The sequence below is a fragment of the Oncorhynchus tshawytscha genome, linkage group LG28, assembly GCF_018296145.1.
Source record: "Oncorhynchus tshawytscha isolate Ot180627B linkage group LG28, Otsh_v2.0, whole genome shotgun sequence".
NCBI lineage: Eukaryota > Metazoa > Chordata > Actinopteri > Salmoniformes > Salmonidae > Oncorhynchus > Oncorhynchus tshawytscha.
The window spans coordinates 27,800,342-27,933,093 of NC_056456.1; the positions used below are offsets into that span (position 1 = coordinate 27,800,342).

At 43.4% G+C, this 132,752-nt stretch overlaps 6 protein-coding genes across 15 annotated transcripts in view; 4 read left to right on the plus strand and 2 right to left on the minus strand.

Annotated features, from left to right (window-relative positions):
• LOC112227005 (GRB10-interacting GYF protein 2) overlaps positions 1 to 1,580 on the plus strand; it is a 27,249-nt gene extending 25,669 nt beyond the window's left edge. For all 10 annotated transcript variants that reach the window (XM_042307796.1, XM_042307797.1, XM_042307800.1 and 7 more), the window contains exon 28: positions 683 to 1,580. In XM_042307796.1, the coding sequence (XP_042163730.1) occupies positions 683 to 750 (68 nt within the window). In that variant the 3' untranslated portion in view covers positions 751 to 1,580. The remainder of the gene's footprint in view (positions 1 to 682) is intronic.
• Positions 1,581 to 2,028: 448 nt separating this feature from the next.
• Positions 2,029 to 17,670, plus strand: LOC112227006 (protein SNORC-like). The gene is made up of 3 exons (XM_024391781.2): positions 2,029 to 2,895; positions 15,608 to 15,778; positions 16,118 to 17,670. Exons 1-3 carry the CDS (start codon positions 2,820 to 2,822, stop codon positions 16,225 to 16,227), a joined length of 357 nt encoding a protein of 118 aa, XP_024247549.1. The 5' UTR covers positions 2,029 to 2,819; the 3' UTR covers positions 16,228 to 17,670.
• A 4,439-nt stretch (positions 17,671 to 22,109) lies between these two features.
• Positions 22,110 to 28,750, plus strand: LOC112227007 (G-protein coupled receptor 55). The gene is made up of 3 exons (XM_024391782.2): positions 22,110 to 22,454; positions 23,939 to 24,671; positions 27,836 to 28,750. The coding sequence occupies exons 2-3, from the start codon at positions 23,946 to 23,948 to the stop codon at positions 28,049 to 28,051; spliced, it is 942 nt and encodes a 313-aa protein (XP_024247550.1). The 5' UTR covers positions 22,110 to 22,454; positions 23,939 to 23,945; the 3' UTR covers positions 28,052 to 28,750.
• A 22,374-nt stretch (positions 28,751 to 51,124) lies between these two features.
• LOC112227008 (integral membrane protein 2C) lies at positions 51,125 to 58,693 on the minus strand. The gene is made up of 6 exons (XM_024391783.2): positions 58,467 to 58,693; positions 55,339 to 55,476; positions 54,842 to 55,030; positions 54,334 to 54,444; positions 53,665 to 53,818; positions 51,125 to 52,775 (listed from the first exon to the last, which is right to left on the minus strand). The coding sequence occupies exons 1-6, from the start codon at positions 58,557 to 58,559 to the stop codon at positions 52,684 to 52,686; spliced, it is 777 nt and encodes a 258-aa protein (XP_024247551.1). The 5' UTR covers positions 58,560 to 58,693; the 3' UTR covers positions 51,125 to 52,683.
• A 4,172-nt stretch (positions 58,694 to 62,865) lies between these two features.
• LOC112226484 (transcription cofactor HES-6) lies at positions 62,866 to 65,128 on the plus strand. The gene is made up of 4 exons (XM_024390844.2): positions 62,866 to 63,243; positions 63,338 to 63,424; positions 63,540 to 63,621; positions 63,992 to 65,128. Exons 1-4 carry the CDS (start codon positions 63,166 to 63,168, stop codon positions 64,453 to 64,455), a joined length of 711 nt encoding a protein of 236 aa, XP_024246612.1. The 5' UTR covers positions 62,866 to 63,165; the 3' UTR covers positions 64,456 to 65,128.
• Positions 65,129 to 70,299: 5,171 nt separating this feature from the next.
• On the minus strand, positions 70,300 to 98,351 carry LOC112227009 (period circadian protein homolog 2-like). Its single transcript, XM_042307901.1, is given in 22 exon segments — positions 70,300 to 71,074; positions 71,329 to 71,479; positions 72,529 to 72,697; positions 73,016 to 73,235; positions 78,230 to 79,206; positions 79,889 to 79,948; positions 79,951 to 80,145; positions 80,697 to 80,927; positions 82,181 to 82,299; positions 82,736 to 82,931; positions 83,194 to 83,302; positions 83,530 to 83,818; positions 84,012 to 84,165; positions 84,310 to 84,416; positions 85,740 to 85,818; positions 85,968 to 86,110; positions 86,500 to 86,551; positions 87,188 to 87,389; positions 87,682 to 87,803; positions 87,960 to 88,210; positions 90,370 to 90,962; positions 98,178 to 98,351. Coding segments are annotated over 21 exon segments (4,497 nt in total). The 5' UTR covers positions 90,831 to 90,962; positions 98,178 to 98,351; the 3' UTR covers positions 70,300 to 70,864.
• Positions 98,352 to 132,752: the final 34,401 nt, after the last annotated feature.

A 132,752-nucleotide genomic window follows, 5' to 3' on the forward strand; every position in this document is an offset into this window, starting at 1 on the left:
AGAGAGAGATATGTCTGCTCCAAGCTGTTGCGCATGCAAAACGCTGGCACTCAGCCATACAATGACGCGATGTGATCTTTCTCGCTAATTTTTCAAAATAAAAGCCTGAAACTATGTCTAAAGACTGTTCACACCATGGGGAAGCCATAGGACAAATAATCTGGTTGATATCCCTTTAAATGGAGCGAAGGCAGGCAATGGAACAGAGAGCTTTCAGGAAAAACAGCACTTCCGGGTTGGATTTTCCTCAGGTTTTCGCCTGGAATATCAGTTCTGTTATAATCACAGACAATATTTTGACAGTTTTGGAAACTTGAGTGTTTTCTATGCTAATCTGACAATTATATGCATATTCTAGGCCTGAGAAATAGGCAGTTTCATTTGAGTACGTTTTTCATCCAAACATCAAAATACTGCCCCCTACACTCAAGAGGTTTTAAGGGGAAAAAGTTGATAATCTCAGAAAAGATCTGTAATGTTGTGCGTCTTGTTCACGTAATTCATGCTGGTGTTGGGTTGTTGAGCTAGCGCCCAAATGATTCCCATTCACTCCTGTGCACTCAGAATGTACTGTTCTCATTGGCGTTACGACTAATGCTAATTGGATTAGCATCTCTTCTGACTACCACATGCATACCTCTCAAACTAAATTCACTTTCCCTGTTCTCTCTCATCTTCCCAGGTTTTTCTGTGAACGCGGCGTCTGAGAGGTTGAATATGGGTGAGATCGAGACGGTGGAGGACTTTTGAAGGGACTGCTCTGCTGCCAACCCCACAGACCATATCGTTCTGAACAGCTGCCATTGTACCCCCTACAACCACCACCTTCACACCCCAATGTCCCTTTCCTTTTGTGAACAGCATCCTCTTTCTGTTCTGTTTTGTACTTTAATTTAACATTTGTCATTGGAAGCTGGGGACGCTTTCCAGTGCTAGAGGACCCCTCAAAAAACATCCCTAATGAATATTTTGCCCTATGTGAGACAGGGAGAAGGCTAACGAAGCAGCCAAACAATCAAACAGAACCATAAAAACCAACCAAGCATTGAATCAAACAACAAATCAATCAATGTAAAGGCCTAATCTGACTTCTCCCAAAGAAAAGAGCTGAGGGCAGGACATGGATGTCTCCCTGTCTGTGGTCGGCCGTTCAGTCCCCTCCTAGTATCTTGTCTGAAAGTATGCAGAAGAGAGACGTTACCTGATGCAATCTTCTCCCCATGAAGTTGAACGCATTGGGGGGGGTAGAGAACTTTTTTCTGTTTTGTTATTTTTATTTATTGAATGTTTTTCTCCCCCCTCTTTTCTCCTCCTTCCTTCACTCCTGTTTTCTGCCTGTTTGTGGATGGTGGTGGTATTGTAGGAGCCAAGGATGTGTGTGCCCACTGATGTCCTGTTTTAAGGATATGTTTGACCGTTCCAAGTAGTTATCCATTTCTTGTAAAATACTAGGCTGTTTAAAGAATAACCTTTCAATTCTGCATCTGTATTATAATATATGAAAATGATGAACTACTGGAGTCATACTTTTCTATTGCGGTATGAAATAAAACAGTCTCTTGTGTGGGCTGTTCACACCTCTTTGAATCAATGAATGATCTCCTTCCACGCACAACACTTTACTCACATTTGTACTCCACACTTTTTAATGCTGATTTGCTGTAGAGACTAAAATCTAAAATAGCATAAATCGTGTGTAAGTCCAAAGTTGAATGCAATAGTTGTGAATATATCTCCTCCCAGTTACTGATTTAGATTCGTAGTTATCATCCTATAATTGGTCTAGTACCAAACCAAATGATTTTTCCCTGCTGAGTTTATCAGAGTTTACCTACCCCGATTTCCAATAATACTTTAGCAATTAGGCCCGAGGAGGTACGGCTAAGGGCTGTTCTTATACACGACGCAACACAGAGTGCCTGGACACAGCCCTATGCGTGGTATATTGTCCGTATATCACAAACCCCCAAGGTGCCTTATTGCTATTATAAACTGGTTACCAACGTAATTAGAGCAGTAAAAATAAATGTTTTGTCATACCTGTGGTATACGGTCTGATATACCACGGCTTTCAGCCAATCAGCATTCAGGGTTATAAACTGGGTGGTTCAAAGCCTGAATGCTGACAGCTGTGGAATATCAGATCTCCGGATTGCGTCGTGCATATAAGAGCAGCCCTTAGCCGTGGTATATTGGCCATATACGACGCCACCTCGGGCCTTATTGCTTAAATAACCCACATCCATCTGTGTCGACTCGTAACATAGGGATAGATCGAAACACACAGCTTCTTTCAAAACCCCAAAATATCTCCCAAGTGGCAAGCTTGACGCCCATAACCCCTTACCACAGATCTAGGGTCTGATAAGCCTACCCCAAATCCTGAACTTTGAGAAAATATCTGAGCATGTATCAGTGACGTCTACTAACTGGAAGGTACAGGACGATGGACTGACTGTTGGGGAGGCGTTGCAATGGCCAGTCCTAAAGTCTTCCACTCTCTGGTTAGAAGTTTCCCATGAGCGGATCTAGGATCAGCGTACCCTGCCCCAGTCCTAATTATAACTGTGGGTGGAAAATAGTTGGAACAGAGCTTGGATCAGCGTCTACAGGCAACTCCTTATTTGAGTAATATGAAGTGGGTGGGCCTTCATGAGAGGTGTTCGCAAAGTCTGCCCCATCCAGAAGCTTCTCTCTCAATACCCAGTCCCTCTTCCACCTCTCTCTTCCCCTCTTTTTTTGATCCAGCACTCACTAGCACATGCTTCAGGAGCTCTGGAGACTCAGTTCAGTCGTCCTAGCTCAACACAGGAACCATCATGGCCAACTGCAGCAGTGTATCCAGACTCGTCCTTCTGGTCCTGCTAGGCCTCTGGGTAGCCACCATCCACTCAGGTAAGCTCCCTGCTGGACGTTGTATCCTGGTTGTCCTTGTATTAGTCATGGAAAGAGTGTAATATATGATACATACATTTATTGGTCTTTGCATGTTTTTGAATATCCTAAGTGTGAATGAAATGAAAACCGTCCACACTACGATACATGTATTTACTATTACATTATGTGTGTTTATAATGTTTCGTAACATTGCCTTACTCAGACCTCACCTCAAAAGGTCAAGGGATTGGAAAGATTATTGGGGCAAGGGGAAAACGCAACAGTTTGGTTGAGGCTTCTATAGAGAGAACTAGATGAGAAATGACACAATGTTTGTTGAAAAACACTAGATTTGCCACCAGAAATGCAGGGTTGTTGAAGTCAGTTGTTGCAAAGTTGAAGGCAAAATATGCTGCCTGCTTTTCATCCACTCCAACAAGCACATCAACAACTAGTCTTCTATTATCTGCAATTTCAGTGACATTCAAATCCATGTTTGACTTGTTATTTCTGTGGACAAATTATCAGAAAAATCTATTATTCTGAATGTTGCTCATTGAGTGGGCTTTGGGTAAATATGGTCATATTTAGCTGAGCTCAAGGTGTGTATACGTGTCATTTCCCCCCACTATTGATCTAGAGGCCCGGTTGCGAGTGCCCTCACCCTAAATGATGCAGTTGTTTGAGCGAATGGAAGTTTGGAGACTGAAAGCTAGTCTTTGACTCACTTGCTTTCATAATGCCTCACGTTTAGAAGCTGTCTGAAACTGAAATATTGGCTCATTTTGCCAGTGGTTTCCCTCTGCCAAGAGTCAAGAGTTGTCAACCTTTCTATGTGCTTATTCATACGGGTTTATGAACATTTTATTTTGAAAAGTGTTAGGTATGAGAGGAGAATATCAAATACGCTGCTATTTGCGAGTTGTGACTACTTCAGAAGAATGCACTGATAAAATGGTTGAAAAGGATGCCAGGTACAAGCAATTTGTAGTGGTTTATTTGATCATTTTTTATTATCAGTGTTAGTGGCTTTGTTAGAAGAACCTTTTTTTACCATCTTTGTGTGTGGTTTTACTGCTGATCTAGATACGGTGTCAACAGATTCGCTGGAGTTATCTCACCCTCTCGTTTTTGTTTTTCTTGTTCTAATTCTCCTTGTTACTCTCTCCCCCTATTTGTCTCACTATCTTCTAGTTCTATATCCCTCTATTTCTTTCTTTCCTCATTCTAGTTCTCTGTTTACCTCTCTCTTCCTCTATCCATGTCCCTCTCTTTCTCTCCCTTCATTTCTATATCTGTCTCTCCTACTCTCACACTTGAGTGATAAGCCTAAAGAGCGGCATGGGAGAAGAGGGGATTCCACAAAGCCCGGTATTGTGAGGGCCTTGGGAACACAGCACAGCAGCATTAAGGCCCTAGGGGTCAGGGCAAGGGTTAGAGCCACAGCAAGCCACCAGGAACATGGCACTTTTTCCTCAAAACAATGACCTGTACACAACTGTCACTATGCAGTGAGGAAAATATAACACCAGATTGATAGTAACATCTAAGCATTTTAAGGATGAGGTGGTTGGTTTGATAATGAACCGTGTTGTTGACAATTTAGTTATTGAATTCGCAGTTTCATTTTTGTATCTACATTTGCATGATCATGATGTCCAGTTTAACATTGAACTTGGAACTTTGTGCATTGTCTCTTAAAACTGCACTTCCTTTTATGATGATTTGTTATTTTAGGGATTTGCAGTTCCTTTTATGATGAATGTCTATGGTCTCACAAGCATCAGATTCTGTATCGGCACCCCCGCATTCCGTATTCCACAAGATAAGTAAATCTCCAAGATGACTCATATGAATGACTTCCACTTTACATGTTGTTTTAGACCAGTGATGCCAGGCATGGTGCCACTCATTTCCTCTAGGACTGCTGTCTTGACCGTAATACAAACTGCTTACTAAATCGTTCACCACCAAATCTTTCTTTCCTCATTTAATTTCCTCAATCTACAACTTCTGACCTATCCAGCTCATTCATCTCTTAGTGGGCACGAAGTAAAGTAGACAAGGAAAGAAAACAGTTTTAACAGTATTGGGACCCAACCAAAGTACTCTTGTTCTCCACTTGCAAAGATTACAGAGACCCAAGCCCTCATCTCTTGAGAAGGGAAGTAAATTTAAAAAATACGTTTAGAAATATTTGGACCCAACCATAATACTCCTCTGTTGTACTAACCTCCCAGAGATCCATATCTCTGTGATCACTAAAGCAAAGTAGACAAGGAAATTAAACTATTTTACAGAATTGGGACCCAGCCATAGTACTGGCTGTTCTCCTGGGGGCTGATTCAGACGTAGGAAATCTTTGCCTTATGCACGCCTTTCCTACGTACTTCTCAGTATTTGGTATTCAGACATACATTATATATACAAATGTATGTGGACACTCCTTAAAATTAGTGGATTTGGCCATTTCAGCCACACCCGTTGCTAACAGGTGTATAAAATCGAGCACACCGCCATGCAATCTCCATAGACAAACATTGGCAGTAGAGTGGCCTTACTGAAGAGCTCAGTGACTTTCAACGTGAAAGTCATAGGATGCCACCTTTGCAACAAGTCATGCTTAACAATCTGGCAGTCCGATGGATGAATTTAACTTTGGCGCATGCCAGGAGAACGCTACCTGCCCCAATGCATAGTGCCAACTGTAAAGTTGGGTGGAGGCGGAATAATGGTCTGGGGCTGTTTTTCATGGTTCGGACTAGGCCCCTTAGTTCCAGTGAAGAGAAATCTTAACACTACAGCGTACAAAGACATTCTAGACAACTCTCTGCTTCCAACTTTGTGGTAACAGTTTGGGGAAGGCCCTTTCCTGTTTCAGCATGAAACCCCAGTGTACAAAGCGAGGTCCATACAGAAATGATTTGTCAAGATCGCTGTGGAAGAACTTGACTGGCCTGCACAGAGCCCTTACTTCAACCCCATCGAATGCCTTTGGGATGAATTTGAAAGCCGACTGTGAGCCAGGCCTAATTGCCCAACATCAGTGTCCAACCTCATGCTCTTGTGGCTGAATGGAAGCAAGTACCTACAGCAATGTTCTAACATTTAGTGGAAAGCCTTCCCAGAAGATTGGAGGCTGTTATAGCAGCAAAGGGGGGACCAACTCCATATTAATGCCCATGATTTTGGAATGAGCTGTTCGATGAGCAGGTGTTCACATACTTTTGGTCATGTAGTGTACCTTATTCTGTTGCATAAGGCACTCTGCAGGTGTGGCTACCTTGTTCGCTCTGAATACATTACATTCAACTGCTGAGAACCCTCCCACTTCCTGGTCAACAGATTTTCTCCTGGAGTTTTCATTCAATAGGTTTATAGTACATTTATCTTAAACCATCCCTTTAAAATACGTTGTACCTTTTAGTTCGAATTTTGTCGACAGACTCACTAGAATATATAGAGAGAACAGGTTCAGAATATTAGGGATCAATGAAAGAAAGCCTTCTAAATATATGCATATTCATCTCCATTTCAGCTCCAATTGGTAGATTTAAAAATACTCCGATCTGGAGAGTCTTTACGCACTGAAGAAAGAAATTCTGAAAATTGCCACATTCAGTTATTTAATCCATGTTAATGTTGGAAGACTAGTGTGTATATATATAATTCTAATAGGGAGAAAAGTCTCTCACCGTTGCCCCTTGTTATAGACCCCCTTCAGCCCCCAGCTGTGCCTTGGACACCATATGTGAATTGTTTGCCCCCCATCTATCCCAAAACATCCCCAAAACATCCTGTGGCGTTCTGCATTAGCATCGAATAGCCCCCACGATATGCAACTTTTCAGGGATGTTAGGAACCAATATACTCAGTCAGTTAAGAAAGCAAAGGCTAGCTTTTTCCAACAGAAATGTGCTTCCTATAGCACTAATTACAAAATGTTTTGGGACACTGTAAAGTCCATGGAGAATAAGAGCACCTCCTCCCAGCTGCCCACTGCACTGAGGATAGGAAACACTGTCACCACTGATAAATCTAAGATAATCAATCATTTCAATTAGCATTTTTCCACGGCTGGCAATGTTTTCCACCTGTCTACCCCTACCCCGGCCAACACGTCAGCACCCCCTGCAGCAACTTGCACCCCTGCTTCTCCTTCATCCAAATCCAAACAGCTGATGTTCTGAAAGAGCTGCAAAATCTGGATCCCTATAAATCAGCTGGGCTAGACAGTCTGGACCCTCTCTTTATCTGCCAAAATTGTTTCAACCACCATTTACTAGCCTATTCAACCTCTCTTTCGTATCGTCTGAGATCCCCAAAGATTGGAAAGCTGCCGCGGTCATCCCCCTCTTCAAATGGGGAGACATCTTAGACCCAAACTGTTATAGACCTATATCCATCCTGCCCTGCCTTTTCTAAAATCTTCGAAAGCGAAGTTAATAAACAGATCACCGACCATTTCGAATCCCACCGTACCTTCACTATGCAATCTGGTTTCCGAGCTGGTCATGGGTGCACCTCAGCCACGCTCAAGGTCCTAAACGATATCATAACCGCCGTTGATAAAAGACAGTACTGTGGGCCTCCCGGGTGGCGCAGTTGTTAAGGGTGCTGTACTGCAGCGCCAGCTGTGCCATCAGAGTCCCTGCGTTCGCACCTAGGCTCTGTCGTAACCGGCCGCGACCGAGAGGTCCGTGGGGCGACGCACAATTCAAATCAAATCAAATTTATTTATATAGCCCTTCGTACATCAGCTGATATCTCAAAGTGCTGTACAGAAACCCAGCCTAAAACCCCAAACAGCAAGCAATGCAGGTGTAGAAGCACGGTGGCTAGGAAAAACTCCCTAGAAAGGCCAAAACCTAGGAAGAAACCTAGAGAGGAACCAGGCTATGTGGGGTGGCCAGTCCTCTTCTGGCTGTGCCGGGTGGAGATTATAACAGAACATGGCCAAGATGTTCAAATGTTCATAAATGACCAGCATGGTCGAATAATAATAAGGCAGAACAGTTGAAACTGGAGCAGCAGCATGGCCAGGTGGACTGGGGACAGCAAGGAGTCATCATGTCAGGTAGTCCTGGAGCATGGTCCTAGGGCTCAGGTCCTTCGAGAGAGAGAAAGAAAGATTGGCCTAGCGTCGTCCGGGTTAGGGAGGGCTTGGTCGGTAGGGATGTCCTTGTCTCATCGCGCACCAGCGACTCCTGTGGCGGGCCAGGCGCAGTGCGCGCTAACCAAGGTTGCCAGGTGCACAGTGTTTCCTCCGACACATTGGTAAGGCTGGCTTCCGGGTTGGATGCGCGCTGTGTTAAGAAGCAGTGCGGCTTGGTTGGGTTGTGTATCGGAGGACGCATGACTTTCAACCTTCATCTCTCCCGAGCCCGTACGGGAGTTGTAGCGATGAGACAAGATAGTAGCTACTACAACAATTGGATACCACGAAATTGTGGAGAAAAAGGGGTAAAATTCAACAAAAAAAACAAAAAAAAGACTACTGTGCAGCCGTCTTCATCGACCTGGCCAAGGCTTTCAACTCTGTCAATCACGCATTCTTATCGGCAGACTCAATAGCCTTGGCTTCTCAAATGACTGCCTCACCTGGTTCACCAACTACTTCTCAGATAGAGTTCAGTGTCAAATCGGAGGGCCTTTTTTCTGGACCTCTGGCAGTCGCTATGGGGGTGCCACAGGGCTCAATTCTCGGGCCGACTCTTTTCTCTGTATATATCAATGATGTCGCTCTTGCTGCTGGTGATTCTCTGATCCACCTCTATGCAGACGACACCATTCTGTATACATCTGGCCCTTCTTTGGACACTGTGCTAACAAGCTTCAACGCCATACAACACTCCTTCCGTGGCCTCCAACTGCTTTTAAATGCTAGTAAAACTAAATGCATGCTCTTCAACCCAATGCTGCCCCCACCCTCCCGCCCGACTAGCATCAATACTCTGGATGGTTCTGATCTAGAATATGTGGACAACTACAAATAGCTAGGTGTCTGGTTAGACTGTAAACTCTCCTTCCAGACTCACATTAAGCATCTCCAATCCAAAACAAAATCTAGATTCTGCTTCTTGTTTTGCAACAAAGCTTCCTTCACTCATACCGCCAAACATACCCTCGTAAAACTGACTATCCTACCGATCCTTGACTACGGTGAATGTCATTTACAAAATAGCCCCCAACACTCTACTCAGCAAACTGGATGTAGTCTATCACAGTGCCATACGTTTTATCACCAAAACCCCATATACTACCCACCACTGCGACCTGTATGCTCTCGTTGGCTGGTCCTCACTACATATCCGTCGCCAAACCCACTGGCTCCAGGTCATCTATAAGTCTTTACTAGGTGAAGCCCCGCCTTATCTCAGCTCACTCAGCTCACTGGTCACCACCCACCTGAAACACATGCTCCAGCAGGCACACCTGACTACCTCATCCCCATATTATTACTTACCCTCTTGCTATTTTGCACCCCAGTATGTCTACTTGCACATCATCCTCTGCACATCTATCACTCCAGTATTAATTCTAAATTGTAATTATTTAGTCTCTGTGGCCTTTTTATTGCCTTTACCTCCCTACTCTTCTACATTTGTACACACTGTACATAGATTTTTATATTGTGTTATTGACTGTACGTTTGTTTGTTTAACTCTGTTGTTTTTGTCGCACTGCTTTGCTTTATCTTGGCCAGGTCGCAGTTGTAAATGAGAACTTGTTCTCAACTGGCCTACCTCAAATCAAATGTGTATATATATATAGCCCTTCTTACATCAGCAATACAGAAACCCAGCCTAAAACCGCAAGCAATGCAGGTGTAGAAGCACGGTGGCTAGGAAAAACTCCCTAGAAAGTCCAGAACCTAGGAAGAAACCTAGAGAAGAACCAGGCTATGTGGGGTGGCCAGTCCTCTTCTGGTCAAATAATAATAATCACAGTAGTTGTTGAGGGTGCAACAAGTCAGCACCTCAGGAGTAAATGTCAGTTGGCTTTTCATAGCCGATAATTTAGAGTATCTCTACCGCTTCTGCTGTCTCTAGAGAGTTGAATACCTGGTTAAATAAAGGTGAAATGAAACTGGGAGGGGCAGAAAAATGCATTGAGTGGATATACAGTAAGTCATGCATATTGATAACATTGTCACTCCTGATGATCTGTCTTCCATAACCCTGTCTGTTTGGCTCTAATGATCCTTTTAGTTGACTCTTGTTTTATCACTTGGTAATAATTTATATTTGTGAGTTGTTTTAAACTTCAGTCGAATCACCTTTTACTATAAAATAGTAAAATAAAGAAAACCCCTTGAATGAGTAGGTGTTCTAAAACTTTTGACTGCCACACCTTAATTTATCCAATCTCCATCCAAACTAGTAGCGTGTGAATAGCATGCTATTCTCATGCTTAATTTCAAGGTCGGAATACACGTAGAGGTTAAAGTGCACCCCCCCCCCCGAGACCAGAGCCCTCCTGGCTGACTTGTGACCTGTGCCAGCTTACAGTTGGTGACGAGAGGTCTGCTATAAATTCTGAAGCTCACAAACACACAGGATATTTGTAACTAACACCCTGTTTTGTGAGGAGGAGGTAGTCAAAGCGGGTGAGGGCATGGGCGGTGCACTTTTTTGGTGGGGGGTAGTGCCGTGCATGGGTGGCATTCGCATACACCCGTTATGAAAGCTTTGTCATCTCTCCAGGCCGTGTGAAATCCTGACTGGTGAGGTCAAAGCTACAAACGTCTGTAGTACAGTATCGGATGTGGACAAGAGGCACGAGACTACTGAGATAGTATGTTCCGTCATCAGTGAGTTAGACTTTGGATGTGAAGCAGATTAGCTGTGTATGTTAGTGGAATTTGGATCTGTTCCTCTGGGTGAATGAGACATGATGGTATGCCATAGAGGCTGGTTTAGACAGGCAGCCCAATTCTGATATTTTTTTCACTAATTGGTCTTTTGACAAATCACATCAGCTCTAAAAAAACATTTTTTTAAATATCTGATGTGAAAATATCTAATGTGATTGGTCAAAAGACCACTTAGTGGAAAAACCGAATTGGGCTGCCCTTTGTGAACACAGACAGTTTAACTGCCACACTTGAAATGCCCACCTAATGTCAATGAGTGGCAGCGAGCCTATGTGTTTCCTCACCTCATAAGACCCATGTTAATGTCTTATGACCGACTGGTCATGGGTACCAATATTAGACCCATGTACAGAGATATATGATATTTATTTAAACCAGTTTACTACAGCAGGAAAATAATCCTGCAGCAACTGGAAATGTGAATTAAATAGATTCTAATTCATGGAAAAAATGTTATGGGTTGATGATACATTTTTCGTAAGGGAAAATCAAGTCTGAAATGAACAAAAGTTATTCTGCAACAGGGTGATCAAATGAACATCCTACATCTGTAGAAGGATTTTGTTGACTGGAATTACCTGAAACTGATAGCAAGAACACCTTTTGGAAACTGCGTCATGAGATATAGTTTAGTGTCAATCTGTAGTAGATGGAGATTATTTAGCTGGCCAAAGGTAACGCTGCGGTTACAAAGGGGAACCATTACTGGAAATGTACTGAGAAGCAAACTCCTCCTGCCCTCCTTGATAAGGTGAACAAACACCAATGGAAAAACATCGCAGCGCTTTTCTCTCTGTAAACCAAGCTATCCAAGGAGGTACAACCTTTTCACACACACTCATACAATTTGATAAACAAGCTTGTTTGACGTGTAGGGGCTGGGGCTACTCTAGGTTTGAGCCTGGCCAGCCGTTACCAGTTGGAGCCTGCCTCTACTGCAGACCTGCAGCCGCCCTCCATGACCGCACAAGCGGCCTTTTGTGCCACAGGCTGAAGGCCTCATTGATGGCAAGGCTGGCCAGGGGCCCAGGGCTCTGTACCTGCAGCCAGCCCCTGCACAGGAAGTCACACGCTAACACATGAGTCAACCAACACACACAGCAACATCAGAAATACCCACCCCGACCGGCCTCGGCTCGGCTCATCTACAGTACACAGGCCCTCACCAACAGAGTTTGCTATCTGAGTTTGTGTGTAATGTTGGAATCATAGTGATGGGCCCACAAGTCTTTGGACATTATTCTGTTTTTATCTTTGATAGTTGGAAAGGAATGTGGCTATGTGTGAGAGAGTCTTTTGAAGTGATACGTTTTGTTATGTGTATTTTCGAGATTTATCAAATAAAACCGTATTGGCAAGGTTGAGTGGGAATCATAGCCGCGGGAAGTTGTTTTTAGCCTACTTCCCGAGGCTATGGTGGGAATGCTTGGTTGTGAGAGTGTCAGAGTTCAGTAAGGTTTAGAGTGGGCGGTTTTAGAACTGATAAATGATGTCTGATGAGTTTAAATATGTTTGGTGTATGGTTTTGTTGGTATGTGTAGCGTGAGCACGGGTAGGATTTTTAAGTCTGAGTGAATATGTGTGTGTGTGTGTGTGTGTGTGTGTGTGTGTGTGTGTGTGTGCGCGCACATGCACCACAGGAGGCTGCTGAGGGGAGGACGGCTCATAATAATGGCCGGAACGGAGTGAATGGAATCAAACACCTGGAAACCATGGAAACCATATGTTTGATGTATTTGATACTATTACAGTCCAGTCATTACCACAAGCCTGTTCTCCCCAATTAAGGTACTCAACTTCCTAAAGTGTGCACTTGTGCGTGCATACGTGTGTGTGTGGATGTTTTTTTTCTTTGTAGATTGGGATAAAATTTTCCCCTGTTTCTTTCAATTAAAAAGTCAAGCTCACTCAGCTGTGCACTTAACACAATACCCCTTCTCAGATCATTGACGCAAATCAAGTTGCAGTTTAGTAACTTCAATTGGCCTTATCCAGAATCCACTTTTACTATTCTTGGCCCTTCACTCTCCTCTACTGGGGTAGTAAGAGAGAGAGAGGGGTGTTTAAGAGATCTGGATCATGTTTCCATGGCTGCAATGAAGGTGTAAGAAGTTGTGTAGCACTTCCATGTTAGGACCTGTGGAATGTGGGTGAGAGACGCGGGAGAGGGGGAGAGGAGAGGGGCAGAATGTGGAGAGCTAGAGAGAAGAGCGAGGTGTCCGAAGGAGTTGAGAGAGCACACAGCGGAGGCTACCTGTACTGTGTACAGAGAGTGTTGATCCCCATACGAAGACATCCTTTCAGGCCCTGGTCTGAGGCTGCTCGCAGAAAAGCTAGTAGCTTAGCAACTTTCCACTGTAGCATCAAAGACTGGGGCTAATACTTAGCTCTGTACTCAGTATCTTACATTCACAGCTCTGTCACTCACTGGCTCTCTGTTAGAGGAGCATACAGTGGCTTACATTCCTAAATTCACATACATTAGTATATATTATCAGCCATCAGCAAAGCTACTGTAATAAGTGTAATATAACATGAGTCATATTTTCAGTTCACACTCTTTCTCCAGGGTTGGTTTTATCCAGCTGATAGTATGTGAATAGCAACTTCAAGTCTAGAGTAGCTGGTCTGACTGAGCTTGTTCAGTTACCCGCAAGAGAAATGTTTTATTTAACCCTTGTTTCGCCAGGTAGTCCCTTTTGATGGTAGAATATCTATTTCCTGAAGAGATCTGTACAAGTTATGTTTTTCACTACGAGAATGTACACAATGCTACATTTGAACAGTTTATAGAGTGCCTACAGAAATTATTCACACGCCTTGACTTTTTCCCCCATTTTGTTGTGTTACAGCCTGAATTTAAAATGGATAATATTGATGTCACTGGCCTATACACAATAGCCATAATGTCTCCCAGGTCTGTAGGGGAGTTGCAGCGATGGGACAAGATTGTAACTACCAATTTGGATATCACGAACAAAGGGTAAAAAACATGAAATTACACCATGATGTCAGTGGAATTACATAAATGTTAGGCTGAAATGTCTTGAATATTCAATCCAGTGCTGAATATGAGCCAGATCCTGACAGAACAGGATCCGACACCTCTCCGTTTTGGACTGTTTCTTTCCAGAACCTGTTTGGCCAGATACAGTACATCTTGTGGCTGAAAAAATCTTTTTCACTTTTTGCAATGTAAAAATGTGAATAAAAGTGATTAAAGTTCATTTGAGTTGACTGTTAATTTGTGAAAAAGTTGATTTTCAGCCCCGGGCCTGATGTTCTTAGTTTATTCGGGTTTATGGTTGGTGCAACTTTGTAACCTATGTTTGAAACCACCATTGTGTGGCTGTGTGAGAAGTGTGCCTTTTATCTCTCACATAACTAGAATGAGATTCACTTTATGATCTCTTTACGCAACGCATCTCTCCAGCGTTGCACTTGATCATTTATTTCCTTATATAACCACGAGAAGGGTTCTGGAGGGACTGCAGCACCCCTGATAAATTGAAATACATTTGCCAAAGTTATAGAATTAGGCTACTCCTGTCCAGAAATAAATGAAATTATTCAGAATAGTCTACTTAATAATTACACTTTGGATGGTGTATTAATACACCCAGTCACTACAAAGATACAGGCGTCCTTCCTAACTAAATTGCCGGAGAGGAAGGAAACCACTCAGGGATTTCACCATGAGGCCAATGGTGACTTTAAAACAGTTAGGTTAATGGCTGTGATAGGAGAAAACTGAGCAAGGTTTATCAACATCCACAATACTAACGTAAATAACAGGGAAAAGAAGGAAGCCTGTGCAAAATAACTATTCCAAAGCATGCATCCTGTTTGCTAAAAGGCTAAAGTAATACTGCAACAACAACAACAAGGACAAAGGGTTGTGTTTGTGGCAAATCCAACACATCACGGAGTACCACTCTTCATATGTGCAAGCATGGTGAGGGCTGCACTATGTTATGTCATCGGCAAAGGACTAGGGAGTTTTGGGGGGTAAAAAGAAATGGAATAGAACTAAGCACAGACAAAATCCTAGAGGAAAACCAGGTTGTTTGCTTTCCAACAGGGACTAGGAGAAGAATTCACCTTTCAGCAGGACATTAACCTTATACATTAACCTTATACAAAGCCAAATATGTACGTATTCTCTTATTCTGTCCCTTAGGTGTGTGTATTAGGTAGTTGTGGAATTGTTAGATTACTTGTTAGATATTGCTGCACTGATGGAACTAGAAGCACAAGCATTTCGCTACCCTCGCAATAACATCTGCAAACCATGTGTATGTGACCAATAAGATTTGATTTGATTTGAAATATACACTGGAGTTGCTTACCAAGACGACATTGAATGTTCCTTAGTGGCCTAGTTAGTTCTGACATAAATTGTCTTGAAAATCTACGACAAGACTTGAAAACGGCTGTCTAGCAATGATCAATAACCAACTTGACAGAGCCTGGAGAATTTTTTTAATAATAATGTGCAAATATTGTACAATCCAGGTGTGCAAAGCTCTTAGAGGCTTACCCAGAAAGACTCACAGCTGTAATCACTGCCAAACGTGATTCTAACATGTATTGACTAGGGTGTACAATTAGATATTTCTTTATTTAATTTTCAATAAATTTGCTAACATTTCTAAAAACATGTTTTCACTTTGTCATTATGGGGTATTGTGTGTGTAGATGGGTGATTTACATTTTATTTAATACATTTTGAATTCAGGCTCGAACACAGCAAAATGTGGAATAAGGCAAGGTTGTGTGAATGCTTTCTGAAGGCACTTTAGACTTGTCTACAAACATGCCCAAATTGTGAACACACACGGTTGTTGTTCACAGAGACCGTGGAAGACCCCACGCCAACTTTACAAGGGGACAACCAGGACACACTGTCTGGTGGCGGGACATATGACGTCACCACCAAAGATCCCTTCAAGGACATGACGGAGAGAGTGTTAACCTTTGAGTATGAGGACACCACCCACTCACAGGTCATGGATGAGGAGGAAGGTGAGACAGGCACTTCATGTCATTCATTTTTCCAGAACATTTCCCATCACCAGTTTATTAATATCAATCATTTCGGTTGTACCCAGAGGATTAAGAAAATTGTATACTATTCTGCCATTATTTGCATGGCAAGAGACATTGGTGAAAGCACAGTGGTGGGGTTATTTGTTAGTTGTTCCACACCACAACCCCTTTAAATGTAATGAATTGGTAATAAACCATACAATTGTATTTAGACTTTGAACTTTGAATACAATTTTACTTTGAATTTGACTTGACAATCATGGTTTATACACTAGTGTCTAACCTTTGCGTGTTGCATGTACTATGTGTGTCCAGGTGTCCTGGGCCCGGGCGCCATCACAGCAATTGTCATCGCTGTCTTCCTGGGGGCTTCAGTCCTCCTCGCCCTCATTGTCATCACACTCAGGAAGTTCACCGCTTCCTAGAGCCACAACTTCCTCTTCCTCCCTTTCAATCTCTCTCACTTTTCTTACCTCCACTTCTCTCTCTCATTCATCTATCTTCATGGTCTTTCTTGCCCATTCTCTCACTTATGCTCAGTTTCTCTTATACCCACACATATTGTGAAAGTGACAACCCTTCTATAACCCCTGGACGCTCTAATATAATGGCAGGTCCCTTTAGCCTTGAAGCGCAACCGACAATGAATTTCCTTCAGACTCTAGCTACTATAATCATATTGTTTATGTTGGCACACGTCAGCTTGTTACTAAATGGTCAATCCTAGCTTCCACTCAAGTCAAAATTGACTTACAACAGAGACTGGCAGGTTCTTCCAGTGTATACAGGTAACTGCCAAAATAATGGAAACACTTGAGTAAATGAGAAAGTATATTGAAAGCAGGTGCTTCCACACAAGCATGGTTCCTGAGTTATTTCAACAATTAACATCCCATCATGCTTAGGGTCATGTATAAAAATGCTTATCAGGCCATTATTTTGGCTAACATGACTATGCCCCCATAGGATGACAATGCCCCCATCCACAGGGCACGAGTGGTCACTGAGTGGTTTGATGAGTAAACGATGTAAACCAAATGCCATGGCCGTCTCAGTTACCAGATGGGATATTCTGGAGTGGTGTTTGTGACAGCATTTTCCACCACCATCAACAAAACACCAAATTATGGAATTTCTCATGGAAGAATGGCATTGCATCCCTCCAATAGAGTTCCAGACACTTGTAGAATCTGGTGCATTGAAGCTGTTCTGGCGCATGGTGGCCCGACGCCCCCTATTAAGACACTTTACGTTGGTGTTTCCTTTATTTTGGTAGTTACTTGTAGCTTTAATATTTAAGGGCTAGATTCAATCAGATCCGCTTTAGCCAACATCCGCTTAGCGGATAATGCCAGAGGTGAACTGCAATTATAGTTGTCAAATCTAGTGGCTCCAGGCATTACACCAAAAGCAGACATCTCCCTTGGTCACATTAAGAGAAATCCAATGCCTGTCAAGATTTCTTAAAGATTTTTGAACAATGTATCTGTTATACTAATCTGTAATGAGCCTTTGGCTGATCAGTGGGCAATGGCTGGCCCCTTACCAAGATGGGCCATCTCGGTTTTCTGATAGGCTGAGCTGAGATCACGCAATCTCACATTGAAAGTCAAACGAGTCATCAGCAAAGAGACCTGCACCGAATCTGTCATCAGTTAAACAGCCAAGATCATGGATGTAAAAAAAAAATGGAAAGGATGCCTTGAAACGTATAAAGAGCACGTTCACATTCTACATTGTCACATCACTCAAAACATCCTATTTATTGATTTGGTCAAACAAAAAGTGCGTTATCCTCATGATTCTTGTAATAAAGTGTCAGGCCTCTGCCTGGGCCTGATGCTGTGATGAGCCAGCCACTACACCCCCCCCCAGGCTCATAGTGATGGCTGGAACGGTCAAAATGCAATGGTATTAAAAAAACTGTCTCCAAGTGCTTGATACCATTCCAGTGATTCAATTCCAGGTATTATTATGAGCCCCCCCCACTGTAATTCATCTCTTTTGAAAACAAAATGTATGTCTAATGATCTGTAGTTTACAGTTGTGTGTCCAAGTGTTTTGTCGAGCATTGTGATTTGTTGTTGTAGAAGTCTTTTTTTTTCTGACGGTTATGTTGTGGGTTAGAGTATCCTGTCTCAGATTTAGTTTGTCTTGTGGATGAAAGGGTGTGATGAGTGTGTCTTTGTGAAGATTGTTCCACCATGTTCATTATGTTGCAGTAATACTGAGTGCCTTAAAAGGCAAGTGTTATTGACAAGAGAATGAAATCATTTACCAAATGCAGGCTACCATACAAAATGCCAGATTTATTTCCCCAATGCCCACAATGTGTTACTGTTTATTGGCAAATAGGTGTTAAAAAGGAACGTTTGCCTATTTACAGGTGACCTATATTGACCCAAAAATCTAATATTTTAAGATGAACATGCTTCAATAAATAATCGTAGATGGGCTAATTAGTTTGTTTAACCTGCAAATCACATTTTAACCTCTGGTCTAAAAAGACAATGACAACTGTTGTGAGTGTGTTTGTGTGTGAGTGCATGTGTGTGATACTTTTTGATGCGTTATGTCACGGTATGACCATTTTCTGTATTCCTCTGTGGCCTTTTACCAAACGACTAACTAAGGCTGGGATTCATTAACTGCCATAGAAATGTTTATGAGGTGTCTTTATTTACACTATTCATCCTGTGCCCACACTTCATCCCGTGCCCACACTTCATCCCGTGCCCACACTTCATCCCGTGCCCACACTTCATCCCGTGCCCACACCCACAATTCTGAAAAGTGAAAGCAGTCCTAAGGAGGATTGCCCTGGTGTAGTTGCAGGTTTTATACAGTACCCAAGACCAGTCTGGGTTAATTTGACGATGGAAAAAGAGCTACTGCATAAATACTGCAATGTTTGGTTTAACTGAGCCCTAATGCTTTTGTGAAACAAATATCCTTTCATGTAATAATATCACTGGTTTGAACGGTCTGGTTAAAAAAATAAAAGATTAAACAAATCCCTTTGTACAGCCAAATAGTAGTTATTAGTTTGTCTTGACATTGACTTAAAATGTATATGGGTACAGTATTTTTTATATGTAAGGTCGGGAATAGAAAATGAAAGTACAAACCGGTAGTTTCATTACACTGAATTAAACTGATATATCTGATATTGGACTGATGCAATACACACTGAAGAGTGGGAGTGAGTCATTCACATGTGCTCAATGCTGGATATGCTAGCTAGACAACATACAGTAGGTGTTCAGTTTGTCTCTCAGCAAAACGGAACAACGAGTCATTGCAACACACAATTCAAGTACTGTACATCCCATCGTGGTTCTAGATTAGAACTAGAGCTGGTTCTGTGGGTTCTGGTTTGAACCAGACCCCTGTCATCCGGGTTGTGTTCAACAGGCACCAACAAAAGTTGAAGTGTCAAAACAACATTGCATTAGGGGCTGTAAGCTCATATCTATTTAGCAGATTCTGACTGGCAATCAGATTGAGGACTATGGCCATTCATACTGTACTCAATACCAGTGTGACTGTTAATGTGCATATATTCTACACTTTTTCTGCTACTGTATGGTTCATTTCCTAGTCGTTTTCTCACTTCCCCCATGTCAGGTTGTTACCACTGCTGCTCTACATACTGTATGGTTGGAAACTTAACGTAATATTTTCAACTTATAATACTGTTGTTATACTGTAATAATAACCAGCAATACACACAGTTAAAAGTCATCAGTGGGCCTCCCGGGTGGCGCAGTGGTTAAGGGCTGCAGTGCCAGTTGTGCCACCAGAGACCCTGGGTTCGCGCCCCGGCTCTGTCGTAACCGGCCGCGACCGGGAGGTCCGTGGGGCGACGCACAATTGGCCTAGCGTTGTCCGGGTTAGGGAGGGTTTGGCCGGTAGGGAAATCCTTGTCTCATCGCGCACCAGCGACTCCTATGGCGGGCCGGGCATGTTGCGCGCTAACCAAGGTTGCCAGGTGCACGGTGTTTCCTCCGACACATTGGTGTGGCTGGCTTCCGGGTTGGATGGCGCTGTGTTAAGAAGCAGTGCGGCTTGGTTGGGTTGTGTATCGGAGGACGCATGACTTTCAAACTTCGTCTTTCGCGAGCCCGTACGGGAGTTGTAGCGATGAGACAAGATAGTAGCTACTAAAACAATTGGATACCACGAAATTGGGGAGAAAAATTTAAAAAATAAATAAATAAATAAAAGTAATCAGTGATTGGACCATCTCTAAGTAATCAGAGTATCAAAGTCAATGACACATTTTCTAAACACTGCTTTACCCATGTATGTTCTGGCTCTACCCATTGGTTTCTGAGACCAATCAGAACGGTTAAATGTGTTTGCTTTCTAGAAATCTATGGTTGGTTTGTGGCCTTTCTCGCTTTCCCTTTCTGTCTGTTCGTGGCTGTCACTCTCCTGCCAGATCATGATAGCACTAAACAAAGTCTTAACATATGGATCAACCTTCAGATGTGTTGGGATTAATGCAGAAGACACACTTCGGTTGAATGCATTTGTGCAACTGACTAGGTATCCCTTTTCCCTTTCATGACCCATAATCACTGTGAGAGACATCAAAACTGAAAGAAATCAAATTTGCCAGCTAGTTTGCCAAGGGTGGTGTGCGCAAAGTTGCCAAGAGCCTTACTTACAGTCCATTGCACTCATTTGGAAAAAATTGGTACTTCCTATGTTTTTCTCTTTTTGACTGGTGACACATCCATTTCTAACTTGAAGGCTGACAGTGATTGTGCAGCTAGTAACTATTCTTGGCTTCAAAACATTCACTTCAGTTTTTCACATAGCCAGAACTACCCAGCATTAGCTAAAAGCTGACACAAGTAAACATTGAGTAAATTGTAAATGTAAAGCTAACTAGCTGCTAGACACGGGAAAGTGTATAGTTGCTCATCTTCGTTCTACATATCAAAGTTTATTTACATTCATACATTTTTTACTCAAAATTTCTTTGTTGTTGCAAACAACAATTACTTTTCCCAGTGTTGTGTGTGTGATGTTGGTGGTCCTGCTGCACAGTGCTTTTTCTCTCACTAACACACTACTTGTAACAACCAAGAGTGAGAAGGAACCCGTCTTGGGGCAGGGGAAGTGACTCACGTTCCAGCAGAAGAGGCCTTTTCAAAATAAAAGTCCTTCAACACATCTGGTGACACATTTTTCTAAAAAGTCTTGCAATGTTTTATGTTATTTTTATTGGGGGACCATTTTACCTGCTTCTAACATAGGAGGGGGGCATGTCCCCACTGTCCCTCCTGGCTCCTATGCCCTTGGTTACAGTAACCAGGATTAAAGCTGTAGATTCACTTTTCTAGTTCATAGTTTGTGGGGGGGGTTGCAAGAGATGCATTGGCAAAATAGAAAAACACAATTAGTTACTTACACACATCCCATAAAATAAATCAAATGACATTGTAAAATTATTAAAAGGAAAGCTAGTGACAGCTGTATAGTGTATGTACATCAATGACATTGCAAGACGTTTGGACCTCTTGGTGAAAAGCGTACCTCACTGTTGAACTCATCTCAATTGTTCAAAGGGATGTGGCTGTCTAACCCCAATTATTTCTGGCTATGTTGCTGCTGTGCTGACAGACATTGGGCTCTATTCAATCAGAACCGCTTTAGTCGGCATAGGTATGGCGGTTGTTTTGGTGGTGTCTGAACTGTGTTTGAGCTGTCAAATCCACAAGTGGCTCCTGGCATTATACCCAAAGTGGACATTCCCACTGGTTGCATGGAGTCGCATTAAGAGAAATCCCATGCAACCTTGTTTACAAGTTAGAACACTGGAATTTGAGATCTACACCTCGATTAGGTTGATAGAAATCCTCATTATTTAGTTGAATGATTTAGAATTTGAGCGGCATTATTTCTATATAGGGTTAGTATCATTTTCTCGTGTTGACCTAAATGTAAGTGGGACGGGTGTGGCTTCGTGACAATGTTCAAGAGAGTAGCTGCTTGTGGCCTCCCGAGTGGCGCAGCGGTCTAAGGCTCTGCATCACAGTACTAGATGCGTCACTACAGACCCGGGTTTGATCCCAGGCTGTGTCACAGCCGTCGTGACTGGGAGACTCATGAGGTGTGACACAATTGGGCCAGCGTTGTCCGGGTTAGGGGAGGGTTTGGCTGGCCAGGATGTCCTCTCCTTGTAGCGGGCCGGGTGCATGCCCGCTGACTTCGGTTGCCAGTTGTACGGTGTTTCCTCTGACACATTGGTGCGGCTGAACATTGTGTCAAGAAGCAGTGCAGCTGCTCACTAATTTGACAGCTCTAATGCGGTTGACGATTGATCTGATTGAATCTAGGCCTTTGACGTTTTAAATCTGTATATAATATGTTATATGTGGTAGAAGAATGACACTATGTTCTCAAACAATTGTGATTGTTCTGATTTGTGTTTGTATCTCTAAGTTATGTCCCAGACATAACCTTTTGTCTGCAGCTGTAACCTGGTGTAGAGAGCACCAATTCAGACTACTGGAGTTCTCTCACATAGGAAGTGGTCGTGAAAAAAAACAAAGGTACTGAAAGCAGAAGTGTTAAACTAATTTGTCTGGCACAGATAGACAGACTGACAGACACACACCAGCAGACTGGCATCTATAAGGTAAGGTTTCACTTACTGTATATACTGTATGGTGGTGGGAAAAGTACCCAATTTTCATACTTGAGTAAAAGTAAACATACCTTAATAGAAAATGACAAGTAAAAGTCACCCAGTAAAATACTACTTGAGTAAAAATCACCCAGTAAAATACTACTTGAGTAAAAGTCTAAAAGTATTTGGTTTTAAATATACATAAGTATCCAAAGTAAATGTAATTGCTAAAATATACTTAAGTATCAAAAGTAAAAGTATAAATAATTTAAAAATTCCTTATATTAAGCAAACCAGATGGCACAATTTTAAATTTGTTATTTTTGTACAGATAGACATTATTTACATACAAAGCATTTGTGTTTAGTGAGTCTGCTCGATCAGAGGCAGTAGGGATGACTTGGGATGTTCTCTTGATGCATGAATTAGAAGATTTTCCTGTCCTGCTATGTAGTAGCATGAAAATGTATGTAGTAAAAAAGTACATTGTTTTCTTTAGAAATGAAGGAAAGTAAAAGTAGTCAAAAATATAAATAGTAAAGTACAGATAATCGCAAAACTATTATTTTTATCTAATTACTTCACACCAATGATGGTGTTACATCATTACAACATAAAACACACTCAGAGAAGAGTGATTATTCAAATCAAACCAATATAATAGGTTATCTACAACAACATAATAAACATAATCCGAAGTCATCTTAAACTTAGAAAAAGACTAACTAATAAAATTGTATAGGTTGTTATTTTACCAGGTTACTTAATTTAGTTCTACAGTATTTGATGAGACCCAGACACAAAAATATTTTGGTTCGGAATAGTATTTGGCCATACGGCATGCAGACTGGTAGTGAAGTGGTTAAAGTGATGCTCCGGAACTTTAGTAACATTTCAGCCAGTAGTTTTGAAAGTGGTGCTCACGAGCTAAAACGGGTCACCCAATTGTGTACTACATCATTCATTGCGCATGATATGTGTTGCGTCCCACAAAAAAATACAACAAATATATTAATTTATTTGTGCAATTCGTACGATATGTTAGAAATCCAATTTGTACATATTGTTACACATTTGTTGTGCTTAAGACCCCGGACTGCATCTTTAAGGGTTCTCACATTAAATCTGGCAGGCACTGCTTTCATCTGTGAGGAGGGTACAGCTACTGTAGACTACCCACACAACTGAGAAAAGGAGGTTTTGCATATTGGCACGTGTGAGTGTGTGCGTGCGTATGCATGCGTGCATGTGGGTGTTTCAATCTCAGTGCCAGTAAAATGATATATGGGGTATATGGGGACAAGTAATTATCAAAGTAGTGGAAAAATTATTGTGAGAAAAAAAGACAAATCAAAAAGGTAGATAGTATGGCCATCATTTTTATCCTACATTTTGTGAGACTCATTCATAATCAAAACACCATTCCTTTTAGAAAATGAAATGACAAAGTCTATTTCAATTGGCTTACCCAACGTCTCCCATTTACTCCTCAGCGGCACCATGAAAACCAACTGCTCCTTCACCGAGGTAGACCGCCTCATGAAATCACTGGAACTTGCCATCTATGTGCCCATCTTCGTGTGCGGCCTTGTCCTCAACATCCTGGCCCTGGTTGTCTTCTGCTTCCTCCTCCGCAAGTGGACAGAGTCCACCATCTACATGACCAACCTGGCCCTCCTGGACCTCCTTCTCCTCCTCCTGCTCCCTTTTAAGATGCACGCCACCATCCATCGCTGGGAGGCCCACCACCGCTTCCTCTGCTCCTTCCTGGAGAGCCTGTACTTTGTGGGCATGTACGGCAGCATCTACACCATTGCTTGCATAGCCATGGACCGCTGGGTGGCCATACGCCACCCCTTCCGCGCCAAGCAGCTCCGCTCCCGCCGGGCCGCTCTGGGGATCTGCATCCTGGTCTGGGTGGTGGTGCTGGGGGGCACCTCACCCATCTACTCGTTCCGCACGGCGGGAAATGGGTCCTTCCACTGCTTCCACGGCTTCTCAGAGAAGGGCTGGCGCCCAGATGTGATCAGCTGCCTCTTGGGCTTTGGGTTTGTGGGGCCTGCCCTGGTGCTGGTGGTGTGTTCGGCACAGAGCATCCGGACGCTGAGGCAGTCCGGCAAAGAGAGCCATAAGAACAGAGCCTGTGTGAGGATCATCTACAGCAGTCTCTGTGCCTTCCTGGTCCCCTTCACGCCTAGCCACCTGGGCATCCTGCTGCAGTTCCTGGTGAGTTAATTACTAACAGGCCCGGCTCCAGGATGACATGCCTGAGTGGGCATTTTAAATTCATAGGGGGGAACAACTAGTATTGCTTTATAGCCCTAATACCACAAGGTAGATTGGTCCTACGACTGTTCACATGTATCTGAAATGTAGCCATACACATCAACAACCATCTCTTTGTATAATAGCACAAGAAAGATATATGCCCCACTACAACATGTGTATCTGAAATGCAGCCAAGCTCCAGTAGGCCTAGACTACACATAACTTGCGCCTAAAAACACACACAGATCAGCTCAACAGGTTGAGCACCACTAACTTATCAAAGATTCTTACAGGCTTCATAACTTAAACTTCAATTATTACAACTATAGGCTACATTTCTGTCGAATTTGTGACAGTACGCTACGCAATGAGCGTAACCAAGCTGCTACTTCTCTAGAGAGTTTCAGAAAAGCTAACTAAATAAAACAAAGTGCATATTCTATAGTCATAGCTGATGTGAAATGTCTTACATGACAGTAGCTCATTTGAATCTGCCGTGAATAAGAGTAAATGCCATTCCGAAAGCAACACACAAACACATACGCTATAGCAAATCAAATCAAATGTTATTGGTTGCATACACATATTTAGCAGATGTTATTGCAGTGGTAGCGAAATGCTTGTGTTCCTAGCTCCAACAGTGCAGTATTATCTAACAATACACATTCATCTAAAAAGTAAAATAATGGAATTGAGAAATATTATCACTTAACAATTGAACATCCCTGGTCATCTCTACTGCCTCTGATCGAGCAGACTCACTAAACACAAATGCTTTGTATGTAAATAATGTCTATCTGTACAAAAATAACCAATTTAAAATTGTGCCATCTGGTTTGCTTAATATAAGGAATTTTTAATTATTTATACTTTTACTTTTGATACTTAAGTATATTTTAGCAATTACATTTACTTTTGATACATGTGTATATTTAAAACCAAATACTTTTAGACTTTTACTGAAGTAGTATTTTACTGGGTTACTTTTACTTGAGTAATTTTCTATTAAGGTATCTTTACTTTTACTCAAGTATAACAATTGGGTACTTATTCAACCACTGATAAAGTGAACAGTGTTTCATGTCTATGTACATAGGGCAGCAGGTGCAGGGTTGAAAAAACGTGTGGTAGCCGGATAGCAACAGTGAGTAAGTTCAGGGCAGGGTACTGGCTGGAGGCCAGCTAGTGATGCCTATTTAACAGTCTGATAGAAGCTCCATGCAAGACAAATTTTCTGATATATTGCAATTTTTCACTGGTTCAGTCTGAAACTTTGCACATACACTGCAACATCTAAATTGCGCCTAAACTGCAAAATTATATTATGGCCTTTCTCTTGCATTTCAAAGATGAAAAAAAATATATATATATATATATACGCATGTTTTTGGTTTGTAATATCTTTAACCAGATCTAATGTGTTATATTCTCCTACATTAATTTCACATTTCAAAGTGTTTCCTTTCAAATAGTATCAAGAATATGCATATCCTTGCTTCAGGTTCTGAGCTACAGGCAGTTAGATTTGGGTATGTCATTTTAGGTGAAAAATGAAAAAAAGGGTTTGATCCTTAAGATTAAGAGAAGCCCCAAAAAGACTGGTAGCCCAAAGTGCGCTAATTGAAACAGCACACACTGTGATTAAGAGAAGCCCCAGAAAGACTGGTAGCCCAAGATGCGCTCATAAAAACAGCACTCACTGTGAGCATCGATTCAGGACCATGGACAAAAGGCTACCGCCAGTCAGCGTGATGAAACGATAAGGGGCTGAGATTCTATCCATGAATTCGGATAGTCAAGCTAGCACGCAGGCTAGGTAATTTAGGTATCAGCAGCAGTTTTTCCCAAATTTGGTCCCACCCTGTTCACGTCCCTCAACCATGCTCACATCGCCCAATGGTCCCCTCGCCCACTTTGCTTCCTTCATTGAAAATGCTTCCGTTGTTTCCTCACCCCCAACGTGATATGTCGATCTCTTGTGTAACGTTAGATTCACTGCCAATTTCAACGTCACCTCAGAGCACAATCAATAGGCTACATTGGTCATTGCCTGTATTCTTGTCATAAGAAGGAATTCCCCTCGACCATGCCCACAAATTGTGGAAAACAAACATTCTTTCCCATTGGACCCATTGTAAAAGAGCTAACTTCGTTGTAACATGTATGTTATACAAAAATATCTAAAACGTCAGAAAAGCTGCTGTGTTGTTCAATGTACATGTGGCCAGGTCCAAATCCCAACCTACGGTTCACAAGGATCACATGTAGGCAAATAGAACCAGGGAGAAAAGCCCTGTGGCTTCAGGCTATTTGCAGCTATGTGTGTGAAATAGTATAGTCCGTTTGTAACTCCACTCACTGCTTGTAGCTGTATAGTCCATTTGATTGTGTTGTTGGTCTTGGCTATCTTCATATTCCGGTCAGCAGCCAGCTAGCACTCACTCACGTGGCTGTTAGCACCGTCATGAAAAGGGGCATGAGGGAAGCCCTACAATTTTACATTTTTCTAAGTAATGAGAACACGCGGGATGAGGCAATGTTGAAAAGTAATCTTTAGACATGGTTATACCTGCCTAAAACAAGCAGAAAACACGAAGTTTGCATTTGAAAAAGCTGAAGTTTGAGTGGCCATGCCAGAACCTAGAGGTGAACCTGATCAAACATCTCTGAGGAGACCTGAAAATAGCTGTGCAGCGACACTCCCCATCCAACCTGACAGAGCTTGAGAGGATCTGCACAGAAGAATGGAAGAAACCCCCCCAAATACAGGTGTGCCAAGCCTGTAGTGTCAAACCCAAGAATACTCGAGGCTGTAATCACTGCCAAAGATGCTCCAACAAAGTACTGAGTAAAGGGTCTGAATACTATGTAAATGGGATGTTTTTATATTTAGAAAATTAGCAACATTTTCTTAACCTGTTTTTGCTTTGTCATTATGGGGTATTATGTGTAGATTGATGAGGGGAAAAAACAATTGAATCCCTTTTAGTATAAGGCACTGTAAAAACGTCCTTGCGGTTATCTTATGTGCATTAATATGTCTGGGACAACTTTTTTTCCCCTGGCCATGTGACTTGACCAGGAAAAACTCTAAGCCTTACAGGAATACTATCTCCTCCCAGGTACGCCAAGACGTGATCCAGGACTGCATGGCCAAGACGAATATCAGCCTGTTCCTGCAGGTGGCCATGAGTCTGGCCAACATCACGTGTTGTCTGGATGCTCTGTGTTACTACTTCATCACCAGGGAAGTGAGGACCTCCAAGCAGACCTTTACCTTCAGGAGGTCCAGGTCTAGCAGCCAGAGAAGAGCCACCACCAGCATCTCAGAGCTCTGACAAGACCCGTGGAGGGACAAACACTGAGCCAAACTGGTTTAAATTATGTTTCAACCAGTTTTGCCCACTGGGAAATTACTGTGTGTGTGAAATCTTACTAGCTGTGTGAAAAATTCTGCCACTGTTTGAGGACAAGGGACGTTGAGTAGGAAATAGGAGTATTTATTATTGAAAACCTATGCATTTTGGCCCAATTTTTCCTTTTGACCTTCTGCAGCCTTACCTCAGACAAGAGTTAACCCTAGGAGACCAGGTGTTTTAATATATTTAACTTTCACTATATTTCATTGCTTCGCTTAAGTAAAAAGTTTTAAACTTCTCTGACTACCACAAAATACTTTTAAAGAGCTGAAGCAATTCAAACAACATTTTCTTGGAAATGTTCCATTTGATTACAATTGTTTGTGCCTTGTGCAATGCCATGTATATGTGTACTGTATGTTCTGAGAAGGGACTCATGAGACTTTGTCATCAGACGAGTGATGTGGGCTAAGACAGCACACCCCTAGTTTCAACTGACGGCATACGGAGAAAACCTCATTTGTCTGTGCGCATGCTGAATGTCTCTGTGGTTATGATAAAACACATGTACACAAACTATGCCTTCAGAAAGTATTGCTCTCTCTGTACATCCAAGGGCCAGCCGTGCTGACCTGTTTTGAGCCAATTGCAATTGTGGCACCTGACCACACGACTGAACAGTAGTCCAGGTGTGACAAAACTAGTGCCTGTAGGACCTGCCTTGTTGATAGTGCTGTTAAGAATGTAGAAACTAGAGCCTGTAGGACCTGCCTTGTTGATAGTGCTGTTAAGAATGTAGAAACTAGAGCCTGTAGGACCTGCCTTGTTGATAGTGCTGTTAAGAATGTAGAAACTAGAGCCTGTAGGACCTGCCTTGTTGATAGTGCTGTTAAGAATGTAGAAACTAGAGCCTGTAGGACCTGCCTTGTTGATAGTGCTGTTAAGAAGGTAGAAACTAGAGCCTGTAGGACCTGCCTTGTTGATAGTGCTGTTAAGAAGGGAAAACAGTGGTTTATTATGGACAGTATGTAAGGGAATACCCCCCTGAAGTGGACAAAAATGGATGGGAAGTCATTGGCATCGGACAAACCATATACACATTGGCCAATACCACCCAATTCGGCGTTGATTCGTGCAAAGTGTATTGCAACTGCCATATGGCGATTGCCTATTGTAACACTTTAAAAATTCAACAGGTGGCGAATTCGCTCCACCATGGTTTTTCATATTGGGAAATGTCACCCAAGTCAACATCCAAAAGCAAAATTTTGAAAAAATGATTTTTTGTCAAAAACTTATCACCCCTTAAAAAGTGCTTTCTGGACCGTTTTTCGAAATTCTTTCGATTTTTTTGTCAATTACACATGTGTAAGAACTGTATGAATATACTTTTGTCCAATTTTATCATCATATTTTTTTTTTTTTTTTTTTTTACATGGGCATAAGTAATATGTTTTGTCCATTTTCAATATGATTTCATAGGAAGTCAAAAGTCAAAAGTCAAAAATGTCAAAATTTTGTAAAAACTTCACACACCCTTAAAAAGTGCTTTCTGGACCGTTTTTGTAATTTTGTGTCAATTACACACGTATAAGAACTGTATCAACATACTTTAGTTGTATTCTACCATATGAAATTTGACATGCTCAAAAATGCAAAATTGACTGGCCTGATGAACACAGGATGGCCGAGCAGTGATAGTTGTTCCTTTCCATCACTCGTTGTGTTGATTTCATCATGTCCATTTGGTGATGTCTTTTCACATACAATCATATTGCAAGTGCACGTGCATTTGCAATATGGTTCAATGGGCATTTACCATATGAAATTTGACATGCTCAAAAATCATGCAGAAATGCAAAATTGACTGGCCAGATGAACTCGGGATGGCCTGGCAGTGATAGTTGCTCCTTTCCATCGCTCGTTGTGTTGACTTCATCCTGTCCATTTTGTGATGTCTTTTCACATACAATCATATTGCAAGTGCACGTGCATTTGCAATATGGTTCAATGGGCATTTACCATATGAAATTTGACATGCTCAAAAATGCAAAATTGACTGGCCTGATGAACACAGGATGGCCGAGCAGTGATAGTTGTTCCTTTCCATCACTCGTTGTGTTGATTTCATCATGTCCATTTGGTGATGTTTTTTCACTATTGAATCATATTGCAAATGCAGGTGCATTGTTGTGCAACTGGTAACCCAAAAATAAAAATATTCCAAAATGCAAAGGGTCATTCTCATATTAATGCCCTGTTATAGGATGTAAATTACTGGCCCTCTGAACTCTGGGATGGCCTGAGTGATTTATGCACACTTTAAAATATCACATGGATACTGATTGTTGTGCAACTGGTGATTGAAAACGTGCAACTGGTAACTTTTCCAAAAAATGCAAACATGGTTTGCATGCATTTTCCGGTCATGCATTTTCCGGTCATGCTTTTAATGCCCGATATAGGAGTACCCTACTACGGCCCTCTTTCCATAGGGGCCGTCCTGAGTGATGTATGGACACTTTAACATGTTCTGATGGATACTCATTGCTGTGCACCTGTTGAGGTGATTGAACATGTGCAACTGGTAACCCAAAAATTTAAAATATGCTCCAAAATGCATTTAAGGGTCATTCTCATATTAATGCCCGCTATGGAAGCACCCTACTACGGCCCTCTTTCCGTGGGGGCCGTCATTTAGTGCTTTATGGACTGTTTAAAATATCACGATGGATACTGATTGTTGTGCAACTGGTGATTGAAAACGTGCAACTGGTAACCCAAAAATAAAATATGGACCTCCAGGCTTGTAGGCCCTTACTCACCACCCAGGTAACACTCCTCTATTTCCGGGGATGATTCCAGCATGGGACCCCCCACATCCACAACCTCGCACACCAGGTGAACCAGGGCACCCACACTTAAGCACCCTCCCTCGGGCTATAAACAGATAGCTGCGCTGTTAGGAACCGCGTGCACCTGGTGACCCAAAATAGAAGTTGTGCATCTGGGAACCCAAAATAAAGTGGGTGCACCTGGGAACCCAAAATAAAGTGGGTGCACCTGGGAACCCAAAAATTAAAATATGGTCCTAAATGCATTTAAGGGTCATTCTCAAATTAATGCCCGATATGGAAGCACCCTACTACGGCCCTCTCTCTGTCAGGGCCGTCCTGAGTGCTTTGTGGACTGTTTAAAATATTACGATGGATACTGATTGTTGTGCACCCGGTAACCCAAAAATTAAAATATGCTCCAAAATGCATTTACCGGTCATTCTGATATTAATGCCCGCTATGGGAACACAGGATGGCCGGGCAGTGATAGTTGTTCCTTTCCATCACTCGTTGTGTTGATTTCATCATGTCCATTTGGTGATGTCTTTTCACATACAATCATATTGCAAGTGCACGTGCATTTGCAATATGGTTCAATGGGCATTTACCATATGAAATTTGACATGCTCAAAAATGCAAAATTGACTGGCCTGATGAACACAGGATGGCCGAGCAGTGATAGTTGTTCCTTTCCATCACTCGTTGTGTTGATTTCATCATGTCCATTTGGTGATGTCTTTTCACATACAATCATATTGCAAGTGCACGTGCATTTGCAATATGGTTCAATGGGCATTTACCATATGAAATTTGACATGCTCAAAAATCATGCAGAAATGCAAAATTGACTGGCCAGATGAACTCGGGATGGCCTGGCAGTGATAGTTGCTCCTTTCCATCGCTCGTTGTGTTGACTTCATCCTGTCCATTTTGTGATGTCTTTTCACATACAATCATATTGCAAGTGCACGTGCATTTGCAATATGTTTCAATGGGCATTTACCATATGAAATTTGACATGCTCAAAAATGCAAAATTGACTGGCCTGATGAACACAGGATGGCCGAGCAGTGATAGTTGTTCCTTTCCATCACTCGTTGTGTTGATTTCATCATGTCCATTTGGTGGTGTTTTTTCACTATAGAATCATATTGCAAATGCACGTGCATTGTTGTGCAACTGGTAACCCAAAAATAAAAATATGGTTGTAAATGCATTTACCGGGACTCCTATTGTCCATGCCCGCTATGGGAGTACCCTTACGGCCCTCTATCCATGGGGGCCGTCCTGAGTGCTTTATGGACTGTTTAAAATAGGCACCTGGTAACCCAAAAATAAAAATATGGTTGTAAAATGCATTTACCGGTAATTCTGATATTAATGCCCGCTATGGGAACACAGGATGGCCGGGCAGTGATAGTTGTTCCTTTCCATCACTCGTTGTGTTGATTTCATCATGTCCATTTGGTGATGTTTTTTCACTATTGAATCATATTGCAAATGCAGGTGCATTGTTGTGCAACTGGTAACCCAAAAATAAAAATATGGTGATTTCATTATGTCCATTTGTTTATGTTTTCTTACTTTTGCAAAGTCATGTGCATTTGCAATATGGTTCAATGGGCAGGTACCATCACGAATTTGTCATGCTATAAAAATGCTGCAGGAATGTGAAATTGATTGCCCCGATGAACACAGGATGGCCGAGCAGTGATAGTTGTTCCTTTCCATCACTCGTTGTGTTGATTTCATCATGTCCATTTGGTGATGTCTTTTCACATACAATCATATTGCAAGTGCACGTGCATTTGCAATATGGTTCAATGGGCATTTACCATATGAAATTTGACATGCTCAAAAATCCTGCAGAAATGCAAAATTGACTGGCCAGATGAACTCGGGATGGCCTGGCAGTGATAGTTGCTCCTTTCCATCGCTCGTTGTGTTGACTTCATCCTGTCCATTTTGTGATGTCTTTTCACATACAATCATATTGCAAGTGCACGTGCATTTGCAATATGGTTCAATGGGCATTTACCATATGAAATTTGACATGCTCAAAAATGCAAAATTGACTGGCCTGATGAACACAGGATGGCCGAGCTGATAGTTGTTCCTTTCCATCACATTTCGTTGTGTTGATTTCATCATGTCCATTTGGTGATGTCTTTTCACATACAATCATATTGCAAGTGCACGTGCATTTGCAATATGGTTCAATGGGCATTTACCATATGAAATTTGACATGCTCAAAAATGCAAAATTGACTGGCCTGATGAACACAGGATGGCCGAGCAGTGATAGTTGTTCCTTTCCATCACTCGTTGTGTTGATTTCATCATGTCCATTTGGTGGTGTTTTTCACTATAGAATCATATTGCAAATGCACGTGCATTGTTGTGCAACTGGTAACCCAAAAATAAAAATATGGTTGTAAATGCATTTACCGGGACTCCTATTGTCCATGCCCGCTATGGGAGTACCCTACTACGACCCTCTATCCATGGGGGCCGCCCTGAGTGCTTTATGGACTGTTTAAAATAGGCACCTGGTAACCCAAAAATAAAAATATGGTTGTAAAATGCAAGCGAGCTACGGTCAAGCGGGATATCTCGTTGAACTCGGCACGGCCTAGGGATTATGGTAATGCCATTGCCTGCTCTCTGTGTCTTTAAGCACCGCACTTTGTCACTCCATCCTTGCTGTGTGTGTGTATGAGAGCTTTTCTTTGACATCTCCTGGGGGAAATGACTGATTTACAGTTTAGGAGGGTTACCTAGTCACACATATGAAGTTTTGGAGAGATGTGACTTTTCTAACCCTTCAAAACAGACAGTGTGACCCAATTAAAGGCACTTCCGGTTGGCACAGGAAGCTATAAGTCAACACATGTCTTGACTGACATAGAAACCTACAGAATCCTGAGTTTTAAGTCTTTAAGTTAAGAATTGACCTATCTACGATCTACACAGTGTTGAATGGGGTCATTTTCACCTTTGAAGGTGATGTACATCAAAACACCTTTTGGGTCAATTTAACCACTTCCGTTTGCTCCAGGAAGCTTAGAATCGACACAGGTAGACCTCATAGTGGTCTGATGGACTGTTACTGAAGACAGGTTCATAAGGCATTCATAACCCACATAGGCTTCAGGTTGAATTTAGGAGTGCAGGCAATGTATTCCTATGGGGAGAGAAGTCAATGCAAACTTTTTGATGTAAACACCTTCTTTTAACTGTTAAGGGTTAATGCCACAGGGTCAAGGTTAGGCTTGCACGGATCGGGAGGACCTTAGGAACGTACCTGAGGTCGAATTGTGCTTCTCACCCTAACGGTTCTCTCACTGCCACCCAAAATCAAATGACATTGTGGGGCAGGCTTCATTTTGGGCCTTCTTTTTTTCAAGGTCGCTGCACTCAGAACGAGCTACGGTCAAGCGGGGCATCTCGTTGAACTCGGCACAGTCTGGAGACTATGGTGATGCCATTTTTTGTGTTGATTTCAGAATGCCATTTTGGTGATGGTCCCTCTCCGTTTAAACACATTGCAAATGTACAAAAGTCAACTAGCAAGTCAGTGTCCATCAGTCAATTAGATGTCATTATGACACCAAACTGATATCAATTAACACCAAACCCACTTTTTCCTACTCATTTAGAAGCCAACTATCACATATGTCAGAGCAGTCCCATAATTCACAGCGCCTTCGGTTTAAAACATAATAAAAACGTAAAACACATAGTTACGTTCTAGCTGCGGGTCCAGGTCGGACATTATGTGAAGGCCTATGTGAGGCGACCCCGAATCCCGAGTTTCGGCTCGATAGGTCCTTCGGTGCCCGAGTAAAACCCTAATTGGTGCTGAAAATCCACTTTTTTCCATGCCTTGCTACGGGGTCCTTGAATGAGCTATCGGACAGAAACGTTGGGGTCTGTCTCTATGGGCCGAGCCGGTTTCAATGCACCTAGCCTTGCGTCTCTGAGACTTTTCTAAATGTCGTCATTTTCGTAATGGTCAAAATGAATTGAAATCATTGCAAATGTACGAGGCTGTTTCTCGGTCCGAGAACCTTCTAGAGCCACCTAACTCACCACGCACCATCGACCTGAGGTCTAGAACAGGTTTCTAAAGTTTCGGAACTCTAGGTCTGACGGTTCTTTTTAGCTCGAACAAAGCTAACTATTGCAGTCACTGTCTGTCTCTACGCACCCCAATACGTCCCTCCTTCCAAGTTGTGTTTTAGTGTGATTTATTTTTCCTTTGAAATTTTATGGGAAAAATGACTGATTTACAGTTCATGGGGGTTGCCTAATCACATATATGAAGTTTTGGAAAGATCTGACTTTTTTAACCCCTCGAAACAGCCCCTGAGACACCAATTATGACACTTCCGGTTGGCACAGGAAGCTATAAGTCAACACATATCCTCATTGGGGTATGCTGTTACAGAATCCTGAGTTTTAAGTCTTTACGTTAAGAATTGACTGATTTACACAGGGTTGAATGCACTATGTCTATCAAACTGCAGGCAGGGTATGGATATACACTTTTAGGGGGATTTGAACCACTTCCGGTTGGTCTAGGAAGCTTAAATCAACACAGGTAGACCTCATAGTGGCCTGATGGACTGTTACCGAAGACAGGTTCATACGGCATTCATAACCCATATAGACTCCAGGTTGAATTTAGGGGTGCAGGCAATGTATTCCTATGGGGAGAGAAGTCAATGCAAACTGTTTGATGTAAACACCTTCTTTTAACTGTCAAGGGTTAATGCCACACGGTCAAGGTTAGGCTTGCACGGATCGGAAGGACCTTAGGAACATTCCTGTGGTTGAATTTTCCTTCTAAACCTAACGGTTCTGCCGCTGTCACCCAAAAGCAAATGACGTTGTGGGGCAGGCTTCATTTTGGGCCTACTTTTCTAATGGTCGCTGCGCTCAGACCGAGCGAGCTACGGTCAAGCGGGATATCTCGTTGAACTCGGCACAGCCTAGGGATTATGGTAATGCCATTGCCTGCTCTCTGTGTCTTTCAGCAACGCAGTTTTTCACTCCATCCTTGCTGTGTGTGTGTATGAGAGCTTTTCTTTGACATCTCCTGGGGGAAATGACTGATTTACAGTTTAGGAGGGTTACCTAGTCACACATATGAAGTTTTGGAGAGATGTGACTTTTCTAACCCTTCAAAACAGACAGTGTGACCCAATTAAAGGCACTTCCGGTTGGCACAGGAAGCTATAAGTCAACACATGTCTTGACTGACATAGAAACCTACAGAATCCTGAGTTTTAAGTCTTTAAGTTAAGAATTGACCTATCTACGATATACACAGTGTTGAATGGGGTCATTTTCACCTTTGAAGGTGATGTACATCAAAACACCTTTTGGGTCAATTTAACCACTTCCGTTTGCTCCAGGAAGCTTAGAATCGACACAGGTAGACCTCATAGTGGTCTGATGGACTGTCATAGAAGACAGGTTCATTAGGCATTCATAACCCACATAGGCTTCAGGTTGAATTTAGAGGTGCAGGCAATGTATTCCTATGGGGAGAGAAGTCAATGCAAACTGTTTGATGTAAACTCTTTTAACTGTTAAGGGTTAATGCCACAGGGTCAAGGTTAGGCTTGCACGGATCGGGAGGACCTTAGGAACGTACCTGAGGTCGAATTGTGCTTCTCACCCTAACGGTTCTCTCACTGCCACCCAAAATCAAATGACATTGTGGGGCAGGCTTCATTTTGGGCCCTTCTTTTTTTCAAGGTCGCTGCACTCAGAACGAGCTACGGTCAAGCGGGGCGTCTCGTTGAACTCGGCACAGTCTGGAGACTATGGTGATGCCATTTTTGTGTTGATTTCAGAATGCCATTTTGGTGATGTCTTTTCACATACAATCATATTGCAAGTGCACGTGCATTTGCAATATGGTTCAATGGGCATTTACCATATGAAATTTGACATGCTCAAAAATGCAAAATTGACTGGCCTGATGAACACAGGATGGCCGAGCAGTGATAGTTGTTCCTTTCCATCACTCGTTGTGTTGATTTCATCATGTCCATTTGGTGATGTTTTTCACATAGAATCATATTGCAAATGCACGTGCATTGTTTGCAACTGGTAACCCAAAAATAAAAATATGGTTTAAATGCATTTATGAAATTGACATGCCCTCAAAAATCATGCAGAAATGCATCCATGGGACTGGGCCAGCTTTATGGACTGTTTAAAATAGGCACCTGGCCAAAAATAAAAATATGGTTGTAAAATCGAGCTTTCCGGGATATCTCGTTGTCGGACGGCCTGGGGATTATGGTAATGCCATTTTTCTGTGTCTTTTTCACTTTGTCAATCCATCCTTGCTGTGTGTGTGTATGAGAGCTTTTCTTTGACATCTCCGTGAAATGACTGATTTACAGTTTAGGAGGGTTACCTTCACACATATGAAGTTTTGGAGAGATGTGACTTTTCTAACCCTTCAAAACAGACAGTGTGACCCAATTAAAGGCACTTCGGTTGGCACAGGAAGCTATAAGTCAACACATGTCTTGACTGACATAGAAACCTACAGAATCCTGAGTTTTAAGTCAGTTAAGAATTGACCTATCTACGATATACACAGTGTTGAATGGGGTCATTTTCACCTCTGAAGGTGATGTACATCAAAACACCTTTTGGGTCAATTTAACCACTTCCGTTTGCTCCAGGAAGCTTAGAATTGACACAGGTAGATTATAGTGGTCTGATGGACTGTCACTAGAAGACAGGTTTTAGGCATTCATAATGCATAGGCTTCAGGTTGAATTTATGCAGGCAATGTATTCCTATGGGGAGAGAAGTCAATGCAAACTTTTGATGTAAACACCTTCTTTTAACTGCAAGGGTTAATACAGGGTGTTACTTCTATATCGGGAGGACTGCATCCTGAGGTAATTACATGTTCACTCACCTAACTATGCCACTTCTTCACATGCCACCCAAAATCTGACATTGTGGGGCAGGCTTCATTTTGGGCCTTCTTTTTTTCAAGGTCGCTGCACTCAGATCATACGGTCAAGCGGGGCGTATCTTGCCACAGTCTGCTGACTATGGTGATGCCATTTTTGTGTTGATTTCAGAATGCCATTTTGTACATATGTCTTTTCACATACAACATATTGTGTATAATTTGCAATATGGTTCAATGGGCATTTTTTTTGACATGCTCAAAAATGCAAAATTGACTGGCCTGATGAACACAGGATGGCCGGAAGTGATAGTTGTTCCTTTCCATCACTCGTTGTGTTGATTTCATCTGTCCATTTGGTGATGTTTTCAAATACAATCATATTGATTTGATTTGATTTGATGGTTTGGGCATTTACCATATGAAATTTGACATGCTCAAAAATCAAAAATGCAAAATTGACTGGCCTGATGAACACAGGATGGCCCTGGCAGTGATAGTTGTTCCTTTCCATCACTCGTTGTGTTGATTTCATCATGTCCATTTGGTGATGTCTTTTCACATACAATCATATTGCAAGTGCACGTGCATTTGCAATATGGTTCAATGGGCATTTACCATATGAAATTTGACATGCTCAAAAATGCAAAATTGACTGGCCTGATGAACACAGGATGGCCGAGCAGTGATAGTTGTTCCTTTCCATCACTCGTTGTGTTGATTTCATCATGTCCATTTGGTGGTGTTTTTTCACTATAGAATCATATTGCAAATGCACGTGCATTGTTGTGCAACTGGTAACCCAAAAATAAAAATATGGTTGTAAATGCATTTACCGGGACTCCTATTGTCCATGCCCGCTATGGGAGTACCCTACTACGACCCTCTATCCATGGGGGCCGCCCTGAGTGCTTTATGGACTGTTTAAAATAGGCACCTGGTAACCCAAAAATAAAAATATGGTTGTAAAATGCAAGCGAGCTACGGTCAAGCGGGATATCTCGTTGAACTCGGCACGGCCTAGGGATTATGGTAATGCCATTGCCTGCTCTCTGTGTCTTTAAGCACCGCACTTTGTCACTCCATCCTTGCTGTGTGTGTGTGTGAGAGCTTTTCTTTGACATCTGTTGGGAGAAATGACTGACTTACAGTTTATGGGGATTGCCTAATCACACATATGAAGTTTTGAAAAGATCTGACCTTTTTAACCCTTGGAAACTGCCACTATGACATCATTTAAGGCACTTCCGGTTGGCACAGGAAGCTATAAATAAACCCATATCCTGATTGGGGTATGCCTTTACAGAATCCTGAGTTTTAAGTCTTTACGTTAAGAACTGAGTTATTTACAGAGGGTTTAGTGAGTGTGTGTTATTTCAGAAAATCATAGAAAATCACAGAAATCTCGCAGAGCTCCGCAGCACACTTTAAAAAGATTCGTAAGAACACCCTGCAACTGGATCTGTAACCGTTGAAAAAAAAAAAAAAAACACCTATCCGTGAACATCACCAATCTGTCATTGTACGATTTCTCTTAAAATGACGATAGATAAATGGCTGGTTCTTTTTTATTGACACCGGAGGCTCCTTGACTTTGACATGAAGTGGAAAAATAATTTCTCTATTTTCATTTTGGACCTTTAATCCCAGATAAATGGCCATAACTCAAAAACCGTTGAGGCCTGGACGCCATCTTGTTCGGGGCCAACTGCCCATTATGCCAAACCTACGCTCACCGAGTTTCGGCTTCGAAATATTTTCCGTTTTCGAGATAAGGCCCCGTCGTGAATCGTGATGTTTTGTCCGATAGCAATATGATTGCTTATGCCCCCCTGTGGGATATTCTGGGACAGTGGAAAAATGACCAAAATCTTATTATTTTTGTGAAACGGAAACCGAATGTCCGACAAAGTTCATTTGATGACTTCCTGGTAGGTCCGGCCCTGCCGCTCGGCCCGACGCCGTCCGTGAATTTTAAAAACGTTTTCGGACGTCTAGTAAGGGACCGTACATTTGCAATGTGGACTTTCTCACTAACCATACGGCAAATGCCGAAAGTGGATTTATCAGTGGTGACAGCGTTTCCTATCTTCAGTGCAGTGGGCAGCTGGGAGGAGGTGTTCTTATTCTCCATGGACTTTACAGTGTCCCAGAACTTTTTGAGTTAGAGTTGCAGGAAGCAAATTTCTGCTTGAAAAAGCTAGCCTTGGCTTTTCTAACTGCCTGTGTATAATGGTTTCTAGCTTCCCTGAACAGCTGCATATCACGGGGGCTGTTCGATGCTAATGCAGAACGCCATAGGATGTTTTTGTGTTGGTTAAGGGCAGTCAGGTCTGGGGAGAACCAAGGGCTATATCTGTTCCTGGTTCTAAATTTCTTGAATGGGGCATGTTTATTTAAGATGGTTAGGAAGGCATTTTTAAAAAATATCCAGGCATCCTCTACTGACGGTATGAGATCAATATCCTTCCAGGATACCCCGGCCAGGTCGATTAGAAAGGCCTGCTCGCTGAAGTGTTTCAGGGAGCCTTAGACAGTGATAAGTGGAGGTCGTTTGACCGCTGACCCATTACGGATGCAGGCAATGAGGCAGTGATCACTGAGATCTTGGTTGAAGACAGCAGAGGTGTATTTAGAGGGCAAGTTGGTTAGGATGATATCTATGAGAGTGCCCGTGTTTAAGGCTTTGGGGAGGTACCTGGTAGGTTCATTGATCATTTGTGTGAGATTGAGGGCATCAAGCTTAGATTGTAGGATGGCTGGGGTGTTAAACATGTTCCAGTTTAGGTCGCCTAGCAGCACGAGCTCTGAAGATAGATGGGGGGCAATCAGTTCACATATGGTGTCCAGAGCACAGCTGGGGGCAGAGGGTGGTCTATAGCAGGCGGCAACGGTGAGAGACTTGTTTTTAGAGAGGTGGATTTTTAAAAGTAGAAGTTCAAATTGTTTGGGTACAGACCTGGATAGTAGGACAGAACTCTGCAGGCTATCTTTGCAGTAGATTGCAACACCGCCCCCTTTGGCAGTTCTATCTTGTCTGAAAATGTTGTAGTTTGGGATTAAAATTTCTGAATTTTTGGTGGTCTTCCTAAGCCAGGATTCAGACACAGCTAGAACATCCGGGTTGGCAGAGTGTGCTAAAGCAGTGAATAGAACAAACTTAGGGAGGAGGCTTCTAATGTTAACATGCATGAAACCAAGGCTATTACGGTTACAGAAGTCCTCAAAAGAGAGCGCCTGGGGAATAGGAGTGGAGCTAGGAACTGCAGGGCCTCGATTCACCTCTACATCGCCAGAGGAACAGAGGAGGAGTAGGATAAGGGTACGGCTAAAAGCAATAAGAATTGGTTGTCTAGAACGTCTGGAACAGAGAGTAAAAGGAGGTTTCTGGGGGCGATAAAATAGTTTCAAGGTATAATGTACAGACAAAGATATGGTAGGATGTGAATACAGTGTAGGTAAACCTAGGTATTGAGTGATGAAGAGAGAGATATTGTCTCTAGAAACATAATTGAAACAGGGGGTGTCATTGCATGTGTGGATGGTGGAACTAATAGGTTGGATAAGGTATAGTGAGCAGGACTAGAGGCTCTACAGTGAAATAAGCCAATAAACACTAACCAGAACAGCAATGGACAAGGCATATTGACATTAAGGAGAGGCATGCTTAGTCGAGTGATCAAAAGGGTCCACTGAGTAGAGAGGTTGGTTGGGGTCACGGCGATTTAGACAGCTAGCCAGGCCATTGGTAGCAAGCTAGCATAGGATGGAGGTCTGTTATTAGCCACCTTGTGCGTTCGGTCGGTAGATTAGTGGGGTTCCGTGTGGTAGAGGGATTAATCCATATCACACAATAACAAAAAAACAATAGATATAGTTATAGAGGACCAAGAAAAGAAAAAAAAGAAAAAAAAGGATAATACAAATAATACAAATAAATAAATAAATTGTCCGATATGTCTATTCAGATAGCAGCCGATAAGACAGCTAACGGTTAGCGGACCGCAGATGGGCGTTCAGGTAACGTTGCGACGGAGGAGCCAGCCGGATAACTCCTTCGGGTAGATAACGTCGGTAGTCCAGTTGTGAAGGCCCGGTGGGGCTCCGTGTTGGCAGTAAAACGGGTCCGGATAGGTGATTGTAGCCCAGGAGTGATTGATGGAGCTCTTCAGCTGGCTAGCTCCGGAATAATTTATGTTTGCTCCAGAATCGACGAAAGCCGATAGTCACACGGATAGCAGCTAGCTAGCTGCGAGATCCAGGTATGAATGTCCAGAGTTAGCGGTTGAAATCCAGGGACATGGAGAGAAAAATAGGTCCGGTATGTTCCGAGCCGCGCCGTACAAAACTGCCGATAGATGTTCGAGCTAAAGGATATCTGATGACCACAAACCGTGGTTAGCTGAATACTAACGATTAGCCAGTAAAGAAGCTAACTAGCTTCTGATTAGCTTCTGATTAGCTTCTGGCTAGCTTCTGGATTAGCTTCTGGCTAGCTTCTAGCTAGTTTCTATGGAGGATTACAGATTTGAGGTAAATAATAATTTTTTTACAAATATAAATTGGTGAGGCGGGTTGCAGGAGAGTGTTTTGAAGATGAGTTTATGGAAAATAAAAATATATATAAAAAGGTATGTGAAAAAAGTTGTGTATATATATATATATATATATATATATATATATATATATATATATATATATATATATATGGGACACGACAAGACGAGGACAAAAGACGTCTGAACTGCTATGCCATCTTGGAACGAATTTGAGTCAATTGGAGGTGTACCTGTGAATGTATTTCAAGGCCTACCTTGAAACTCAGTGCCTCTTTGCTTGACATCATGGGAAAATCAAAAGAAATCTGCCAAGACCTAAACATTTTTTTGTAGAGTCTGGTTCATACTTGGGAGCAATTTCCAAATGCCTGAAGATACCACGTTCATCTGTACAAACAATAGTACGCAAGTATAAACACCATGGGACCACGCAGCCATCATACCGCTCAGGAAGGAGACGCGTTCTGTCTCCTAGAGATGAACGTACATTGGTGCGAAATGTGCAAATCAATCCCAGAACAACAGCAAAGGACCCTGTGAAGATGCTGGAGGAAACAGGTACAAAAGTATCTATATCCACAGTAAAACAAGGCCTATATCGACAAAACCTGAAAGGCCACTCAGCAAGGAAGAAGCCACTGCTCCAAAACCGCCATAAAAAAGCCAGACTACGGTTTGCAACTGCACATGGGGACAAAGATCGTACTTTTTGGAGAAATGTCCTCTGGTCTGATGAAACAAAAATAGAACTGTTTGGCCATAATGACCATCGTTATGTTTGGAGGAAAAAGGGGGAGACTTGCAAGCCGAAGAACACCATCCCAACCATGAAGCACGGGGGTGGCAGCATCATGTTGTGGGGGTGCTTTGCTGCAGGAGGGACTGGTGCACTTCACAAAATAGATGGTATCATGAGGTAGGAAAATATGTGGATATATTGAAGTAACATCTCAAGACATCAGTCAGAAAGTTAAAACTTGGTCGCAAATGAGTCTTCCAAATGGACAATGACCCCAAGTATACTTCCAATGTTGTGGCAGAATGGTTTAAGGATAATAAAGTCAAGGTATTGGAGTGGCCATCACAAAGCCCTGACCTCAATCCTATAGAGAATGTGTGAGCAGAACTGATACAGCGTGTGTGAGCAAGGAGGCCTAAAGACCTGACAGTTACATCAGCTCTGTCAGGAGGAATGGGCCAAAATTCACCCTACTTATTGTGGGAAGCTTGTGGAAGGCTACCCGAAACGTTTGACCCAAGCTAAACAATTTAAAGGCAATGCTACCAAAAACGAATTGAGTGTATGTAAACTGACCCACTGGGAATGTGATGAAAGAAATTAAAGCTGAAATAAATATTCTCTCTACTTTTATTCTGACATTTCACATTCTTAAAATAAAGTGGTGATCCTAACTGACCTAGACAGGGAATCTTTACTTGGATTAAATGTCAGGAATTGTGAAAACTGAGATTAAATGTATTTGGCTAAGGTGTATGTAAACTTCCGACTTCAACTGTATGCACTGTATAGGAAGGAGGGGATTGCAAAAGATACGTGACTGGATGAACATTGACCCCAACCCTGCTAAATTGTATAAAAAGCCTTTGCATTATTGTTTTAGCATTCATTTACGCTCTTGTGATAATTCACGACTGTTTTGTTAGACAACAGTCCAAAGAGAAGTCCACCTGTTATTAAAACCTATATTAGACTGTTTTTATATAACAGCAACCTTCAAACTTATGTTACTGACTGCCAAAATACGTTTTGTTATGTCATTAGATTCAATTATTCGATTCAATTTTATTCTAACAACTTAAACAGTATTATTTTTCATGTTTTCTTAAAAATGGTTGTTCAAAACAATCCCTGTCATCACGTTACATGTGCCTTAACTAAACCTGGTGTTTTGAAGCTGATAGGAAGTGTTGTGGAAATTCAACACAGGGACACGAGAAGTCAATATTAAACGAATCACTCTTTATTGTCAGCAAACTGGAGAGGTCACAGTCAAACTTAGATGCATAAAGTACCGGTCTGAAGTGAGCTCTAAAATGGCTTTCCTTACATACAGCCTTATATACATCTGCATAACAACCTACATAAACATGATTCATTGGGTTGGTTCCTACATGTGTCTGGCACCATCTCCTATCTTAATTTAAAGAACATATTCTGGGCGTTCTGCCAGATGGTCCTAAGGAAGGGTTTATGATGCCCCCCTCATATCTTTACCAAGCACAGGCAGGAAGCACGGATTGTTTATGACACCAAAGACAAGATGAACATTTTCAAGGCTATCTCTTCACACAATAACATTTCCTTCACATTTCCTTTACAGTTCCATAAAAATTGTGACTGATGTCTAGCTGTACACTTGGGATCTTGATAATAAATGGGCCTACAAGAGAAAAATGCACATATTCTGGCTTTGATGGAAAATCTGTTTTCAACTTCATGGTGCAAAACATAGAAGGCAAATAGAACACAGTGGTAAAGCCTTTTGATCAAACCCTGATTGAATTGCCTGGAATCAATACGAATGACTGCCCCAAATCGTCCCAAGTACATCGGGCCGTTTCCGTCTACTGTAATTCAGACGACTTTGTCAGCATCGTACCAGAATCCCCCCAGAAGCAGCACGATGCAAATTTAAATAAATGTATACAAAATTACCCGATTTAGTAATTTTAAATATTACTATTATACATTTTATACATACAAATTATACCCATCCACACATTTTTAAAACTATTTATTAATTTATTTTTTTACCCCCTTTATATCATATCCAATAGTCTTGTCATCGTTGCAACTCCTTACGGCCTTGGGAGAGGCGAAGCTCGAGAGCTGTGCATCCTATGAAACACAACCCCACCAAGCCGCACTGCTTCTTGACACAATGCACACTTAACCCAGATGCCAGCCGCACAAATGTGTCAGAGGAAACACCGTACACCTGGTGACCGTGTCAGAGTGCATGCACCTGGCCCGCCACAGGAGTCACTACAGCATGATGGGACAAGGACATCCCAGCCGGCCAAACCCTCCATAAACGGGACTACACTGGGCCAATTGTGTGTCGCCTAATGGGTCTCCCGGTAGCGGCTGTGCTGGGAATCGAACCAGCATCTTAGACCACTGCTCCACTAGAGAGGCCCAATCCACAAAGGTTTTAACGCTTATCAATTGCCTTGCACAAAGTATCAAAATACTACTTAAACAGGACTCTTAAAGAATTGAAATTAAATGTTAATTTTACCCCCTTTTTCATAGTATCCAATTGTTAGTAGTTACTGTCTTGTCTCATTGCTACAACTCCCGTACGGACTCGGGAGAGACGACGGTCAAGAGTCATGCGTCCTCCGAAACACAACCCAACCGCATTGCTTCTTAACACAGCGCACATCCAACCAGGAAGCCAGCCGCACCAACGTGTCGGAGAAAACACAGTATACTTAGCAACCTGGTCAGCATGCACTGCGCCAGGGCCACCACAGGAGTCGCTAGTGCGCAATGAGACAAGGATATCCCTACCGGCCAAACCCTCCCTAACCCAGACGACGCTAGGCCAACTGTGCATCACCCCATTGACCTCCCGGGCGCGGCCGGCTGCGACAGAGCCTGGGCTCGAACCCAGAGTCTCTGTTGGCACAGCTAGCACTGCAATGGTGGGGGGGGATCACAGAAACAATGAGAAAATATGGAAAAATAAATACATGTTGAAATGTTAATTATATAAAGCATCCCATGTAATCATCTTCCAGAGAGTAACCACAATCGGCCAGAGTCCCAAGTAATACATTTGTGCCAGAAAACACACTGGAATCAGCCCAAGCTCAATCCCCACATCCTAGCCATAAGTGTGGTGAAGGAGGCTGAAGAAATTTGGCTTGTCACCTAAAACCCTCACAAACTTTTACAGATGCACAATTGAGAGGATCCTGTTGGGCTGTATCACCGCCTGGTACGGCAACTGCTCCGCCCACAACCGCAAGGCTCTCCAGAGAGTGATGCGGTCTGCACAACGTGTCACCGGGGGAAAACTACCTGACCTCCAGGACACCTATAGCACCCAATGTCACAGGAAGGCCAAAAAGATCATCAAGGACAAAAACCACCCGAGCCCCTGCCTGTTCACCCCGCTACCATCCAGAAGGCGAGGTCAGTACAGGTGCATCAAAGCTGGGACTGAGAGACTGAAAAACAGCTTCTATCTCAAGGCCATCAGACTGTTAAACAGCAATCACTAACTCAGAGAGGCTGTTGCCTATATACAGACTCGAAAAGAAATTGATCACTAGTCACTTTAATAATACCACATTAATAAGGTTTACATATCTAACATTGCTCATCTCATAGGTATATACTGTATTTTATACCATCTATTGTATCTTGCCTATGCCGCTTGGTCATGTACATATTCTCATTCACCCCTTTAGATTTGTGTGTATTAGGTAGTTCTTGTGTAATTGTTAGATTACTTGTTAGATATTACTGCACATAACTAGAACTAGAAGCACAAGCATTTCACTACACTCACATTAACATCTGCTGTGAATGTGAATGTGATCCAATCAAATTGTATTAGTCACATGCGCCGAATACAGTAAAATACCTTACAGTGAAATACCTTACAGTGAAATGCCTTAGTGAAATACCTTACAGTGAAATGCCTTACAGTGAAATGCCTTACAGTGAAATGCTTTACAGTGAAATGCCTTACAGTGAAATGCCTTACAGTGAAATGCCTTACAGTGAAATGCTTACTTACCTGTCCCTAACCAACAACGCATTTTAAGAAAATATGGATAAATAAAAGTAACAAGTAATTAAAGGGAAGCAGTAAAATAACAATAGCGAGACTATATACAGGGGGTACCGTTACAGAGTCAATGTAAGGGGGGGTGCTGGTTAGTTGAGGTAATATGTACATGTAGGTAGAGTTATTAAAGTGACTATGTATAGATGATAACAACAGAGAGTAGCAGCGGTGTAAAAGGGGGAGGGGCAATGCAAATAGTCTGGGTAGCCATTTAATTAGGTATTCAGGAGTCTTATGGCTTGGGGGTAGAAGCTGTTAAGAAGCCTCTTGGATCTAGAGTTGGCACTCCGGTACCGCTTGACGTGCGGTAGCAGAGAGAACAGTCTATGACTAGGGTGGCTGGAGTCTTTGACCATTTTTAGAGCCTTCCTCTGACACCGCCTGGTATAGAGATCCTGGATGCCAGAAAGCTTGGCCCCAGTGATGTACTGGGCCGTTCGCACTACCCTCTGTAGTGCCTTGCGGTCGGAGGCCGAAAAGTTGCCATACCAGGCAGGGATACAACCAGTCAGGATGCACTCGATGGTGCAGCTGTTAAACGTTTGAGGACCTGAGGATCCATGCCAAATCTTTTCAGTCTCCTGAGGGGGAATAGGTTTTGTCATGCCCTCTTCATGACTGCCTTGGTGTGCTTGGATCATGTTAGTTTGTTGGTGATGTGGACACCAAGGAACTTGAAGCTCTCAACCTGCTTAACTGCAGCTCCTTCGATGAGAATGGGGAAGTGCTCTGTCCTCTTTTTCCTGTAGTCCACAATCATCTACTTTGTCTTGATCACGCTGAGGGAGAGGTTGTTGTCCTGGCACCACACGTCCAGGTGTCTGACCTCCTCCCTATAGGCTGTCTCGTCGTGGTCAGTGATCAGGCTTACCACTGTTGTGTCGTCTGCAAACTTAATGATGGTTTTGGAGTCGTGCCTGGCCGTGCAGTCATAAGTGAACAGGGAGTACAGGAGGGGACTGAGCACGCAACCCTGAGGGGCCCCTGTGTTGAGGATCAGCGTGGCAGATGTGCTGTTACCTACCCTTACCACCTGGGGGTGGCCCGTCAGGAAGTCCAGAATCCAGTTGCAGAGGGAGGTGTTTAGTCCTAAGGTTCTTAGCGTATTGTTGAGCTTTGAGGGCACTATGGTGTTGAACGCTGAGCTGTCGTCAATGCATAGCATTCTCACATAGGTGTTCCTTTTGTCCAGGTGTGAAAGGGCAGTGTGGAGTGCAATAGAGATTGCATCATCTGTGGATCTGTTGGGGCAGTATGCAAATTAGAGTGGGTCTAGGGTTTCTGGGATAATGGGGTTGATGTGAGCCATGACCAGCCTTTCAAAGCACTTCATGGCTAAAGATGTGAGTGCTACGGGTCGGTAGTCATTTAGGCAAAACAAATGTTTTGGACCTAGTCATTGATTTGGGCGTTTAACAGACTGAAAAACTTAGCTGAAGCATTGATTGAAATGAATGCACTTACATCTGTTCTTCTAAAGATTCATGATATGATAAAAATGGATGGTGTTAAGCGATAGGTGGCAGGGGTTGAATGGAGCTGAAGGGTGGGACTAATAACAACAAGATTGTTTATTAAGTGTTGTTTATTAGTTTACTCCAATTGTTGGAGGGGTGGTAGGGTTTGCAGGGTATAGTAAAGGTATATTCTAAAAAAAAGTGTGTATATGTATATATGTATGAATATTTATATATATTATTTGTTTCAGATCCACAGAGAGTGCTTTGCCATGAGTTGCCATGTTGAACTTCCAGTGACCAGTCAGTATGAGGGAGTGTGAGAGTGATGACACCACATTTAACACATCTGCTCCCCATTCACACCTGAGACCTTGTAACACTAACGAGTCACGTGACACCAGGGAGGGAAATGTCTAATTGGGCCCAATTTGGACATTTTCACTTAGGGGTGAACTCACTTTTGTTGCCAGCGGGTTAGACATTAATGGCTGTGTGTTGAGTTATTTTGGGGGGACAGCAAATTTAAACTGTTATACAAGTTGTATACTCACTACTTTACATTGTAGCAAAGTGTAATTTCTTCATTGTTGTCGCATGAAAAGATATACTCAAATATTTACAAAAATGTGAGGGGTGTACTCACTTTTGTGATATACTGTATATATTTACCCCCAAAATATATGGCGGATTAGAATTTATGCAGAAAATTATATTGATGGAAGCAACAATCTATCCAAAATATTAAAGCTGATCCACCCCTTGAAAAAGATTCATGAGAAACTGAACATGACACTGGCTGATAGCTGTGCCTCAGTTCTTGCACAATCTTCCACATTTACAGTCACTTCTGTCTCAGTTGTCAACAATTTCACAGCTTGAGTACAACTTAGAAGCTGGCATAAACAAGAACTGCTAAAAGAGGAAATGCCTTTACCTTTCAACCTCCAGCTCTGAAAGCTGCAGTAGTTCAGCGTCCGTCAGTCTGTTAATCAGTCAGTTAATAGGTCAGTCAGTCCATCCCAGCCCTCCAGAGATGTCCAAAATCACATACAAAACCACCCACTACAGGTACCCTCTCTGCACTGCATATTTTTCTCTCTGGCCCATTGCACAATGTGCAGAATAACATGAGGTTAGCATGAGGTTGAGGTTAGCATGCGATTAGCATGAGGTTATAAGTAACAAGAACATTTCCCAGGACATAGACATATCTGATATTGTCAGAAAGCTTAAATTCATGCTAATCTAACTGCACAGTCCAATTTACAGTAACTTTACAGTGAAATAATATCATGCTATTGTTTCAGGAGTGTGCACAGTTATGAACTTGAAAAGTTATTAATAACACAATTAGGCACATTTGGGCAGACTTGATACAAAATGTTGAACAGAAATACAATGGTTCATTGGATCAGTCTAAAACTTTGCTCATGCACTGCTGCCATCTAGTGGCCAAAATCTAAATTGCATCATCCTGGAATAATACATTATGGCCTTTCTCTTGCATTTCAAAGATGATGGTACAAAAACAATACAAAGAAACAGTTGGTTTTTCTTTTACCAGATCTAAAGTGCATTGTTCTCCTACATTCATTTCACATTTCCACAAACTTCAAAGTGTTTCCTTTCAAATGCTATCAAGAATATGCATAGCCTTGCTTCACCGCCTGAGCTACAGGCAGTTGATTTGGGTATGTCATTTTAGGCGAAAATTGAAAAAAATGGTCCGATCTTTAAGAGTTTTTTAAGGCTGTAACACAACACAATGGTAACTTTCTGAAGGCACTGTATTATTATATAATATACTGTAGATGGTCATGAACGTGTTAACATGGCGCATGCTAAGTTGTTCTTACACATGCTGTATTTGTGTATGCGTGTGATACGTCAAACGACAAATGTCAGGAAATTACTTTGGTAGGGTGTTGACATAAGAAGCACACTCATTTGTACTGTATCGCTTAGTCTCGCTTCCCTTGTGAAATTGACTTCTGTTATGTTTGGATGTTGTGGGGATTTTTTATTTTTTTAAAACTTGTGTTGAGTGTGTGCAGTTTGTGTGGCAGGAGAGAGAGATGTCACTAATATCCCTGAAGTGTCCTAGATACATAATTCATGCATCAAATGTCTATTACAAGTTACATTACAGCTTCGGTCTATAAACATGTTTTAGAACGTTTTTTTGATAAAGCTCTTGAATGTCTTCCTCTGAAGGGAGATATAGTTGAAATGTAGCAATGTAATTTTCAATGATTATTGGTCATTGGTTTGACTTCTGTTAATGGTGTTTTGCGGAAATTGTATTTTTATTTAAGAGAAATATGAAACATTGTAGATTTTGGTACCCATGATATCCTTTGTATTCTAAGTTTATTTCTGTTTGTCTAAAACACACACACAACAATGAAAAATCAAAGAAAGGATGTTTTACATGTTTATTTATTAGGTAGTAAGATAAGCTATTACAAGCTAAATGACTGTACAGCATGGTGAGTCAGAAGGGGACAGATCATGAAAGCCAATATCATACAGTAGGTCCCCTTTGAAACAGCAACAGAATTTCTCTATATCATACAGTAGATTGATTGTAAAAAAAGGTTGAGAGAGAGAGAGGCATGCAATAGAGAGATAGTCTGGATAGTGGGAATGGAGACCGGCTACAAGGACTCAACTGCAGACAAGAGGCCAAGCCCACTACTAAGACAGGAGAAAGAGGGCGGCTGCATCTAATTCTCCACCCTTCTCCTGAAGTGTGCACTTGCACACTCCCTCTCAGAATCAGGACATAGCCAGAAAGACACACCGAAAGAAAGAGTTCAACTCTAAAACCTATCCAAATGTACAGATGTAGGATTTTAATTTGAGCCAGTTTGCTACAGAAATAAAATAATCCTGCAGCAACAGGAAATGTAAATTATATGTTTTTGTAGGTGTTGATACATTTTCTGTAAGGGAAAATCAAGTCTGACATTTCAAACTTCAGAAGCCTTTTTTAAACTTCAAATACACAAGTTTTAAATTTCAGGAATGTTCTTCTTGATCAAATTAAGAGGCTACATCTGTAGGTAATCTATATATGCCTAAGTAACACACTCAGGACTCAACATAGCGTTAGTGACTATAAATTTGGTTCCGTTGGCCCGTCCAAAGCACTGCTACTTTATACAGTCTAAAGCCATGTGAGACCCAGAGAGTCAACCAGTGGAAGATACCACAAGAGGGACAAACCATAGAGAAATTATCATTCAATCACAAAAGAAGCTCAGATAAAAATCTATGCACATTTGAATATGAAATCCAAGAAAAATCCATATACAGTATATATTGCTTATAGGAACGATGCAGAATACATACACAAACAATTGATGATTTAAATTGCAGGCGGAAAAAAACATCTAAAATATATGAGGTATGTTTCGGTATTTCTGGACATCCAAAACAAGACATCATCATGGGTTCATTTGGTTGAACCAAGAGACAAATAGAAACATGTGTGTGTGCACAACACACGCAGCATCGTAACGCCCAATTCTCCTCACTGTCACACACACTGCACAGGGTTAGAAGTACTATACAGAAAGGACTAACTCAATCTGAATCGATTGAAGTAAAAACCTAAGACGACTCATCTGATTATGCTGGCGTCGACTTCAAATCGATACAAATAAAAAACATCAGTGCAACATGACATGAAATCCCAAACAAAAAAGCTACATATTCATCGCATTACCGACATTATCGAAATATACAGATCATTGGAATACAAAAAACAAACAAATAATAGAAACAACACCAGAGCAGTAAACAACAATTCAACTTGGGACAAAAAAGGAATAAAAAAACAACATTCAAATAAAAAACTAGTGGACAAACACATGCTTTTTAAAGTGCAATATAAAGCCTAAGGGATGCGCGAGGTATGGTTTCAGAGTGGGCTTGGTGGTGTAGGGTGGCCATCTTGCCATCTTCTTTCTCAGTATTTAGACCCTGTCGCAGATCACTGTCTCAACGACAAAGGTGTTCTCAAAGTGACGGATGCTGTGGCAGTTCCTCGCCTCACGCTTGTTGATGCCTGGAGGAGGGAGAGAAGAATGGAAGAGAGGTAAGCTTACACACAGTTTTATGTGTCATGTTCAATGATGTTATACTTATGATATATGATCCATAGGATTTGGGATATCTATGGTGCTATTGCTTTGCTGGGTTACAGAGGTAACTCCCCATATGTCAACATAGTAGGTGCCTAATAACCATTATGGTATCATCCTCTGAAGACTAGATATTGAACAATATAAACAGTTGAGGGGGATCCCACTGCCTACCTCACTGTTACCATGACTACCAGTACCAGCCTCATCTTGGATCAATGTAGTTGCTCGTCAGCCCATATATGTGCTCAGAGGAAGCATGTTACATCAATGCTCTGGTTTTACAACTCGCCAATCACAGAGGCTCATGGAGCACATCACTACTACGCATCACTTCCTCCCCCACGCACGCTGTCTGATCATTGGACCTGTGTGGTGTGTTGGAAAAATGACTCACATGCACACACACACACGATGGTTCTGACATGGTGATCAAGAAGGATCTGTGCATGGAGGTCACTTAGAACTCATACAGTGGGAGGCAAGCGCCTGGCAGAGCCCACACACTCTCACTCTCTCTCTGAGCCAGCACAGGAAGCACCGATATGGACCTGGCCATCTCCGTTTCCTCTGTGATGAGGGGTGTCACCAGACAGTCAGCAAGCCCATGGATTCAGACAGACACAGTGACTACTGTGAAACACACAACCCTTTGTTCTCCTCTCCTCTGTGCAGGACAGGAAGAGCCTAACTGATGACCTAGTACTTACATGCATCTCATGTTGACAAGGACATCTGTGTGTGAAAGTGTATGTGGATGTGTGAGACAGAAGGAAAAATGATGTGTTGTTGGTGTGTGTGTGTTGTACTTACGTCGACGTGCGTCGCGTCGGCGTTTGAGGCGGTAGGTGTCTTTGCCGTAGCAGAGCCGGTGGATGAAGGGCCCCAGCGGTCTCATGTTCCTCACCCTCCCCGTCACCACCATCTCCTCCTGGATAATGTAGGTCTGGGGCAGATACGTCCCCTTCTATTGGAGGGGGAGAGAAACACAAACACATACATTAGTACAGGGATCATCAACTAGAGTCAGCCACTAAACTGATTTTTATTGAGCGGATGTTCGGGGCCCGGAACATAATTACAAATCATTTGTAGACTGTAAACTGACCACAAGAATCCCAAACAGATTTAATGTTTGACTGAAATAATAATTTCAAACCTTGCTTACATTTGTATATGATCATGTCATATCTCTCTATTATACATGGGACTACTTAGGAACAGACTACTTAAATTAAAATCACTTGGAGCTGATTCCGTGTTTTTTTTTTTTTACTGTATACAAAGTTCGGCCCGCGGGCCGCCTGTTGGAAACCCTCCGTTAGTTAGTACAATGCCCTTCACAGGGCAGACGGTACACATGGCTGCAATGTCCTTTTGTATAATAAATATGCATGGGCAGACTGTCCCTCTGATGGACAGCCACACACACAAACAGTTTTCCTCTGACAGACCTAACCCAGATACAACACAATAGCGTACCTTGACATTGACCAGCAGCTCCCAGAGGTTCCTTGGTGGCATGACCAGGGTGGTGTTGAGCTCAATCACGTAACACTTGTCCAGGGCAATGTCATGGTACACAGTCAGACCCTGGAATTAGAAATGACAACAAAACATGAATCATGTTTTTTTATATATATAAAAAAAAAAACTTTTGTTCATTTAGTAATTATTTTCTTAACTATTTTCTTAAAACTGCATTGTTGGTTAAGGGCTTGTAAGTATGCATTTCACAGTAAGGTCTACATGTGTTGTATTCGGCGCATGTGACAAATACAATTAGATTTTTATTTTCACTCCAGTATGCTAACTAACAGAAAAGATCACATAAAACGTTCATTGCCTTATAGACCACTGACCCTAATAGACATGTCCTCCAGAATCCTTTTGTCATATGTATACCAATGGGCGAGCATTTGGACACAAAATGGCCACCTTGTATCACACTACACAATGAGTGTGTGGGACAGGCATAGGGATGACTTACCCTCTGGAAGTCATGGATGATGTCTGCGGGGTCGCTCCCTCCGAAGTGGGGCACGGGCACGCTGATCTGCTCGTAGTTGTCATCCAGGTAGATGCCAACGTTCTCCTCCAGCTCCTGTCTGCCATGCAGGGGGGCGTACACAGAGTCCTCATACAGAACCCTGCAGTGGAACAGGCTGTCCTCAGGAATCTAGAACACACAGAGGGAGAACAGAGCAGAACAGGGTTAGTGTAGTCATGGGGATATCCATCTGTGGTATATCTATAGCATGCATCATTTCTTCAATCAGAACCAATCTGTCTGTATGATTGAACGTGTGAGGTATGATGTAATAGTAGCTACTACTGGCAGTTGTACAGTAGTATAGTGTAGTATAAAGTAGTATAGTTGTACGGTAGTATGCAAAAATAGTATAATATCTGACCTGTGGTATAAAATAGGAGGTACTAGTGGTAGTTGTATAGTGGAGTGCAGAGTGGTGCAGTATAGTAGTATACCTGTTGTATGAAGTAGTACCGGTAGACGTATATGGAGGCCAGCACCAGTCCTGACATGAAGACCACCAGGCCAAATGTGAGACAACACAGCCCGTTCAGATGAGACTGCTTTGGCCTCAGGGGAAGAACCAGCTCCTCCTGGAGAAAGAAACAATACACAGGTCAGACCTACAGGTCAGACCTACAGGCCAATGTCAGATAAAATTATTAAACTTAAGAGTTAATTCATCAAATGGCCAACCAGACTATTTATATTGCCGCTACTTGTTGTTTATTATCTATGCTTAGTCACTTTACCGCTACCTACATGTACAAATTACCTCAACTAACCTAACCTGTACCCCCGCACATTTACTCGGTACTGGTACCCTCTGTATATTACCTCTTTTTTTGTTATGCAATTTTATTGTGTTACTTTTTCTTTTCTTTTTTACTTTAGTTTATTTAGTAAATATTTTCTTAACTCTATTTCTTGAACTGCATTGTTGGTTAAGATCTTGTAAGTAAGCATTTCACAATAAGGTCTACTACACCTGTTGTAGTCAGCGCCTGTGACAAATAAAATTTGATTTGAGTCATCAGCAAGATGCTCCCACTATGAAAGAGCAGTTTCCGTTTCACTCAATGTTGGTGGTAATAGATAAGCAGATAGTCAGATTGATCAGAGCAGAAATAAATCTGTTTTATAATATAGGCTGAAGGCTAGAGATGCTGAAGATGCCTTGTCATCCCAACTGCCCACCCCCAGTCTCTCAGCCCTACCGTCAATCTGTTTGCTATTAGTGACACACTACTCGCCACCTAGAAACAGTACCCACACACAGTTGCTAGGGACTATGGAGGATCAAAGGGGATGAGGCAGATTGCGTTGTGCTTGCCGAGTGATGGCGAGGGAGGCTGTCACGGTTGTCTGGGAGTTCTATTCTTAGGATTCGACTTCCACATGCCCTACTTGTAGCTGTGACAGCGTTACATCACACACACCTCCAGTGGGAGGGAGTGATCACAGTGATTGCGTGGAAGTGGAATCTCAAGCCAGATTTGGTATTAATAATCCTTATACACACACATACAGATTTGGTATCCACACGTCTCCTTTACGAGCATCCCCTGTCTCCTACCTCCCTACATGACGTCAAAATCATAACCACGTCATTCATTTGAGGTACACGATCTCACACCTTCAGATTGGGACTTGATAAACACAGATGTATACTGAACAAAAATATATAAATGCAACAATTTCAAAGATTTGACTGAGTTAAAGTTCATATAAATGAATCAGTCAATTTAAATAAATGCATTAGGGCCTAATCTATGGATTTCCCATGACTAGGCAGGGGTGCAGCCATGGGTGGGCCTGGGAGGAAACTTGGGATGGGGAGCCAGGGCCAGCCAATCAGAATGAGTTTTACATACAGAAATATTAGCCCCTTCCCCTGTTGTGTGACAGAACTGCACATTTTAAAGTGGCCTTTTATTGTCCCCAGTACAAGGTGCACCTGTGTAATGATCATGCTGTTTAATCAGCTTCTTGATATGCCACGCCTGTCAGGTGGATGGATTGTCTTGGCAAAGCAGAAATGCTCACTAACAGGGATATAAAAAAAATGGGTGCACAACATTTTAGAGAAATAAACTTATTGTGCATATGGAAACTAAAAGTGATTTTTTTTTTCAGCTCATGAAACATGGGACCAACACCTTACACGTTGCGTTTATATTTCTGTTCAGTATAGTTCTACGTCAGATCTAGATTTGATCTTACTTGAGCTAACTAATCTGACTAGCGAAATACAGACTAATTTCTAGAGCCTAGAAACTCACATCCATTTGGGGGTCATAATCAAGTCAATGTTGACCATTTCTGAATCTGATGGATGAGGGTAGAGTTATCTAGCTCCTACAGTTGCTTAGATTGACAGTTCAACTGCAAAGCTGCAAATGCATGGATTCTGTCACTTGCAGAAATACAATTCAATGTTCAGCATAAGTTTCAGATTTACTATGAATTGTATTAGCCTGCCTGACAATATCCCATCTAGGTGCACTCTAATGACAGACAGACCTATAACTGTGATGTCAGTGCTAACATATTGAGCAGCTTCATATAGACACAACAGTGTGGAAGGCTTTCTATGCAAATGCAGTATGGCCACCCTTTTAGCAGCTCCCTGACAGCTGTAACCAAATGCATATTTCTTATGACTCTCTCAACAAGTGTCACTTCCTTTCCTCATCTCCTTTATCCGATTTAAAAGAAGAGACCAGATGAAAGCCAACCAAAGTATGACTTTCTTCTAGCATATTGCACCTGGGAAGTATTTTTAGATCAGTGCAGACTGCATAGATGAGGGCAATGACACAAGGAAAGGAAATCCCACTACACTATTGAAATACATGCACCCTTATTTCTAAAAACAGCCCAACTGCGCAGGTGCCCCTTACGCGCTACCTGCTGGATTTGCTGGGGAAAAACACCTCGGTGACGTAACCATAACGCAGCGATAACGTCCCCATTTGTTTGCACAATTTACAGACTGTCGAGAAGATTCAACTTCCCAATATCAACCTAATAACGTGTTGTCTTGGAAGTTGTAGATAAACATAGTAATTGCTCGAGTAGCATGGTCTAGCATAGCCAGCCTACGATTCGTGGTTACGTCTGCTGCACACCGAGTTATCTGCAGTGTCCCCAGCTAGCCTCACAAGGTGACGTAATGTCAACATCCTCGGGCTTCGCTGGCTAGCTTGTATCGATTTTAAAAGGTTAGGCTACTTTGTATGCGTGTTTCCAGCGCTTTCACAGCAGCAGTGTATACTTTCTAGTAACAGTAGTAGTAACACACGATACTGTAACAGTAGCCTAAATGATATCGTGGTAGCCTACTATGCAAATTAGTCTACAACTGATGGTATGGGCTCTTTTGGACTGTAATATATTTTGCAATTTACATCAACGCAATCATTAGGCTACATGAACAAATAGTCAACGATTGAACTATAACGCAAATAAGAAAACATAGCCCTGATATAATCTAATTATTGCATTGGTCAGCAAAACATCCCTATTTTACCCCAACGCTGTCAATACATCATGGAACAAAGAAAAGAGACGCTGAACTCACGTGTTCATAGGGCATGAGAATCTCGGCTTTGTCTCCATCGAGCTCCTTCTCTGGTTTCTGCGCCGTGATCGGCTGGAAAGTTATCTTCACCATCTTTGTATGTTTTATCTTTTTCACTACACTGACTTCCTCATTCGACACTGGTAGATTATATAGTTGCACTGTTCTCTCGCCCCCGTCGTATCAGGCTCCTCTCTGACCTCAGATGAGCGTAGCTGTGACGAACAATTCTGTGTAGGACTCGGAAAAAAATCAGACCCCAATCGCTTTTCAAAGTAAGAGTCGACATCCATATGGCTTGATCAACATGTTGCTTTTATTAACCTGTTGTCGACGTTATTATGTTTTATAATAATTTGATTGATGTTTGTATCGACATTTCTGGACTAAAAACAATTTTGCACCTGAATTTACTTCATGAATTCGATTCAGAAATAGGGGTTTATTTGCGAGATTCGTTCAGGGACTTTTATTTTGAAGTTTTGCACCAGATATGGGTATAACTTCCTTATCTTATTTTTATCGTTTTTTCTCTGCTGATTTTCGTCAATAGGCTCTGATATTCCGGAAGTCTATAATGATACTCATATACAGGAGTGATACTCAAATTATCTCTTTAATGACGGGAAATTGGATATGTGAGCGTATGTGAATGTAACCACACATTTATAATCAGGGGTTCCCACCAGGGGTACTAGGACCCTTGGGGGTACTCTGCCCATCCACAGGGGTACTTGAGAAGACTCTTGAGACCACAGGCTTACTGGTAAAATACACATGAGGGGGTACTTTAGGGGAACTCCGGGCAGAGCAAAATTCAGTTGGTATAGTAACTGATAAAGGTACACTGACCTAAGCTATATAAGGTGTGATGTCACACTGTTGAAAAAGTTGTGGTAACACTTTATTTGGTTTAAGGGCTGTTTTATTCTTATAAAGGCCATATCGTATGTGCATCTTCCTACTGAGCAGTAATGAACTATTCATATGAGATAATAACAACCTCTCTAGCAGTGTATGAGATGTCTGTATGTCTGTCAGATCTGTAGAGAGGAATAGAGCACAAATGGAGAGAAAACAATATTATCTAAAATTAATTGTACACTTCTCAATAAACAGAAGCATGGATGGAGCCCATGTGCCCAAGGATGAACAGGCCTACAGTAGACTACAATGTAGATAAGACATTCCTTTAGCCTATTCAAGACTGAAATAGGACTGGAATGAAATGTGGCACATTTTCCAATTCAAACTTGGCCTAAATGACTACAGACCTGTAGCACTCACGTCCTCTGTAGCCATGAAGTGCTTTGAAAGGTTGGTAATGGCTCACATCAACACCATTATCCCAGAAACCCTACACCCACTCCAATTTGCATACCGCCCCAACTGATCCACAGATGATGCAACCTCTATTGCACTCCACAATGCCCTTTCCCATCTGGACAAAAGGCCTTCCTGAAGACAAACAATAATGTTAACTTTCACTGCTATGCGGATGACACACAGCTGTACATTTCAATGAAACATGGTGAAGCCCCAAAATTGCCCTCGCTAGAAGCCTGTGTTTTCAGACAATAAGGAAGTGGATGGCTGCAAACCTTCTACTTTTAAACTCGGACAAAACAGATGCTTGTTCTAGGTCCCAAGAAACAAAGAGATCTTCTGTTGATCTGACAATTAATCTTAATGGTTGTACAGTCGTCTCAAATAAAACTGTGAAGGACCTCGGCGTTACTCTGGACCCTGATCTCTCTTTTGACGAACATATCAAGACTGTTTCAAGGACAGCTTTTTCCCATCTATGTAAGATTGCAAAAATCAGAAACTTTCTGTCCAAAAAATGATGCAGAAAAATGAATCCATGCTTTTGTTACTTCTAGGTTAGACTACTGCAATGCTCTACTTTCCGGCTACCCGGATAAAGCACTAAATAAACTTCAGTTAGTGCTAAATACGGCTGCTAGAATCCTGACTAGAACCCAAAAATTTGATCATATTACTCCAGTGCTAGCCTCCCTACACTGGCTTCCAGTCAAGGCAAGGGATGATTCCAAGGTTTTACTGCTAACCTACAAAGCATTACATGGGCTTGCTCCTACCTATCTCTCTGATTTGGTCCTGCCGTACATACCTACATGTACGCTACGGTCACAAGACGCTGGCCTCCTAATTGTCCCTAGAATTTCTAAGCAAAGAGCTGGAGGCAGGGCTTTCTCCTATAGAGCTCAATTTTATGGAATGGTCTGCCTACCCATGTAAGAGACGCAAACTCGGTCTCAACCTTTAAGTCTTTACTGAAGACTCATCTCTTCAGTGGGTCATATGATTGAGTGTAGTCTGGCCCAGGAGTGTGAAGGTGAACGGAAAGGCTCTGGAGCAACGAACCGCCCTTGCTGTCTCTGCCTGGCCGGTTCCCCACTTTCCACTGGGATTCTCTGCCTCTAACCATACTACAGGGGCTGAGTCATTGGCTTACTGGTGCTCTTTCATGCCGTCCCTAGGAGGGGTACGTCACTTGAGTGGGTTGAGTCACTGATGTGATCTTCCTGTCTGTGTTGGCGCCCCCCCTTGGGTTGTGCCGTGGCGGAGATCTTTGTGGGCTATACTCGGCCTTGTCTCAGGATGGTAAGTTGGTGGTTGAAGATATCCCTCTAGTGGTGTGGGGGCTGTGCTTTGGCAAAGTGGGTGGGGTTATATCCTTCCTGTTTGGCCCTGTCCGGGGGTATAATCGGATGGGGCCACAGTGTCTCCTGACCCCTCCTGTCTCAGCCTTCAGTATTTATGCTGCAGTAGTTTATGTGTCTGGGGGCTAGGGTCAGTTTGTTATATCTGGAGTACTTCTCCTGTCTTATCCGGTGTCCTGTGTGAATTTAAGTATGCTCTCTGACTTGCTGCACCCTCGACAAATACTGTGATTATTATTATTTGACCATGCTGCTCATTTATGAACATTTGAACATCTTGGCCATGTTCTTTTATAATCTCCACCCGGCACAGCCAGAAGAGGACTGGCCACCCCTCATAGCCTGGTTCCTCTCTAGGTTTCTTCCTCGGGTTTGACCTTTCTTGGGAGTTTTTCCTAGCCAACGTGCTTCAACACCTGCATTGCTTGCGGTTTGGGGTTTTAGGCTGGGTTTCTGTACAGCACTTTGAGATATCAGCTGATGTACGAAGGGCTATATAAATACATTTGATTTGATTTGATGGCAAGCGGTACCGGAGTGCCAAGTCTTGGACAAAAAGGCTTCTCAACAGTTTTTACCCCCAAGCCATAAGACTCCTGAACAGGTAATCAAATGGCTACCTGGACTATTTGCATTGTGTATGCCCCCCAACCCTATTTTTACGCTGCTGCTACTCTCTGTTTGTCATATATGCATAGTCATGCTGCTACTCTCTGTTTGTCATATATGCATAGTCATGTACATACTACCTCAATTGGGCAGACCAACCAGTGCTCCCGCACATTGGCTAACCGGGCTATCTGCCTTGTGTCCCGTCACCCGTCACCCTCCACCCGCCAATCCCTCTTTTACGCTACTGCTACTCTCTGTTCATCATATATGCATAGTCACTTTAACCATATCTATATGTACATACTACCTCAATCAGCGTGACTAACCGGTGTCTGTATGTAGCCTCGCTACTTTTATAGCCTCTACTGTATATAGCCTGTCTTTTTACTGTGGTTTTATTTCTTTACTTACCTATTGTTCACCTAATACATTTTTTGCACTATTGGTTATAGCCTGTAAGTAAGCATTTCACTGTAAGGTCTACACCTGTTGTATTCGGCGCACGTGACAAATAAACTTTGATTTGATTTAATTGTCCCATTCTGTTAATTGTGTTGGATTGGGTTGGAATTGGCCTCAACTTTGGACAGCATATGCAATGGCCCACAATTAAACTTGAAATACACGTAAAGGTGACTAATGACATACCATGAGAATTGTCTGTGACTGTTGCAAGAGGCTAATTGCATTTGGCAATTGGTTGTGACGAGGCTAAGTGCTTGTTTGAGTTGTAAGGTATGGTGAGTAGGCCTACGACATAAAACATTTATAGGGCACATTCAAAATGATCCTTTAGGTATTTTTTTAACTTAGCGTTTTATATTTGCTAATTCAATAAATATTGGTTTTATGTGTTAAGTAAAGTTATAGGCCTATAATGCTGTTTTTAAAGTTGACGATAAAATACTGTCTCTTTGCTATTTATTATCATCATTTCATTCCATCTCTTTCAAAACATATTGGTCTCAGGAGCACAACTGGAATGGTGGGTTATGAAATAATAAACTATTTCGGGCCGGGACACAAACCAAAGAATAGCCTCTCTTACGGTCGAGCCAAGTTCTCTCTCTCTCTCTCTCTGTCGACAACTGCCATAGCGCTCAGAGGACAAAATGCTAGACCAGCGATTGGCTGATTCGCATTGCGCTCAACAATCTTCTGCTCGCGTAGTCAGCCCCTCTATTCACATGTAAATGGGGTGAGGCGTTATAAATACCTACTACTGGCACTATCGTTGCGCTTGAGGCTGCATAACAAATCAAGTGCCCGTCTGCACAAGTACAGTTTGGCTTTGTTTGCAACAGGGACCGGAGGCCATCTGTCCCATTCACGGTGTGTAACGGTCGTGTGGATTTATCAACCCTCCGTTTTTGGCAGTGTCTGGGTTAAACTTCTCCAACATGGCCCCCACTCCCAATAATAAAAACGGACTGAGAAGAGACGAGGGTGAATACTATGGCATTAAAGTGGACAGAAAGGTAGGCCAAAGTATCGCTGATTGTTGTGTATTGAGTGTTATTTAGTGTAACTTAATATAATTTATTCATGTGCGGTCAATGTTTTTTTTTTCAGACCAGAAAACCGTTGGTTGAGAAAAAGAGACGGGCTCGCATCAATGAAAGTTTGCAAGAACTCCGAGTTCTGCTCGCAGACACAGATGTACGTTTTTGCACATTTTATGTCACGTTATCTGACACTCTCCCTCTCTTTGTGTAGCCTATTGGCGTTACATTGTAAACCAGTTATTTACATTTGATCAATCTGACATTCACAGTTACAATTAAAGATGGAGAACGCCGAAGTGCTGGAGATGACTGTGAAACGAGTGGAGAGTATCATTCAAAGCCGAGCACAAGGTAAGATAGGCCCATAGGCTTGGTTTATGCACGCGATGGTATTATGCACGTGGACATTTCATACAACTAGTGGAAAGTAGTGTGTAGGCCTACATATGTAGGATCTTAATTTAAGACAGTTTGCTACAGCAGGAACATAATCCAGCGGCAACAGGAAATGTGAAGTATGTGGATTATAATTAATGGACATTTTTGTAGAGGTTGATTCAAATCTGAAATTTCCAAGCCTTAATAACAAACTGCAGAAGCCATTTTAAACCTCAAATACACAGCATGTGGTACATTTCATGCATTGCAGTAATGTTCTCCTGCAACAGGGTGATACAATTAAGATGGTTATAAATGTACCTTTCTGTCTGTGCTTTGTCAGAGGTGGACACTGTGAACCGGGAGGCAAGCGAAAGGTTTGCTGCGGGCTACATCCAGTGCATGCATGAAGTGCACACCTTCGTGTCCAACTGCCCTGGAATTGACGTGACCATTGCGGCAGAGCTCTTGAACCACCTCCTCGAATGTATGCCCCTAAACGACGAGGACAAATTCCAGGTGATGATCCAAGATATCATGACAGACTGCTCCACTAACAGTAACAGCACTTGGCCCAGTTCTGAGGGCATATACGCAGCACTGGTCTCCCCTGGGGGAAAGAGCATCTCCAGCGGCAGCTCCTCAGCCCTCTCCCCGGTGCCCTCCACCACCTCCAGCGATGACCTGTGCTCGGATCTGGAGGAGACTGACTCTGAGCAGAACCACATCTCTGTGGACGCTGAGAAGCAGGATGTTCTGAACATGCCCACAGCGGCTTATTCCGAGTCCATGTGGAGACCCTGGTAGAGCCCCAAATGAGGTCTACAACTGTCCTGTACTAGAGGAATAGCCTGCAATAGTTCTTGTATATTGGGTTTTATTCTGTAATGCTGAAGATCAAATTCCTTGGAATGTTGTTAGGCTGTTGGATGAGAGATTTTGTAGGACTAGCATGTGAAGTGGGACTCTATAACTTCACTTGGCAATGCAAAGTGTTGCAAATAGGCTAGAGGTGGCATCATTTTAAAAAGCTCTTTTTTCTATTTGAACCATTCTAATAATGCGTTTGAACAACTAATAAGTATTCAAGCTATTTAATGAATTAATTGTATGTAATAGTTCAACTTTGAATAATTCCACATTGTTATAGATCTGAGATGTCTTTTTGCCAGATATAGGTGGTTTAATTACCTTCAGTGAAGGGAGGGTACAGTAGGCCTGAATGCAGATGTAAATATGTAATTGTTAATAGTATGGCTGTATAGAAAATAACCTGTCCCATTAAACCACACATAGTAATGTGTAAATTATTTTATATGTTTAGGTTGAGGAAAATAAATGTTGTAACATTAGTCTGTAACATTGTAATAACACCGTTTTTTAAGTGTTTGTGCCTGATTATGTCATGTCCATATCTCATTTCAGACATAAATTGTCAAACACTGACTTAGTTAATTTTATTAAAAGCATTTTCTCTTCATATTGGACTCTGTTTATCCTATTTATTCTAAACAAAAATATAAATGCAACATGCAACAATTGCAGAGATTTGACTGAGTTACAGTTCATTTAATGAAATCAGTCAATCAGTGGTGCAGCCATGGGTGGGCCTTGGAGGGCATAGGCCCACCCACTGGGGAGCCCGGCCCAGCCAATCGGAATGAGTTTTTCCCCACAAAAGGGCTCCCTCAAAACTTGAGACATCTGTGGCATTGTGTTGTGTGACAAAACGTCATATTTTAAGGTGGCCTTTTATTGTCCCCAGCACAAGGTGCACTTGTGTAATGATCATGTTTTTAAAATCAGCTTCTCGATATACCACACCTGTCAGGTGGATGGATTATCTTGGCAAAGGAGAAATGCTCACTAACAGGGATGTAAACACATTTCTGCACAACATTTTAGAGAAATAAGATTTTGTTCTTATAGAAACTTTAAGGGATTTTTTTATTTCAGCTCATAAAATATGGGACCAACACTTGACATGTTGCGTTTATATTTTTGTTTAGTGTACTTAGCTGTGAAGAATTGAACACAAAGTAATGGACTATCAATCCATTCAAGGAAGTCTACTGCATAGCACACTTCTAAAACAGGGAGCAGAAATGGCAAAAATGATTGCCTGCTAAACTCAAACAGTCATTCCACAGTAATCACATTTCAGCTTTACACTGGTAGCATTGTTTTTAAGATCTGAATCATACATTAACATTTGTATGCCATTTGTGTGTGAAGGTAGGCTTGGAAGTTTTAATTGAGTCCTATTTTAGCACAGCTGGGCCAGTGGGCCATTATGAGGTGAGAATGTCTGCCTTGGGGCTTCTCTACAATGCAGTGTGAGATCTGACAGCTGGTTCATTTGATGGCTGGGCCTTCATTGATATTCTGACAGCTTTGATTCCTTGAAATATGCCAAGGAGATGTCAGTTCACCGCGAGGTTGTGTGGGGTAATATAAGAAACGTAAAGTGAGCCATCCCACTCCCTATTTATTTCTGGTTCATATCCAGACAATGAACTAAGCAGACCAGACACAGAGAGCCACCCTGAAGAAGACCAGAACTGTGACCTTTTTTCCCAACGGTTAACGACCAAGACTCCAAGTAAGACATCTTTATTCATCCACCATCTTTAATAATATGACCTCAGATAATATGACCTCCCGTTCAGTCAAAAGTAGAAAGCACTAGCACATGTGTTGTAATCTTTGAAGAAGTATACTGTTTGAGCATGAAAGATCTCAACAGACCCCCAACAGCCCACCACAGATACCTACACTGAATATGAAAGCGCTTCTCCTCGGGTTCAGTGGACGACCTAGTGGCACCTTGGAAGTTTCTCTGATGTCCCTAAGTGTCACTTCTGACACCTCCATATACTAGCAACGTCTCAACTCCCACCAACATAAACATGTTAAGACCCTGGTATTCCTCTCTTAGTTTTCCAAACCACAGACGATAAACAATATGTTTTTCTAAAGACTATTTCGTTATTCCAATGATAATTGTTCTTCTCATTGTATAATCGAATACATATTCATGCATGATGTGAAAAAAAGTCTAAATATAACTTATAATGCCATTTCATTCGCCTATACGCAACGTTCAGTGAGTTATATGGCTCATTTGCAAGAGTACCCTAGCTAGCGTTTAAATAACACACATCAACAATCCAACACCTTCTCTATAACATATAGCCTAGCCAAGGTGACTATAATGAATTGGATGAATTGTATATTAATTCTCTACCTGAAATCCATATTATTAGGAGACATTCACAGACTGTTTGTTGTCAGTTTACGATGTAGCCGACTCCAGATCAGCGGAACCCCAGAGGTGACCATCACCGCAGGAGGGAACCTGTCCAGATTCACACCTGATCATCAAATTGGGAGAGGTGCGAACGGCGAGGCATGTGAATGACCGTGGCCGCTTTGATCCAAGCTACTAAAAGCCGTGCAAAAATCTTTCCAACTCTCTCACTGTCTGTCTGTCTTCCTGTCCAGTTTCCACTGATAACATCTAGCCATGGGCTTTTGGTCGCGAGCATTAGGATTTTATTTGACCCTCTCCTCTTACATTTTTAGGCAAATCGGAATTAAATGTTCTATAAAGGTGGAATAACTAACATGCGGTGGTTAATAGCCCTATTTTGGCTGATAGGCCTATTTTGAAATGCCACACTGCCATTCAATTCGAACAGTTAGTGAAGTGAGCATATGGCCAATCATTTCACCAACGGTCCATTTTCTGTAACTGCTCAAGTCATTCAGGTCCTCCCAAATTAAGAACGTGCCATTAATGGTCCATTACACCATCTACCGAAATTAACCTAATTAATTAAGAACTAAAATCACTTAAGAGTTGCAATGAATTGATCTCGGGAAAAACATGAAAATGGCTCTTTGGTCTAAAGCTTTAGGAGCTGTTGACATCAGAAGGAGAACTTGCTGGGATATCCTTCAATATTGATCGTATTTTCACTGAAAGTATTTCCACAATGGCCTTATCCTGAATACACACAAACACGAAAAAGGTATCCTAACATATGTCATGAAATAAATGTATGTTACCAACTTGATTTTATTACATTTATGTCAGATTATTGTGTAATAAAGAGTGGGCTAGAAGCGTAAATATATTTAAATGTTAAAATGTTTGACTTTTTTTCCGAAACATTAACACATTAACACAGCCAATGTGTCTACACTTTTTAAAGTGACTATCCAACAACACAAGAAATACAGAAATACAGAGACATACAAGACCCACTGTAAAGAAATCATTAGGAAAAATGCAGGTAGACAATGTGTGTTTCCAGTGCTTAAAATAAAAAAATATTTAAAAAATTAGACAAAGGAGGAGTCCTGACAAATGCTTAGACCCAATAACTATCCCAGCCATATTACAATGTAGAAAGTGTTGCTACTACCGTGTGCTCTTAAACACTGTTTCAAGGCCAGCAAGCCTAATAGCTTATAACAGGATGCCTTGTGTTTGGGAAAGCTGATCCTAGAACAGTGTTATAGGACACTCTTTCCTCAAAGCTTGGTCAAACCATCAATCACAGGCTAGAAAGAAAATGGTGAACAAAAAGCACCTTCTCTATAAGCCTCCCCTATCAACTGTACTCTTTAGTCAGCCAATACACTGTCTTATGAACCCTGTAAATTAAAGGTTCAAAAACAAACACATTATCAAATCAAATTGTATTGGTCACATACACATGGTTAGCAGATGTTAATACGAGTGTGGCGAAATGCTTGTGCTTCTAGTTCCGACAGTGCAGTAATATCTAACAAGTAATCTAACAATTCCCCAACAACTACCTAATACACACAAATCTAAAGGGGTGAATGAGAATATGTACATATAAGTATATGGATGAGCGATGGCTGAACGACATAGGCAAGGTGCAATAGATAGTATAACATACAGTATATACATATGATATGAGTAATGTAAGATATGTGTAAACATTATTCAAGTTACATTATTTAAAGTGGCATTGTTTAAAGTGACTAGTGATCCATTTGTTAAAGTGGCCAGTGATTGGGTCTCAATGTAGCCAGCAGCCTTTGAGTTAGTGATTGCTGTTTAGCAGTCTGATGGCCTTGAGATAGAAGCTGTTCTTCATTCTCTCGGTCCCAGCTTTGATGCACCTGTACTGACCCTGCCTTCTGGATGGTAGCGGTGTGAACAGGGAGTGGCTTGGGTGGTTGTTGTCTTTGATGATCTTTTTTGCCTTCCTGTGACATCGGGTGTTGTAGGTGTCAAGGAGGGCAGGTAGTTTGCCCCCGGTGATGCGTTGTGCAGACCACACCACCCTCTGGAGAGCCTTGCGGTTGAGGAAGGAGCAGTTGCCGTACCAGGCTGTGATACAGCCCGACAGGATGCTCTCTATTGTGGATCTGTAAAAATGAGTCAGGGTTTTGGGTGACAAGCGAAATTTCTTCAGCCTCCTGAGTTTGAAGAGGTTGAAGAGGCACTGTTGCACCTTTTTCACCACACTGTCTGTATGGGTGGACCATTTCAGTTTGTCGTTGATGTGTACGCCGAGGAACTTTCCACCTTCTCCACTGCTGTCCCTTCGATGTGGATAGGGAGGTGCACACTCTGCTGATTCCTGAAGTCCATGATCATCTCCTTTGTTTTGTTGACGTTGAGTGAGAGGTTGTTTTCCTGACACCACACTCCGAGTGCCCTCACCTCCTCCCTGTAGGCTGTCTAGTTGTTGTTGGTAATCAATCCCACTACTGTTGTGTCGTCTGCAAACTTGATGATTGTGTTGGAGGTGTGCAAGGCCACGCAATCGTGGGTGAACAGGGAGTACAGGAGGGGGCTGAGCACGCACCCTTTTGGGGCCCCAGTGTTGATGGTCAGCGAGGTGGAGATGTTGTTTCCTACCTTCACCACCTGGGGGCGGCCCATCAGAAAGTCCAGGACCCAATTGCACAGGCCGGGGTTGAGACCCAGGACCTCCAGCTTAATGATGAGCTTGGAGGGTACTATGGTGTTGAATGCTGAGCTGTAGTCAATGATCAGCATTCTTACATAGGTATTCCTCTTGTCCAGATGGGATAGGGCAGTGTGCAGTGCGATGGCTATTGCATCATCTGTGGACCTGTTGGGGCGGTATGCAAACTGAAGTGTGTCTAGCGTGGCCGGTGAGGTGGAGGTGATCATTGACTAGTCTCTCAAAGGACTTCATGATGACAGAAGTGAGTGCTATGGGGCTATAGTCATTTAGTTCAGTTATCTTTGCCTTCTTGGGTACAGGAACAATGGTGGCCATCTTGAAGCATGTGAGGACAACAGACTGAGATAGGGAGTGATTGAATATGTCAGTAAACACTCCGTAAACACATGTATATTGGTCCTAGTTGTCTTATGCTGGTTTCTTCCTATATTTATATTGTGAGACTCAGAACATAGAAACACATATACTGTACATATGCTTTCCTAGCAGATATGATTCTCTGGTATAAAAATAGAGTATCTCTTTGAAACCATTGGGGGTAAAAAACATTTCACCAACCATTTACAGATGCTTCAAATTATATATATTTTTCTCATATTGAGAGATAGTGGAAAAACCGATAGTCCACTACATATTCTTGGCTACCATCAACACAAAAACAAGACTATAAGTCTTAAACTTCAGTGAAAGCATTACTTTTAATCAGTGAAACAACACAGGAAAAGAGATGGATGGAATTGAAAGAACAGTGTTTTGCACACACTGGAACTCACCGAGTTGACATTTTAGTAATTTAGCAGACGCTCGTATCCAGAGTGACTTACAAAAGGAATTAGGGTTAAGTGCCTTGCTCAAAGGCACCTCGATAGATTTTTCACCTAGTCGGCTCGCCGATACAAACCAGCGACCTTCGGTTATTGGCCGAGTGCTAGGCTAGCTGCCCACCGCTAGGCTACCTGCCTAACCTCAATCTCATCTTCTTTTTCTCTCCCTCACACATTCACACACAGAAAATGAATTGACCAGGTGGGCCGTTGGTCTCTCAGGCTGTAGCAGAGTTTCCATACGGTTTAGCTGGTTGTAGAAAAGGTGTGTACCACCAGCAGGACAAATGCAATACTAGATAGTCCAATATGGTAATTCCCTGGTCAGGGACAGCTGTTGGTCTGAGGGTGGGACCCGGTCAATAATTGATGTCGCTTGAGAACGAGTCTTGGGAGGAAGTGCTGATGTTACAATCAACAGCGGTGGGTGGATTCAGGGTGTGGATGTGATGATCCAAGGCCAGAAGAGGGACAAGGGCAGGTGTCTGTGTTTAAGGGCTCCTCGCCGGGCTTCCTGGAGGGGCTGACTTCGCCTGTCTCAGTCCCTGTGTCTCCCATGTCTAGGTCAGGCTGCTCCTCAGACATCACTGCCTCTGGAGCATCCTCCTCAAAGCACACACAGGCCTAAACAAAACAACAACACACACACACATTTCTGTTAGTTAATGTTAGACTTGCTTTTGACAAACGTGAATGACTGCCCATAGTATAAGAGAGAGAGAGTAAGAGAGAGTGAAAGAAGGAGAAAGAGAAAAGGAAAGGAAGAGAGTGATTGTGAAAAAGAGAGAGGGAGGAAAGAGAGAGGAAGAAAAAGAGAGAGAGCGTTAAAAGAGAAAGCAATAGAGTGAGAGAGCCGTAAAGAGAAAGAGAGAGCTCACCTTGACGTCCATGACCTTGGGCAGCCCTCCACTCCTCATCCAGGGGTAGACCTCTACCAGTTCCCTCTGCTGCTCCCCAGTGAAGCACGGCTGACTCTTCTGCATCCCACGCAGCCTCTCTCTGTCTTCTCTAAGCAACCTCTCGATGCCCCTGAGTAGGCCAAGGGACATACACACTCAGTATTCTGAACCATGGGACCTATGTCACCAGGGAAAAGATACTCAAACAGTAAGAATACTATTGGACATACAGGTAATTGGGTATTGGGCATTAGGGTGTCAGGAAAGGTAGGTCTGGTTAGTGGTTGAAAAATGTGTATTTGGTATGAGGGAGTCATAGGTATCAGATGACAATTTGATATAATTGATCTTCATGGTTAACTAGATTGGGTGTCTGGTACCTGGAGAGTTTAAGAAACCACACATTTCCTCTCAATCCACCTTGTCTAACAACTGTGGGTCTTTGTGTGAAAGCCCCATCTGGTGGACATAAGTCAGAACTGCAATTTTACTTTAATATTAGCAAAGCTTTTAACACAAATGGTCAATTCTAATTCAGCATGCCAGGTGAATATGGGAAGGGAGTGGGAAACAACAAGGGTGTACAGTGCAATGTACTTGGAAAGTACTTCCCAAAGGTCTAGAGTGCTGTGTCCCATCTAAACATTTTCTTATGGCCTCGCAAAAAATATCCAACAAATATTTAAAACCCCAGCATTCACAGCCACTCATCATGCCCTGGGTAGAAGTTGCCTGTAGTCACAGATCTAGGATCAGTTTATCCTCCCCCATCCCAAATCCCAAACTGACCCCAGATCTGCATCCACAGACAACTTTCTCTTACTCCAGGGCACATTGCGAGCTGCCTCTCTCCTGTCTCCTCCAACTCACCGCGAGGGCATCAGATGTTTTATTATTATTTATTTAACCTTTATTTAACTAGGCAAGTCAGTTAAGAACAAATTCTTATTTACAATGATGGCCTACCCCAGCCAAACCCTAACCCGGACTGCCCTATGTGACTCCCAATCATTGCTGGTTGTAATACGGCCTGGAATCAAACCAGGGTCTGTAGTGATGCCTCTACTACTGAGATGCAGTGCCTCAGACCGCTGCGCCACTCGGGAACCCTGATAGGTCAACATGACCTTGTTGTCAGTGTTGGGGGTGACCAAACACGGCGGGTCCTGCAGTACATACTTGTCGTGTTGGCCCTGCTCCATCTCCATTGGCCGCACCTCCATGACACTACTGCTTCTCCCACTATCGCAGCCGGTGGAGTGCCCTTTGACCTTCTGGCTACTGTTCCGGGAGGAATCCACGCTGCCAAAGTAGTTTCTGATCTTTTTGCTGGTGTGGCTGCTGCATACTTGAGGGGGAGAATAACAAAACAGAGTTAGGATATTTTACTTTTGAATCACCAGAGCTCTAGTCTCAAGTGCTTTATACATGAAGCAACAAATGGTTGAATGTAATGTCTTGCTGCTTTGTTCTTCTGTCATATGATTGTTATTGTCCCTGCCAGTGTTGTTCAGAAAATATGCTTAATAATAGGTTTTACAGTTTTAGATGGGAAAAACCCCTCAATACAGTTACGTGAGTTAAGTTTGGTACAGTGGAAGTGACTGAGATAGGAACAAATGTCTTACAAACATACAAAAGGTCTAGGGTAGGTGTGTGTACAGACCTGTGCCATTGCCAGATACACCACTAGTTGACGTTCCACTAGCTGACTTTCTACATCCCGAAGTCCTGCTATTATTAGACCTTCCACTGTTAGACGTTCTAGCTGAGGTTCCACAGTCATTAGACCTTGAACCCATGGACCCTGAGGTGGCTGAGTGAGAGTCTGAATGGAGCAGGATGTCAAGCATGTCGCTAGGATTACCGTCGCCTGGCGAACTCACCTGCAAGACAGAGGTCAAAGGAAAGGTCAACAAACAGAAGGTCAAGTCGTATTGGTCTCTTTTTTCTTTAATCAGTCCCATCCTTTCTTTCTTGCTACTCCGCTCCTTTAATATCATGATCTGAGAGGCACCTCAACCATATTGTCCTGAAATATTAATCCAGCAGAGACCCGTTTTACAGTAACTACGGTAACTTTTCTTTTGTGCATTTTAACAATGGAGGAACTGGAAGTTTAGTGAAGCCACACCAATCCAGCCATACTTCTCCTGACACGTTGGCAAAATTTGATTTACCTTTATGCCAAAAGTCATCTTTTTTCAAATGAATTTTACGATATAGCCGATTTTGACTTTGCAGCTGGCCCATCTAGCGGAAATTCCTCAGCTCTGCCTCAAGTGCAACATTCATAACAATAAACATCAACCTGCAGAGCAGACAGAGCTGGGATTTAAAGGGATACTTCAGGATTTTGGCATTGAAGCCCTTTATCTACTTCCCCAGAGTCAGATAACTACCATTTTAATTCATTATTGACCATTTTGATTAAACGGATACTTCAGGATTTTGGCATTGAGGCCCTTTATCTACTTCCCAGAGTCAGATGAATACCATTTTAATTCATTATTGACCATTTTGATTAAAGGGATACTTCAGGATTTTGGCAATGAGGCCCTTTATCTACTTCCCCAGAGTCAGATGAATACCATTTTAATTCATTATTGACCATTTTGATTAAAGGGATACTTCAGGATTTTGGCAATGAGGCCCTTTATCTACTTCCCCAGAGTCAGATGAATACCATTTTTCTTTTTCTGTGTCCAGTATGAAGGAAGGTAGAGGTAGTTTCGCAAGCCCATGTTAACATAGACTTCCAGTCATTGTGCTATCGCTAGTTAACATTGGCTAAAACTACTTCTAACTTCCTTCATACTGGACATAGAGACATAGAAATGGTATCCATGAGTTCGTCTGACTCTGTCGAAGCAGATAAAGGGCCTCAATGCCAAAAAATACTGAAGTATCCCTTGAACACCCTTGGCATGTTTCCACTGTTTTGACCGATTTTGATGTCAAAATATGTTTAAAAACTATAGTTTGTGCCTTTAAAGTCGTACTCCAGCCTCCTTTTCAGACCAAAAGAATTGGTGAAACTATAACATCATATCACAGTAAAAGCATTCTTAAAATATTGAGGAAAATGTCAAATGAATCTATAGCCTATGTGCCGGACCGCCACTTGGCTGCCAGCTGAAGACAATATAGGATTGACTTAATACCTTAATACCTTACCGTTTATACATCCTAACCCTAGCCTAACACCTCCAGGCTAAAAACAACACTTTCGTAGTGTTTCTGCGATTCTGGGGAATCTCAACATTATTGCATTACATTACATTATAACCTCACACCCACTCTGTTATTTTTTATTACAATGTTTTTATTTCACCTTTATTTAACCAGGTAGGCCATTTGTTCTCATTTACAACTGCAACCTGGCCAAGATTAAGGGAAGTAGTGCGACACAAACAACAACACAGAGTTACACATGGAATAAACAAGCGTACAGTCAATAACACAATAGAAAAAGTCTATATACAGAGTGTGCAAATGGAGTGAGGAGGTAAGGCAATAAATAGGCCATAGTAGCGAAGTAATTACAATTTAGCACATTAACACTGGAGTGATAGATGAGCAAATGATGATGTGCAAGTAGTGATACTGGTGTGCAAAAGAGCAGAAAAGTAAATAAAAACAATATGGGGATGAGGTAGGTAGATTGGATGGGCTATTTACAGATGGGCTGTGTACAGGTGCAGGGATCGGTAAGCTGCTCAGATAGCTGATGCTTAAAGTTAGTGCGGGAGATATGTCTCCAACTTCAGCTATTTTTGCAATTTGTTCCAGTCATTCGCAGCAGAGAACTGGAAGGAAAGGCGGCCTAAGGGGGTGTTGGCTTTGGGGACGACCAGTGAGATATACCTGCTGGAGCGCATGCTACGGGTGGGTGTTGCTATGGTAACCAGTGAGCTGAGATAAGATGGCGCTTTACCTAGCAAAAATGTATATATGACCTGGGGCCAGTGGGACTGGCGACGAATATGTAGCGAGGGCCAGCCGACGAGAGCAGACAGGTCGCAGTGGTGGGATGGCACTGTGATAGACTGCATCCAGTTTGCTGAGTAGAGTGTTGGGGGCTATTTTGTAAATGACATCGCCAAAGTCGAGGACAGGTAGGATAGTCAGTTTTACGAGGGTATGTTTGGCAGCGTGAGTGAAGGAGGCTTTGTTGTGAAATAGGAAGCCGATTTTGGATTGGAGATGTTTAATATGAGTCTGGAAGGAGAGTTTACAGTCTAGCCAGACACCTAGATATTTGTACTTGTCAGAACCGTCCAGAGTACTGATGCTAAATCAAATCAAATCAAATTTTATTTGTCACATACACATGGTTAGCAGATGTTAATGCGAGTGTAGCGAAATGCTTGTAGATGCTAGTTGGGGGGAGGGTGGGGGCAGCGATTGGTTAAAGAGCATGCATTGAGTTTTAGTAGCATTTAAGAGCAGTTGGAGGCCACAGAAGGAGGGTTGTATGGCATTGAAGCTCGTTTGGAGGTTTTGTTAACACAGTGTCCAAAGAAGGGCCAGATGTATACAGAATGGTGTCATTTGCGTAGAGGTGGATCAGGGAATCACCCGCAGCAAGAGCGACATCGTTGATATATACAGAGAAAAGAGTCAGCCCGATAATTGAACATTGTGGTACCCCCAGAGGTCCGGACAACAGGCCCTCCGATTTGACACACTGAACTCGATCTGAGAAGTAGTTGATGAACCAGGCGAGGTAGTCATTCGAGAAACCAAGGCTGTTGAGTCTGCCGATATGAATATGGTGATTGACATAGTCGAAAGCCTTGGCCAGGTCGATGAATACGGCTGCACAGTAATGTCTCTTATTGATGGCGGTTATGATGTCGTTTAGAACCTTGAGCGTGGCTGAGGTGCACCCATGACCAGCTCTGAAACCAGATTGCATAGTGAAGGTACGGTGGGATTCGAAATGGTCAGTAATCTGTTTAATAACTTGGCTTTCGAAGACTTTAGAAAGGCAGGCAGGATGGATATAGGTCTGTAACAGTTTGGGTCTAGAGTGTCCTCCCCTTTGAAGAGGGGGATGACCGCGGCAGCTTTCCAATCTTTAGGGATCTCAGACGATACAAAAGAGAGGTTGAACAGACTGGTAATAGGGGTTGCAACAATGGCAGCGGATCATTTTAGAAAGAGAGGGTCCAGATTGTTTAGCCAAGCTGATTTGTATGGGTCCAGGTTTGGCAGCTCTTTCAGAACATCTGCTATCTGGATTTGGGTGAAGGAGAAGCTGGGGAGGCTTTGGCAAGTAGCTGCGAGGGGTGCGGAGCTGTTGGCCGGGGTTGGGGTAGCCAGGAGGAAAGCATGGCCAGCCGTAGAGAAATGCTTATTGAAATGCTCGATTATCGTGAATTTATCGGTGGTGACAGTGTTTCCTATCCTCAGTGCAGTGGGCAGCTGGGAGGAGGTGCTCTTATTCTCCATGGACTTTACAGTGTTCCAAAACCTTTTGGAGTTAGAGCTACAGGATGCAAATTTCTGTTGGAAAACGCTATCCTTTGCTTTCCTAACTGACTGCGTCTATTGGTTCCTGACTTCCCTGAACAGTTGCATATCGCGGGGACTATTCGATGCTATTGCAATCCGCCACAGGATGTTTTTGTGCTGGTCTCGGGCAGTCAGGTATGGAGTGAACCAAGGGCTATATCTGTTCTTAGTTCTACATTTTTTAAGATGTTAAGGAAATTACTTTTAAAGAACCACCAGGCATCCTCTACTGACGGGATGAGGTCAATATCCTTCCAGGATGCCAGGACCAGGTCGATTAGAAAGGCCTGCTCGCAGAAGTGTTTTAGGGAGCGTTTGACAGTGATGAGTGGAGGTCGTTTGACCGCGGACCCATAGTGGATGCAGGCAGTGATCCTGATTGAAAACAGCTGTTACGGATACAGGTATCCTGTGGGTGTGTGTGTGTGTGTATCCTGTGTTCTTTTCTCTCCTTCTCCCCACACAGGTGAAAATCATCACTCCCCAATCAATCATCAATCAGAAGACACACCTCCTCCTGTTTCCTACCCAATCACAGTTCCTTTCCCTTGGTTTAAAAACCCTGTCAGTTGTTTGCTCTAGAGCTCAATCTCTCTGTAATGCCATGTCTGTAGGTCTCTCTGTTTCACTCTCTCTTTATGTATTAACCTCTCTTTTGTTTGAGCACCTCCATATCACTTTGTCCTCACCTGTGAGTATTGTTTTTGGTTATGGTGTTTGTGTTTGTTTGCTGGTGGGAAAAGGGGGAAACAAGACCATGGGCATACACTACACGTAGATAAACTTTGTTAAATACACTAGTTAGAACTGGGCGGACCACCCACTGTATTTTTTTTGGTTAGTTAGTTAGCTGTTGTTGAAATAGGCTAGTCTAGCTTAGGGGTGTTTTTGAATACTTATTATTTCTTTCCTTGGGTCCAGCTCAGCCCCTTTTCCTGCTCCCCCCATTACCGTGTGTTTTACAATAAACCCTGAGTTTGACGATAGATTTCAGTTGTCGTGGTTATTTCGTTCTCACTTTTACTTTGTCACTATTATAAATTGCATGAGTTATGTTACGGGTCTCGTTACCATCTCCCCTAGACTGTCGGGCCAAAAGGGATTCGTAACAACAGCAGAGGTGTATTTGGAGGGCAAGTTGGTCAGGATAATATCTATAAGGGTAACCATGTTTACGGATTTAGGGTTGTACCTGGTGGGTTCCTTGATCATTTGTGTGCGTTGAGGGCATCTAGCTTAGATTGTAGGACAGGTGGTTGGATAAAACGATAGAACATAGAAACAGGGGAGGGAGAGAGGCAAAAAGCTAAAGAAAGAAAAGACAGTAGGGGGAAAGACAACGAACAGGGTTATGTCCTACCTGCTGAAGCGTGATCTTCTCCATGGCTTGGCAGACCACACTCCTTCCCTTATCGCGGAAGGTGTTATTCCCCGGGGGATCACCACTGGAGGGCGCTACCACCATGCTGTGCTGCCTCTGCAGGGAGCATGGTGTCTCCTCCAGCTGCAGTAAGTTGAGCTGCAGGGTTGAGCTGCATGGTGACTGGAACACTGGAGGGGAGGGCACTTGGTCCCTGCCATCCATGGACCCAGGTGTGGAGCCCCGAGACTGGGTGGTTTCCCCAGAAGGCTTGGGGGGCTCCATGGCCATGGAAGAGAAAGGCTGGGTGGGAATTGGGAAGCCTGTCTGGGGGGCTAAAGGGTTCTGGCCCGGGAACTGGGCCTGGATGGTGGAGGATGACTGTGGTGGGAAGGGAAGAGATGTTTGTAGGGGGAAAGGCTGCGGCTGTGCCAGGAAGGGACCCTGGGCAGGGAAGGTGAGGGATGTCTGTGGGAGGAAGGGCTGTGGCTGGGAGGAGTAGCCTGCCGTCTCAACCTGGTAAAAAGGCTGCTGTCCTGGAGCCCCGCTCCCCATTTGAGGGAACATGTAGTTGGGGAGAACCAGAGCCACCACAGGGGTCACCATGGGAGTAGAGGAGGGGGAGTGCTGGATGTTTGGTGCCGGGCACTGGGGATCCTGGTTGCACTGACTGTCGCCGAAGCCTGGCATTGAATTCTCAGGGCTGGTAGGCATGGTTCCAGCCATGGTGCCCACCCCGGGGTAGACCTGGAGAGGGAAGGCTGGCACTAGGTTGGGGTAGGCCAGGGGCGGCAAGGTGGACTGGGAGGAGTTGGAGGGGGACCAGGAAGTCTGGTTGAGGAGGTGGGGTTGGGGCTGCTGCTGTCTCTTCCTATGGGACTCGTTCTGTTTTACCCGCTTGGACTTGGTCTTCTTGTTGCGTCCGCTTCTACGGGCAGCGGGTTCGGCCTGCCTGCATGGGCGCACAGTGAGCACAGCTGGAGAGGGGGAAAGAGCGGGGGAAGAGAGAAAAAGAAGGTTAGATTACATTATGTATTTGACTGTGAGAAGTTGAGTGTATGAAAGCATTAAGGTACTGCGTGTGTCTGTGTTGAATTGTACTAGCCTATGTCTACAAGCTATATTGAGATTGTATTGTAATGTAATGAATTGTAATGTATTGTAATGTATTGTAAAGTAATGTAAAGTAATGTAATGTATTGTAATGTAATGTAATGAATTGTAATGTATTGTAATGTAATTTATTGCATTGTAATGTATTGTAATGTAACATAATGTATTGTATTGTAATGTACTGTATTGTAATGTAATGTATTCGTACTGTATTGTAATGTACTTTAATGTATTGTAATGTAACGTAATGTATTGTAATGTATTGTAAAGTAACATAATGAATTGTAATGTACTGTAATGTAATTTATTGTACTGTAATGTATTGTAATGTAATTTATTGTATTGTAAGGTATTGTAATGTAAGGTATTGTAATGTAATTTATTGTATTGCATTGTAATGTAAGGTATTGTATTGTAATTTACTGTAAGGTAATGTAATGTATTGTATTGTAATTTATTGTATTGTAATGTAACGTATTGTAATGTAATGTAATGTATTGTATTGTACTGTATTGTGTATAAAGCGTGTTCGCTGCTGTACTCTACCATCAGTGGCACCTTGTCCCTTCTGGCGCTCCAGGTATTGAGAACAGTTCGCCTGGAAGACCTGGACTCCTTGAAGCGGCACAGGAAGGCCTGCTGCTCTCTCTGGGTGTGGGTTGCTAGGACCTGCTTGGTCAGACCCAGCTTCTTATAGGGCTCCCTCTGCAGGCTGGGAGGTGAAACAGCACTAGGAGGAGGCCCAGGAGTCTGGCTGACCCGCTCCACCGCCTCCCCACCACCAGATACATCCTCAATGATCTCTGTATGGAGAAAACAGATGGAGAAACATTAGTTCCAGCAGACAGCCATGGATGTACAAGTTAGATACAATATATACATAAAACATCCAATCGTTTAGGTCATAAAGAGATGAGCAGCTGTGATACCCTCAGCAACATTGATATACATATATACAGTGATATACATTACAGTGATATACGTTACAAAGAAGCAGATAGGAAGATACATGCAGGACGCCAGTGTGTGTTAGGGTCATCTACTGTATATCATACATCATGGTACAGTCTCGTGGAACCAGACGAGTGTGAATCTCTGGGATTCTGGGAAGCGAGGTTATGCATGGCATATGTATCTTCTGGAAGATGCATGACCCCAGAGTACAGACATGATACTGCACCAATGGTGTGCGATAACATTCAGTACACAACATCTAGCTACATCTATACCCACATAGACACACACGCACGCACACACACACACACACACACACACACACACACACACACACACACAGAACCCACCACCACAAAAAAGAGCAAAAGACCAGAGAACGAGTCCATGTAGTGTATACCTGACTCGGGCTGCAGTTTCTTGTCTCCTACGTGCACGATGGTGCTACTGTAGCTACACTGGCTTGTTATTGACACCACACTCTCGGTTTTGCTGCACGGTGGCACGGCGAGGGCCGCCAGGGAGGAGGAACCCACTACCCCTGAGGCTGTGGTCGTAGCCTCAGTCTTTTTGTATGCGATGATGTCATCCACAGCGGTTAAACCAGGCTGAGCCTTAAATAGCGCAGGGTCTGCCAGGGTGACAGGGAGAGACTGAGAGAGGGTGACTAGGAGAGTCACATATTAAGTCCCATAATCGTGGATTATAGAGAGAGAGAGAGAGAGAGAGAGTACACAGTGGCAGAATACCTGCCCACTGTGACTGACCCAAACTTAAGGAAAGCTTTGACTATGTACAGACTCAGTGAGCATAGCCTTGCTATTGAGAAAAGCCGCCGTAGGCAGACATGGCTCTCAAGAGAAGACAGGCTATGTGCTCACTGCCCACAAAATGAGGTGGAAACTGAGCTGCACTTCCTAACCTCCTGCCCAATGTATGACCATATTAGAGACACATATTTACCTCAGATTACACAGATCAACAAAGAATTTGAAAACAAACCCAATTTGGATAAACTTCCATATCTACTGGGTGAAATTCCACAGTGTGCCACACAGCAGCAAGACAGTGAAGAACAAACACCATTGTAAATACAACCCATATTTATGCTTATTTATTTTCCCTTGTGTACTTTAACTTTAATATATATAATATGACATTTGTAATGTCTTTATTGTTTTGAAACTTCCTTATGTGTAATGTTTCTATAAATTTTTATTGTTTATTTCACTTTTGTATATTATCTACCTCATTTGCTTTGGCAATGTTAACATGTTTCCCATGCCAATACAGCCCCTTGAATTGAATTGAGAGAGAGAGAAAATTTGGCTGTCTGATTCAGTTGGTTAACCTGTCCAACAGAGATTTGGCATGAACTAAAAGATGACCTCTTTATAAATGAAGAGGTATAAATATTATATTTGATTTATTTGTACATAATAAGTATTGATCTTTTGATAAATTGGTATGTGTTCATCCGTTCTGATTCCCTGGCGATCGGTGGAGCCAGATGGAATCTGCAGTGATGTTTCCCAACCAATGTATTATCAACGTTGTCACACCATATCTAATAAAGGTATCCGTGCCTATTAATCTAGCAGTATTATTTGGTTTGAATTGAATTCATCCCACAGGTATCTTCAATTTGAATTAAGAAATTAAGGAAATTCAAACTGTGTATCCAGTCTGAGATTTAATGATGACGGGCAATTCAATTCATGGTGCATTCAATGACTGGTAGAAATGGATAGCGGTGTAGGAAAGGTCACTTCTAGGTTTCATGCAACATCATACCAACCATACTGTAGTCAAGAGTTGTACATGTTTTATTGTAAGTAATGGAGTAAAGCTAGATAACGTTAGTAGAACGTTGGTACAAGGTACCTTCAGATATCTGCATGCGGTTGTCCCCTCCTTTCTGCTTGTCCTCGTCTGAGGAAGTGTTGTCAGAAGAGTGGCACTTCCTCTTCCTAGCGATGGGAATGTTACAGCCCTCTAGATATCTGTCAAGAGACACTTTCTATCTTCATCAAAAACAATAGCCCACGATGTAACTACCATGAAATTGGGTAGCAGTAAGTTTAAATAGCAGCTACGTAGTACCTACCACTCTCCTTCCCACATAGCTACCCAGAAATACTACCTATAATTATTTTCCCCCATAAAAGACAAACTAAATGAATAGACAGATGACTGCCTAATGACAAGAGAGATGTTCAGCTGGTGAGAGGAGGACGGCTAATAATAATGTCAGGAACAGAGCGGATGGAATGGTATCAAACACCTGGAAACCATGAGTTTGATGTATTTGATACCATTCCACTGATTCCGCTCCAGTCATTACCACGAGCCTGTCAAATTAAGGTGCCACCAACCTCCTGTGATGTACAGATAAATGATGAGCAAGATTAATAAATAAGTGACTAGTTAGAAGCTGACCTGATGACGTTGTCCAGACAGCTGATCTGTTGGTAGGAGTAGACCGCCTGGTCATTGATGGCCAGCTGCTCCTCCTGTACTGCAGGCCAGCAGTTCTCCAGGGGGGTGGCCCCACTGTCCCTCCAGCTCAGAGGTGCCACGGGGGCTGCAGTGTCCTTGAGACGGACCGCCGCGGGACTCTTCTGGAGAAACTCTGCTAGGGAGAGGGCAATGCTCAGGACTGGAATGGGCATGAATATGAACATTATGTTTACACCAGACTACACCCATTTAACGTCACCCATGTATTAAACACACACATATACATCTCGCTCAACACAAACACACATTCATATCTGTACATCCACACACATCCACTCCCCACTTTACATGATCAAATGCACACACAAGCATATCTCAAAAAGTATTTTTCCTGCAGATTGTAAATATTTCTGTTTTGGTTGTCTTGTGTGACTTACTGCCAGGGTTCTTCTTGGTCTCAGACCTGGCTGAGAAGGAGGCTTTGTAGATTTGTTGTTCCTGACTGTTCTGGAGGTGGATTCCTTTACAGATCCCCTGGAATGACCTCTGCTGGGGAGGAGAGAAGAGACATGCTCACTATCATGGAGAGAGAGAGAGAGAGAGAGAGAGAGAGAGAGAGAGAGAGAGAGAGAGAGAGAGAGAGAGAGAGAGAGAGAGAGAGAGAGAGAGAGAGAGAGAGAGAGAGAGGAGAGGGGAGGGAGGGACAAATAGACTGGGAAAAGTGAGAGCGAGAAAGAGATAGACAGGTAAAACAGAAGTAGAAGGGTACTCACAGGTTTGGCCCAGCTGCTCTCTCCCTCCTCCTCGATGCGTGTCCTGCTTGGGCTGCTACCATTGCTGTTGATGTCTGTGGTTGAATGTGTGTTGCTCTCGCTGGTCTTTCCCTGGGATGCTGCAAGGTGGTCGTTGCTTCCCACGTACCCACTGGAGCTAGTGCTGTGAACCGGCTGTAGTAGCAGTCTGTGGATCTGCTCAGTGATCTCCTGGACTTCAGAGTCCATGATCTTGGTCTCCATGAGGGCAGGGAGCGGGGCCTCGAACACATCCTCATTCACCGGGCCCCTTCCAGTGGAAACAACCATATTATCATTATTAGCGGTAATTTCTAGAACAATAGACACAGCATAAAAAAGTCTTTTTTTGCCATTTAAATACATGATGCCAAGATGCTGTAACTCCCTGCTGAGCAGGGAGAAGTGCCAAGACACTAAAAATGTTCCAAAATAGGAAAACATTGTGCTAGGCAGACACTCACATGCGGACTGTGTGCCTCCCGATGATGAAAGAGACCTTACAGGTCCAGGGATTGACAAAGCTGGACCAGCTGGTGTCGATGATGGCGTACTCTCCGTTCCGTGTGCAGAACCTGATGGAGGAGTGGTCGAACGGCTGGCCAGCATACTGAAGGACTATGGATAGGAGAGAGATAAAAGGGAATATAAATGTCACTAAAATATGCTGTAAAGGGACATTCCATTTGTTTTGTATGCAACCCAGTGATGTAATAATTAAAAGTGTAATAATTGTTTATGTGTTGTTCTAGTTTGACTTACTCCTCTTGTGAATGGCCAACATGCTCTGCCTGTCATTGGGGTGCATGAGAAGAAGGACTGGGGTGCCAATCAGCTCCTGGGGGAGGTAACCAAGGAGAGGAACAGCCCTGGAACACAGATACAATGACATTATGAATCAGCGTACAGTATTACTACCCCAGGAGGTTGGTGGTACCTTAATTGGGAAGGACAGGCTCGTGGTAATGGCTGGAGTGCAATCAGTGGAATGGTATAAAAAAGGACCCTGGGACTACACACCTCCCTCTGCAACTGGATCCTGGACTTCCTGACGGGCCGTCACCAGGTGGTAAGGGTAGGCAACAATACATCTGCTACGCTGATCCTCAACACCAGGGACCCTCAGGGGTGTTTGTCCTCCTTTACTGCCTGTTCACCCACAACGCGTGACCAAGCACGACTCCAACACCATCATTAAGTTAGCAAACGACACAACAGTGGTAGGCCTGATCACCGACAACAATGAGACAGCCTATAGGGAGGAAGTCAGAGACCTGGCCGTGTGGTGCCAGGATAACAACCTCTCCCTCAACGTGATCAAGACAAAGGACATGATTGTGGACTACAGGAAAAGGAGGGCCAAACACGCCTCCATTCACATCGACGGGGTTAAAGTGGAGTGGGTCGAGAGTTTCAAGTTCCATGGTGTCCACATCACCAACAAACTATCATGGTGCAAACGCACCAAGACAGTCGTGAAGAGGGCACGACAAAACCTTTTCCCCCTCAGGAGACTGAAAAGATTTGTCATGTGTCCCCAGATCCTAAAAAAAGTTTTACTGCTGCACCAGCGAGAGCATCCTGACCAGTTACATCACCGCCTGGTATGGCAACTGCTCAGCATCTGACCGTAAGGCGCTATAGAGGGTAGTGCGTATGGCCCAATACATCACTGGGGCCAAGCTTCCTGCCATCGAGGACCTACTGTATATACTAGGCGGTGGTCAAAGACTCCAGCCCCCCAAGTCATAGACTGCTCTCTCTGCTACCGCACAGCCATAGTTCTGCCTACATGTACAAATGACCTCGACTAACCTGTACCCCCGCACATTGACTCTGTACCTGTCCCCCCTGTTTATAGCCTCGTTATTGTTATGTAATCTTATTGTGTTACTTTTTATTTTATTTTTTACTTGAGTTAATTTAGCAAATATTTATTGAACTGCATTGTTGGTTAAGGGCTTGTAAGTAAGCATTTCATGGTAAGATCTCAACCTGTTGTATTCGGCACTTGTGACAAATAACATTTGATTTGAAATACATCAAACACATTGTTTCAATGTGTTGGATGCCATTCAATTTTCTCTGTTCCAGCCATTATTATGAGCCGTCCTCCCCTCAGCAGCCTCGACTGATTACTAGATCATAATCCCAATACAAACACAGTATCAGAAAAATGTTTGGTGTCTTGCCTCTCGTCCACATCCTGGAACACACAGCTAGGAGAGTGTGTGGTGGTGAAGATGCGCTTGTCGCTAGGAATTCTGGGAGCTGTAGGCAAATTAAAACACTGTTAACACCACTGTTCCCACACACTAATCGCATACTATCAACTGTTATACACTATTAAAGATGCAGTTTCAAAAGTATTCAAACAGGCACAACTCAGGTGTTGTGATGGCATTTTGATTGGTCCTTACCCTCGTATCCGGAATGCAACCTTTCAGCCAGTAGGAGGCAGCAGAGCTGGTTCTCAGAATGGATCTTGTCCTGCACCTTCATCAGGAAGGAGGTCATACGGAACGGAGAGTACTGTAGGTCCCCCTCACACTCCTTACCCCCACTACAGAACACAGGAGAGAGTGGACAAAGTCAGCAAGTCACTAAAGCAGCAACAAAACCATGAAAATATAGCCTATAGTATGATAATGATTGACGGTTTGTGTCAGTGGATTTCCCTTCTTCAGCAGCTATTTCACAGAGTTCAGCTCTACTACGCTACTTGTGTTTTTAGCTGCCTCTTGGGAGCAGAGTTGAGCCGTAGTTTTACTTTAACAACAACTATGATTAGTGAGTGTGTGCATAGTGAGTGTATACGTGTACGTGTGTGTCAGAGAGGAGCGAGAAGAGACCAGCCGAGACTCAAACTCATTTAAATCTATCCAAAGTGGAAAAAGGGAATGAATAGAAATGCAAAGAGAAGCTGGCACACGGTCATAGCCCTACACACACCTGATCCGACAGAAGAAGGATTTCTCCCGCATGCAATCCGACGGGGAGGACTCTGAAAAGAGAAGAGGGGAAGAGGAACATTTTTTAATTCAAAAGAAGCCTCTACTTCATCGGCTTACTGCCGACCCTCGCCTCAATGTTTCCATGGCTACACTACGCATGTTTCCCAAGCTCTTATTAATCCCTCTGTGTTACCTGGCTTTAGGGACTCTGTCATTGATTTGTATTGTTTAGCATGGCTGACTAGGGTAGGGCGACTAGACTCAAATCCAGTTAAATGTTTTCATGTTTTCCTAGCAACGGTTCAGCGTGTGCTGTTTAAAATGAATTTGTTTTCTGATCATTATAACTACATGGGATTTGCCTGTAAAGAGTTGTGAGTGTCTCAAAAGGGTGCTATAGATTTCAAAATAATGATTCACTATCATAAGGACGGGGGACCACTCGTAAAGCCAGATGTAATGGGTAAACATGCATGTTTTCTTTTTCCACCCTACCTTAAATATTTTTGTGCACACCTTGTGATGTATCTAAAACTGTTTATAGACTGTCTATAAGAGGTTATAAGTTAAAGAGGGTGTTAGCTACCTGCTCCGGGGCACATGCTCCAGGAGGGAAGGCGGTAGGGCATGCTTATAAGTGTTTAACGACTGTCCATGGTTATAAGCGTTCGTAGAGGGGTCATTACCTGCTCCGGGGCACATGCTCCAGGAGGGCAGGCGGTAGGGCGTGGTGAAGCTGTAGAAAACACTGACGTCTTGGGGAGTCAGGAACTCCACAAACCTAGCGTCCTTGAAGACACCCCTTTTACAGTTGAGGATAGAGGCAGCCTGGTCTGAGATGTAGACGATCTTCCCCGTGATCAGAGATATCGCAACCGCAAAGTTGTCCTGGAGGGACACACAGGAATACGTATGAGAAAAACATGCATATACAGTACACACACAGCTGCAAGCGTGGATTATTCCTAATCGCTGGGATATTTGATCTGTTGTTGTTCAGACACTGTATGTCAAATAAGGACAGAGATGGACACAGGTGTGGGTATGACTATGAGTCATGCTATCAATGTACTTTGGTATTGTTGGGTTCTGTTTGCAACTGCTTTATGTGTTTAAGGTAAAATTGTCTCTTTTTCATGCTTTGAAGGTGTATTCAGAGGAAAAAGGGTTAGTAACTTACATTGTTTTTGAGGGTGTACTCTGAGGTGATGCTGTCTATCTCCTTGATGGTGTAAGAGGACACATCCAGGCCGGATGGCTGACTGCTATTGGTCATAAACAGCTGGTAGTACTCCTCATTGGCTGAAACACAACAACACAAACCCACATTGGTTTCCTATTGGCCTTTTAAGATGCATTAGACAACAACAAACTATAATGTAATGATGCTAAATACATAATCAAATCACATGTTCAGGCGTACTACCCAGAATGCGTTGCGGTTGAGTTATCTCTTACCTTCCACCTGTTTGACACAGCGCAGGGCGTATTTCAGAGTGTTGAGGGAGCTGGACTTGTTGCCCTTGTTCCTCTTGTCAGCAGGAAGGTGGCGCTTGAGCTCCTTCAGGGTCCTGAGAAGCTCCTTCTGGGTCTTGGCCTTAGCTGACTCCTCACTACTGCAGCCGCTGGTGGAAGGGTTGTCCTGCTCAGAACTCAGCAGGCTGAAAGCATTGGAACTACTGGGAGGAGAGGGACTGTGGGAGTTAGAGCTGGGGAGGCAGACAGACAGAGATTATTAATGACATAAAGTAACATGTTTTCATTGAGAATTGTTTCAAACCACTAGAATTAAATTGTTATAAGCAAAAGTGATACACTAAAAATAGACTCCAAAGCTACTACCATATAGACGTATGCAACCATTGATGAATTATTTAATTCCTCAATCGTGGACAATAAGTGGATTTCATTTTTATGACGAAGAGGGTATTTTCCACAATGTTTTAAATCAAATAGCAAAACAAAGTCCTTGAGTTTAGCATGAAATGAGTGGGTCCATTTCTTTGCCCATCTGGTACAAGTGGAGTTTGCTCTACTTTTATTGTGTTCAGGAGAGTACAATGCTACAATGGTACATGGATACCAGAGCAGCTCTTAAAAATTATATTTGCCTTTTTGTTTTCCCCATCCACTCCGCAGTTGTCTGTGTTCCTGTCTCTGTAACATTCCACTCTTTGTACTCCGTAAAATGTGCCATCTTTGGCAAATGACACCTTGAGTGGAATGTAATAGCTGAAAAAAGACTGGCAACCACGCTAACTCCACAGAGGATGCCAGGGGAATTCTATGCTGTTTCAATCTCAGGTCAGTCTGACTTCCCTCTGTCTTTGAAAGAGCAGAATTACATCACCTAGTGGTCAAACAGGGAAATGGTTCCAATCGTTTTTCCACCATTCATTTTTGTGTTTCGTGTAGGATCACCCTGGCGTGATGTTTTGATAACCATGTAAATCTCTCTCAGACAAGGTGACTTATATCAATATATTTACTCTCAGATTTGAAAATGCTAATTAGCATCAAAGTATGGGAAAAATGAATGGTGGAAAAACGATTACAACCATTTTCCAGTTTGACCACAAGGTTTTATGGGTATTATGACTCTGTGGTACTCTATTGTGTCTTTTTGAAGCAAAGACGGGACCATGGCACAGGTAAACTGGATTGTGTGTGTGCGTTAATGTGTGTGTGAGAATCTGTAGTAAGTATGAGCCAATGTGTGTTTTTGTGTCATTGGCATTAGCCTAAAGGCTTAGCAAGAGCGCTAATACATCCAAAAGCTATAAACAGCTGCTGAAGTCAGCCAACTCATGAAATAGAACTCAGGTGTATTTAAATAGTAGCTCAGAATATAATATAAGCATTTAGAGATCTAATTATATAAAAGAGAGCCACCTAAAGTATCAGCGGTATCTGCTATTGGCATTAACAGAGTAGTCTGGCAAACGGTTGCAACTAATTATAGAGGTAGGTAAATAGAATAAGCTAATTATATAATGATAATAAGAGCAGCTGTAGGCCTCCCCACTGTTGCAGTGGAGCTGACAGGTACATACTGTATTGTCACAGAGTGGAGACAGAAAGCGAAAGACAACTTCACCATATGACACACAAGTACTGCGACCTCTCAGCAAAAAAATACCTCGATCACTCTTTGCTTTTAACGAGAAATTCCACACAATCAAGATGTGCTCCAGTGCCTTTCTCTTCAAAGAGTGTTTTGAGGTGTTTTCAGCCCAGCCGCTGAGAAATAAGGAGGGGGCAGAGTGTGTCATTAGGGTGGAGAAGTGGGCACCGCCATCCAATTACAGCCACTCCATTGTCAGCTTCCATAAGTTCTCAATGGGGTCCATCATTACTTTCTACGGGGTTTTCACTTCTCTCTGTGAGGGTCTCACTTCCAATATGTGGTCCATCATTTCCTGTCTATGGAGCAGCCTGCATGGGCACCATGGGGAGAGAAGTGAGAGACAGGGTGCCGCTGTCAGTATCTAGGGCATGTCAGATGTGGACCAGCATGTGCCAACAGAGGAAGATAGAGGGATGGAGGGACCCTGATTCAACATGAAAGACAGCCACCATCTCTAACGGCCTCAGAATGTGCTGCCAGTGAGGCATATTGATGTCAACCTAAGTCAAAGGGGGACACAGGCACAACAACAGAGGATGATAAAAAGGACATGCATCATCATGTAGCCTTGGATTTAGATGGGATGTTGATGATGTGTGGTGTTGGATCAACTAATACTGTCAACTCTTCCTAGTCTGATGGGCTGCCGGCAAAATAAGACTGGTAAAAAGGTACCCATCTAGAAATGTTGTCTAGTCTAACCCCTCCCATAAACCAACTAAAGCACATCCCCTCACTGACCGCTTGTTGCTCCCAGACGACTCCAGGAGAGCCGAGTCTCTGCTGTTGCCATTGGAGCTACCCGTTGACTCGTTGCCGTGACTCTCGTTTCCATGGCTTCCGTGGCTCTCGTTGCCGTGTGACTCAGTCCCGCTGGATCCACTGCTCTTCATGTCCACGTCGTCGTGGAAGGAACGTGAGCATGCGCTCCTACGGCCAATGTTGGGTGAGGCCGAGGGGTCCTGGCAACTGCTGTCACTGCCTTCTGAGGCTAGACCCAGGCCTGGACCAACCTGGCTATAGCTGCTCCTACAATGAAGCTGGGCTATGGAGCTGCACCTTGAGACCCCCCTGGGCATGGACCTGCACCCTGAGGCCCCCCTAGCCATGGACCTGCACCCCGAGGCCCCCCTAGCCATGGACCTGCACCCTGAGGCCCCCCTAGCCATGGAGCTGCAGTCTGGGTCTGAATTATCTGACATTAGAGGAAGGGAGGTGTGGTGTGTTGAGGGTTTAAACCAGAGAAGTGCTGAGTAGAGGATGGAGGAAGCAAAACTTAATCACCTCATTGTCCACAAGATGCCAAAGAGAATGGATGGATGAGCTGCAGTTTTCTGGAAGAGAGGAAGAGGAGGGTCAGTTAGCTACACTAGTTGTGACTTTCTTACAATGTTAAAACCATTTAAGCACACCATGCAAAATTAAATAAATCCCAGGAACAAATATATAATTTGATACAGTAGAATTCCTCTGAAGCTATCAGACAAGAAACACCTAGACAAGACCCCCAAAGGTGTCACCTGCCAGTGTCTTCTGCCCTGTAACACAACAGAGCTAGCTAGACATTGGCTATCCCAATACCTATATCAGTTCTATCTAGACCTCTGGGATCCACCCAAGTGAGGGCCAGGCCAGGGGATGGTCCATCAAAGCGGAACCACCTGACAGTTCTCCTTATTGGGGTTTCTCTGCCCTTTCTGCCCTTTCTCCCCCCTCTGGGGAGCTCAGTTGAACCTGTAACTTGTCTAGGCAGGGCTTGACTCAGGCCAGCTCAGTGTATGAGTCTACTCCACTATCCTTTCAAAGGATCTCCCAGTCTCTGACAGACATGAAACGTGCCAAATCAAGCCTGTCCTGTAAACAGCAGTTGGCACGGCCGCGGTGGAAAAGTAACTCTCCTCTGCACTAAGTCCACATGCCTTCACGCAACACACTGTCCTCTCTGTAACTGACCAATTGAATTACGGCCTTGTGTTGTGTGTGTGTGTGTGTGTTCCCAGAGTAATGTGGTGACCCAGAGATAGAGGCAGTAGTAAAATGCACTACGGACCGTCTGTCTGTTATTGCAGAGACTGGTTCTAACAGACAGTATGCGAGGTGGCTACTCCTGGTTGTGTATTTTTTTGCTCTGTGGAGTAATGGGCACAATGGCAGGTGTGAAGAGGTGGCAGATAACTGGCTGGCTATTAGTAATATTTAAAGTTCTAAGTTTCAATGTTTATTCACCACATGCACAGAATACAACAGTGTCCAAGACTAGACTTGGCCTGTGTCCAGGAAACTGTCCCTCAAAGCCAACCCCCCCCCCGTTAGTGATGTATCACTCTCTTTTGCACCATTTGCCCTGAGCACCATCATCATGAACGACACAATGCCCCCAATCAGTCATGAACGACACAATGAACGACACAATGCCATCAATCAGTCATGAACGACACAATGCCCCCAATCAGTCATGAACAACACTATGCCATCAATCAGTCATGAACGACACAATGGCCCCAATCAGTCATGAACGACACAATGCCTCCCAACAGTCATGAATGACACAATGCCCCAATCAGTCATGAATGACACAATTCCCACAATCAGTAATGTAACGACACAATGCCCCAATCAGTCATGAACGACACAATTCCCCCAATCCGTCATGAACGACACAATTCCCCCAATCCGTCATGAACGACACAATTCCCCCAATCCGTCATGAACGACACAATGCTGCCAGTCCGTCATGAACGACACAATGCCCCCAGTCAGTCATGAATGACACAATGCCCCCAATCCGTCATGAACGACACAATGCCCCAATCAGTCATGAATGACACAATGCTGCCAGTCCGTCATGAATGACACAATGCCCCCAGTCAGTCATGAATGACACAATGCCCCCAATCCGTCATGAATGACACAATGCCCCAATCAGTCATGAACGACACAATTCCCCCAATCCGTCATGAATGACACAATGCCCCAATCAGTCATGACCGACACAATTCCCCCAATCCGTCATGAACGACACAATTCCCCCAATCCGTCATGAACGACACAATGCCCCCAATCAGTCATGTAACGCATGGGGCTGCTTGCCAATGTCCTCTGGCTGAATCTACCACTGTTACTATAAGGTCATAAACATAATCAGCATAACTTTATGGTGTTGCATTAGTCGTCAATAAAGTAACTTAAACCATAAAGCATTATTGAATTGAACCACGCCGTGCTGGGGACAGGAGACGTGCTGTCATCATGGGACTATTGTAACTGAACGAGGTTGAACGTTTACAACACTCAGACTACTGACCCATTTCCTCCACAATATCTTTATTACATTACTTCCTGACTACAGGAGCCTGAAATAGAAGAACATGGAAAGAACAACTACTGGTGTTTTGGGATGACAAAGATAAACTCACTTGTTCTTACACCACCTACTTTCACTTACACTGCTGCTCATAGATTATTGATTAGATTCATTACTACCACTACACTGCTGCTCATAGATTATTGATTAGATTCATTACTACCACTACACTGCTGCTCATATATTATTGATTAGATTCATTACTACCACTACACTGCTGCTCATAGATTATAGATTAGATTCATTACTACCACTACACTGCTGCTCATAGATTATTGATTAGATTCATTACTACCACTACACTGCTGCTCATATATTATTGATTAGATTCATTACTACCACTACACTGCTGCTCATAGATTATAGATTAGATTCATTACTACCACTACACTGCTGCTAAAATTATTATTGATTATATTCATTACTACCACTACACTGCTGCTAAAATTATTATTGATTATATTCATTACTACCACTACACTGCTGCTAAAATTATTATTGATTACTACCACTACGCCGCTGCTCATTGATTATTGATTAGATTCATTACTATCAGTTTGTCTCTGTGAATGGTCTGTGAATGGTTTGTCCTCTGACAAATCAACTATACATTTTGGTGTTCCTCAAGGCTCCGTTTTAGGATCACTATTGTTTTCACTATATATTTTACCTCTTGGTGATGTCATTCGGAAACATACTGTTAACTTTCACTGCTATGCAGACGATAAACAGCTGTACATTTTGGTTTCCGCCCTTGCTGTCCCTGCCTGGCCGGTTCCCATCTCTCCAATGGGATTCTCTACCTCAAACCCTATTACAGGGGCTGAGTCACTGGCTTACTGGTGCTCTTAAATGCCATCCCTAGGTGGGGTGCGACACTTGAGTGTGTTGAGTCACTGACATGATCTTCCTGTCCGGGTTGGCACCCCACTCCTGTTCGTGCCGTGGGGGAGATCTTCGTGGGCTATACTCGGCCTTGTCTCAGGATAGTAAGTTGGTGGTTGAAGATATCCCTCTAGTGGTGTGGGGGCTGTGCTTTAGCAAAGTGGGTGAAGTTATATCCTGCCTGTTTGGACCTGTACGGGGGTATTGTCGGATGGGGCCACAGTGTCTTCCAACCCCTCCTGTCTCAGCCGCCAGTATTTATGCTGCAATAGTTTATGTGTCGGGGGCTAGGGTCAGTCTGTTATATCTGGAGTATTTCTCCTGTCTTATCCGGTGTCCTGTGTGAATTTAAGTATGCTCTCTCTAATTCTCTCTCTCTCTCTTTTTCTCTCTCTTTCTCTAAGAGGAACTGAGCCCTAGGACCATGCCTCAGGACTACCTGGCCTGATGACTCCTTGCTGTCCCCAGTCCACCTGGTCGTGCTGCTGCTCCAGTTTCAATTGTTCTGCCTGCAGCTAATGAACCCTGACCTGTTCACCGGATGTGCTACCTTGTCCCAGACCTGCTGTTTTCAGCTCTCTAGAGACAGCAGGTGCGGTAGAGATACTCTGAATGATTGGCTATGAAAAGTCAACTGATATTTACTCCTGAGGTGCTGACCTGTTGCACCCTCTACAACCACTGTGATTATTATTATTTGACCCTGCTGGTCATCTATGAACATTTGAACATCTTGGCCATGTTCTGTTATAATCTCCACCCAGTACAGCCGGAAGAGGACTGACCACCCCTCATAGCCTGGTTCCTCTCTAGGTTTCTTCCTAGGTTCCGGCCCTTTTAGGGAGTTTTTCCTAGCCACTGTGCTTCTACACCTGCATTGCTTGGTGTTTGGGGTTTTAGGCTGGGTTTCTGTACAGCACTTTGTGACATCAACTGATGTAAGAAGGGCTTCCTAAATAAATTTGATTGATTACTACCACTACGCTGCTGCTCATTGATTATTGATTAGATTCATGACTACCTCTACACTGCTGCTCGATGATTATTGATTAGATTCATGACTACCTCTACACTGCTGCTCATTGATTATTGATTAGATACATGACTACCACTACACTGCTGCTCATTGATTATTGATTAGATTCATTACTACCACTATGCTGCTGTTCATTGATTATTAATTGCCATTACCATTAGTACCTATCTATTTTATCTTGCTACTGGTCACTGTTACTCATGTTTAATGTATATATTACCACTTGTATATTACCATAGGCATTTATATATTCCTGCTACCAGTCAGTCACTTTCCAGCCCTGTTTACATATTCACTGAGTGTACAAAACCTTAGGAACATGACATAGACTGACCAGGTGAATCCATATGCCTTTCACAAGCATTTCGGATTAGAAGGAGGTTCATTTTATAAATTGTGTATACATAATATTATAAATAATATAAATAAGTAGGTGAGGTGAGGCCACTGTAGCATTTACATATGTAGTTTAAACACTTCATTTTTATTTCAAAATGTACAAATAATCTAACTTGTTTGTACATGTTAGACATCTTAGTAAGTAGGCTATTATTACTGAAGACTAATTTCGGATGAACAAAAAAAAATGAATCCTCCTCCATACCATTGACCTTATGATTGTGTCTCTCTAGCAAAGAAAAATCTCATCAAATTGGAAAATCACACACAGCGATTATTGTTTAGTCGGCTAAAGATGACTAAAAACAGGACACAACACCGGCTCCATGCGGTGGCGATTTTTCATTTAGGCCTAATGAACGTGTTATAAAACAGCGGCACAAGGCACCCAGCCACTGTCTGGCTTGAAACAATCGAACCAGCCGCCTGATCAGTTCATAATGTTTTGTACCAATGTTTCACTGCCAGAAAACACCGCAATAGACTGCCCTTTCAATACACTAAGCATGTTTTTGAAGGATCTCTGACACATGCAATGATGACTGATCACTCATCCTCACTCAAGCTTGATCATACAGAGGGCAAACATTTGTTATTGTTTTGCATAATTGTTTCTATGTATTGTTTCTATGACTATGGCACAGGCTGCGTACAGTCCAGCCGTAGACATGTAAGGAGCATAACTGACAGTCAGTGGGCAGGGATTACTGTCCCACTATGACCCGCACACTGACAGTCAGTGGGCAGGGCTTACTGTCCCACTATGACCCGCACACTGACAGTCAGTGGGCAGGGCTTACTGTCCCACTATGACCCGCACACTGACAGTCAGTGGGCAGGGCTTACTGTCCCACTATGACCCGCACACTGACAGTCAGTGGGCAGGGCTTACTGTCCCACTATGACCCGCACACTGACAGTCAGCGGGCAGGGTTTACTGTCCCACTATGACCCGCACACTGACAGTCAGCGGGCAGGGCTTACTGTCCCACTATGACCCGCACACTGACAGTCAGCGGGCAGGGCTTACTGTCCCACTATGACCCGCACACTGACAGTCAGCGGGCAGGGCTTACTGTCCCACTATGACCCGCACACTGACAGTCAGCGGGCAGGGCTTACTGTCCCACTATGACCCGCACACTGACAGTCAGCGGGCAGGGCTTACTGTCCCACTATGACCCGCACACTGACAGTCAGCGGGCAGGGCTTACTGTCCCACTATGACCCGCACACTGACAGTCAGCGGGCAGGGCTTACTGTCCCACTATGACCCGCACACTGACAGTCAGCGGGCAGGGCTTACTGTCCCACTATGACCCGCACACTGACAGTCAGCGGGCAGGGCTTACTGTCCCACTATGACCCGCACACTGACAGTCAGTGGGCAGGGCTTACTGTCCCACTATGACCCGCACACTGACAGTCAGCGGGCAGGGCTTACTGTCCCACTATGACCCGCACACTGACAGTCAGCGGGCAGGGCTTACTGTCCCACTATGACCCGCACACTGACAGTCAGCGGGCAGGGCTTACTGTCCCACTATGACCCGCACACTGACAGTCAGTGGGCAGGGCTTACTGTCCCACTATGACCCGCACACGGACAGTCAGTGGGCAGGGCTTACTCTCCCACTATGACCCGCACACTGACAGTCAGCGGGCAGGGCTTACTGTCCCACTATGACCCGCACACTGACAGTCAGCGGGCAGGGCTTACTGTCCCACTATGACCCGCACACTGACAGTCAGCGGGCAGGGCTTACTGTCCCACTATGACCCGCACACTGACAGTCAGTGGGCAGGGCTTACTGTCCCACTATGACCCGCACACTGACAGTCAGTGGGCAGGGCTTACTCTCCCACTATGACCCGCACACTGACAGTCAGTGGGCAGGGCTTACTCTCCCACTATGACCCGCACACTGACAGTCAGTGGGCAGGGCTTACTCTCCCACTATGACCCGCACACTGACAGTCAGTGGGCAGGGCTTACTGTCCCACTATGACCCGCACACTGACAGTCAGTGGGCAGGGCTTACTCTCCCACTATGACCCGCACACTGACAGTCAGTGGGCAGGGCTTACTCTCCCACTATGACCCGCACACTGACAGTCAGTGGGCAGGGCTTACTCTCCCACTATGACCCGCACACTGACAGTCAGTGGGCAGGGCTTACTCTCCCACTATGACCCGCACACTGACAGTCAGTGGGCAGGGCTTACTCTCCCACTATGACCCACACACGGACAGTCAGTGGGCAGGGCTTACTCTCCCACTATGACCCGCACACGGACAGTCAGCGGGCAGGGCTTACTGTCCCACTATCACCCGCACACTGACAGTCAGTGGGCAGGGCTTACTGTCCCACTATGACCCGCACACTGACAGTCATGCAACGCAACTTTCTAACTCCTTTTAAATATATATATTTTTTTGTAAAACCCACCAAGGCGTGTTATAATAAAGATGTATATATGCTCTGACCACTCCCAGTCAGTGGGAAGTAGGCTTTTCCCGATAGTTGAAAACCCCCCGGACAAACACCAAACCATAGGAGCCGCACACGGACAGTCAGCGGGCAGGGCTTACTGTCCCACTATCACCCGCACACTGACAGTCAGTGGGCAGGGCTTACTGTCCCACTATGACCCGCACACTGACAGTCATGCAACGCAACTTTCTAACTCCTTTTAAATATATATATTTTTTTGTAAAACCCACCAAGGCGTGTTATAATAAAGATGTATATATGCTCTGACCACTCCCAGAGTTTCGAAGAAGTAGGCTTTCGCGATACAGTTGAAAATCCCCCACAAACACCAAACCATAGGAGCCAACAAAAATATCACAAATTCACCAACCTGCCAGTTAAAGTAGATTATCGTCTCTTTTCTGTGATTTCAACGACTTCTGTTGGTTTGCAAAACGAATCGTTTTATTTTGCTTCCCGGTAATTCAGGTTTTGGTTTGACACACTACACTACTCTACACCTAGCGTTCAAGTTTCGTCATAGTCATATCCCTAGCGCTTTAGAGTGACCTCATTTTGAGCTCCGCCCTTAGCACCGCCGACCTCCTTCCTCTACCCTGCGTTTATTGGCTCCGGTAATTGTGTTTCCATGGTAAGTATACGACCAATGGTCGTACGATGTCAGTCTCTTTATATAATGATTTCACGTGGAATCCCATGGCCACAACCAGCGTGCAGGAAGTGAGGTCGAAGCACTACGAGATACTGTAGGTGAATGGAGCGCTGTTGGTGGTTGGTTCATAGAGGCTCAAGCGACTGGCTGTTATCTAACGGTTATACAAGTGTGTGTATTGTCAATGTGGGTGAATTGTTTAACCAAATCCTTGCATGGTAATAGCAAAGGAAAACTGCTGATGCATAACCAAGTTTCGAAATTGCACCTTGTGTGTTTTATTATTCTAACTCCCAACAGCAAGTCGAGACCTCGACTGTGTTCAGAAAAAAAGTATTATTATTATTATGATGTATTTTTTATTCGAAAAACGTACAAGAGGTCCGGACCTCGATGTCCTCATGTGTATTTAACCTTTATTTAACGAGCAACGTTAAGCCAGTTAAGAACATATTATTTACAACCACACACCACGACAAGAGAGACAACACTACATAAAGAGAGATCTAAAGACAACAACACATGACAACACAGCATGGTAGCAACACAACATGACAACAAAATGGTACCAGCACAAAACATGGTACAAACATTATTGGGCACAGACAACAGCACAAAGGGCAAGAAGGTAGAGACAACAATACATCACGAGTAAGAGTGTCCATGATTGAGTCTTTGAATGAAAAGATTGAGATAAAACTCTAGTTTGAGGTTTTGTTGCAGCTCGTTCCAGTCGCTAGCTGCAGCGAACTGAAAAGCCGATGTAGCTAAGGTCCTGAATAAGAAGTACAGTATTCACCATTATACATCATAAATCTATATTTTCCTGTGTGCATTTGTCAGCACAAGCTTAGGGGAAAACACAGTAGACTTGGCACTGATTAAGGAGCAGGTGTTGTTTACATAATGCAGTGTGTTTAAATCTCATCCTTAAATCTCATCCTTAGGGCTCCTGTGTGGTCTAAGGCACTGCATCTCAGTGCTAGAGGCGTCACTACAGATCTTGGTTCGATCCCGGGCTGTATCACAACCGGCAGTGATCAGGAGTCCCATAGGGCGGCGCACAATTGATACAGCGTCATCCGGGTTAGGGGAGGGTTTGGCTGGGGTAGGCCATCATTGTAAAGTAAGAATTTGTTCTTAACTGACTTGCCTAGTTAAATAATGGTTAAAAAAAACACACACACTTTCACCAAATCAACAGAATAGCAGCAGATGGTAGTCAAGAATAGCCATTCTTAACTGCTATCGCAGGCCGTTGCTATGCATCCGTCCCATCCGTGCAGACAATGTGAGAAAGTAGTCCTGTCTGATGCCAAGAGCATGCATCTGCACGCACACATACTAATACACCTGACTCTCCTAATGTTCTAGTATAGAGCCACAGGGCCTGATATCCTTTCTTTGGCCTTTAGTACTAACATGAAAATACTATTTAGAATAGAACATTTTTAATCAGTAAGAAAATAAGTGCCTGACCCTTCTAAAATAAACCCATTATTGGCTTCCAAAATGGGTCTCGCTCTTCTTTTCCTTGAAAGGTTTACTATTACGTTTGATCTAATTCAAAACCGGTTGACCAAAGTCACTAATGGATGATTAAAACTACTAGCTAACCTCTTTTCAAATAGAACATTCTGGAATTGTTTGTAACATGGGACTTTGGGGAAAGAGCCCCCATCCTCATGGCTTAGCGGAAGCTGCTTTGAATCGGCACATTCAATGACGTAGAAGTCCTAGTGACTCACCAACCCAATGTGCACCAGTCTCCCCAAACACACGTTTTGGTGCTCGGCTGACGGTGTCTATCTCTGTATGTAGGGCAATATGAGGATGAAGTGTTTATTATTGTCTCCCTGTGTCTATGTTTGTCTGTGGCAGTGTGAGAATGACGCACATCGGCCCCTGGTTCTGGCTTGGAGGCTTTCTAATGACCCATCACTTTGCTGCAGAAGACACTCAGAAGTGTGTGTGTGTGTGTCTTGCACACGGCCCAAAACCATCACCAGAGATGATAGTAAGGCTTCAACAGGTTAAAGGGCAATACAGTGCTGAAAGCATTGGGAGTCAAGAGGGGTCAGCATGTTATTGTGGATGGACTGTTAAGGAGCCTTTAATTGTTCAGCAGACTTACGGCTTGGGGGTAGAAGCTGTTAAAGAGCCTTTTAGACCTACACTTGGAGCTCTGGTACCACTTGCCGTGCGGTAGCAGAGAGAACAGTCTATGAATTAGGTGACTGGAGTCATTGACAATTTTTTGGGCCATCCTATGACACCGCCTGGGTATATATAGTACCAGTCAAAGGTTTGGACACACCTGCACATTCAAGTGTTTTTCTTGAATGAGTAAGTGTGTCCAAAACTATTAAATAACACGTATGGAATCATGTAGTAACCAAAAAAGTGTGAAACAATTCAAAATACATTTCATATTTTAGATTCTTCAAAGTAGCCACCCTTTGCCTTGATGACAGCTTTGCACACTCTTGACATTCTCTCATTCCATTTCCTCTGAAATGCTTTTCCAACAGTCTTGAAGGAGTTCCCACATATCCTGAACACTTGTTGGCTGGTTTTCCTTCACTCTGTGGTCCAACTCATCCCAAACCATCTCAATTGGGTTGAGGTCGGGTGATTGTGGAGCCCAGGTCATCTGATGCAGCACTATGGACTACAGTTAGGAGTGGACCCAGACAGGAAGTGGCTGTCTAACCTGCCAAACACACGTGTGCCTCAATCTAGGCAGACTGGCATTTCCTAAAATGATTATACTCTTTAAATTAAACTACTTCAGTGTGGAGGAATGAAGGAACAGTTGATGCAATTAAGAGCATGGAAACATAAGCAAAGTCTGACTCAAATGTCCAAGCTCAGACGTCACCGTTCAAGCTTCATAGACTACTTCCATTGTTGTGTCACACGCAGTATGTTTTGCAGCCACAGACAGACATGAGCCAATCCTACAGCAATGCAGAATGTATTCTGCCTGCTGGGAGACTTCTAAAGTTCCATCCCTCTACCACCTCTCCTGCCTTTATATGATAAGAAGAAAGCCAATGTTTGGGTAATGGTGGACGGTTCTGGTCGGTTTGTTTTAAGATGGAAATAGACAGTCTCCCTGAACTGTCATAACTGAACCTAACTATTTATTTTATGTCTGAACTATGTGTCATGACATTGGCCTCTTTGGGTATAGCAACCCCATCCCCCTCTCCCTGCCTCCCCCTTGCCTCCTTCAACTAGGCTGCTGTGGTCAGAGGTCGTAAATTCCTGAGAGGATCTCCTCATGGACACATAGTAGAGAGAGAGTAAACTTTCATAGAGGACAAAGGAAATCCTTCCACCTCACAGAACTTGAGGTACGAACATATTTCATGTTCCGGAGAAAGTATAAAAGATCGGTGAAGAATCCAGCTATGAACTGGTCCGTTTGTCACAACTTGGGAAAGCTCATGGGAGATGGTGTGGCCACATTACCATAACAATGTTTATATAATAGCCTCGGATATGAGGTTTACATCTAATTGTTGTATAAGATGAATGAGTGAGTATGATACTGTTTGTATAATTGTGTAATATGATTTTGGACTGTTTAATGAAGAAAAATACAATTCCCTTTTGATTTGAACTAAATCAGAGGACCGCCCCTGAGCCCAGTTAGGGTCAGACATCCTGGGACAGCCTTTTCTGCCATTCCCAATAAAAAACCCACTCGGGTTTTCGATCAGCAGACCAAGCTTACCTCAATTACGAGATGGCTAAAGGTTGCAGACCATGTTTTTCTCCATTAGGAGGACAAAGGTTGTAGACCATTGCTGAATCTTTTAACCATACCACATGGTTAAACTCTTAGATTATCGATACCGACAGAATAGGAACAAGTCTTTGATATTAATTACTAGTCTGCAGCTAGGAATTCGGTATCATTGAACGCGAAGGACGAAAAACCGCCGAAACATCCATCCTATAATGAATGTCACTTTGAACTATCCCCTCTATCCAAGACAGAGAGAGAAAGGGAGAGAGACGGACAATTCTACGAAAGACACAAACTTTTCACCAGCGATCAAGATGACACACTGAGCGTAAATATATATATTGATTGCAATTGTTCCCGAATGAGTGAGCATTCATGTGTAAAGGATTAGCATTTCAATTTTTATAATCATTAACTGTAGTGACTTCTTAGTCGACCCCCACTTCCCCTTTTGTCTAACAAGCCCCCATGCCGGTTTAGCCCACTAGGGCACATTCTGCTATCATTACATTTACCTTGTTTGTTTGTTTATGCATTTCTGTGAATTACTAGTTTGTAATAAATAAATGATTTAAGACAATTGATGTATGGATGACTCATAGTGAAGACTGGATTCGTGCAGATAACCAACAATTTAAGACGTTTGGAATGAGACTAACGTGAGGTAAAGTAAATAATTCATTAATTTGAAGACTAATTGATCAGATAACATATCTGAAAAGTTATTTTAGGAAATTATAACTTTGTAATCTGAATATTTAACTTCCTAGTTAATTAGTTACGTGATTAATCAGTTGATCTCCCCAATTTTGTGGCATCCAACAGTCTTGTCTCATCGCTGCAACTCCCGTACAGACTCGGGAGAGGCAAAGGTCGAGAGCCATGCGTTCTCCGAAATAAGACAAAACCAAGCTGCACTGCTTCTTGATACAATGCCCGCTTAACCCAGGAACCAGCCACACCAATGTGCCAGAGGAAACACCGTACACCTGGCATCCGTGTCAGCGTGCATGCACCCTGACCACCACAGGAGTTGATAGAGCGCGATGGGACAAGAACATCTCTGCCGGCCAAACCCTCCCCTAACCCAGACAATGCTGGGCCAATTGTGCGCCACCCCATGGGTCTCCCGGTCGCGGCCTTCCTGCGACAGAGCCTGAAATCGAATCAGGATCTCTATAAACAGACTTAACACCAATAGTTATCTGTATTGCAGGACTCCTGGTCATTACGTGTCTCCCTGTCCATTAAAAAACCAGGCTCATCGGTAGGTACGACTACTCTGGTGGGCCATACAGAGAATTTTCCTTCTCCCTGTACTTGTACCCCTCTCCATGCCACCCTGCTGTGGGTCTACCAGTCAAAATCTCTCCTGGTACTCATTGACTTTGGGGCCGATGAGAGTTTCATGGACACTACCCTGGTGTCAGATCTGGGCATCTCCACTCAGCTCCTCTCCATTCCCATGAACATTAGAGGGCTGGATGGGCGCTCTATAGGCAGAGTCACCCACAATACCACTCCTATCAACCTGCAAGTGTCAGGGAACCACAGTGAGACTATGCTGTTCATGCTCATTACGTCTCCCCAGGTACCCGTGGTATTGGGGTTTGCATGGCTCCAGCGTCACAATCCCCTCATCGACTGGACTGCTGGTGCTACCATGGGCTGGAGCCCGTTTTGCCACGCTCATTGCCTGAAGTTGGCGCAACCTGCCCTGGGATTTCTTCCTGTGGGCTCAGAAGAAGCCTTGGACCTCTTCGCCGTTCCCGCGGAGTACCAGTACCTCCTGGAGGTTTTCAACAAGGCCCTGGCCACTTCGCTTCCTCTGCATCGACCCTATGACTGCAGTGCAAAACTAGAGACTCAGTTTGTTTTACTTTAACATCAAGCTACCTAGTTAGCTAATAAAAGTCTACAATAGTTTCATATCTGGATCCTGGGACGCAGTTAGTGTTAACGCTGGGACCGCTGCTATGTGTCGGGATCCTTGCTCAGACAAGGTGGTACTACATTGGCAAAGCAGCTAGCTTAGCTGCTAGCTATCTAGCTAGGCCACCTGGTCTACTATTGCCGGATACCAAGCACGCTAAGTGGTTAGCCCTTGTGGCTAGGGCCACACTTCTATCTATTTCGGTTTTAGGGCTACCGATTTCCAGAGTTTTCTATTGTCGGCATCTCTCATTTCACAGAGCGAATAGCGGGCTCATCCTACTATTAGTGCTATCATGCCTCCGAAAAAAGACGAGGATCACATCTCTGCTGGGCAGGTACGTGCACTCTTGGAGAAGCATAACGTTTTCTATTAGGAAATTATACTTCAGCAGGAAAATAACTGGAGTCTACCAACAAACGGCTGGACGACCTGAATAAAGATGTACAAGACATTAAAACAAGCCTTCAGTTCACACAGAAGGATGTGGATGTATTGAAGACCACACAGGATACACTTTCCAGAAACTGTTCCTCTATGCGGAATGAAATCACCATAGTCAGGGAGGGCCTCCAGAACATGTCTGGGAAGGCAGAATGAAATCACCACAGTCAGGGAGGGCCTCCAGAACATGTCTGGGAAGGCTGATTACCTGGATGGACAATCAAGGAGAAATAATCTTGTAATAGATGATATCCAGGAGAGCCAAAGTGGGACATGGGCTGAATCAGAGGACAAAGTTCGAAAGCTGTTTTCTGAGGAGCTACAATTGGATCAACAGGTTGAGCTGGAATGTGTTCACCGGTCTGGGAAACCAGGTGGCACTGGCGGTGCCAATGGGGGTGCCAATGGTGGTGCCAATGGAACCAGACCCAGGCCAATTGTGGTGAAATTCCTCAGGTTCAAGGATAAGCTTTCAGTCCTTGAAAAAGCCAAACGCCTTAAAGGGTCCTTCATCTTCATCGATGAGGATTTGTCAGATGCAGTCTGTCAAAGAAGAAAGGAACTAAAACCAGCCATGAAGCCTGCAAGGGAACAAGGTGACATAGCATATCTGAGGTACGACAAACTGACTGTTCACCCTAGGAGGAGCGACAGACACAATTATTTCCAGCCTCACGCACACACACACACACACACACACACACACACTGGCTGACTGAGTATCTCTCTCTCAGATTCCAACTGCTAATTCATGTTTGGACATAAAAATACCGTACATCTACCAAAGAAAGAGGTCTGTTATTTGCTCACTTGAATATATACAGTTTAACGAACAAAATTCATGAAATATGCTGTCTAGTGCAGTCAAACAATATTCATGTATTTGCAATATCAGAGACTCACTCTGACTCTTCTTTTGAGGATGCTGAGATCTCTATACATGGATACAATTTGTTCAGAAGGGACAGAAATAGATATGGGGGTGGAGTTGCAGTCTACATCCAGAGTCATATTCCAGCAAAACAACATCAGGACTTAATGTTGAATGGATTAGAGGCACTATGGGTGCAGGTGCATTGACCACATTTCAAACCTATAGTAGTTGGTTGCTGCTATAGGCTGCTATAGGCCACCTAGTGCTGATGTGAAATATCTTGATGAAATTTGCAAAATGTTGTATAATGTATCTGATGAAAATAGGGAAATGCATTTTTTATAACCAACTATCCAATGAGAAATAAACATATTTCTGTTGCCAATGTATGTAACCTGACCCAAGTTGTGACATTACCAACCAGAGCATTCACTATTAGGTCCAGTATCACATCATCAACTTGTATCGATCACATTTTTACTAACATGGCTGAACATTGTTCTATAGCTGTATCAGTGGCACTAGGTTACAGTGATCATAACTTGGTTGCACTCACTAGGAAAACTAAAATACCAAAGGCTGCCCCTAAGGTAGTCTAGCGAAGGTCCTACAGAGGGTTCAATCAGGACTCATTTGTGGATGAGATTAAGAATGTGCAATGGTTAGAAGTGTGTAGTAAGGATGATCCTGAAATGTCACTAAGTTTGTTTATGAAAATATTAATTGAGTTTAGCTGATAAGTACGCCCCTTTAAGAAAATGCACTATGAGGTCAAACGGTGCCCCATGGAATGATGATAAGCTGAGAAATTTAATGATTCAACGTTATAATGCCTTAAAAGTAGCAGATAAATCTGGCACTCTGTTTGATAAGCAAAGTTATTGTAAATTAAGGGGGGCTAACCAGATGTTTGTCCCAAACGCTGCCCGCTCCTGGAATGTGCGCATTCCTCCAGGCTTGCCTGTCACCCTAGCTCCCATCGGACCCTGGCCTTTGTTCGACAACGCAACCATGGTCCCTGACGTCTTCGCGTTCGTTTTCCACAGCTGCTTTTCCAAAGCCGGCCAAAGGCCAGCTGGAGCAAGCCAATCAGGACCTGGAGACGACTCTTCGCTGCCTTTTCTCCGCAAACCCACCACCTGGAGCCAGCAACTTGTGTGGGTGGAATATGCCCGCAACACCCTCCTCTGCTCAGCCACTGGTCTCTCGCCTTTTGAGTGTTCAATGGGTTATCAGCCCCCGCTCTTCCCTGAGCAAGAGGAAGAGGTCAGCGTACCCTCGGCCCAGATGTTCATCTGCCGCTGTTGTCGTACCTGGAAGAGAGCCCAGTCTGCTCTTCTCAAGACCACCTCCAGGTATCGACAACAGGCGGACCTCCACCAGACCCCGGCTCCCCGCTATTGTCTCGGGCAGAGGGTGTGGCTGTTCACTCGGGATCTGCCCCACCGGGTGGAGTCTCGCAAACTTTCTCCCCATTTGATTGGCCCTTTCCCCATCTCTAAGATTCTTAGTCATTCTGCTGTTCATCTTCTGTTGCCCCCAGATACTACCCAACCAGCCCCAGATCCAGATACTACCCAACCAGCCCCAGATCCAGACACCACCCAACCAGCCCCAGATCCAGATACCACCCAACCAGCCCCAGATCCAGACACCACCCAACCAGCCCCAGATCCAGATACCACCCAACCAGCCCCAGATTCAGATACCACCCAATCAGCCCCAGATCCAGATACCACCCAACCAGCCCCAGATCCAGATACTACCCAACCAGCCCCAGATCCAGACACTACCCAACCAGCCCCAGATCCAGATACCACCCAACCAGCCCCAGATCCATATACCACCCAACCAGCCCCAGATCCATATACCACCCAACCAGCCCCAGATCCAGACACCACCCAACCAGCCCCAGATCCAGACACCACCCAACCAGCCCCAGATCCAGATACCACCCAACCAGCCCCAGATCCATATACCACCCAACCAGCCCCAGATCCATATAACACCCAACCAGCCCCAGATCCAGACACCACCCAACCAGCCCCAGATCCAGACACCACCCAACCAGCCCCAGATCCAGACACCACCCAACCAGCCCCAGATCCAGACACTACCCAACCAGCCCCAGATCCAGACACCACCCAACCAGCCCCAGATCCAGACACCACCCAACCAGCCCCAGATCCAGACACTACCCAACCAGCCCCAGATCCATATACCACCCAACCAGCCCCAGATCCAGATACCACCCAACCAGCCCCAGATCCAGATACCACCCAACCAGCCCGAGATCCAGATACCTGTCCACCCACTGACCCGCCCACTTGGCTTCTTCCCCTGTGATCAAGCCATCATGCTCTGTCCCTTCTCCATCACCCTGCTGTGCTACCCAGCCATCCCTCCACCTTCCTCCTGGCTATAAATGGACTCACTATCACTCCATCAGCTTGGTTAAATGAGGAAGACACATTTCAGTTGAATGCATTCAGTTGAACAAATGACTAGGTATCCCCTTTCCTTTCCTGTCACTGCTGGACTCCCTAATGTTGTGGTGTCCCTGAGCTCTGTCTTACATGACAGAGCACAGGGACAATAGATGGTTTGATAACCAAGAATCGATGGTGTGATAACTGGTTTGATAACAGGTTTGATAACCCAGAATAGATGGTGTGATAACCGGTTTGATGGTGAATATAGTAACAGCACAGTATAGAACAACTTCATTATTCCCAATGGAACTTCAGTATCTCTTTATGTAAAATGTGTCTATTAATGGTATAATATACCGTTCAAACAAATATACTGCCATTCTATGAATTTCCCATATTTTATTTGATATTGCCTTTCTCCTTCTAACTTGTTAAGGGTTGTTGTATAGAGGATCAATTGTTTGATAATTAAGAGTGAATTAATTAACAGCATAGAATATAATAACTTTATGTTTCCCTATGGAAGTTCGCTATTTCAAAATCATGTTGAAAATATATTCTTACTATAATGGTATTATATATACAGTACAAAGTACAAACACACTGTCGAAATCAATGTTCTATTCTGTGAATGTAAACTTTTCCTGTGAATGTTCAATGTTTCCTAGGAATTGTTCCTCTGTTGCTTTATGGTAATGAAGTAAGGGAAAAAACCTGCGTCCTTGTAGAAATGCTAAGAGTTGGTACTGTACGTGGGACTTGAAATAATTAAGGTGAAAACAACTAACATGTTCTTCCATTTCAAACATGGCTCAATAGTACAGTGGACCTTTGCTTCCTCTACTTTTCCATTATGGAAATGACTTCCACACTGCACCACTTAGTCTGAGTGTCCCCAAACCTGAAAGAGAGAGAAAGACGGAGGAGAGAAGAATAGTGTGAGTCACTTCCGACTGGTCATTACATCGTAGGAGGGTGTAGAAACATTAGTGTCGAAACAGGGAGAATCTCAATTGCATACTCCTCACGTCCTCTCTCCTTGCCTCTTTCTCAAAACCCATTGGAGGAGAAGGACAAAGGGGAGGGACCTCTGGGTTTCTCATCCAATGGGTTTTGAGAAGGAAGCGAGGAGAGAGGACGTGAGGAGTAAGCAATTGAGATTCTCCCTGTTTCCACACTAATGTTTCTACACCCTCCTACGATGTAATGACCAGTCGGAAGTGACTCACACTATTCTTCTCTTCTCCTCCGCGATGGAGAGATAGAGGGATGGAGGGATCACCCTCAAACATCAGCGGATCTTCCCTTGTCTGTTTAGGTGGGTACACTCATCAGGGCAGCCTCAAGTGCGCTCTCGCTCTCTCTCTCTCTCATCTCTCTGCCAAGGAGTTCCATGGCCACATAAGGCTTGAGCAAGACCACAGCACAGATAGAACAATGAGCCAGATATTTCACCAGATGTATAAATGTGAAGCATCCGGTTGGCGTTTCCACTCACTACCAAATATGGTGGTGAGAGGAAGCCCTGTGGCTGGCAGTGGGAGAAGATGGATCAAGAGGGATTTTGGCTAACATTCTGAAAATGTTCTCATCGATTAAACATTTGATCTCCATACAGTATTCTGTTTCCAAAACTAGAATATGTAACAAAAAGAGTGTACTGCGTTTTGTAGACTTTACTCTTTGCCAAAGTTTTTTAAAATAACATTGTTTAGAAGGAGTGCAAGGGCGTATTGAGTTATTGCACAAGCGCACACAGAGTAGATGTTCCCTAACGCAAATTTGCTAAAAAATGTTAGAACGCACCAATAGCATCTCAATAACTGGTGCTTGGCTCTGCCCAGCTCCTTGCTTGTTCTGCCCACTATGATTCATTTGCTCCCATTGGAAACAACAGGCTCTAGACTATCTTGGATTAGTTATAAAAATCTTTGGCATTGATTATGGATTTCACTCTCAAAAACCAGGTCAGCCGAGAGCCCAGGCATAGAATTAAACTGAACAATATATTGTACATTCACTGAACAAAAATATAAACACTACAATTCCAAAGATGTTATTGTTACAGTTCATTTAAGGAAATCAGTCTATTGAAATACATGAATTAGGCCCTAATCTATGGATTTCACATTACCGGGCAGGGGCGCAGCCATATAGGCCTAACCACTTGGGAGACAGGCCCAGCTAACCGGAATGAGTTTTTCCTCCAAAAAGGGTTTAATTACAGAAATAAATACTGCTCACCACCCCTCCTCCCCCCTCAGACGATTCCTCAGGTGAAGAAGCCGGATGTGGAGGTCCTGGGATGCCATGGTTACACGTGGTCTGTGGTTGTGAGACGTACTGCCAGATTCTCTAAAATGATGTTGGAGGTGACTTATGGTAGAGAAATTAACATTCAATTCTCTGGCAACAGCTCTGGTGGACATTCCTGCAGTCAGCATACCAATTTCTCACACCCTCAAAACTTGAGACATCTGTGGCATGGGGTTGCGTGACAAAACTGCACATTTTTTGAGTGGCCTTTTATTGTCCCCATCACAAGGTGCACCTGTGTAATGATCATGCTGTTCAATCAGCTTCTTGATATGCCACACCTGTCAGGTGCATGATTTTTCATGGCAAAGGAGAAATGCTCACTAACAGGGATGTAAACAAATTTGTACACACAATGAGAGAAATAAGCTTTTTGATGTAAAATTTCTGGGATCTTTTATTTCAGCTGATGAAAACATGGTACCAAAACTTTACATGTTGCCTTTCTATTTGTGTTCAGTATATGATCCTAGGGCTACACAGATCATAACAATAGAAAAGTTACCACAAGAAGTTTAGTATTTTTACATCATCCTCTCCATCATTATTATCATCATCCTAACCATCATCATTATCATCCTCATGATTATCACCATTATCATCCTCATGATAATCAGTATCGCCACATTAACACCATCATCATTATCACAAACGTCATCATCACCATGACGAAGAAACCAACTGCACTGTGGTATTCATCCCGTCAAACGGAAGCCATAGAAATGGAATAACAATTTGACTGTCTTCCTCCATTGGCTTGGTTGTCTTCCTGCGTTGGCATCGGCAGTGGTGGGTGTGACCACCCACATATGTGAACTCAGAGGTTTTCTATAGCAAACGTGACGCAGTTTGTTGTCGCGTCTCGCTGGCACAGGCAGCCAGGCTTGGCACCATTACTGCCTGCTGGAGGCATCAATGCCCACTGCCCAGTCACCCACCATGTGTTAACCAGTGACGTGCATCAACTGGGTATTTCTGATACTTACCATCATGTTGTGTAAAATGACTGTAGGTTGTAAACCAATGGAAACGTCAGATGAGATGTGGTAGCGAATATTTTGCGAAAGGGTTAGACACACATCACATTGAGTATTGTATTACTTACCATTCAATTAATATGGTTGGATCCCACATAGGGTTAACTTCACAGAAGTGCTAGTTGAGTCAGTCTGTGGAATAGCAAATGTTTTACAGTAACCTCCAATGTGGCATTAAACACTGTGGATGATGGGTATGTAGACTAGAGACTCTCCTTATGTTAATCATTATAGTGGAGAAAAACCTGCTAATCACAAGTAGGGTAAAAAAGAATCCCAAAAGATGAGTAATTATTTGGGGGTCTTCCTTGGTGAGAACAGAAACTATATTGTGACGTTTATGTGTAGCTGGTTTCCTTGAATCACTGAGTCATCTGACTTGCCTATATAGAGTGCATAGTAATGTAGGGATTGAGGGGGAAAAGACTAGCGGCTAGCCTCCCTGGATGCTAGGATTTGACAGCCTTCATTGAGAGGTCAGGACACAGATAGCACATGATGTAGTGCCCTGTAACTGTACGGTCACTGGCTCAAGCACTGCATCGGCTATTCCCCTTCAATCACTGCAGCTCTGGTGACGTTGCAAAGCATATATCGCCCCCTTCTGGTCTGGAAATAGTTCACACCAGCATGCATGTTCAGCACACTGGATGGAGAAAAGGATTCTGTTATTGACAATACCATTTATAATGTATTTTAATTTAGTGGTACATACAAAAAACGAGAATTGTGCCAATGTTACATAAATACGTAATAAATTGTGACCTCATGGATCCGGCCCACACCTCTAGTAAAAGCCCAATGTGCAGGATTCAGAACATCCACACCAGAACAGCAGGAGTGCTTCAGTCAACCAACATCTATAATAAAAACAAGACAAACATACACACATCCTCACATCCTCTTGCCCCTCAGCTTACATTATAAAAGTGACTGGTGTCATTCACAAAGAATGTTCATAGGAACGTAACACACTGGTTATGGTGAGGGGATAAAGGTGAGAGGTAAGGGGTTAAAGATCAATGTTGATAACAGGTGTAACCCCATGGCTGGGTATGGTCGGGCCCAGGCCTCTGTTGAGCAGGCCCAGCTGGTGATAAGGTCAGAGCCAGGTGAGGGGTTAGAGGTCAGTGGTGACAACTGGCATTACCCCGTGGATGAGCAGGGTGAGTCCCAGGTCTCTACCCAGCAGATCTAACCGGTGATGGGGTTAGAAGTGAGGGCTCAGGGGTTAGAGGTCAGTGGTGATGACAGGCATGACCCCATGGATGAGCAGGGTGGGTCACAGGTCTCTACTCAGATCCAACTGGTGCAGGTAGGAGGATAACGCCTCGTGTCCGCCGGAGTGCGGGGCAAATACAGGAAGCGCACGGCAGGGGGTGGGTCGATGATGGCTTTGACTAGGCCTAGCACATACAGGAAGCGCACGGCGGGGGGGTGGGTCGATGATGGCTTTGACTAGGCCTAGCACATACAGGAAGCGCACGGCCTAGGGGGGTGGGTCGATGATGGCTTTGACTAGGCCTAGCACATACAGGAAGCGCACGGCGGGGGTGGGTCGTTGATGGCTTTGACTAGGCCTAGCACATACAGGACAGGAAGCGCACGGCGGGGGGTGGGTCGATGATGGCTTTGACTAGGCCTAGCACATACAGGAAGCGCACGGCGGCGCACGGCGGGGGTGGGTCGATGATGGCTTTGACTAGGCCAAGCACATACAGGAAGCGCACGGCGGGGGTGGGTCGGGGGTGGGTCGATGATGGCTTTGACTAGGCCTAGCACATACAGGAAGCGCACCGCGGGGGTGGGTCGTTGATGGCTTTGACTAGGCCTAGCACATACAGGAAGCGCACCGCGGGGGTGGGTCGATGATGGCTTTGACTAGGCCTAGCACATACAGGAAGCGCACCGCGGGGGTGGGTCGTTGATGGCTTTGACTAGGCCTAGCACATACAGGCGGGGGTGGGCGCACTAGGCCGGCGGGGGTGGGTCGTTGATGGCTTTGACTAGGCCTAGCACATACAGGAAGCGCACGGCGGGGGTGGGTCGTTGATGGCTTTGACTAGGCCTAGCACATACAGGAAGGTGGGCGATGATGGCTTTGACTAGGCCTAGCACATACGGGGGTGGGTCGTTGATGGCTTTGACTAGGCCTAGCACATACAGGAAGCGCACGGCGGGGGGTGGGTCGTTGATGGCTTTGACTAGGCCTAGCACATACAGGAAGCGCACGGCGGGGGGGTGGGCGCACCGCGCACCGGGGGTGGGTCGTTGATGGCTTTGACTAGGCCTAGCACATACAGGAAGCGCACGGCGGGGGTGGGGGTGGGTCGATGATGGCTTTGACTAGGCCTAGCACATACAGGAAGCGCACGGCGGGGGTGGGTCGATGATGGCTTTGACTAGGCCTAGCACATACAGGAAGCGCACGGCGGGGGTGGGTCGATGATGGCTTTGACTAGGCCTAGCACATACAGGAAGCGCACCGCGGGGGGTGGGTCGTTGATGGCTTTGACTAGGCCTAGCACATACAGGAAGCGCACCGCGGGGGGTGGGTCGATGATGGCTTTGACTAGGCCTAGCACATACAGGAAGCGCACCGCGGGGGTGGGTCGTTGATGGCTTTGACTAGGCCTAGGACATACAGGAAGCGCACGGCGGGGGTGGGTCGATGATGGCTTTGACTAGGCCTAGCACATACAGGAAGCGCACGGCGGGCGGTGGGTCGATGATGGCTTTGACTAGGCCTAGCACATACAGGAAGCGCACCGCGGGGGGTGGGTCGTTGATGGCTTTGACTAGGCCTAGCAGATACAGGAACGGCGGGGGGTGGGCGCACGGCGGGCGGTGGGTCGTTGATGGCTTTGACTAGGCCTAGCACATACAGGAAGCGATGATGGCACAGGGCGCACGGGGGGGTGGGTCGATGATGGCTTTGACTAGGCCTAGCACATACAGGAAGCGCACGGCGGGGGGGGTGGGTCGTTGATGGCTTTGAGGCCTAGCACATACAGGAAGCGCACGGCGGGGGTGGGTCGATGATGGCTTTGACTAGGCCTAGCACATACAGGAAGCGCACGGCGGGGGGGGGTGGGTCGTTGATGGCTTTGACTAGCACATACAGGAAGCGCACGGCGGGGGGTGGGTCGTTGATGGCTTTGACGAGGCCTAGCACATACAGGAAGCGCACCGCGGGGGGTGGGTCGATGATGGCTTTGACTAGGCCTAGCACATACAGGAAGCGCACGGCGGGGGGGGTGGGTCGTTGATGGCTTTGACTAGGCCTAGCACATACAGGAAGGCGCACCGCGCACGGCGGGGGTGGGTCGATGATGGCTTTGACTAGGCCTAGCACATACAGGAAGCGCACGGCGGGGGTGGGTCGATGATGGCTTTGACTAGGCCTAGCACATACAGGAAGCGCACGGCGGGCGGTGGGTCGATGATGGCTTTGACTAGGCCTAGCACATACAGGAAGCGCACCGGGGGGTGGGCGATGGGGTGGGTCGATGATGGCTTTGACTAGGCCTACCACATACAGGAAGCGCACCGCGGGGGTGGGTCGTTGATGGCTTTGACTAGGCCTAGCACATACAGGAAGCGCACCGCGGGGGGTGGGTCGATGATGGCTTTGACTAGGCCTAGCACATACAGGGCACTGCCACACACGTTGTCATAGAAGAACATGATGCCAATGCTGCGTCCAGACTGGCCCCAGAGCTCGACTGATCATATCTGGTTGATTATAGTTAGAGTATGGATGCAAAGCAAGTAAAAGTTGCCCCACAGCTACTAATAAAGGGTTGATTCTTTTTCTGGGCTAATACATATGCTTTTGACCTACATAAATTACTCATCACACAAAAGACATTTGCAAGAGTAGCCACCTCCTTTAAGTCAAAGAAACTAAACTCAAGTTTGAGCTATTATTACAGATACATGTCATGTGTAGGCCTAGACATAAGTTTTAAATTTATTTCTGAGTAGTTTACAACCTCCACCTGTATCCTCTTTCTGAGTAGTTTACAACCTCCACCTGTATCCTCTTTCTGAGTAGTTTACAACCTCCACCTGTATCCTCTTTCTGAGTAGTTTACAACCTCCACCTGTATCCTCTTTCTGAGTAGTTTACAACCTCCACCTGTATACTCTTTCTGAGTAGTTTACAACCTCCACCTGTATCCTCTTTCTGAGTAGTTTACAACCTCCACCTGTATCCTCTTTCTGAGTAGTTTACAACCTCCACCTGTATACTCTTTTTGAGTAGTTTACACCCTCCACCTGTATACTCTTTCTGAGTAGTTTACAACCTCCACCTGTATCCTCTTTCTGAGTAGTTTACAACCTCCACCTGTATCCTCTTTCTGAGTAGTTTACAACCTCCACCTGTATCCTCTTTCTGAGTAGTTTACAACCTCCACCTGTATACTCTTTCTGAGTAGTTTACAACCTCCACCTGTATCCTCTTTCTGAGTAGTTTACAACCTCCACCTGTATACTCTTTTGAGTAGTTTACAACCTCCACCTGTATACTCTTTCTGAGTAGTTTACAACCTCCACCTGTATCCTCTTTTTGAGTAGTTTACAACCTCCACCTGTATACTCTTTTTGAGTAGTTTACAACCTCCACCTGTATACTCTTTCTGAGTAGTTTACAACCTCCACCTGTATCCTCTTTTTGAGTAGTTTACAACCTCCACCTGTATCCTCTTTCTGAGTAGTTTACAACCTCCACCTGTATCCTCTTTCTGAGTAGTTTACAAACTCCACCTGTATCCTCTTTTTGAGTAGTTTACAACCTCCACCTGTATACTCGGTCAATTGGAGTTTCATAAATGGATGGCGGCTACAATGAGAGAATGTCAATTGTATACCCATTGGAGGAGAATGTGAAAGGGGTGGGACCTCTGGCTTTCTCATCCAATGGGTTTTGAGGAGGCGGCGAGGAGAGAGGACATGAGGAGTGTACAATTGAGATTCTCCATTGTATCACTCAATCTTTTTTTGACTGTGCGCCATTTGTAATGTTTCGCTTGTTAATCCAATCAGTTATGCTTCCTCCTTGACCTCGTGACCACAAAACTGTTGACACAGCTAATTGGTTTCAGACAATATTTGTATTACTTTCAGAAAAGTTTAATTAAAACATGTGTATAATTTGACATTTTATGAGGACAGTTACAATTTCCTTTGAGGATTTAATTTTAATAATGACATACAAATATAACCATATTTATATAGCCTAATGAATTAATTAAAAAATACAGTTATAAAACTAATGTAATGTACAGTGAACAATAAATAAAAAATACTAAGAGTGGACCATTATCTGATTGCATCCAAATGCTTGACATGTGTTCCAAGTGCTCTGTTGGTAGGTGCCATGAAATGCAAGCCATCAATTGGGTCAATTGTCTCTCATATGTAGCATGTACATTTTTATTCCTTTTGTCCTGGTTTTACTGCAGAAACAGCATGCAGTCAGTCTAAGCTGAATGCCGGAAACAGTGAGCTGTCGTTCCAAATAATGACCAGCAGAGGGTGACGTATCTCCATGTTTCATTACAAGTCTTTACTGTCTGTAATGTGTAACCAACCAGAGAAAGGTCTGCTTGGTGAGTGACAGCTTTCAGGCGGTTATGTTATTTCTCCTCTCTGAGCACCTCCCTTCTCCACATCGCCTCTCCTCTCTGGGTGCATCACAATACTCTACAGCAGCCCCCTAGCCTCCTCACTTATCTGGGTGCGTCTCAATACTCTGAAGTAGCTCCCTTCCCTCCTTCCTCTTTAGGGGCACCCATGGGTCAGGTCAGCCATAAGCCATTCCATCTTTCCAGTGATCAGTCTGCTGAAAGTCCACAGAACCGTGCTCAGGCTGTGGGTACTCTCAGCAGTACTTGAAAACAACGGGCTCTCCACAGACCCCTTTAGGACAAAAGGGAAGAGCGAGAAGGTGGGGGATGGGTAGGATGGAAAGAGACGAATAGAGCAACAGGGGGAAGAGAAAAGGAGAGAATTGAGGGAGAGAGAGAGAGTCAGTATAACAAAGATATGACACACATGACTAAATATGCTGATGGTTTCCATTACAAAAGCAATTCACTTTAACTATGTATGTTGATTGAGTGCTGTAGTCTTCTGCATTGAAATGATCATACACATGAAAGCATGTTGTTGACATTGTCTGATAGTGAGACACACTTGAGAAACACTGAATGACAATTGGAAAGAAACTATTGCAATTTCACTGTTCTGTTTTGCTCATCTCTAGCCAGTCTTAACTACAAATGTTGCTAGTGAATGGCCTGTCCCTTGCATAAGTTCTCCATGCGTAGCCTGGGCGGCTGTGTCTCTGTCATGGAGAAGGTATGCTATGCGATCTGCTAATCTTCCTGGCGAAGGAAGACCAGGGTTCATTGGGGTCACAGCTATGTTTGAAATGAGAGGGAGTCAATAAGGGATTACTGGAAGAAGACAGGATACTCCATTTTCATATGGAAATGAAAGTGAAGTCAAATCAAATCTAATTGTATTGGTGACATACACATGCGTAGCAGATGTTAATGCGAATGTGGCAAAATGCTTGTAGTTCCGACAGTGCAGTAATATCTAACAATTCCCCAACAACTACCTAATACATACAAATCTAAAAGGGGTGAATGAGAATATGTACATAAGTATATTGATGAGGGATGGCCAAGCGGCATAGGCAAGGTGCAATAGATGGTATAAAATACAGTATATACATGTGATAGTCATGTAAGATATGTACACATTATTAAAGTGGCATTATTTTAAGTGGCATTGTTTAAAGTGACTAGTGATCCATTTATTAAAGTGTCCAGTGATTGGGTCTCAATGTAGGCAGCAGCCTCTGAGTTAGTGATTGCTGTTTAGCAGTCTTATGGCCTTGAGATAGAGATTGAAAAACAGCTTCTTCGGTCCCAGCTTTGATGCACCTGTACTGACCTCACCTTCTGGATGGTAGTGGTGCGAACAGGCAGTGGCTTGGGTGGTTGTTGTCCTTGATGATCTTTTTTGCCTTCCTGTGACATCGGGTGCTGTAGGTGTCATGGAGGGCAGGTAGTCTGCCCCTGGTGATGCGTTGTGTAGTCCGCACCACCCTCTGGAGAGCCTTGCGGTTGAGGGTGGTGCAGTTGCCGTACCAGGCTGTGATACAGCCCGACAGGATGCTTTCGATTGTGCATCTGTAAAAGTTTGTCAGGGTTTTGGGTGACAAGCCAAATTTCTTTAGCCTCCTGAGGTTGAAGAGGTGCCACTGCACCTTCTTCACCACACTGTCTGTGTGGGTGGACCATTTCAGTTTGTCTGTGATGTGTACGCTGAGGAACTTAAAACTTTCCACCTTCTCCACTGCTGTCCCTTCGATGTGTATAGGGGGGTGCTCCCTCTGCTGTTTCCTGAAGTCCACGATCAACTCCTTTGTTTTGTTGACGTTGAGTGATAGGTTGTTTTCCTGACACCGCACTGAGTGCCCTCACCTCCTCCTTGTAGGCTGTCTCGTCATTGTTGGTGATCAGGCCCACTAATGTTGTATCATCTGCAAACCTATGATTGAGTTGGAGGCGTGCATGGCGACGCAGTCGTGGGTGAACAGGGAGTACAGGAGAGGGCTAAGCACACACCCTTGTGGGGCTCCAGTGTTGAGGGTCAGAGAAGTGGAGATGTTGTTTCCTACCTTCACCACCTGGGGGCTGCCTGTCAGAAAGTCCAGGACCCAATTGCACAGGGCGTGGTTGAGACCCAGGGCCTCCAGCTTGATGATGAGCTTGGAGGGTACTATGGTGTTGAATGCTGAGCTGTAGTCAATGGACAGCATTCTTACATAGGTATTCCTCTTGTCCAGATGGGATAGGGCAGTGTGCAGTGTGATGGCGATTACGTCATCAGTGGACCTGTTGGGGCGGTATGCGAACTGAAGTGGGTCTAGGGTGGCCGGTAAGGTGGCGGTGATATGATCCTTGACTAGCCCTTCAAAGCACTTCATGATGACAGAAGTGAGTGCTACGTGGTGATAGTCATTTAGTTCAGTTATCTTGAGACTTAGCAACACTGAAATGCCTACGCTCACTGCACACCAACAAGTGGCCAATAAGTAATCTAAGCAAGACATAGCCGTGGGAAGTAGTTTGGTGGTGGGACTGCTGCAATTTTTTTGCCAATGTGATTTGGGGGGAGGTGTGCAGATTTATTTTGCCATCACTGAAGACCCCACTAACAGGACTAGTAAAGGTACAGTGTACTATTTTTGTGATTCTTTTTTTACTAAATTGAGTGTATACTCACACTTGAGTCTGATAATTATCTGTACAAAGCAGTTAATCTGATAACACTTGTGGAATATAAAAATACTTGTTTGATATATTTTTTCCAGTTTCCTGAAATACCTTGCAATTGCAACTTATTTCTATGTGAAAACTGAAATGGTCTATCCATTCCTTTTTAGTAGACACTCTTATCTGGAACAATTTATAGTAGTGAGTGCATACATTTTCATACTTTTTTGTACATGGGAATCAAACCCACAACCCTAGCATTGCAAGTGCAATGCTCTACCAACTGAGCCACATCATCACAAACCACTTGATGTCTCAATGTAGTCAATTACTGTATTGTGCATTGTTTTTATTCATAGTGATGGAAAGTCTACAGGTACAAACATAGATGACCAGCCTATGTACAATACAGTAATGTACATTAACATGAAGTGGTTTGTAGGGATGGTAAATTAATACTGCACAAAGTGGTTGTTTTCCATGTTATTTGATCAAGAAAAATATTTAATTTGATGTGGATGTTTTGTGTCTTTGCACCTTTTGATGTAAATGTTTGAGGACAGGGTTTTGTTATTTTAAGATGACATTAGAATGAAAATCACAGAGAAAGGGATACGACAACAACTCTTGCAATTTCAACTATTGAATCCTGGAAGATACTGTTCTTAATTACTACCTTTTTTGCAAAATCTGAGATACTGAAATATATTTTTGCCCACTCTACAGATGTCTATATAGGTCTGCTAATACTAAGGCCCAGTGCACTACTTTATATGATATATCTTTTTTAAATTCAGATTTTTCAGGGGGTGCTGCAGCATACTCAGCACCCCTACTTCTCAGCAACCTATATGTATATGTGTGTATGTATGTATGTGTGTATTTCTTATTATCCCTTACCCTGATGTCCAGGTGTGTGATTATGTGTAGGTAGTTGTTGACAGTGTGCTCCAGTCTCTCCAGCAGAGTTGCGGCACAGCCAGGCTGGCTCAGAGTCTTAACCACACTCACACTCCTAGACAAAGCCCTCAGAGTTGCAGCTATGTCCCCCTTCTTCTCCTGGGCCTGGAAGAAAAACACACACACACACACACACACATACATAGGTAACACACACACACGAGAGAGAGATACAAACATCAAATTATTACCACAATTGGATGTTACTGAACCGAGGAAAACAAATCATCTGCATTGAGAAGCAGACGTTGAAGTGTTTGATAGCGTACTGATTTCCTCTCCCAGGAAGCCTTGTGAACCTTGATGCAGGGGAGCTGAATGGGGGACGGGAGCATCTTCAAGCCGTCACAATCAGCCTGAAGAAAAGAGAGAAGCACACAGACATTAAAAGAGACAGGCAGGCAGGCAGGCCAGATTCAGTGGTGTAGAGGGTATACGAAGGTATATGCCATATACCACCTTTTTTGTGGGCATTGCCTATGTTTACTTCTAATCCCCATGATGCGTATCAAAGTAGTGTAGTGGAGGTATACGCAATATCAATTTATAAGGCTGATGGAACAGATCAAAATGTTTAGCTTAGAATATTGATAAACGGATAATTATTTATTCACACTTTAAGCGCAGCAATGTGCACACGGTGGTAAGCCTACGCGTTCATGTTCCAAAATGCAATTGAGAAAACCCATTCTAAAATGCGCACTGCACATGCAAACGGTTTCATGGAAAGAGATGGAAATATCCATCTCTATAAATGTATAAAGAGGGGAGATCTAAAGATGCAACAACTATCATGGGTTGCTAATATGACTAGGATAATGCCTTTGGCTGCTTGACAATGAAAGGAACATTGAAAACCAACAGGAGAGCGCATATGAAGTCTTTATTAAATAATTGCCTCCACGTTTCCACGGTGGGATTTTGGCTAGGCTACTTTGAATGGTAAGACATTCCTCATAATATGAAGTAAAACATCCAGGTCTCAAACAATTAAGGAACAGGAAACATATAGTGATGCTAATGATAGACCTGACCGTCTTCTGGTAGATGGAAAGGCTTTCCCAAAAACCTTCTCAATTAAATGTTAACTAGCTACAAAGTAGCCTATGCCTGTCTGGCAGAATAATATCATGATTACTTGCATCAATCCAGTGGCTATTTGTTTTGCAAACTCCTTCTCATGTGCTACAGAAACACTGCTAACTGCACAGTTGCCTGCACAGTTGTAATAAACGGTAACTACACCCAAAATACAAATGTAAAAGTTTTTCCCAGACCTCAAAAGTAGTCTCCTCATGTGGTTTAAGAATTATTGTGTACTTAGAAGGTCCAATTTAATTGTCTATCTATTAAAAAAGTGTGACTGAGCAAAAACATGAAAAAATGTAGGTCATTCAGAGTGTATGTAACTGTTTGTCATAAGGCACCTTTCCTTCAGGCTGTTTGGGAAATTTGGGGCAAAATTTGGGTATACCCACTTATCCAGGAACCACTACACCACTGGGCAGATTGTTAAAAACATATAGGTTTACCAGAGCAGCCGCCATCTCTGCCACAGTGTTCATGTCCCTCCTGGACTCTCTGTCACACACAAAGTCTATGGGCCTGGTTTCAGCATTCCACACCTCAGAGGCTACCATGCACAGCAGCAGGAGTCCTGGACACATACATAACATATTCAACTCATTTAAGAATGTATTCATCCTCAAGGTGCTATGACAGTCAGACACTGAATCAACCCCTAAATGACTCAACACACTGCACATAAGGTATGAAAATATGATACTAGATAGGCCTAGCTCATTATATAGTTTAATATATTCCATCATTCACTCTTTGAATAGCCTACTCACTGCTTAACGCCATGCCCCTCTCGGCTGCGTCTGATGTCCATTAATGTGGTCCATTAAAAAAACGTAATGTTTACTGTCTTCAGTCGGTAATAAAACCACTCCGAATTACTTTCTGCACATCTGAAGTGCGTTGTGTCCCCTCTATGGTCCTCGCGCCCTTTAATTTTCCACGTTATCATCCTTCATAGCGTGAAGAGCGCGCGTTATCAAATCCCAGAGCGCGCTCAATTTTCCTGTTTCTATAATCCAAAGGGTCACGTGAACGAATATCACCGAACTGCAGTTCTTCTTTCATCTGTCCCCTGTCGTTAATTAAATCTCTCTTTCGCTCTCTCTCGTTCTATGACAATGACTCATTAACATAAATGTCATGTAACGTTCAGAAGATAATATGTTGACTAGGCTACCTACTCCCACCGGAGTTAATGTTTTATTATTGTGAAACGATAACATCTACCTATCTAGGGTGCACAGCTGATCAATCAAGCCATTGGAATTCTCCCATGGCTGTCAAGCACGTAGGATTTAGGCATAATTGGTTGGCCTGAAGCTCAATGATTCTATTGTCGCAATTTCTCTTCGATTTTTTTTTTATCACTAACAAAATAATGTTCTAATCTACAATTTTTATAGTCATTCAAGTGTGCTAACCATGTACAGCACCACTTTCAAAGAATTTTCCCTCCCACGCACGCACACACTCCCTCTCTTTCTCTCTCTCACACACACACTCACTAACTCTCTCCTTACTGCGTAGGAGCGGTGTTTTGCTGTTTGATTTGCGTGCTTACAAACATCCCGTCAGCGGCCAAGTTCAAGTTTATTTACCTCCCAGTCAGTCAGGCCAAACTGTCCCAGTCCTGCCCGAAGGAAAATATTCAAACATAAATGTTCACCTGTTGATTTATTCCCATTTTCAGCCTCTCGATTACCTCATCATCATAATCACTGCAACCCATTCATTAGCCGAACTGAATAGACATCGCCCCCTCTCCAGGAGAGGAAATTGCTTCGAGCAGCCTCGTTAAAAATTAATTTCATTCATAGTCCAGAGTTGACTGCGGTAGTGTCACACAGTGGGTGCTGTTTAGACAGCTGTGGGTGCGTGCCATCTGGAGTCCAGTGGGACTGACAGGATTGAATCGATAGCCTACTGATGCAATAACAAATTGAAAGTAGCATTTTACCCGCAAGGGCTATCATTATGAACAATAGGCGTGAATATTAATAACACTAGGCAATTTGAATAAAATCATGGTCTAAATAACTGGCTTTTCATTAGTATAACGGTTAGTATGGTATTTTCCTTTGAATACTCGAAGTACTGAGTACTTTATACATTTCCAAAAATATCTATTAGCTATTTTTTGCTTTGTCATTATGGGATATTGTGTGTAGATTGATGAGGGGGAAAAACGCTTTAATCAATTTCAGAATAAGGCTGTAACGTAACAAAATGGGGAAAAAGTCAAGGTGTCTGAATACTTTCCGAATGCACTGTATGTATATATATATTTTTAAAAACATATATATAATATAAAAATATATATATATAAAAAATATATATATATATAAAAAACATATATATATATATATATATATATATATATATATATATATATATATATATATATGTTTATATATGTTTTTTTGTTGACTGTTTTGCATGTTATTTTTGCATTAATATGTGTCACACAGCAGTTTGCAAACAATGAAAAAAATAACAAAGGCTGAAGGTCATTGGCCACATAAAATGGCATCAAATTACGTTATGTCTACAGTAGCTTTTATTGGACTGATGATGTCAACATCATACTTTGAAAACCTTTGCTAGTAGGCTAAACAAGCAGTCATCATCATGAATCACGTCAACAATCTACGGCAAATCCTTTTCAATCATTGTCACATGAAGACAAATTAATGATGAAACTTGATCGGCCACTGGACATAAACATTACACAACAAGTTGTAAATCGAAAATTCAACAATGAGTGGTTTGGAAGGAATCAGTGGCCAACTGCAAGCCTTGCAAATAAATCACTAGCCTGCTATTCAGTGGAGTGGGTGTGTGGTCCAAGTCTGGGTTTAAGGGTCTCTTTTCCAAGCTTAAAAGGATAAACATTCAACACCACATGGGTCAGAAAAGGTTGAATACATTGGCCATGCTGTCAATCCAGCATGACTTCTGCCAAGTTCAAAATAAATGGAAACTCAGAACTGGGATATCTTAGACTTCAGTGAGATCAATACAACTGGGAACTCTGAAAAAAATGAGCTCCGACTGGGAAAATACGTTTTGAACGGTCATCCAACTCGGAATTCCAAGTTGGGAACTCAAGCCTCTTTCTAGAGCTCCGACCTGAAGATATCTGACATCATGATTCTACCTTGTTTTTTTTATGAGTTCCCAGTTGTCTTGAAAGCACCATAAATCCAAAGAATGCCCGACTTTGATGACAAAATTTTCCCACAAGGACCGCCGCACCACCTTCCTGTTCAAGTGAGCACAGCACAACAAGGTCCCAAAATGACTTGTATGCTGCTGCATAAATTATGTAATATGCCAGGGAACTCCCAAAATACAGGTGTGCCAAGCTTGTAGTGTCATACCCAAGAAGACTCGAGGTTTCAATCGCTACCAAAGGTGCTTCAACAAAGTACTGAGTAAATGGTCTGAATACTTATGTAAATGTGATATTTCCATCTTTTTTAAAATACAAATGTCTAAAAGCCTGTTTTTGCTTTGTCATTATGGGGTATTGGGTGTAGACTGAGAAAAAACAGCAACATTTAATACATTTTAGAATAACATAACAAACATAACAAAATGTGGAAAAAGTCAAGGGGACTGAATACTTTCCAAATGCACTGTACATATACTGCAGCTAAGAAAGTAATATTAAGTGTATGTTGTTTGGTAAGTTGTTAATAGCCCATTTGCCTCACCCTAATAATTTGGTCCCTTTCCCCCTCATAACTTAGGACCTACTGTTCTGACTTGGTTGTGCACATGTAGCCTATAGCCTGTTTTAGAGAAATGTAATCATTGAATATTGTAAGAGCTTTCATTGTCTGCTTATGTGCCCCCTTTATTTATCCTACGGTTCTGACTTGGTATACAGGGAGAATACTGTAAGAACGGCCCATGTTCTAAATTCTGTCGCTGTACATTTCAAAAGTGCTGAACAAATAGTTATTGACTACGTCCGTCCTACCTCGCTCATTAATGTCTTAATCGAAATTATGGATTACGGCTTATCTTCTGGTCATCCCCTTATGCAATAGTCTGTACATCTCAGTACATTTCAGAAGAATTAGTCAGCCATATCAGCTATGTTTTTTTAAAAGGCAGTAAATGAGACTGAATGAACTGTTTCACTGCCAGACAAGGCTCCGCTGATAGCCAGGTGCCGTAGCAGTAGAAAAGCTTCGAACACACCGACAGCGTCATTGTGCAAAATAGTAAGCAGCATCATCTGGATATGTATGCAACAAGAGTTCAACATTCACCTTCTGCTACCATTTCTAGCCGTCTATGCATACAGTTTGAGGCAAACATTGGATGAATCCAACGTATGCACCAGGTCGAATGCACTGCACTTGCCTCTGCAACGCAATGCTGCAAGGTAAACACAGTGTCTCATTGGAAATTAATGTAATTCCGGTGTACCAAAATGCAATGATGCTGTTGGTGTGTTCGAAGCGTAAGGATTCACTCCATGGTGCTGAAAAGAAAGCTCTGCTGTTGGGACAGCTTTATGGAGGCCCTAACAGTTTGTGGGCACCATTTGCCACCTTATAGTGCAATTCAGTGGCGACCCGTTATTCAGGGTTTTGAGCCCCACATTTTTTGCAAAAAAATTAATATATATACACTACCATTCAAAAGTTTGGGGTCACTTATAAATGTACTTGTTTTTGAAAGAAAAGCAATTTTTTGTCTGTTAAAATATCAAATTGATCAGAAATACAGTGTAGACATTGTTAATGTTGTAAATGACTATTGTCGCTGGAAACCTCAAATTTTTTATGGAATATCTACATAGGCATATAGAGGCCCATATTCAGCAACCATCACTCCTGTGTTCCAATGGCACGTTGTATTAGCTAATCCAAGTTTATCATTTTAGAAGGCTAGTTGATCATTAGAAAAACCATTTTGCAAGTATGTTAGCACAGCTGAAAACTATTGTTCTGATTAAAGAAGCAATAAAACTGGTCTTCTTTAGACGAGTTGAGTATCTGGAGCATCAGCATGTGTGGGTTCGATTACAAGCTCAAGAAACAAACGCCTCACAAGTCCTCAACTGGCAGCTTCATTAAATAGTACCGGCAACACTCTAGTCGCAACATCAACAGTGAAGAAGCAACTCCAGGATGCTGACCTTCTAGGCAGAGTTGCAAAGAAAAAGCCATATCTCAGACTGCCCAATAAAAATACAAAATTAAGATGGGCAAAATAACAACTTGTAGAGTTGTTTACGTGCTGCTGTGCGGTTTGTTGCTAACGTTTCTTTGCTACCTGCCAACTTTACAGTTTTTACTTTTTTAATTACCGTTTTATATGTTTTATTTTTCCCTCGCTCTACTTTTTTCATTCAACTTTTTCACCCCGGATGCTTTATCTGGACATGGTTCTATACGACCCCCACCAGCCGAACGAAGCTAAGTAGTAACATTAGCATTGTCTTCTAATTGCAGTCACTGTACTTATAACATAAAGGAGAACGATCGCCTTATGGTGAGGATAGCTGTGCTGCAAGCCCAGCTTCAGACACAATCGTTAGGCAAGGGTAATTTAAGTGTAGGACAGGATGAAACAGCGTCTGCGCCACCAATAAGTACAGATAGTAAACTCAGCAAAAAAAGAAACGTCCTCTTACTGTCAACTGTGTTTATTTTCAGCAAACTTAACATGTGTAAATATTTGTATGATCATAACAAGATTCAACAACTGAGACAAACTGAACAAGTTCCACAGACATGTGACTAACAAAAATGGAATAATTTGTCCCTGAACAAAGGGGGGGTCAAAATCAAAAGTAACAGTCAGTATCTGGTGTGGCCACTAGCTTCATTAAGTACTGCAGTGCATCTCCTCCTCATGGACTGCACCAGATTTGCCAGTTCTTGCTGTGAGATGTTACTCCACTCTTCCACCATAGCACCTGAAAGTTCCCGGACATTTCTGTGGAGAATGGCCCTAGCCCTCACCCTCCAATCCAACAGGTCCCAGATGTGCTCAATGGGATTGAGATCCGGGCTCTTTGCTGGACATGGCAGAACACTGACATTCCTGTCTTGCAGGAAATCACGCACAGAAAGAGCAGCATGGCTGGTGGCATTGTCATGCTGGAGGGTCATGTCAGGATGAGCCTGCAGGAAGGGTACCACATAAGGGAGGAGGATATCTTCCCTGGAATGCACAGCGTTGAGATTACCTGCAATGACAACAGTCTCAGTCCGATGATGCTGTGACAAACTGCCCCAGACCATGATGGACCCTCCACCTCCAAATCGCTCCCGCTCCAAAGTACAGGCCTTGGTGTAACGATCATTCCTTCGACGATAAATGTTAATCAAACCATCACCCCTGGAGAGACAAAACCGTGACTTGTCAGTGAAGAGCACTTTTTGCCAGTCTTGTCTGGTCCAGCGACGGTGGGTTTGTGCCCATAGGCGAAGTTGTTGCCTTTAATGTCTGGTGAGGACCTGCCTTACAACAGGACTACAAGCCCTCAGTCCAGCCTCTCTCAACCTATTGCGGACAGTTTGAGCACTGATGGAGGAATTGTGCGTTCCTGGTGTAACTCGGGCAGTTGTTGTTGCCATCCTGTACCTGTCCCGCAGGTGTGATGTTCAGATGTACCGATCCTGTGCAAGTGTTGTTACATGTGGTCTGCCACTGCAAGGACAATCAGCTGTCTGTCCTGTCTCCCTGTAGCGCTGTCTAAGGTGTCTCATAGTACGGACATTGTACTTTATTGCCGGGGCCACATCTGCAGTCCTCATGCCTCCTTGCAGCATGCCTAAGGCACATTCATGCAGATGAGCAGGGACCCTGGACATCTTTCTTTTGGTGTTTTTCAGAGTCAGTAGCTTACCATCTGTAAGCTGTTAGTGTCTTAACGACCATTCCACAGATGCATGTCCATTAATTGTTTATGGTTCATTGAACAAGCATGGGAAACAATGTTTAAACCCTTTACAATGAAGATCTGTGAAGTTATTTGGATTTTTACAAATTATCTTTGAAAGACAGGGTCCTGAAAAGGGACGTTTCTTTTTTAGTTGAGTTTAGTATGAATCCCCTCACACAGTCCCCGCAGCCGGACAATTTTCTCATGGCTTCTGGAAGGAAATGCTGTAGGAATGCTCAACCGATGTCGCTCATTCAGCCAACAGAAACTTTCATCCGGTTCTCCCAATTAAACAACGAGTTGGAGTCAGAGTCCGAGTCTTCTCTGGTCTCTCCTCTACCCGTTACGGGGTCTGAGACGCAGAAGCCTCCCACCATTAGCTCTGACAAATTGAACACCCTAGTCATTGGTGACTCCATTACCGGTAGTATTAGACTTAAAAATAATCATCCAGTGATCATACACTGTTTACCAGGGGGCAGGGCTACCAACGTTAAGGCTAATCTGAAGATAGTGCTGGCTGAGGCTAAAACTGGCGAGTGTAGAGAGTATAGGGATATTGTTATCCACGTCGGCACCAACGATGTTAGGATGAAACAGTCAGAGGTCACCAAGCACAACATACAGTAGCTTCAGGATGTAAATCAGCTAGAAAGATGTCGGCATCAAATAATTGTCTCTGGCCTCCTCCCAGTTAGGGGGAGCAGAGTCTCAACTCAGTCGCTGGTTGAAAACTGCTTTCTGCACCTCCCAAAAGAGGGAGGGACTCACCCACAAACAGGACCAATCCTGGCCTGCTGAGGAGTGACGGACTCCATCCTAGATGTGCTCTCATCTTATCTATGAACATAAACAGGGCTCTAACTTCTCTAGCTCCACAATGAGATAGGGTGCAGGCCAGGCAGCAGGCTGTTAGCCACTGTCGTGTCTTTGGCTATGCCGGATTAAGTGATGACATGCTATTCTATAAAATAATTTCTCCGTAATTAATTTCACCTGATTGAGCTAATCATGTAAATGTAATTAACTAGAGAGTCAGGCACCACAAAATAATATTTATAGAGCTGTTATCTTCCGAATAAACTCTTAAAGAATCGTCCTCTTAATTCAGTCTCATCTGAAAGTTGTAAATTCTTGGTTATCTGCACGAACCCTGGCTAACAATTTGAATCAGCAATACAAAATTGTGTTTAATTATTTATTTACTAAATACCTAACTAATCACACAGAATTACACATACACATAATTAAATCATAACTTGATTACAAATTACGTCATAAAGGAAAACGTCCCTGGCGGGCGGAACAGATATGACAGCTTGTTACACAAAGGAAAAGGGCTGGGTTTGAGTGAAAAAGCGGGAAGACTGAGGTACACAGGGAGAAGCTGTGCTATCGTATATACAGTATCTGATGCATTCGAAATTACCGCCCATTTGGAAAAGGAAAATGCAATAAATATTTACTCTGAGCTGCGCTTCGGTAGATTGGTGGTAGATGGAAGGCCGTGTTGCCAAACTGAGTCCTTTTAAGAATTTCTCTGGTTGTCAATTGGATACGTTGTAACGTTGATGGGTAATAGACGGGATACTCTGTCTGTTCCTTCCAAACCCTCGTTTGCATCTGCTGTTGCTAACTCAACGGCTAGGAGGTATCACTTCTGTAGTGAAAAAGAGTTCAAAGTTCATTCCATTCGGCAAACCAAAGCTCACGCTGATGTCAGCTTCGTTCTGCAGTTATTATCTGAACCATTCTGACATAGGACCGTCGTCCTCAAGTCCTTGGAACAGGAAGTTATATTGTCATCAAGGGCTTATATAGGAAGGGAGAGGAGGGCGTGTTTGAAAAGTTTTATAGTTTATAGTTTTATGTCCCTTCACAGGGGCGGGCCACTGATTGAGCAGCCCTATCTTATGAAGACCCAAATCTCACATTTTAGAAGCTAAAATCACATTTCATCCCATCACAAATAATTTCATATTCAAACATTTAAATTGAACAACAATTCCATGTGAATCCGATAACTCTTGATTTGTAGACTTTCCACTGTAGAGTTTATGTCATCTTATCATTGATGAGAATGTCTCAGATGACAACCCGAACTGACATCAAATTCATTAAGTACCACCGCATATGTTCAATCGTTCGGATTACCAGAATATTGTTCATTTCCCCCCACCAACTGATGTTCTCAGAATATCTATGTTAACCAAGGGTTTTGCAAATGTAACCTCAGTAGGGTAGAGTGAGGAAAAAGGGGGGAAGAGGTATTTATGACTGTCATAAATCTATCCCTCAGTCCAATGTCATGACACCACCCTGTCAGTTTAGTGGAGTCTGCCACTAGCATAATATAGTCAGCTCAGCTATCCCCATTGAGACCCTGTCTGTGCCACGATCTAGGTTGGACAAAACTAAACATGGCAGTGTTCGCCTTAGTAATCTCACTGGAATAAAGACCTCCTCCATTCCTGTCATTATTGAAGAGATATTGTGATATCTCACATCTCAAAATTGAGCTAATTAATGTTAGATCCCTCACTTCCAAGGCAGTTATAGTTAATTAATTAACTAATCACTGATCATAATCTTGATGTGATTGACCTGACTGAAACATGGCTTAAGCCTGATGCATTTACTGTGTTAAACAAGTCCTCTCCTCCTGGTTATACTAGTGACCATGTCCTTCGCGCATCCCGCAAAGGCGGAGGTGTTGCTAACATTTACGATAGCAAATTTCAATTTACCAACAAAAAAAATGACTGCGTTTTCATCTCTTGAGCTTCTAGTCATGAAATCTACGCAGCCTACTCAAGCACTTTTTTTATAGCTACTGTTTACAGGCCTACTGGGTCATATACAGCGTTCCTCAGAGTTCCCTGAATTCCTATCGGATCTTGTAGTCATGGCAGTTAATATTCACATTTTGGTGACTTTAATATTCACATGGAAAAGTCCACAGACCCACTCCAAAAGGCTTTCGGAGCCATCATCGACTCAGTGGGTTTTGTGTAACATGTCTCCGGACCTACTCACTGCCACAGTTATACGCTGGACCAAGTTTTGTCCTGTGGAATAAATATTGTGGATCTTAATGTTTTTCCTCACAATCCTGGATTATCGGACCACCATTTTATTACGTTTGCAAGCGAAACAAATAATCTGCTCAGACTCCAACCAAGGATCATCAAAAGCCGTGCTATAAATTCTCAGACAACCCAACAATTCCTAGATGCCCTTCCAGACTCCCTCTACTACCCAAGGATGTCAGAGTACAAAAATCAGTTTACCACCTAACTGGGGAACTAAATTTAACCTTGCGTAATACCCTAGATGCAGTCGCAGCCCTAAAATAAAAAAACATATGTCATAAGAAACTAGCTCCCTGGTATACAGAAAATACCCGAGCCCTGAAGCAAGCTTCCAGAAAATTGGAATGAAAATGGCGCTACACCAAACTGGAAGTCTTCTGACTAGCTTGGAAAGACAGTACCGTACAGTATCGAAGAGCCCTCACTGCTGCTTGATCATCTTATTTTTCCAACTTAATTGAGGAGAATAAGAACAATCCAAAATTTCTGTTTGATACTGTCGCAAGGCTAACTAAAAAGCAGCATTCCCCAAGAGAGGATGGCTTTCACTTCAGCAGTGATAAATTCATGAACTTCTTTGACGAAAGGATCATGATCATTAAAAAGCAAATTACAGACTCCTCTTTAAATCTGCGTATTTCTCCAAAGCTCAGTTGTCCTGAGTCTGTACAACACTGCCAGGACCTAGAATTAAGGGAGACTCTCAAATTCTTTAAACTATTTCTCTTGACATTGATGAAAATAGTCTTGGCCTTTAAACCTTCAAGCTGCATACTGGACCCTATTCCAACTAAACTACTGAAAGAGCTGCTTCCTGTGCTTGGCCCTCCTATGTTGAATATAAGAAATGGCTCCCTATCCACCGGCTAGGGAGCCGTTTAAAAATTGGCAGTAATAAAGCCTCTCTTGAAAAAGCCTGACCCAGAAAATATAAAAACTAATCGGCCTATATTGAATCTCCCATTCCTTTCAATTTAAAAAAAAAACTGTTGCACAGCAACTCACTGCCTTCCTGAAGACAAACAATGTGTACGAAATGCTTCAGTCTGGTTTTAGACCCCATCATAGCACTGAGACTGCACTTGTGAAGGTGGTAAATGACCTTTTAATGGCGTCAGACCAAGGCTCTACATCTGTCCTTGTGCTCCTAGACCTTAG

What these genes read in the sequence shown, in the direction of transcription:
- LOC112227008 (XM_024391783.2), bottom strand. Translation starts at nt 58,559, where the DNA reads ATGGTGAAGATAACTTTCCAGCCGATCACGGCGCAGAAACCAGAGAAG. An exon ending in TTCTCATGCCCTATGAACAC is followed by an intron (nt 55,477 to 58,466) that starts GTGAGTTCAGCG and finishes TTCTTTCTCCAG; the next exon opens with GAGGAGCTGGTTCTTCCCCT. An exon ending in TCATCCATGACTTCCAGAGG is followed by an intron (nt 54,445 to 54,841) that starts GTAAGTCATCCC and finishes TTCTAATTCCAG; the next exon opens with GGTCTGACTGTGTACCATGA.
- LOC112227006 (XM_024391781.2), top strand. Translation starts at nt 2,820, where the DNA reads ATGGCCAACTGCAGCAGTGTATCCAGACTCGTCCTTCTGGTCCTGCTA. An exon ending in GGTAGCCACCATCCACTCAG is followed by an intron (nt 2,896 to 15,607) that starts GTAAGCTCCCTG and finishes TGTTGTTCACAG; the next exon opens with AGACCGTGGAAGACCCCACG. An exon ending in GGTCATGGATGAGGAGGAAG is followed by an intron (nt 15,779 to 16,117) that starts GTGAGACAGGCA and finishes ATGTGTGTCCAG; the next exon opens with GTGTCCTGGGCCCGGGCGCC.
- LOC112226484 (XM_024390844.2), top strand. Translation starts at nt 63,166, where the DNA reads ATGGCCCCCACTCCCAATAATAAAAACGGACTGAGAAGAGACGAGGGT. An exon ending in GCATTAAAGTGGACAGAAAG is followed by an intron (nt 63,244 to 63,337) that starts GTAGGCCAAAGT and finishes TTTTTTTTTCAG; the next exon opens with ACCAGAAAACCGTTGGTTGA. An exon ending in CATTCAAAGCCGAGCACAAG is followed by an intron (nt 63,622 to 63,991) that starts GTAAGATAGGCC and finishes GTGCTTTGTCAG; the next exon opens with AGGTGGACACTGTGAACCGG.
- LOC112227007 (XM_024391782.2), top strand. Translation starts at nt 23,946, where the DNA reads ATGAAAACCAACTGCTCCTTCACCGAGGTAGACCGCCTCATGAAATCA. An exon ending in GCATCCTGCTGCAGTTCCTG is followed by an intron (nt 24,672 to 27,835) that starts GTGAGTTAATTA and finishes ATCTCCTCCCAG; the next exon opens with GTACGCCAAGACGTGATCCA.